Source organism: Fundulus heteroclitus, chromosome 24 (assembly GCF_011125445.2).
Source record: "Fundulus heteroclitus isolate FHET01 chromosome 24, MU-UCD_Fhet_4.1, whole genome shotgun sequence".
NCBI lineage: Eukaryota > Metazoa > Chordata > Actinopteri > Cyprinodontiformes > Fundulidae > Fundulus > Fundulus heteroclitus.
The window spans coordinates 12,724,406-12,829,742 of record NC_046384.1 but is presented as its reverse complement, the minus strand read 5'-3'; the positions used below and the strand labels follow the sequence as shown (position 1 = coordinate 12,829,742).

Below are 105,337 nucleotides of genomic sequence, written 5' to 3'. Positions count from 1 at the left end.
GCCAAAGTGACCCGATATAGACATGAGTTTGACACCCCTGATCTACACCATCATATTTAAGTCCGAACTTTGACTAGACCACTCAAAAACAGTTTATATATATATATATATATATATATATATATATATATATATATATATATATATATATATATATATATATATATATATATATATATATATATATATATATATAGCTTTATATTAAAGCTATATATACACATATGTGTATATACACACATACAACAAGATGGAACTCTTTGTAAATAAAACAGCTCAAATCTTTGCCAATATCGGCGAGGTTTGTTTAATATTCGGTTTTGTTTTATAAATAACTCTACGACAGATTTTATTTTGAAGGAAATAAGAAGAAGTAGTTGCTGTTCTATCAATACAATTTACACTAATGATTCATCTGAACCCGCCGAAAGCGTCTCCAGGAAGCAGAGAGCGGACATTTCAACAAAAATATTTCCCCCTTGAAACAAAGTACCGAAAGGTATAGTTCTAATGTGATCTCACAAAATATATTTATAAAAATGTGTCCGTTATATTAAATCTAAAGATACTCAAACAAATGACGAAATACAAAATTAAAATAATTAAAGGAGTGTTAATCTACCAAAGACTAAAATGTTTCAAATGAACTAAAAATAATGCTCATTGACACAATATATATAAGAATATATCAGAAAGAATGCAATATATGAGAATATTTTTTTTAATCTTCTAAGTAGGTAGCACTTTTGGGCGACACATGTTCAAATAAACACATTTTGATTGAATTTGACTTTGTAAAGTGCCTTGAGATTAGATGTGAATTGGTGCTATATAAATAAAATTGACATTGAATTGAACACCCTATTGTTAAAGCCCTTTGTCTTTAATAAACTAAAATAGAATCCCTTCACATAATTAATTTAAAAATGTCACTTTACAAACTCAAAGATTCTTTTATCCAGTTTTTATAACATTCTAGAAAATGGATTAAAATATTCAGATAGATGGATAAGTTATTTTCATAGTATTATTCAATTCAATTATATTTATATAGCACCAACTCACTACACGTCATCAAAACATACCGACAGATTGGTCAAAAAGTTTCCTATCTACGGAAACCTAGCAGATTGAATCAAATCTTGATTCACTCCATCTGAAATAGTGTAGAACCACAGTGGATAGCTATCTGCATTGTCAATGACTTTGCAGCAATCCCTCATACTGAGCATGCATGAAGCGACAGTGGAGAGGAAAACTCCCCTTTAACAGGGAGGAAAACCTCCAGCAGAACCAGGCTCAGTGTGAACGGTAATCTGCCTCGACTCACTGGGGGTTAGAGAAGACAGAGCAGAGACACAGAAAGCACAGAACCACATATTGATCAAGGAATCCTTTCTATGTATATGGAAATGGAATATGATCCGCCTCCCCTGGATGATGTCACAGCTAACAGAACGCAAGACCAGGTGTACCTTCTATGAAGAAAAAAAGACAGAGAACTAAAAGTTGAAATAAGAACATACAATGCTAAATTGGGGAACAGTAGGAGAACTCAGCAGTGAGAGATATAGACCCTGATGTCCTCTAGGAGCCTAAGCCTATAGCAGCATAACTAGAGAGATAACTCAGGGTAACCTAAACCACAATATAAGCTTTAACAAAAGAGGAAAGTTTTAAGCCTAGTTTTAAAAGTAGACAGGAGTCCACAGGAGAGGAGCCTGATAGCTAAAGGATCTGCCTCCTATTCTACTTTTAGAGACTCTAGGAACCACCAGTAGACCTGCAGTCTGAGAGTGAAGTGCCCTGTAAGGAGGTAATCAAATCACTGATATAAGATAGAGCTTGATTATTATAGGGTTTATATGTGAGAAGGAGAATTTTAAATTCTATTCTTGATTTAACAGGAAGCCAATGAAAGGAGGCTAAAATAGGAGAAATATGATCCCTCTTGTTAATTTTCATCAGAACTCTTGCTGCAGCATTTTGGATCATCTGAAGACTTTAGACCGCATTTTATTGTCTTACTGATAGTAAAGAATTACAAGAGTCAAAAGGAAAAGAAAACCCTGGAAACCTGTTAAATATGGGCTTTAAATGATATGTCTTTGTCAAAAAAAAAACAACACCAAAGTTTTCTTTACTTTATTACAATAGGCCAATTTAATTCCATCCAGATTAAGTGATTGATTAAGAAGTTTCTGAGGACTCTGGTCCTGACTTCTGTCTTGTCAGAATTTAAAAGCAGGAAACCAGGTTTTGATGCCATCAAGACATGCCTGTAGTCCAAGTAATATATGTATATATATATATATATATATATATATATATATATATATATATATATATATATATATATATATGAGTAAGACTAGTAAAGAGAATTAGCACAAGGACTGAACCCTGTGGTACTCCACAAGTGACCCTAGAATTTGAAGAAGATTTATTATTAACATGAACAAACTAGAATCTGTCAGACAGATAAGATCTAAACCAGCCTAATGCTTTCCCCTTAATCCCAACAGTATGTTCAAGTCTTTCTAGGAGAATATTGTGATCAACTGTATCAAATGCAGCACTGAGATTTAGCAGGACAAATACTGACACGAGTCCATTATCTGAGGCCATGAGAATATCATTAGTGACCTTCACCAGAGCTGTTTCGGTGCTATGATGAGATTTGACGCCTGACTGAAACTCTTCAAATAGGCCATTACTTTGTAAATGTTCACATTCTTGATTAGCAACTACTTTATCAATAATTTTAGATAAGAAAAGCAGATTTGAGATAGGTCTGTAATGTATTAGGTCATCTTGATTAAGAGATGGTTTCTGAAGTAAATGTTTAATAACAGCTACTTTAAAAGCCTGTGGTACATATCCATTTACTAAGGATAGAATAATCATGTCTAAAATGGGAGCATTAATCAAAGGGAATACTTCCTTAAATAACTTGGTTGGGATTTAGTCTAACATACAAGTAGAAGGTTTAGATGAAGCTAACATTTTAGATACGTCAGACAGCTGTATTGGGGCTAAGCAGTCCAAACACTGACCAGGTTCTAAAGATGCCTCCAATGCTCCCTCACTTACTGAGGTAATCGTGTTTGGGAGGATGCAATTGTAAGACATTCCAGATGAAAGAATAATTTAATGGTTTTATGTAATATACAACTTTTCATAAGCTTGAATGATTTGAAATCGAACATGCTTGCAAAAATATTAATCTGTGTGGGCTTAATCTATATTAATCTAATAATATATTACTTTTTCAATAATATTCAGATTTATCGAGGTGCACCTGTAGGTGGACATTCCGGCCGGACCCAACAAATCGATAGCATATAAATAACCGAAACAACTAATCAATTACACACCGAGAACACTAGAGTGCGCATGCGCCCCACCTCCAGCCAGAAGCGACACCTGGCCCCCGTGACGCACATGTTTAAAAAAAAAAAAAAAAACAATCTGCCTTGGTCACAGCGCGAGGCTGGAAGATTATCAGTCCGCGCGCCCAGGTAGAGGGGGAAGCCTGGAGGGAGGAAGCTCACTTTATCTGGATGAAGTGCACTAAAACTGCCGCGAAAGACGCCCACGGCGAGCCTCCTTCTGCTTCTCCCGAGTCGTCTTAGGAGGGAACAGGTTTACCGAGTCAGCGGCATTCTTGGGACCAAGCCCTCTCCACTTTACCAAGAAGACGAGGCTGAGGAAAAAAGTCATGGACAGAGGAAGAAAGATAAAGAGGAAGCCAGCGGCCGCGGGGAAATAAGCTGCACAGAAACGCAGAAGGAGGGAGAAGTGTCGGCAAAGGAAGTGCGAGCAGGATGGGGATGGATTTCAGCACTCTCCGGTCCCTAATCAGCCGATTTGTAAGTTTTTCCTTTGCCTATGGTATTATCTGCAGACCCAGCCGATGCGAAAACAGGGAAACTAAATCTCTCGGCCGGTTTCATATTCAGCAGAAACAGCTACTCGCGGATTAAGTTTCACTCAAGCGCGCGACTGAGAAACACGCTCCTGTGTCAGGATGTTACAATTTCGTTCCCACGGTTAAAATCAAGGAAAAAACAAACAAAACAAAAAAACTCTAGGTTAGATAGAAAGCTTGGGGTGCAGCGACCAACCAGCCAATGATCGGAGGCGCGGGGGCCAGTTCTTCCATTATTGGCCAAATATCACACCCTGAAAAATCTGGTTTTGATTTCTTCTGTTCATTGAACGCATCAATCCCCACCATTTCTGGTCTTATGAACGCAACAGCCACGAGCCCGAGCTCCGATGCGCGTATTTTGAGTTGCATGAAAAACAAAACAGTACATAAATGGGGGGTTTAATGATATTGTAGTGCGTTTAATTTCTGGTCGGTTTTAAACTGCTCTCTCTACTAAAGTGGCAGGAAAAAAGCCAACAGTTGAGAGCTAAATACCCTGAACACATCACTTCCATTGTGAAACATGGAAGTGGCAGCGTCATGCTTCAGGGATGCTTCCTCTATAGTTAAACAATGAGCCGCGCGTGATAAAATATTATCTAATTGAGTTACAGTCAGTACATTGAGGAATTCAAACTGAGCCCAGAAAGTTGCATCAAACTAGCATGTTATAGAATAGTTGGTTTGTTTTAGTAATTTAATTCATATTCAATCAAAAATTCTCTGTTTATGTGCAACAGACAGCAGAGGGGTGTCTTTACTTCTGTGTTTTAGCTCTTGTTCATCATGACCCTTATGTTTTTAATACAATTGGCTGTAATTGTATTGAGCATACGGCTTTATGTTTACGTTTGTACGCAAATCATTTCCTGTTTTGTTGCTGGTTGAAGTAGTGAAAGCTGGCGTCATGTCAACGTCTCACCGGTTATAGTCTAGAGCGCATAGCTGATCATGACGGGACATGCATGTTGTTGGCTGACTAGAGCAGCGAGTATCACCGGCTCCCGCTGCCTGTTAATAGTCGAGCAAGAATTATGTAATCCACTTGTTTTCTTCCTGCCAGTCAAATCGATTGGAAGCGGCAGAGCGGTGCGGGTTACACCAGGTTCCACGGTGACGCGCCTGGACGATAATTCAAGAGAGAGAGCGAGCCCTACTTGAAACGTAGAGCCGGCCGAGGTCTCCTGCCACGGCTTGGCGCTCACCCGAGGCTTAGATAGACGCGGCCTTCCCAACTGTTGCAACTAGCTGATTAAATGAAATCCCTGCTGTGTGCAGGCTGAAACGGAGCCAGGCGCATGCAAAGTGGGAGGGGGGGTTGTGTGACTGATAGGATGTGGGATGCTGATTAGCCCTGCTGCTGTAATTGGTTCAGCCCAAGAGGTATAAGGGCGAAATAAAATAGATTGCATTGTGCAGCAGAAAGAAGAGGGAAAAAAAAAATCCAGAACACATTTCCATTAGGCGGTGCTGGGGGTTTTATGAGTCCGGTCAATACTGGGAACCGCTGACATGATGGAGGGCTCGTCCTCTCACCACTTCTATAAAACGATGCTTTACTTAAAAGCCATAATTTGCTCATTTACTAAACACTAAATGTATGTAATCTAAGGGATTCCCAGCTCTGGGACTTGAGAATGTTTTTTTTTTTTTTTTTAGCGCTGTTGCTGTACAACATGTGTGTCAGCGTCAATGTTTCCAGGTCTGTACAACGTGTTTCTACCTGCTGATCAATTAAAGCTCGCAGTTTAAACTAGGCGTGGCCCACCATGATGTGAATCAGGGTTCCCACCGCATCTGAAAAACTCTGCAGTTTGACTTTTCTTTGCCTCATTGTCACCTAAAGACTTGCGTCCGTCTCCGTCCAGCTACTCGTCCCCCAGTTCACACATCATCCCCCCCCCTCCTGTCACCTGTCAGTCCATCCAGTTATCCGTCTGTCCGTCCAGAGGCCATTCACATATTGACCCTCCGTCCAGTAAAACGGATTAATAAAATTGGGTGAAACCATAATGAGGAGTTTGGATCCGGGGATTCTGAGATAAAAGAATATTTGTTGGGGAATCCTGGGTGTAAAAACGCTTCAGTATCCCAAGCGTTGGCGCAGAAATCCCGAACAAAAACGTCTCAGATGAAGTTCCTTTTCTTTCGAGCACAGGAGTTCCACATTTTCCTGCTAGAACAGTGCAGCACATTGATTATTACAATGTAATAACTTAATAATTTGTGTGAGCTGCATGCAGATTTTACGGCGCTCCCTAAAATCCAACTAATTTTCAGGGCACATTATGAGAAGGACTTTAAACCAGAGGAACATACATACTGGCGTGAACAGTTTTTTGTTGTTTACCCATTCCTCCTTGACTCTTACTCTCTTTTTTAATTGAGCGTTCTCCCAGTTTGAACGTGTGATCCGAACGCTGTCAAGATCAAAACAGTCCGCCTGAGGACGTTTTGAAACCTGTCTTGTGTAACCAAAGCCCGCAGCGACTGACGTTCTCCGGCGATGCAACCTGTCATTTTACGACAACGCGGCAATAAACTGAACCGTGGGAGACGTAGAATTGCAACACCCTGTTGAACTTTCGTTGTTAAAATTTAACCCGCGACACATCTGGTCATCTTCATGCCTGCACAACAAGCGTGGAAGAGAAAAACACACGTTGAGACTGGCACAGAGGATATGAGAAAACAATCTATTTCTATCCACCTATTTCTGCAGCAGTAAAGCGGATGGTAGACATTTTTAATAGAATTAAGAGAATAAGACAAACTACAGATTAGGGTATGGATAATCTGGACACATTCAGTCAATTAGATCCCACTGGTTACCAGTCGCACGGTTCTATAGATCCATGTTAATGTGGCCCTAAAAGCCTCCTGTGATGCTGCCGTCTCCGATTAGTTTAACAGCGGAGGGGGGGAATGTTATGTAAGCCAGTAGCTCACTTTAAAAAGTGTGATGTGGAGAGCTGCACAGTTTCGTGGGCGTCTCTCTCGTGTTCGGGCCGACGGAGAACAAAACGCGTTCACTTCTTTTATTCACCTCGCTAAAACATTGCGCGCGCGTTGTCTCCGGAGAACAAGGACGCAGCAGTTTGAATAATTCACGGGAAAAAGCAGAAGACGTGCATCTTTTTAGACGTTTTACCTACATACGTGTGTTTAATTAGAATAATCGCAAAGTCAACTTGATATACTTCGAGTGTTTATGGCTGGCAGCTGTTGGGAAAGCAAAAAAAAAATGTGTTTTTCAGAAACTAGAATGCTACCAATTAGAGCTCGCTTTCACTTCCAGAGCTAGTTCTCAATCGTGCCAGCTGGTTAAGTGAAAGTTGAAAATGTGGGCGTACCACGATCAGCTATTAGAGCTTGTGGCGGTGGGAGCGGGTGTCAAGTCTTACTGGAAACTAGCAATTAATAAAAATGGGAGTGAGCATTTCCATTAAGCCTGTCAGGAGTGGGAAGCCTGAAGCGCTTTAAGATTTCCTGTTAAACTGCTGCTATCTTTGGGCTTTATCAAAACCAGCTGATGACGTCACGCCCCACATAAAAACTGACTATACCTATACCTGCTTGGACTCTGCGCCTAGCTGCTCTTCCTCCAGGGTCTTGAATGAAATGTAAACATCATTTTCATCTGAAAAGGGAAACCTTGACACCTCTGCCGCTGTATCCTGTGGTGGCGTTTTTAAGTCCTCTACCAGAGAAACATCATTTATTTGCAGTGATAACAAAGGATTTGAAGTGCTTGTACTACTTTTTCTGTCCAACTTTTTCCTTCCACTTAACCTTCCCTTAATATGCACAGATACAGCACAGCCAAATTGACCTTTTCTTACTATAATTGTTGAATTCAGGTGGGAGCTTCTCTATGATATTCTAATTTACTGAGACAGACCTGTTCCTCCTCTTAGTTGTTTCGGCTGTTGCTAGCTAAGTATCAGTTCCTCTAAAAAAAAATGTTGTGACATGCGATTTTTAAGAATGCCACATGTGATGATGTCATCTGATAAAATGTAAAATAGTAAGGGGCGACGCATATTGTGAAACATGCAATGTCAGGCTGATAATCTGTAGGATTTAAAGCCATTTTCCTGATTCTGCTTTGTCCAGCGTCACAATGTCAGGATTATTAATTGGTGAGGTTTAGCATCTCCGTCGCCCTGATGATGCAAATAGGGATATTTTGATGATTGTGATTCTATATATTATCTATATATATAATTAGCTAAATTACAAAGTAAAGAAATGGAATTAATCAGAACCTTAAACCTTCTAAAAATGAATTATAAATGTTGTGTCATTTTCTAAAATTTGAGAATATGCCATACTTCATTAAAGTTTCCTGGCAGACTTTTAAAAGGATTCAAAAAAAAAAAAACCTTGGATTCCCATGTAACTATTTGCTGTTACTTTTACATGAAGGTTAGACATTTCTAATCTACTTTTTAAGAATTTAGTCATTGAAATTTTTCTTTATTAAATATTCCAGTTATGCTTTGATTTCTATAGGATGATTTTATGTCACTCTGTGAATCTGGTTCTGTTTTCACTGGGAAAAACAGGATCAGGTTTCACAGGTGCACCGGCAGTCAAGTTTTTTCTTTCTTGGTCATTTGATTAAAAAATAATGAATAAATTTTTTTTCTCTACAAAAACCAAACATCACAATCAAAGTCACGATTAAGAACTAAACGTTGCTAAATAAAATTCATATGTATGTTACGTGGAAATGCTTTAGTCTTTATTAATAGATTTTAAATAACGAGTTTAATGAAAGTGGGGCGCTCATGAGTAAGGGCTTCTTTTTCTTTATTTCCAATTCAATCTCTGGATGCCAGAATGTATTAATTTATGATATATAAATATATTGATTTACAGCTTGCTAAACATTCAGGGTTTATTTTTTGTACATACAGCATAATGAGGGCTTATTGTCTTTTAATTTTTTTATTTTGGAGTTTGTACTCGACACACACCAATCAAGCCTTTCCAGGTTGATAGTAATTTCTTATTTTCTCTGACGGCTCTCCTGCCAGTTGCTGTTCTCCCCCCCCCCCCCCTTTTTTTTATGGATTATAATGCATTGAAGAAAAACATACAATGTTTTTTTTTTTGGCATGTAAATAAAGGAAAATGAAGAAAATAAAATAAAATGAAGGACTTAAAGGAGCATCTCCATTAATGCACAAGTGCACGGTGTTGGTCGGTGTATTGATAGGACAAAAACAGTTGGAGCTCTTAGTTTTGATGCATTTGAAGAACACAAAAACATTATTTTTTGAATCAGGTTAGTGTCGATCAGGGCAAGATTGGCAGATTTCTCCGATCTATTGATCGGCGCACGTCTCTGGCTGCTTTTTCTCCTTTGATGTGCACGTTTGTTTATATCTTGTTTCCTGTGCAATAAATGCCACAAGCACGGGAGGAAAATGAAAGAAAACCTGATTTACATTTTGGAGGAGAATTAGATTGTGAAATGAGCTTAAAACGAAAACTAGTCGTCAGCAGCCTCAGCTGCAGAATCAAAACTGACACAACACTGGTAACGTTCCCCCGCGTTGATGAACTGAATCTCTCGATCTTCAGCACGAGACTGCGTGGACATGCCTTTTAATACACGCAGAACATCAGAGAAGTTGTGTAAAACAAGGCGCAACACTGCCGATTTGTTTATATTAGGAGCTGCAACGATTTTCTGATTTAATTATGGTGAAAAGTGCTCATTTGTTTCCATCTGTGCTCTCAGCTGCAGTTTTGCCATTAGCTAAATAAGCAAGAATGATGGTCCAGGATGTTGCATGAAGAGATCAATGGCAGGGACTGCGCAGGTTAAGTCAGCCTCAGGCAGAATAACTTGGTACAGTAGATCTAAAAAGTCAGCACACCTTTTTATTGTGACATTAAACCCAGACAATTCATTTTAAAACAAACTAGGAAATACTAAGGCACTAGATTACCATGGAGACAAAACATGTTGCCACAGCGACATTATCGGGTACGAATGCCAGGAATGTGCCTCAAAGTTGATACGACGATAATAAGAAAACCAGTCCGGGGGATGCGTGTGCCTGCAGCAACATTAAAGATGAAGAGCCGTTTTATTTTTATCTGTCTGCACAGCAACGACCCAGAGCATGCAACTCCCCGACAGAAGGGCCTCACCGGAATGAGATTAACGCCGTGGATTGGTCCAGAGCTGAATCCAATCCGAGAAGCTGTGGGGTGATCTGTCCCGCAATCGGACAGATTTGACTCGTTTTGCGAAAGAAGAGCAGCCAAGTGGTGCCACTCCTTTGTCCAGAATGACTGAGCATTAAAAACCAAACCACATTATTTTAGTTTTTCCTCCCCCTTGATAAAATAGGTCAGTTTCCAATTAGTTTTGCTGGTTATTGGTTACATTAAAGTTAAAAAAAACAAAAAAACGACTGAATCGGGTGTTATTTCTTTCCGTCCCAAACAGGCATCAATCAGGTCAATTAAAGCGTCCGTCCAGATAAACCGATGAACCCAAACAGGATTTCTCTTGGTGGCCAGGAAGCGTTTTCCTTCCTGCCTTCAGCCGGTGGATTAAAGGGTTACAGGTCTGCGGCACATCTTCAGCCACTTTAATCCAGTTTCCACTGCTTCTCTTCCATCCACTCTGTTTTGTAATCGTTTGTCCCGCTAGGCAAGGCAAGGCAAGGCAAATTTATTTATATAGCACAATTCAGTACAAGACAATACAAAGTGCTTTACATGATTAAGATATACCAAAATAATAAAATGTAGATAGAAAATAGAATAAAAGCAAGTAGGGATAGAATGTAGTAACAAAAAAGAACATTAAAAACAGTAAAACTGTTTAACTAGAACAGTCAAAGGCAATTTTAAACAGATGTGTTTTTAATCTTGATTTAAAAGAACTCAGGCTTTCCACACTTTTACAGTTTTCTGGAAGTTTGTTCCAGATAAGCGGAGCATAGGAACTAAATGCTGCTTCTCCGTGTTTAGTTCTGGTTCTAGGTATGTGGAGTAGGCTGGAGCCAGAAGACCTGAGTGGTCTGGAGGGTTGATACACTGATAACAAGTCTGTAATGTATGTAGGTGCTAAGCCATTTAGGGATTTATAGACTAACAGAAGTATTTTAAAGTCTATTCTCTGAGATACAGGGAGCCAGTGTAAGGACTTTAGAACTGGGGTTATGTGCTCTACTTTCTTAGTCTTAGTGAGGACGCGGGCAGCTAGCCCCGCTAGCTCACTGAGTCGAGCTAATCGGCACACATGAGGGCCTAACTGAACGCGTTCGGCTGGAGGAACACTAGCTAGATGCCAGTAAAGTAAAGTAGTCGTTACCAGACGCTAGGAGGCACGGAGCTGGAATATGCTGGTATTTAGGTGACGCAGAGGATTCCTTGCCACTGTCTCATTATCAATAATTCATGGGCAGGCCGGTGCCCAGCACACACGGATGTTTGTGCAGCCTGCTGTCAGTGAGTCATGTGTAACAGTGCAGCTCGGCGTAGGATTCAGGAAACGCCAGGGGTTGCTTTGGGAGTGTCCGGCGAAGGACCACGATAGCCGTTGTTGACATTTACCGCTCATGCGCCTCTGTTGTCGTCAATGTGGGAAGCTTGCAGGCTGTATTTGGGTTTGATTGGCCATTAACGAGATCATTGTGGTTGTTGTTGTTGATGGAGAAGATCAAGCCATTAAAAGATTATGCGTTAACCTTGCCAAGAAATCCCAGTTTCTTTCCAGGTTTATCTTACTTTATTGTGTAAATACGACGTATATTTTTAGCACGTTTTTGAGCAGAGGGAAAATTAGTTTGCTCTTACACCCCCCACATGTGCCAAAGAGGATTACGAAACAAGACGGACTTTAAGGTCTTGATAGCTCTGGCAGCGTGGGACGCGCGTTACCCTGACGGACCGCCGTGTATCTGGGAGCTTTTAGAGGGGCTTTTGAAGCGCGCTCATCGTGGATGGCAGCATCAGCAGGTTTCCCTCTCAGCCTCATGCTAATCATTAAACACCTGCTTATCCATTCTGTGTACAATCCACAAAGTGCAGCGGAGTTAGCCTCTTTGACTAAAGGGTTTATGCACTCACTAAGCTGTTTCACTGCCTGACTGGTTGCTGCTCGCCTCCTACACCAGCAAAAACTAGACCTGTTCAGTCTCAGGAATATGTTACCATCTCCAGCATTGGCACCGTGACAAATTATATGAAAAGATATTTATATCTTAATAAAGATGGATTCAGGGCTTTGCTGATGGGTCTATGGAGCTCATTTTCCTCACTTTTCAGTTAATTAGTTTTGCATTATTAAAGAACTTGCAAATATGTGATATCCCGTACATACGTGCGTTTAGGAATTACGTAGTTTCACCTTTTAACAAGAACCTGGAAAATTAGAGATGTTTTATTTTTTTTTTTAAAGAGGAATTACCCTCTGTGTGACATAATGTTTATAACCCAGGGAAATAGGAGGTCCGGCATTACAGATCACAACCTCCTGCACGCGTGGGATGAGCCAATGACTGTAAGCAGTAAGTAATTACAAAACAAGCGCTTTAAGATCTCTTATTTATTTTTATTTAAAAAATTATGTCACACAAACGGTAATTCCTCTTTATTCCGCTGCTCAAAAGGGGAAAGAGGAGAAAACATGGCATTCAAGCGTTCTCTTCACAAGGCAGGAAAACGCTAATCACCTAAACCGTTTCAGATCTACAGTCATAAATAATTACGATTTAAAACAACGAAAATGACTAAAAGTAACAATCTCAAGTAAGGTGGATGATCTGTGATGCTGGGGTTCTGATTTTTTTTTTTTTTTTTTTTTAAATTGCCTTGGGATTACTGTGAGCATGCACATCATCATAAACTCCTCTGTCTGTAAAGAGAAAATTGCTTTTTTTGCAAGATAATGATCCAGTACATCCAGCCACATTAAAAGAGAAACAGTCCACCAGACACTCTATCAACCATCTTTGCTGGCGGAGTCAGTCCAGACGTAAATCCTGTAGGAAAGCTCAAGCCAAGAGAGAACGGGAGAGAACCCAGGACTCTGATTTAGAGGAATCATGCATATAGGAGTGGTCAAAGATCTCCTTTTCCTCTGCTCCATCCTCGTGAGATGTTTTAGAAAATGAATAGTTGTTCCGTGGGCTAAAGTGGATGATGCATTAAGAGCAACAATGAGCATGCATCTGATGATTCTATAATTTTGTTAGTTTTTGTTTACCCACTGATTAAATGTGCTCAAATTAAGGCCTGAGGTCACGCCACTGCAATAAAAAAAAGACTTGGCTTTTATTCTCGTCCTCTATCTCCCGGCTCAAGACGGCGGCGTAACTGCAGGGTCGACTTTATTAAATCAAGACGCCGTCCGGCATCACAGTCGGCAGGGACGAGCCACATTGCTGTGATGGTAACCTGTTAGCTGTAACTGTCTGATCATTGGTGGGTGGGTGGTTGCGTTCCCTGGAGCGTCACTCCAAGGACGCCTCGCAGCAGAGTGGCAGCAGATCCGCCTGGCCAAAGAGGCGCCGTGTGAGACGTAGGGCACTGAGTTACGCAGGCGGCCCATCACCAGGACCCAGAGCAGGCCCCATAGTTGCCTGGCGACCTGAACCCGCCCACACAGGAGGGGCCCAGCGGTTCAAGGCCAGCAGCCACAGGACCACCATCACAGACACCTGTTTCTGACAAGCAGACATTCTCTCCAAAGAGTTTTATTTAACATCAATTATGTTAAACTCTTTTTTTTTTTTGTCTTTCTTTCAGGTCTAAAATATTTGTATTATTTTATTATTGCTACGTCACCAAGGCAAAGAGAGTAGTCTGGACAGGTTCTAGCAAGTGAAACCATCCTTTGTGCCAAATAGTGCGTTCTATGAAGGACTTTGTATGGTATGAGCATTTTAGGATGCGGGATTGTTAAATCAGCTTCTGAAAGCTTTACACAGCATTTGGAGAGCAACTTTGGGGGGTTGACATTCAAGGAAGCTCGCCATTACCAGAGGAAGCTCTGTGTCTGTTTGCTTAATTGGTGACATACAAAAAATTTATTGTGATCGATGCCGTACAAATCTAAAAATATATAGTCAATAAATGATTTATCCCTTTACGGTTCCCTGTTGAAAAGTTAAGATTAAGTCCTAATACCTAGTTGCAACAGTTAAACAGTTCAGCTTGTCGTTTTTTTTTTTTTTTTAACAGTGTAAGTCCCATTAAAGGCTGGTATCAAAGGCCGTAACAGTAACGGTACATCACAGCCCGCCGGACAGCGAGGCAGATGATGGATGGCCCCGGGTTAATGGTGCATAGAGGCCTCTATCTAAAGAGAGAGACCGATAGAGTAGATGGAGAGATGTTTTTGAACCGGGGGTCATCATTATAACGTTGCTGCTGGTGTGCGGTGAAAGTGCTGATGGCTGCAGGTACGCCTTAATGTTCTCTGTCTGAGGGAATGATGGCCGCTCGGCTCGGCCGGAACAGAGCATTCCCAAAGGAGCAGAACCCCCGTCTCCAAATGCTGATGATGCAGCAGACGCTGACCTCCTCCTTTCTAAGGAGCCCCCCTCCCCTTTTTTATCTCCCGTCTTCGATTTGTTTGAACGTGGCATTGTAGGAAATAACCATTGACGTTCTTTTTGTTACAGTCGCCCTGCCGTCTGGCTTGGTTTTCTCACAGAAGCAATGCCTGGAAGCTCAGAGCGAACCTCCAAACTTGTTCCTGTAGATGTGTTCGTTTTCAAGGCAGCAGAACAGAAACCGGCACGCGGATAATTCAGGGCAGCGGAGTGCATGCTGTAAGGAGTAGGAAGCATTGCATTGGACTTTCAGAGTACTCAAGTGGATTCCCCTAAACATTGATTATTCCGTAACATGATCGATGCACTTTGGAAGCCACCATAACACGATCCTCTGTTTGGCTCTCTGTCTGGTAGAAATTACAGTCTGGATTTCGGATTAATTTCATTTTCTCCGACCAAGCTGAAAAAGTTCTTTTTTTTACCTGGACTCTTAAGCAGTAGATGCGCTAAATTAAGTAATAATAATGCACATAAATTGTACCATAACCACGACGATGGGAGCAAATTTTCCCTCGCAGGATGAGAGAATCTGTAGGCGTAAGTGATGGAACCAAACTGGCATAAATATTTATCTTTTTAGTGCTGCATTACGCAAAGGCCCGGATGACAAAGTAAATCGTCGATAGGTGCCACGTGTAGCATTTTAGCATGAATAAATAATCAGCGCATGAATATTTGAGCGTGATTGCCACAAACGGAGGAGGCCACCACTTCTCCTCTGTTCTCTTTTGCTGTGCTCATCCGTCTGGTGCTTAAACTGATTCTCAGCACAAAGGGAGGCAGAAATGGAAATCAATCGCAGTCCTTTTTAGACCTGAGCTTTAATAAAACCCTTTCAGCTCAGTTTCAAACCGTCTGCTTTAATTTATTGAGCTCGGGTTTTTATGCGATGCTTGTTTTAGGAAGCTAAACTCCTGCTGCTGTAACTTTTCTGTCGTGCTTTAACTTGTGTTATTGATTGGTGTCCGGTAAACGGAAACAGCATCTTGCAGTCAGAAGACCGGACCGCTTCCATAGTTTTAACATCCAAGCAATGCTGCGCTCTTCTTCCGCGTATCCTTGTTATATTTGCTTTTTTGTGTTGGTTTACAGATGTGTAAGTTTATGCTCTCCTGCTGCGTTTTTTGATACCATGCCTGGTCATTTTATCCAAACTAAGATTTTTTTCCCATTTATATCTGTAAACTTCAGGGTTAACTAGCATTCTAAAGGCAAGGTAGGTTTATTTATTTAGCGCTTTTCAGTTTGATGATGATTTAAAGGGCTGTACATGCACAAAAAACATTAGAGGGAAATATGACAGTAAAAGAAAAACATTACATTAACAAAGGATTAAGCTAAGTACATCCTTGACTAGACTTCTTTCATACGTTAACACATTTATAGAAAGCATAAATATCACAGTACATGCTTTGTTTTTATCCCCTTGAGCTTTCAAAATCAGTGTATGTAAAATGATGGACGGATGGTGGATTTGGAAATGCTGGCAGTCTTTTAGAAATAAAAAAAAAATGAGTTAAGGGTCTTCAAATCCCCAAAAGAAGACAGAGACGGCACTCTTGTAATGCTAGCTCCACTCAGGGTGCTAATGGTTAGTTTAAGATGCCATAGATGTTATTAAATATCAACTCTTTAATCATTTTATTTGTTTTTGAAAAGAATAAAACTGTGTGACGTGTCTTCTGCTCCTGATCGAAGCAATAAACAACCACTGATGGTTGGAAGGCTAGAAAACGCGTGTTTTGAACGTTGTTTTTATGCGTTCTCATTTATCAGTCATTCAAGAGAAAGCAGATTAGTCAGAAATCAGTATCTTAGCAGGAAAAGCATTACAAAGACATCAGAAATGGGGCTACACGATCGTGATTGATGGAGCAGTGACTGATTAGTGGGGCTGTCTGCTTTCAGCCCTTTAACAGACATGTCGCTTGTAATTTTCCATCTGTAGTTTTAAAACGGTGTTTCGTTTATCAGGGTGTGAGGTGAACATCCTTTAGTTTCCGCGACACGACTGTCTGTGCTTTGTGCAACTGGAACCATTTTTGAACAAATAAATTTGTCTTTCTTAGAAGTAAGAACAAAAAACATAGCAGACTTATTTCAGCCAGCTGACTTGCAATGTGCAGCTCCTTTACTCGGATTCAGAGAGAACTTTGGTCACACCTGCATTTTCTCTGTCTTATAATTAAGAGGGCTTTAAAAGGGCTGATATAATGGAAATTAGTTAGTTATAAATCTGTGTTAAATTCAGACTTGAGTGCAGAAATACAAACAGTAAAACTAAATACAAATTACAGAGATGCACCCTTTATTTGAGATGAGTGTAATCCTGATTGTTAGCGACAGTACTGCTACATGTTTGCACTAATCTACCGTAAGCTGTAGCTTTCAGGAATCCCCATAGTGGTTGCTCCATGTCAGGTGACCCATCCCATGAGATCCACATTATGCTATTAAGTTCCCCCTCAACCCGTTACCCTGTGTTTTTCCTCTTTCCCACAGGGATTTGATTCTCACAGCTTAGCAGTTTAAGAACTCTCATTAGGAGTTCCCAAAATGTATGTTCATATGTTATGTTGCTCAAAAAGAGTGCAATCATTTACATTAATCTGTTAAAGGGGTGGAAAAGAGTTAACTATATGGCAGGAGGAGTAAAAAAAAAGAAATATTTAGGAACAATACCTGTGTCTGTCTTTCTCAGCGACATGAAAGGGCAGCAGGATTCATAGGGACTCGTGATGATGTAGCACCAGCAACACAACAGAAAGCAGTGTGTGTGTGTGTGTGGGGGGGAAGAAGCGGACCCGATCAGAACCTAACCAAAGAGAACTGAATTTAACACAGATTTCCCTGAACATCTAAAAACAATTGGTTGCAACAATTGTTTTTGGAGTTTCAGGAAATAAATGACATAGAAAGAGCTCGGCTTAACTCCTTTCTAATGAGCTGTGCTCTATTAGGTTTAGCTCTATGCTAAAACCGATCAACACAAGAACCAGATGAAAGACGCATTAAGTTGCGTTCCAGCTTGATTATTACCAAATTGAAAATCAGATTCTTAAAATGTTAGACCCCTTTTATACAAATGTGCAAAGACTAAAATTAGTGGTTGATTGCTAAAAGTTATATTTATCTAAATGGTGTGTTGCAAGAGTGCATCTCAGATACTTTAACTACATTTAAATGTCCTTTGCTGGCTGTAGATCTGGTCGAATGTTGGTTAAATTGAATGACATGGTTGGTTTAAAACTTTGAATATGACAATGGTTAAATTTGGTTATTTTTGGTGGTAGAAGGCTAAAAGCTGGCATAATCTTCCTATCGTGGCTTTATTGTTCGTTTGTTTGGACTGTAGGAATCTGAGGAACAGCATTTTAAAACCTGTTTGAAACTGAAAGCTCGAAATGAAAACAGAAAAGGGGAATCTCCAGAAAGGTTTGGCTCCAGTTCGTGGGCCGTTGATTCTCCAGTGATCATTTTTAATGCCCGGACCTCTGAGAACAACAGGGAGAAGATGGTATTAAAAGGTCAGGAAGATCGGAGTTTGGCTGCGAGACTTAAGGGACTGGTAAGAGCAGCAGAATGAAGAGACTGATTGAGGGAAACCTTGTCTGCAACATTTCTCTGCTTTATTACTTTCTGTCCTCCTGAATCCTCTTCTGTTGTTGGGCTTCATTTATTTGCTGCTGCTGCTGCACTGCAGAAATAGTTTCATGAAGGTAGCAGTAACCTGGGCAGCTAATAAAATCCGGCACCGGCTGGTCCCTGCCTTTTCTTAACAATAGCTTAACTTTTGACGTCAGCTATTATTTTTTTTAAGGTGTTTTTAAGTAGAAAAAGTAGAACAAGTCAGAAGCCCTGTTCATTGAGTCATAATTTCAAACTGAGTCTTAAAAAATAACGGCAATTGATTGAGGATTTTTCCCGTTTTTGTACAATTTCGACCTTCCGACCGATTTAGGTGATTCAGATTTCCCTGATAAGTATAAGTAGATAAAAGAGGAGGATTGTAGGCATTTCTCTCTGCCCTGACGGACTCCAGTGACTCTCTTTGCTGGCTGTCCAGTGCCTCAGGTGTTGCGTGCATGATGTGATCGGCCTTTTCAAGCCTCTTTAGCGAAACGGCTCCGTCATGTTGCCGCAAAGATCGACCCCCATCTAAAGCCGCTCCTGGGCGTACATGCAGCCCTCTCCTCTCCTCGCCCAGCGGAGCGGAGCTGTCAAAACTGAATCAGCGGAACCAGGGTGCAACTCAATTGAATCGAAACTGTGTTAGGAATAAATAGTGTCTGATGTCCGGGTGATAGACACATTGTTGACGTTTCAGGTGTCACCTCGACCGAAGAAACTACCGTTGGCTGGAGTCCCGCCATTTGTTCCTTCTCTGTGCACTGCAGCACAGCCTGACCAATGTGGGCTAGTAGGAAGAGGATTACCTGCACATGGAAATGAACTGATGTCGGCTTGGGTGCTGGTGGTTTTCCCCTCTCTCCATTGCATACTGTTGCGGTTTTGAGCATATCAAGACCAACCTTTTGTGTGTACGAAATGCTGCTGTCTACTGAGCAATGTTTCAGACCTGCTCTGACTTCTCAGAACAAGCATAGAGCTAAAGGGTGGGAGAGCCCATCAGTCAACAGACACCAGGAAGGAGAAGCTTAATTGGAAGGTAGATTGTTTTAGTCATGGTGGGGTGGGAGGTGGAAAGCACCCTGGGCGGATTTTACCATGGCCGACTGAAACCACCACCCGCACTCACACCCAAGGACAACCCAGTGACGAGTTAACATAACACGCGTGTATTTAGAGAATACTTTAGAGAGCATCTAAGGACCACAGCCAGGATTTGAACCCAAACCTTCTTGCTGAAAGGCACCACGCTGTTTTCTCAGCCTAATGCTTCTGCACATCATCGCTTCGAGTTTACCCGGACAAGTATCTTCCATAATTAAGTTGGTACGCTCCCACTTCTGGGTGTGCGCACATGTAAATAATTATTTGCAACGCAAGCGGCGTAATTAAGCGTTGTTGTTGTTGTAAGGGAACGGCGCATATACTGCTGGCTCTGTTTGTAGGAGGAGAGCGAAGTGAAACCACGAGGAGTTGGCTAATAAACAATACAGAAGAAGCTTTCCTCCTGATCTCATCAGAGTCTTGGAGATGGCATTACATCACTGTGCAAAGTGAAAGTACCGACACATGGGGATAAAATACGTGCACCCTTAGATGCGCTGTTGATAGTACTGTCAACCTAAGGATAATAAATGCCCACCAGCCAGCAGGACTGCAGGTTTCTGCTAATTGCTTAAGTGCCTTGGATGACCTGTACTGCAGTTTTATTGTAGCTGGATGAGTTGGCTATATACAGGTGCATCTTAATTAACATTGATAATTTGTTTATATCATCTTAAAAAGGGAAAACCATGGATTATACGCAGTAATGAATGCCAGTTTGATCATTTGATAACTTGGTTCATCCCTCCTGACAGAAGTGGCGCAGCTGGATCAGGTCCATCAGCCGCCCTCCTCACACACACACCGTTTCAGCTCTGACCACAACTTTTCTGCTCGACTGCAATCAGGGTTTATTAATTATCACTCCCAATCTTTGACTCTGTTGCCCCTAAGACTCTTTGTAACCAATACGGCCGCATGCTTAGAGTCCACTTCGAGGGTCCATGTGTTTCCATACTTTAACCTTCTGGCTGATGTCTTGAGATTTTGCTTCAGTATTTCCAGAATTGTGTTTTTTTTCCTCATGGTGGCATATGTTTTGGGAAGTGCACCAGTCCCTCTTGTAGCAAAGCTGCACCACATGGTACCTTAACCGCCATACTTCACCGTTGGGTTGGAGTACTCCCTTTTTCCTCCTCAGATCTAACAATGGCCAAACACTTCAGTTTTGGTTTCTTCAGATCACAGGACACGTCTCTAAAAGTGGAGGTCTTGCTGTCTGAGTGCATTTAAAGAATGTAATGTTGCTTTTGGAGTTGTAACGTTGTCTTCCCCGCTGAGTGACTTTTCACCTCATACCTGTGTTTAATGGCAGCCTCAGGTTCAATATCGCCCAGCCCTGGGTGTTGCTTTAAAGCACATCTACAAGTGTGCCTAAAACAAGGTGGGGTCATGGGAAGCGTACAAATTAATGACATCACCATCTGGTCTTTCTGATACTGTTAAAGCCTATAATGTCAGAAAAATGCGATAACTGGTTGTGTCCATTTATACTATGTATGGAAACATGGGATTTCAACTGTGTTTGATATATTTAAGACCGACTGAGAGTAAAGGTCTTTGCTGTGGTGAAGGTTCTCACATAATCTCAATAGGAACACAAAGTTAGGAATCTGTTTCACAAGGAGTCTGTATTGTTTTCTTTTTTTTTTTTTACCACTTTCTGGTTGTCTTTGTTGACTAGAATCGATGGAACTGATTTAGGGGTTGTGTGCCTCCACCAGATGTACAAACATAAAGCGGTTCAACACTTTGCTTGCTTCAGATTTTGCTTCATTCTTGAGCAAAGACGTTATACTGCATAAACAAACACGTCCTACTTGAAGCAGCCGCCCACGTCGGGTCTGTAATAGCCTCCCGACATTCTCAGCTGTGATTTCACGAGTACAATCAGGTGATTTAACCGTAAAGCACTCATCGGAGTCGCTGCAGTCATTATTGGAGCATTAGGCCGAGTCTTATGGGGTGTCACGTGAGCAACAGTGGCACTCCCTTTTGGGGAAAAACAAGTATGGCCAGCAGGTTCATTCCTGTGGCACCCAAAGAATGGCGTTGCTTGTCTGTGGGAAACCCGCAACAATCGCTCTACTGTTCAACTCAGAGAAGCAAAGCCATGTGTCTGTTTGCTGTCTGCCTCTTGTCTTGCATTATTTAGTGTAATATTAGAGCCTAATCATCTAATGAGGTTTCCCATGCTTTCCAAGTCAATATTTGTACTTTTCTATGATATAAAAGGTTAGCGTTAAAGACTGAAGGGTCTATGTGAAAACATGTTTACGGTGTTTCTTTGTGCAGCACATGTATGCTGTGATGCTGCCGGGGAAGATCCTGGATTTAGAGTTGCAGACCTGTTGTAAAAAATAAAAAAAAAATACTTTTGGCATTTTAACACACATAATTAGGAGCCTAAAATTCAAAACAAAGCTGCACCACGTGTCCCACACACATAGGAGGAGGAGCAAACCCAGTTCTGACCCACATCGGTAATGGAAGCAGGTGAATGTCTATTTCAGTTCATGTCATCTCGTGACGGGTAATCTCCTGAGAAATTTCTGTCCTGCCGTTTACCCTCAGATGCTACCTCATTTTTCTTCTTCATGTTTCTCAAAATTCTGATTTAACTTTTAGTATCAACACTGCACCAAAGCTTCTCTATAGTACCTTCATTTAACTGGATTTCAAGTTTAGACTTATTCTTTGAATCGAACCATTAAAGGCTAATTATAATATCTTTTATAGGTAAAATTGAAACATTTACTTATAAAATCTTAAATATTGTATCAGTTCTTTGCTTTTAGTATTTATTTATTTATTGCTTTTGGGGATTACAGTGCAAACCTATGTTTTAGAAATGCTGGGTTAATTCATCTGTACAGTTTTTGACTAATGCAGTGGCACCACATTCTGCATTCAGCTGGAAAATGGCTGTGATCTCTCTTAAAATTTGTTGAATGATTTAATGCTTTAACTTCAAAGGAGATTTTTTTTAATGCTACTCAGGGTTTGGAGTTATTTAGAATTACCACTAAAATTACTCTTTATTTAAAGAGCATAACAATAAACAAGCAAGAGCTACTAATCAGGTCTTCAAGAATTTTAAATCCTTTTATTAATCTACTCAGTATGTGTTTCCTACTTTAAATACAGTAAGAGACACAAACAATGATTAGAAACCGAGACTTTATGCTGATAATACTCTTCTACTATTACATATTAAAGTTTAATTTGAAAGGCATCACATTGATTAAAAGTCCAGCATTTATAAAGAGTTCATTTCTGATTCAAATCCCTAATCAGTTCTTTGATCAGTGGCAGGAAAGAATAAAGGTCAATGAGTTAAAAGTTGCAAATCCACTTTTGGCCAGCGGCTTTCAGCAACAGAACACCGACTACTGCAAAGCAATTAAGTGCCTCACTGTGGTCCAAATAAGACACTAATGGAACCAAATGGACTGACGGTCAGGGGGTTCCCTCTATCGAGTCTATACAGAAAACGTTGGCACAAAAAGCTTTTATTTTGAACTCTGAGACTGGAATGCTGTTTGTCAAGGAGCAGGTCATTGGATGTATAGTTGGGTCCAGTCTTTGGATTAGAAATAGGGTTGGATAGGCAAAAAAGAGACTCTTAGAGGAAGTTACTGAGTTTGGTGATCTTAAAGTGATCAGGCATATTTCCCTCAAAACAGTCAAGGCCTCTTGTAGGGTCTCTGAATATTTCCTTTCTGAGTATTGAAGCTCGGTTGCCTGATCTGGTCTGATCAGTCAATCAAAGGTCTTTGGTAACACAAAAACAATGTCACATTAGATAGCCAATGATAAATGTCATTGCTTTCTTTATAGTGAAGATGTGAATGACTCACTACTCTGGTAGCTCTTGTTGTTTTTTTCTAAAAAAAAAAAATCTGTTAAAAAAAAAGACAGGTTCACAAATCGGGTTTAACAAATGAAGAACTAATATTCAAAGCTATGCCCGCTAATTGTTTATTTCAAAATTTACTTAAAAATAAAGTAAAATTATCTTTTAGCATTGGTCAAGTCAAAACAAACTGGATCTGATTTGGCCGTATGACATCCGTAGCAATCAGAGTATGTTGAAGTGAATGGGGCCACGCAGGCCGCTTGCGATTCACCGCAACTGCGTCTCCAACTGTCTGACTTTGATAGACCAGGATCTGTTTTCACAGGGTACCCCCAGAAAATGGGGTAATCTTGGAGGTAGATGTTGTGGCGGGTTGCGGGAGGAGCGCTAAACGGGGGATTGAAAACACAAGGAGCGTTGCATGACGCAGCTCGCAGGAGCCGCGCAGCCTATTAACCGGGTACCGTAGTGTGCGTCAAGCTAATAACAGCTAGCGTTAGCTTATGTTGACCGGGAGGGTTTCTCCCAGACGGGAACTTTATTCACAATTTTCTGTTGCTCTCAAACATCGAGGCATTTAAAATAAACAATGCTTAGGCTGGAGCGGGTGTGAGTAAAGTCAGGCGGCACGCCAGGCTTATAATACGGTGGGGAAAACCCTGCATCAGTTTGACAGGAAAGTCATGAGTCTGACACAATGGCAAAGTAAAACACATCTGCTATCAGGGAAACAGAGCATTTAAAGAACCAGTGTATTAATTACCTGTGGTACGAGCACAAATGTACTAAAAAAAGGAAAAAGTGAAACGACGTTCTTCTTTGAGCTTATTCTGGTAGCAACTGCAGATTTGTGATTCCTGCCACACCGACTCGTGTTTATGCTGCCAGGATTTCCGGTATACACTCTACTGAGTACTTGATATCATGGGTCCGGTGGTCTGTAGAGGAAACCTCTAGTCGGAGCCTGCTTGTTTTAAAGAACAGGAATCGGAGAGCAAACTGCTGTGTTTTTGCCTGTTAGACGCTTCATAAAAGCCAAACCAAATGTTTTGAATCGCCTCTTTTTTTTACCTTTGTTTACCGGACACCATCTCTGAGGAATAAGATGCTGCTTTCCCTAGACCTGTCATCAGGCAAGGACACATTGAAGAAATTAAAGGATAATTCTGCGGTGTTTGTGTTGTGCTACAAGAACAAAAGTTAAAGGACCAATACGTAATAATGACACCTAGAGGCTGAAATAGGTACAACAGGTTACCACTGACAAACCGTTTCTAAACGGTGTGTTGCTGTTGTGAAACTCCACTGAATGTTTACTTCCACAGGATAGGTATATAATGTATTCTCCTCTACTTCTGGTCAGCTTCTCTTACTGGTATCCATTTTTGCAGCCTGTTGCTCTTTTGCCAAGATAAAATACCAAATGCGGCACTCCGTGTTGGGAACCCTTAACCTGACAACAGCCAGCTGCATGTATCGCTCCGCCTAGCTCCACTCACATACATCTGGGACACGGCTGATTGAAAGTGATTTCCCCAACCAAATTTTTGGTCTGGCCAATCAGGACGCAGGGCGGGTGTTTCATGGATGTGACGTAGTGGAGAAGCCACCGTGAGATTCCAACAACAATGGCGGCTCGCATCGAGGAAGCAAGCATTAGCATTGATGCTGCTATTTCTTCCGTGTTGTCCAATCTACCTAATATTGTTTCATTAAAAGAACATCAGAGAACGGCTCTTAAGGCTTTTGTTGGTGGAAACCATGTTTTCGCCCTTCTCCCGACCGGATTTGGCAAGTTTTGTTTTCCGGGGCGCGTACGCGGACGCGCAACGCGGACGCGTCCCCGGAGCGGTTAGCGGTTAGCGCGAACCATATAAGGAGGCCTATTAGTCCTCAACGCGGTCGGCCCGGGATCGACTCCGACCCGCGGCGCTTTGCCGCCTGTCTTCCCCCCCCCTCTTCCTGTCAGCTCACTGTCAATAAAAGGTGTGCCACTACAGTGTTTCCCGCAGGAATTTGCTTATGCGAGGCGGACCGACTCGCGGACCGGGGGGGGGGGTTTGTACGACACGTTTTCCGCGGACCGGCTCGCGGGAAACCCTGCACTAGAGCCGCAAAGGCGCAAACACATAAAAAAAAAAAAAAAAAAGGGGGTTTTTCCTGCGTCGGTCTCATCAGCGTCACAGGTTAGCTTCGGTGTGAGTGGTTGAAATAGCACGTCGATAAAGATGACAGACAAGTGGCTTATCCAATCATATGCAAGGAGTTTTGATAAGGCCCAGCCTTCAGTAAAGGCAATCCCTATGGCCGTGTCCCAGATGTATGTGAGTGGAGCTAGGCGGAGCGATACATGCAGCTGGCTGTTGTCAGGTTAGGGAACCCTGGGAACTCTCATATGATTGGCTCAGGGACCAGGAAGTAAAAATTTCATGTATTTACTCTGCACTGGAAGTAGAAGTGTAACTGATACCAACAACATTTCAAATATTAAATTCAAACAACAAATGTACAACTGGGCTGTAGTTATTCTCTTTAGCCTATTTCATGTAAGTTATATTAACATTCCAAACACATTTCTTACATCATATATCTGAAGTGTAGATAACAGCTTCTCCTTACCTACATCCTCTCAGATAACTAATTATTTCCCTAACAATAGTGAGTTGTCAATGTTGAAATGTGCAGTAAGTCTTAATAAATGAGCAGCATGGAGGACCCAATACTGTACTTTGAGTAAGATGGTGACACTAAGACTGAATTGTTACATGAGTGGTTGTCCATTTCATCACTGAAATGAGAACAAATTAATATACTATTGGTATATACTAGTAAGACTATTAAAGAACAGCAGATTAAACTGTAAGATATGTAAAGGCCTATATTGAATCAATTTTGCGACCACATCAACAGATTAAATAATTTCTTACTTTTTAGTGTACCAAATTAACCTCGTAATGATGTAATATTTTATGGGCTAAGCCCCTGATGATGAGAATGTCTAGCTCCGCCCCTGTTTTGTACTAATTTACTAATTGACAGTGTGGAAATCTATGTACAATAAAACCAATGTAAATAGTGTTCCTCTGTTTTATTTGTCTTTATCCTAATTCTAGAAGTAGAAATAGTCAAATAGCACTATTATTTTGTGGAACCCTAATTACGCTATTATAACTAAGCAAAAGTCTAAACAAAAAATAGTTGTTAAGGCAGCATCTAGTGTTCTTATACTGTATATTATGTAAAATAAATTACACCTGCTATTTATACCTGAACTGCCTCAAATGGTCAACAAAAAATTAAAGCAATAATAGCAACAAAATATTGGTAAAAGGGAAACCCTCACCTTTTCTTTTTCAGACGGCTGTGTCTAAGAATCTGAATTTTTAATAGCCTACAGTCTTTGCTTTTCCATCTTTCCAGCGGTCTTCAGAACTCCTGCCTGGCACAGAATATTTAGTTTTATAAAAGAGATTAGGTTTTTGTTCATAAAATGTATTATACTTCAGAATTAAATGCTATTTTGAGATGCTAACGTTGGTTACTTACATTTTTCCAGTTCAACAAATCAAAACTCTCTCTGCTGCTTCTGTTCAGAACTGCGCTCAGCAGCTTTCACCTATTTTAGTGCAGATAATATTTAGTTTCTTAACTGGGACTAGTTTCGTAGCCTAGTAATAATTGTGGTAACGGCAGTATCCCAGTATGAATCAAAACTTAAATCTCGCGCTCCAAGCACGCACGAACACAAGCAATAGAAAACAGCCAATCAGGAAGAGGAAAGGCGAAATTTAAGGCAGCAAAACCAATGAGAGTGCTTGAGCACCCCTAAAAATGGCCTAAATACGTCACTGCTTATTGCTCTTTTGAGTCAATTTTTTTTAAAGTTTTTTATTTCCTTTTCAGGCTTGAAATCAAACTTGTATAAATAATAAACGCTGTCTAAATTAATTCTCTGCAGATTGTGGTTAGATATGTTAATATTTGTCAATACATGTCAATACACACGCGTATAAGCCACAGTGAATATACAGAAGACATCCTCTGCCTTATTTCTTTTTTGTATTTTTTCTTTCTTTTTGCTTTTTCTTACCTACTCCTTTTAACCCGTGGTATAACGAGGACATACAGTGTATATATTTGATGCACCTCGTCCTACTTGACTCCTCTTTCCTATGACTACTGATTACTGAGCCGATGTGACATGTGAATTTCTCCAATGTGAGATCAATAAGGCTTATCTTATCTTATCTTATCTTATCTTTATGGAATCCTGGTTAAAATGGAACGCTTTTACTTTCCCTAGTTGTTTTTTAGTAGTTTCTCACACGCAGAGATGAACCAGCTGCACAGAATCGTAAACTCCAATGACTGATTAAAACCAGCCGTCCTCTCATGTGAAGATGGTATCAGAGTGTGTGAGCTGTGAAAACATGAAATCCCACAGGCACATTATAAAACAACTTATTTTTAACGGATTTGCTCCGTATTCTGTTGTCCTTTTCTGTTGCTGCTGGTGGCTGTGGAGAGGACGGTTGCTAGATTTGTCTCACAGATACCACACAGCCTGTTCTGTTCAGCTGCCAGGAAAGGAGCGTCACTTATTAGCTGTTGCATGGATCGAGGTCACCTACCTACTTGGAGCCATTTGCAGAAACACTTAACCAAGTTAGATGTACTCGTACAGAGGATTCAAGGGGGTTTGCTTTAGTTGGTTCTTCATCAGCTGTGAAGGGCGCTGAAAACCCTATAAATGCATTAATTTTTCTATAGATGTAATGGTGTAAAATCTGATGGTCAAGTCATGCTGTAATTGTTGCAAAAATGCCAAAGACGCCAAAGATATATTGACATATATCTTTTGCGTCTTTGGCATCTAAACAAAGGTTTAGAGAAGAATTATCCTCAAGGTGCTATCATGTGTTCCTATCTTGCCATATATGCTGACATATTGAAAATATGAGCTAAATTATTATTATTATTATTATTATTATTATTATTATTATTATTATTATTATTATTATCATCCATCCATCCTTCCATCCATCCATCAATTTTAGCTGGTGCCTATCTCCAGCTGTCAATGGGCGAGAGGCGGGGTACACCCTGGACAGGTCGCCAGTCTACCGCATCATCATCATCATCATCATCATCATCATCATCATCATCATCATCATCATCAATAATAATAATAATAATAATAATAATAATAATAATAATAATAATAATAATAATAATAATAATAATAATAATAATAATAATAATAATAATAATAATAGAATCAGTGAATTGAAATATATGTATAATTGTTTTAGATTTAACAATAAATTCACTTTGTAAACTGTCTCCAAGTGGTGAGAAATGTACTAAAATTATGAGAGTAGGTCATCAGTTTCACTTTAAGGTCGCGACAACTTACCGTAGAGCAGAGTTATACAGGGTTTGTCCAGATATCTGATTTCCTTCTGTTTTGTCTCAGTTATTTCCATTAGATGGTTACTGGTATCAAATTTAATAAAGTCACATTTTCAAAACTACCAAATTTGTACGCCATACCGTCCCTCAGCTGACTCTTGACCACCGAGTACCGTTGTGTTCCCTCTCTGTTGCTGCTCACTGCTGGTTAGCTGGCTTAAAGGAGGCTCTTTCACATTTTCACAGAAAAGACAAATTTGGAATTTTGGAAATATTTCCAGTCACAGAAAACTCTGACAGTCAAGGTTTGGACACTAAAGGAGCGCCACCTGTCGCTCTAATTGAGCTGAAGCTGTTTTTAAAATGCCATTTGGTAAACTGTTTTTTTTTTTATATAATGGATTCATTTATTTTACTGCATTGCTTTTTTATTGCATCTGTTTTTAGGTGTTTATTTTACTTTATTGCAGTATGTACGCTTAGTAGGAAACAGCATTTTGATAAAAAAAAATAAAATGAAATACTTAAAGAAATGATTATACATATGGTCTTAAAATCCTGAATCTCCTGCCAGTCCATGCCTCCTGTTGTGCTTAATGGTTGAATAGTGACTTTTCATAGGTGGATGATGAGGATTTATTATTATCTGATTTGGCCTGACCCGTTGGCCGTGGTGACGCTGAGCGGGACAGATGTGGAGCACAGCTGCTTCCTAATCTGTCACCAAAGCAACGCAAACACACTCCTGGGCGTAGCAGTTTTGCAGAGAAAAATAACCATATATCCAACAAATTTGTGTCTTGTTTTATGCGCATTGGATTGGTTTGTTTTTAATGTGACAACAGAGACACGTTAATTTGCATGTAAATGCACGAAAGATGCATTATCCCATCTTTTTAAACTCATTAGGGCCAAAGCAAATAAAAATTTAAGCCATTTTTCTAATTAATAGTCAGCGGCTTTTGAAAAACACTCATGGTTGCGTTTTGATGCCTGGTGATTCAGAGATGTGTGTTTTCGCCTATCTTTGTAGCTGAGTAGCATTGAAGGGTTCGCACACTGTGGCACACAAGCATTATGCTTGGACATCCAAAGTAGATACACGGTGCGTAAATTAGAAGGCATGATAACACCTTTTTAGGTTTTGTTGAGACTCATTTCCAGCGCTGCCTGGTGCCGAGGGAGATAAAACTCTTCAATCATCAGAAACAACAAGGCAGCCATGTGAAGCCGCGGACAAACACGGGTTTGTGTGTTTTACCGGGACTTTTACGTTTGCTTTTGCTCTTCTCGGCGTCCTCCAAATGTTATCAGGGCTTGGCAGGCGTCATGCAGAATTAGCTCCAATGACACGGACCCAATGTCAGCGTCACAAACGGTTTTCTGGGGCTATTTCTCGGAATGCAAGTTGGTGAATATGGTTAATAAAGAGAAATTATACTCTTTATTTGTAATATAATTAAAAAAATATTACGAGTCAGAAAATGGGTGAGAAAAAAATACAAATTAAAACTACAGTACAAGCATTTTTTCTTTCTGTTGTATATTTCTGTATAATGCCTCAGATTTGACCTTTCACCTTGCATCCAAGCGCATTAAAATACTCCCAAAATATAGGAAATATAAAAGCTGGCCTGTTGTAAATTTATTTCTGAATGTCTGAAGTTTAAATCTTTCTAAAGGGTTTTCTGCTTTGCTAATTCTGCTTTAAAGTAATCCAAAATGATGTGCTACTTTAAATATTGGTTGTTGTTAATATGGGATTTACTCAGTGGAAGGCCAACATTTTTTTATGTGAGTGGTTTGAAAAATTATAGATTTTTTTTAAATCACCCCAAGTCTGTCTTTGATTGGCTAGTCGGTGCTTTGTGGCCTCTGCTCACCCACAAGTGAATGTTAGGAAACAAAACTAGAGAAACTGAACCAGAATCTATCAAGAAAACACGGCTGACCGGCTCAAAGAGGCCTGATCAACCTGTCAGATTTGGTTGTGTTAAATATTTTGTGTTCGCATCGTTCTCTAAATAATGTTGCTATATGTTTCTGTAAAGTTCCTGCATGCTGATTTAATGAGGGCTGGTACAGCGGTTCGGTCCATTGTAAGGTTCTTGAATCTTTTTATCTTTTAGTGCAGCTGCTGGAGCTGACAGATCAAGGCTGGGGTTGAACCTTGGTTACTTTGGTTTTCCTCTTAGATTAGAAACCAGGCTTCTGCTGTACAAACATTTTCTTTAGTGTCTCATAACAGCTATAAACTCTTGATAAATGTCAGATATTTAATCAGTTTGGATATTCCAACACTTTCCCTAGTAATAACACTTTGCTCTAACCTTTAATTAGTAGAGCAGGATTAGCGTAGTATCTCTGTTTTTGTGTTAGAAGGGTTATGTGTTTTCATAGATATTAGACTGAAGATACATTTTGTTCTTGTCTAGTCTAATCTTGATATGTAGTGTAATTTGATATGATTCTAAATAAACCCAAATCCTGAGAAATATACATAAATCTACTTGGGACAGTTGAATGGGAAGATCAACAATCAAATGTTTAAGAATTTTCCCCTTTAAAAATGTCTACAGGAAGCAGCTATAATGATCCCAATAAGTAGGTTATCATGCTTTAATCTAAGGAAATTCAGGAAATGATAGGATACAAGGTCTATGACGTCGTGTTGACTAATTATGGTGGGATAAATTGACCCTAAAGATGCAGATTGCTCTTGATTGGCTGTTGTTGCCGCTAAGCGTAGCACCAGCAGTTTCTATTATTGACTATTCACCAAATGCCTTTGTAGTTTCTCAGGTTATATTTTTCCTGATAAAATGGGTTTGATCTGAACTGCGGCAAAAGTAAATCAACATAAGAACTGAAGGGGCCAAATAGCTTTCCACTGTGCTGTTCCCCCTACATGCTGATCTGTGAAGGATTTTGAAGGCTCCCATGCTTCTCTGATGTAAATGCTTATGTGGTGAGAATAGCCTCAGCAGGTTCCTTTCTGTCTCCTTGCAGCGTCGTAGAAGTTCAGTGATGAGAGTTGATTTTTTTTTTTCCTGTACCTGAATCGGGTTGAGGGTTGTTGTGAGTGGGTGGTTACACTGGGGGGTGGTAAAAGTGGCTTTTTTAAGGAAACATTGCGTGCTGTGTGAGTGGGTGGGCGGGTCCAGCTCTTCCTGTTTACTATGTGTTCCCGATCACAGCAGGGCTTCAGCTTTCTGGCTTCTGCTTCCAGGTCCAGAGGGAACGGCGTGGGCTATTTTTGAAGAACTGGCACATTCACACGTTGAAATTGGATGGTTGAGAGTCTTGGTGATGCAATGAATAATTTATTTCTTCCCATTTCTCTTCATCTATGATGCTTTTTGCCATTTTGTGTATTTGCATAACAGGTATGGATAATAATTCTTACAAAACCCGATATGATTATCAACCTGATACTGGAGCGTAAACCTGTAGCAGCATAGCTACAAAGATTGACCGGGATAATTATAGCCCATCTAACTACATTAGAGAAAGGAACGTTTTAAGGCTGGTCTTGAAAGTAGACAGACTCCTCCCATCGTAGTACTTTTAAAAACTCCAGAAACCTCAACTACACCTGCAGTACTCGAAGAAAGTGCTACGTTGGGGACACTTGAAACGGTATAGGGTGGAGCTGCATTTATATAAGAATAATTTTTATTATGTTTAACAGGAAGCCAATAGAGTGAAACACGACCTCTCATTTTAATTCCGATTTTTTTTTGGTCAGTTTTTCTATACGTTTAGTGGATCATCCCACTGATTTTTGGGATAAAATGTACACATAATAGACGGTGGGTAGCCTGTCTAAATATATCACCTACAGGAGTAACTACAGAGGTAGCTTTGTGTCTGTCCCTGTATGACTCCTCTCATACATGTTTGATGCCGTGAGATGTATTAGCCTCTGAGAGCCGGTCCCTGGAGGGTTGGCCTCGCTCTCTACTACCGCGACTGTAAGAAAAGATGAGGATGCAGAGTGAGACAGACAGAAACAAAGCCTCCGTGCTCTCCCCTGCTTCTCTGCCTACCGCAAATGTTTCCCTTCCAACTATAAATACGCTCCTGAAACCTGCCACGCGCTGAAACACAAAACGCCGCTAAAAGTTATTATAGTGGTCCAGAAAGCCTAAGGTCTCCGGTTACATCCGAAGGCCGGAGCACCCCCGGCTTTTATTATCTGAAGATGCTATTTTATTTGATTAAATGCAGACGGGCTTTCATGTAAAAAGCCCAAATCGGGATAAAAGCAGAACATAATCGATGCAGGAGAGATGGCCGGCTTAGAGGCCGTCCAGGTTGTGGCGAGGGAGGGAGTGGAACGAGGTGAGAAAACCAATAAAGCTGCATTACTGGCAAAAACCGGCGGCAGCAGCAGACGCCTGTGGTCCTGTCCTTCCTGGTGTTACTGCAGCCGCAGATGGCAAATCAGCAAACGTTTTGGCTAACTTCAACCATAAATAATGGCATTACTTTTAGGTGCTATTGATAGCTGCAGAATCCAGATTTAGACATGCTGCAATAGGGATCCAAGAGATCCGAATCGCTCAGCATTGTGCACGCTGCTTCCTGTCTGAAAGGCCTGCAAGGTGGCTTTAAGACAAATGATGCCGACCTATAAAAGTTCACATGAACGCTAATGCTCGGTTTATACAGTTTATCTGCAAAGTAATACAAAAAATGCATTAGGAGAGCTGAAACGCCTTACATTACAAACGAAATCTACCGTATTTTCCGGACTATAAGTCGCTCCGGAGTACAAGTCGCACCCGCCATAAAATCCATAATAAAGAAGGAAAAAAACATATATAAGTCGCACTGGAGTATAAGTCACATTTTTGGGGGAAATTTATTTGATAATATACAACATCAAGAACAGACATGTCATCTTGAAAGGCAATTTTAAATAAAAATAGAACGGAGGCAACAACAGGCTGAATAATTGTACGGTTAGCTTACGCTACATGACACAACTGAGAACGTGCCTGGTATGTTAACATAACATATTAAAAGCTATTCAGATAACTATAGCATAAATAACATGCGAAGAAGTTAACCAAAGCGCCCGTGTCACTCCACATAACTAAAATCCAGTGAAATCTTCATCCTCGGTGTCACTTTCAAATAACTCCGTTAACTCCGGAGGTAGAAGATGCGGCACTTCCGCTTCTACGTCGCTTACGTCTGATTCAACACAGGCCTAGAGCGCCCTCTAGCGGTTTGGTGTGAAAATAACAGGTGTAATGATATACCGGTAAAAATGTGTAATAATTTCACACATAAGTCGCTCCAGAGTATAAGTCGCACCCCCAGCCAAACTGAAAAAAACTGCGACTTATAGTCCAGAAAATACGGTAAAACGGAAATCTGTCCACCTCCACCGATAGATTAATGACTTCGCACAATCTAAGAAGGCTTTAAGTTCAAACTTGCTAGTGCAGATAGCCAACAGGCGTGTGTGTGTGTGTGTGTGTGTGTGTGTGTGTGTGTGTGTGTGTGTGTGACAGAGAGGAGAGGTGACGGATAGTGAGAGTGTGAACTGGGCCATGTGGCCTCTCTCGACACTCAACGGTCACAGATTACTGTCGCCTCCTATTAGGCCGTGTGATTGTCCTTGCATGCGTTTGTCGTCAGGCTGTTTGTTGTGAGGAATTAAAAATCTCACGTAGCTTATTGGCCGTGATTGCTGCAGGTGACGGCCTCAATAAAAGTGTAATGCAGAATGGCTGAAAAGAAAAACAAGATGGACAAGAAGGATTATGGTTAAGTTGATTTAGTAAAGGCTGCCTCCCACTCAGGTTAATGTGGGTCAAAGGGAGAGGAGCCCCAGCCTGCGTGTTGGGATATAAATGTGCTGCTGGCATAAACAAACAATTCAATCCATTATGTTTAGTAAAAACTTTTAGATAATTGATGCATATGCTTCTGAAAATGGATATAAGGATGGTGTTCATCTTTGTCCAGTCTTCTTTAGCAGTCCCTCACCATCACACGTCTTCCACCATGCCTACCTGTGGCCTTAAGTTGCTTTTCTACGTCAGTCGTGTCCATCAGATGAGCCCAGCACGCCACTCTTCTGCAACTCCGCTTCTTGTTCGGCTTCGTTTTTCAGGATTCATCTGTTTCCAGTTTTTCCCCATTACTGCTCTGACTGTAGATGTAAGATGCTATTTTGTTGAAGACGTTTTTTCATTTACAAAGATCAGCACATCTTAACAAGGTAATTCCCTGGAAAGTTTAGAAACGTTTTAATTGGGCGGAAATGATGTAATATCAGGCTTGCCTTTGTTAGCAGATTAACTTTTTCTTTTCTTTTTATCAGTGAACCTGCAACAGTATGTTATGTTTGAAATTCTGGTGGATCAAAAACCCTGTTGAGTAGAAAAATAAATAGTTTGCACAAAAATCTTTTCACTTGAAATGTGGAAATAGGATATTTGTATGATGCAACTTAAGTACTAAAGGGGCTCAGCTAATTGTTGTGTTTGTTTTCCAAGCACTCCTATTGCCTGAAATGCTTTAGGTCTAAAATTAAATCTGTTTCTGTTTTTTACCTGCCATATATGACATTCCAGGTAATAAACCCCCCCACAGCTACAAAGTCAAGATTTTCTGTATTTTTAAACACATTTTCTTTTAAAAAAGGAATTAAAGGTGCAAAAGAATCTTTTGAAAATTTTTTTCCAGGATCTTATTTTAATCTTTGCGCTATTAGTTGGGTTTTCCACTAAATATGTTAGACCGGCTGAATAATTGAAGGAGGTGTGACAAAATGTTCCATGCAATATACAGTGGTAGAAAAATGGAGGAAACTTCTGATCGCTTGGTGAAAATGTGTCTGGGGGAGCGTGCGCCATTCCTGCTGCTTCCTGTCTGAGTCACATACACATCCCTGTGTGTGTGGCAACAAAATAAACCCTCATTCACTGAGAAATGATTCACCGACTCATTGTCTCCCTGCTGCCAATGTCTGTGAATCACACCAAGGCGGATTTGAACTGTGTAAATAAATCAGAGACACTAACAACACGTTTATGTTAAAGTGTAACACGCCTTCGGGGCTCGTTCTTGTCTTCTTCCCGCTGCAGTGTGCTGGTGAGGAGAACTGTGTAGACACCAGGACAGTGTACATTGGACATAAGGAGCCTCCTCCAGGAGCGGAGGCCTTCATACAACAAAGGTTTCCAGACAACAGAATCGTCTCCTCCAAGGTCAGCGACAGTAAACACAAGTGATCTCTATTCAGCTTTCACTGTGGCCCATTTCTTTTTTGCAGCAGGACTCTGGATTAAAGCAGAGCTCTGAGTGAGCTGTTTTAGGAAAAGGCTTTTCATCCACTGACGTTTTAGTCCTTATGTCTCTGTTACTCACAGAAAACATGACGTTGGCCTTGATCTTTTCATGTTCCTGTTTAAGATGCCTTTCAACAGATTTTTTTCACTTCCTCCTGTTTCCAGTACACTTTCTGGAACTTCGTCCCCAAGAACATGTTCGAGCAGTTCAGAAGAGTGGCTAACTTCTACTTTCTCATCATTTTTCTGGTTCAGGTAAAATATTCTTCAGTTAAAACTGACTTACTTGTTCCCAGTTTTCCAGAGATTAAGCATTTCTGCTGCATCTGCACACATGGGTACAAATATCAATTTAGTCCCATTTAACTTGTTTGTCTTAAAGATCTTCATTGTTAGGCTATTTTGGCTAAAACGCACAACCTAGTGAAATAATTCTTGTAACTTTTACAAAATTAAAATACAATTTCCTCAGCATGTCCTCTAAAAGACCTGCTGATGAACCACTCGTTGGATCCAGGCTCGTTGAATCAGGACTTTAGACATCACTGGTCAAACCCTAAAAAGCAATAATCTATCCTCCTAAATTTACGAATTTTCACAGGCAAATTTACTCTCCAGGTGTCAGATATTTCAGATTTCTACAGTATTTTTTCTATTTTTGGTGGTATTCCTTGCATGGTTGTATATTTTGCCACATTAATTGCCATTTCCTTAAAAGTTTGCATTCCTCTAAGTTAAGTTTTCATTAAATTGGATGTTTTTAAGGATTTATTTGTGCGTATTATCAAATTGGATGGTGGATCCTCAACAGAGGCATCATCTGTCTTGTCTGTTCGGATTAACTGTAATTTATCACATCCGTTTTCAGGCAAATTGCCCCAAGAATATATTGGTTAAAAAGCTCAAAGTTAAACTTTATTTCTGCTGTGTAATAACAGTCGTGCTGTAGGATATTTAAAGGAAGACTTTATTTTTGATTTTAAATACCGAAAGGAAATGTAGCCTTTGAGGTAAAAGGGAAAAATATGCATGTTGAAATACCTTTGTTTATTGTTCAGAGTTGACTTATTTTCCTGCTTAGTTTTGTGTGGTTTCTTTTTTTTTTCTCCCCATGGCCATTATTTGCCTTTGAAATATTTGTGGGTGTGTGACCGCAGTTGATCATCGACACTCCCACAAGTCCAATCACCAGCGGTCTGCCGCTCTTCTTTGTCATCATAGTGACCGCCATTAAACAGGTGAGGCCCGCTCTGTCCTGCTGACCGCGTCTGCGTCGGCGCTGACGCCACACGCCTAACCAGCTCCGCCTCTCTGCCTCCCTCACAGGGCTATGAGGACTGGCTGAGACATAAAGCAGACAACGCTGTCAACCTGTGTCCCGTCCACGTGGTGCAGCACGGCAGGGTGGTCCGCACGCAGAGTCGCAAGCTGAGGGTGTGTGACTGGGAACGTTTCCGTGGGTTCACTCAGAGCTAAGAGAACCAGAGGAGGGAAAGCTTGGCTGATAGATTTATGAACTGCCTTTTGTTCCTCTGTCCACCTCAGGTTGGAGACGTGGTGCATGTCAAGCAGGACGAGACCTTTCCGTGCGATCTCATTCTTCTTTCCTCGTCTCGAGATGATGGCACGTGTTACGTTACAACGGCCAGCCTGGACGGCGAGAGCAGCCACAAGGTGTGCTTCATCGAGTTATTTCCTGTATTGAAGTTACTTTATGTTACAATTCTCACATTACATTCACAAGCTTTAATGGATTTTGCTGTGATCAACATAAAATGGGGCACGATGTTGGAAGCGGAAGGAAAATAATGCATGGTTTCTACATTCTTACATTAAAATATCTGAAAAGTGTGGCATGCACGTGTGTTCAATGCCTTCTATTAAATTTCATTACCCATTGTGAAACATGGTGATGGCAGCATCATGGTGTGGGTTGCTGCTCTTCTGCAGGAACATGAATCCAGTCAGAGTTGATGGGGAAAATGGTCTGGAGCTAAAGACGCAGCTATACGTAGAAAAGTTTAAAAAAAAACAGTTTAAATCAAAGCTATGTTGTGTGTTAGAATGGTCCAGTCAAAGTCCAGACCTTAATATAATTAGAATTACATAGCAACACAAGTTTGTCTTTCTAGAGACATGTCAGTCTCTAGAAAGATTTGCAGAACTGCAACCAAAGTTGTATCACCCAGTTCTGGGTTGATTATTAAAATGATCCCCATCAATATTAAATAGCTTTGAACATGAAATGGATAAATAGTCTCAACAAATAATTAATTAAAATAATGGATAATGACTGAAATAATCATAAACACATCTTCAATATAGTGTACTTGGAGAGTCTTTGGAAACAATTAAAAATAAATAGAGACTGAGGTCCAAATGTATTAAACTATAAAAAAGCTAACTTGCAAAGTTACGTTATCAATAATAAAATGGTATAATTAAAAACAAATTTCATTAATTTTAATGGAGCTGCTAAAATATCCTATATTTTATTCATGGGAGTTCCAGCCATATTCTGTATCAGATGCTTGCCTGTCAGTCTAAGCTGGTGTTTGCACACATTTGTTGTGTTACTGAGTAGCGCAGACACCCCAGAGTAGCATATCATCCTGCACATTGTCTGTTTGTTCATCTTTGTCCACACAAATTAACTCAATGTACATTTTTTGTGTTCCTCTTCACAATTATGCGTTGCTTTGTGTTGGTCTGTCACATAATATCCCTCATTTCTACGTTGTGTAATGTTATGTGACAAAATGGGGGGAAAGGGTAGGCCTTGTACAGAATAGGAACCACACCGCAAAAACGGATCTAAAAATAACTAAAATGTTCTTAAAATGTGTGTTTTTGTCCTAGATTTGAGCAGGTAAATAGTATTATCTGCCAATAGAATGAATATTTTGAACCCTAAAATAGGATAATTAGACATCCTGCATAAGGTGATGGAGATGAGTTGTTCCAATTTTAAGTGCAAAAGTCTTATTCCAATGGCAGATCATCTTATTTACCTGCTCAAATCAAGGACAGATACACTCATTTTGAGAAAATATTACTTATTTTTAGTTCTGTTTTTGCAGTGCATATCTAGCAGTTATGTGTTCTTTGTTCACCATGTGTCATGTTTGCATTGTTTTTACCATTTGCTTCAGTGTAATTTCTACTTTCTTCTCTCTGAGACAGACGTACCACGCAGTTCAAGACACCAAAGCCTACAAAACGGAGAAAGAGGTCGCCTGCATCCACGCCACTATAGACTGTGAACAGCCGCAGCCAGACCTGTACAAGTCAGTGCAGCAAACACAGAAGCACCGGGTGGAGTCGAAGCTTTGAACAGAAACACGTCTGATCTCACGTCTTTTCTGCTCTTCTCTGTCCACAACAGATTTAGGGGCAATATCAACATTTACATGGGAAACGAGCCAGTGTCCAGGTATTCTGAGCATATCACGAATAACTGTTTCTAGTAAAGATTAATGGGATTTGATTTGACTTTTAAGACCTGCATCACATTCTGAGCTGCACTTTGAAGAGAGTCCACACTCCTGGTAAAATGCCGGGTTTTGTGATCATTTAAAAACCGCCTTCGATGGGACGTACATCCGCACAGTCTATATATGGTCTAAATATGGAAAGGTCCAACAACCCGACTGTATAAGTTTATACACCCTTTAATTAATACTTTGTTGAAGCAAAAGGAAGCTAACAGTAAGTAAATTTTTCTTGAAATGAGTGTGCTTGGCAATGATTTTAGCAGGTAAATAAGATTATCTGCCAATGGAATGAGTATTTTGAACCCTAAAATGATATAATTAGATATAGCCCACTTGAAATAAGATGATGGAGATGAGTTGCTCCTATTTTGCAAAAATTTTATTCCATTGGCAGATCATTTAAACTTGCCTGCTCAAATCAAGGACAAATACACTAATTTCAAGAAAATTTTACTTACATTTAGTTCCCTTTTTTGCAGTGCTTTTGATTCAGTTTCAGCATCTAGTCTTGTTTGGTAAGAGTCAGCCTCCCACATCTTCATGACTTGACAATATTTAGTCACTCTACCGGAGTTTCTGTCAGATTTACGAATGATTTCTAGCCAGGCAATTCTAAAACTTTAATTTCCATCTCCCAAAGTCATCATTTTTGTTGATTTGGAAGAACGCTTCAATTTACTACTAATTTATCATCATCTTCAGCTTTCTACCAGCTATTTCTAGGTTTTATGGTCAGAAATGTCTGTCATTTTCACCCACCTCAAAAAACAAAAAACACCCGTTCCCCTCCAAGAAATTTAAGCCTGGATTATATGTTCTCCACTGCTATGATTCACTGATTGTTTGGCTTTTTAGTAATGTTCACTATTGTTTTTGTGTCAAGTATATCCTTTTAAATGATTGTTTAGTTTTGGTTTCATTAGATTATAGCAAATCTTATTGCAAGGATTTAGAACAGTGGAATCTAAACTGCGGCCCACGGGCCATTTATGGCTCCTGAAGTTCGAGGATGGTACAAATTTAGCCCGTCAGCGCAGGAAGTTGATGCAATTTTAATTTTATTTTTTTTAGTCGGGATGAATATGTTTTAGTTTTAGGGCGAGATTTTAAAATCTTCAAAAGGAAAATTTTATTTGCAACACGATGTATTTTACATCCAACGCCTTTTACTCAAAAGTAGACTGGGGCATTCATTAAAAGTAAATGATTTCAAATAAAGGTTGATACATATATTGCTCTCCTTGCTTCAATTAGACGGAATAAAATCAATAAAAAATAAGGAAGATCTGCCAAACTCTCTATTTACACATACGTTGTTTTAGAAAAAAAATCTAAAGTTTGTCTGTTTCATTTAAATAATGCATGTTTAGATTATTGTTAATTGGTATTGTAAAAAAAAAAATCAATTTTAAATATTTTTGCAATTAAAAAAATAAAAATAGGAGTTTTTGTCACCTATGGGGTACAATAGTCTTGGGGTCACTGAGGGATTTTTTTATAGTCTTCTAATCACCTGATACCTTTTAAACTATGAAATTCTTCCTTTTATTTGAAATCTCTGCAAACCTTGGCATTAGAGACTAAATGATGCAAATGAGAAAGTTAAACAGGTTCCTATTAAGGACAGCTGGACTTTATTTATTGTTATTATGAATCTAAGCAATGGAGGGCAGGTTGCTGAATTGAATCCAAAGTTGCGTCAATCACTATTCGATTAAGGGTGTTAACACTTATGCAATCAAGTTAGAAAGAAGCTTTGATTATTTTCATTTGATTTGAAGAGGATATTTACATTAAATCACAAAAATCGGTCATTGTAATAGAGATGTGTAAACCTTTGAGAGCCACGGTATGCTAAATTTGCACATTGCCATTAACTGCAGCAGGTAGTTTTTATTTGTCTTAGTTTTTGGATGCATCAGAAAATGTTTTTTTTTGTTGATGTTGGTTTCATTGTTTTTGTAATAAAACCGGTTTATTTCCTGCAGTAGCGATCAAAGTAACGGCACTAAATGAGCGTTTGTCCTTTGTAGGTCGTTGGCTTCTCAGAACTTGCTGCTTCGGGGAGCGACGCTTAAAAACACTGAATATATCTTTGGTAAGGCACAGAGAATATGTCAAAGCCTTTATAAGTAGTTCAGTAGTTAGTGTGTTTTAAACTACTTTCTCGCTGCATTAAGGTGTTGCTATCTACACTGGGATGGAATCCAAGATGGCTCTCAACTACCAGTCCAAGTCTCAGAAACGATCGGCGGTGGAAAAGTAAGCTTTTTAATTTTAGAACCCCCCCATCCTCTAACTCGAGCATGTTGCATCCAAGCTCCACTCTCACCAGCTGAAGAATCGTATTTTTCTCACACTGGATTAGATAATCATCTGATTTCTGCCCATCCATCTGTTCACGTCTCAAACTTTAATTTATTCACTGACTGCTGGTTTGGTGGGGCTCGCTGCAGCGTCTCCGTCTATTTTTCTTCCATCTGGCGTTGATGGAGTCGTCTGTCCAGATGGCTTGTGCAAATGACTGACTGGAGGTGGAAGTCATTTGCAGTTGGTTACTTTGCGACGGATTATTTTCATTTCCATTCGTCTTCGTTTTACCATCCGCACCTGTCTGACTGTAGCACTTATCTTTGTTTTCCTAACTTAGGGGGAGAAAAAAACACTGTAAAGGCTGGGATGTAAGATGTATAAAACTGTGGATCCAATAGTTATTTATTAATTTAAACAGCTTCTTGTGTAAAGAAATATAAATAAAATATATGTTAACAAGACTGCGACTGATTCAGCGAGTTATGTAATTCATTTAGCGCCACTACTTTTTCTTCCTAAAACAAACCTTTTTTTGTTATTAATCAATAATGAATGCACATCACTTTGTATAACAGTACCAATGTGAAGGTTTGTATATTACTTTGGCCTTTTAATTATTTATTTGACCTGCTGGATTTTCAGGTTGAGATGATTATATAACAACCAACTTAAAAAAAAAACCTCAAAATGCAAGAATTGGAGCATGAATTTGAATTCATTGTGGATTTATTCAGGCTCAGATACAGTCATATTCAATAAATTAGAATGTTATTATAAAGTAAATTTGTATCTGTGTAGTGCTTTGATGGACTGGCGCCCTATCCAGGCTGTACCTTGCCGCGCGCCTCAATGGCTGCTGGAACAAAAACGCTGTTTTCAAAGGATGATTTCAGTTTTTAAGGCAGAAAAAAAAACAAAAAACGTCCAAACCAGCCTGGCCCTGTGTGAAAAAGTAATTGTCTCTTAAATCTATATACTGGTTTTGCAGCTCTTGGTAGTAACAATTGTCATCAGTTATTTGTGATATAAGGTAGAGAGTGTATAGCCTTCTCCAGATTCAGCCACGTTGGAAGGTTTTAGTGTAGGAGCTGCCTGTTTACGGGTCAACCATACCATCTCAGTTGAATTGGAGTCCAGACTTTGACTAGGCCAATCCAAAACCTTCATTTCATTTAGAAGTTAATTACTTGTTGTACTTTGTATCATTACCCTGCAAGGACGTTCTCCTTAAAGATGTCTCACTAGAGACCATCAGTTTGTTAAAGGAGCAATAAGCAATTTCATCATTTTAGATAGAAAGAACTAAAAGTACTTTTGTGAATCTTTTTAGATGGAATTAGATCTGACGTCACACACCATCTCCATGCCCGTAATATGCAACCGCTAGGCACAAAATGGTGGAGAGCACCTCCAGCAGATCAAAACGTTCTCTTGCTAACAACATTATAAAGGGATGAGTTACTTACTTCTTCACTGGACAGGTCCCCGTTGAAAAGTGAAGCTGTTCTGCTGTGTTTTTATCCTTTAATATTCCCAAATAATGAAGGAGAGAGGCGTGGCTTGATACACATCTTGTTTTGGTCTACAGACAGTGTTCAAGTCCCACCTAGTGGTGAAAAATCGCTTATTGCTCCTTTAAATCGTCCATGTCTTGGAGTAGGATGAGGCAAAGCAACCCCATACCACCTCACTACCACCACCATGTTTTTAAGTTTAAAAAATTTAAATTTGTGTATATGTCCTTGATTTGAGCAGGAACATAATATTATCTGCCAGTGGAATGAGTCTTTTCACCCCTAAAATAAGATAATTAGATATACTGTATATATATTTTAAGTGCAAAACAATTTTTCCATTGATGGATCATCTTCTTTACCTGCTCAAATCTAGGATGAATACACTCATTTCAGGAAAATTTTGCTTATGTTTAGTTCGGTTTTTGCAGTGTGGGATCATTTTCTTGTTCTGAAATTATACTTTTGTCTCTTATTATCTCTATATTTTCCCAAAATGTTTTGGGGATCATCAACATGTTTTTTTTTTTCTTGGTAATTATGAGATGAACCTTTATGTCTTTTTTGTGAGGCCTGCAGAGCTTGAGGTGTTGTTCTGGTTCCTTTTGTGACCTCCTGTATGTTGTTGATCTTATTTAGGAGCTCAGAGGCTTTGTAACCCTTTCCAGGTTTAAATGTCAGAGACTTTATTATCAAATTTCTTTAGATTTCAGAGTGATGTGTTGCTTCTTTTCACCCTACTTCATGTTGTCAAGAGGGGCCATTACTTCTTCACATAGGGCCAGCTTGACTTGAATGGCTTTTTTTCCCCTGTTGATTGAAGTCATAAATTTAAAAACAGGCTTCTGTATGTCCTCTTTTTATCTTTGTCAAATAATAAGCGTTGTTTGATAATCGGAAACATTTATATACTGTACTTATACTGTAGACGTTTTCTAGGTTGGAAAAAGTCCACAATAAAAATCTAAGACCAGAAGATTCAGACCAAAAAGACATTCGGTCCCATAAGATTTCCCCAGAGCACCAACTATCTCAGCAGCTGCTCCATCGTCTCCACCTGCAGGTCAATGAATGCCTACCTGGTGGTCTACCTGTGCATCCTCATCAGCAAAGCCGTCATCAACACGGTGCTGAAGTACGTCTGGCAGGCCGACCCCAACAAAGACGAGCCGTGGTACAACGAGAAGACCGAGACCGAGAGGCAACGGCACATTGTGAGAGACCGGCTTCAACACACTGCGTCTAAATCTGCTTTAAAAATATTCTTCATCCTTTGTTTACGTCCCGAAACTCCTCTCCATCGCTCTCTCTCTCTTTAGCTAATCAGGGCGTTCACAGACTTCTTAGCCTTCATGGTGCTTTTCAACTACATCATCCCCGTCTCCATGTACGTCACTGTGGAGATGCAGAAGTTCCTGGGCTCCTATTTCATCATGTGGGACGATGAGATGCTGGACGAGGAGCTGGGAGAGAGAGCTGTGGTCAACACGTCGGACCTCAACGAGGAGCTGGGACAGGTATCACTAGAAGTTATTGATGTATTTGCAGAGAAGTAAAGACAGATATAATGTGATCATGCTTACGGCTTAATTCCAGGTGGAGTACGTGTTCACAGACAAGACGGGGACCCTGACTGAGAACAACATGGAGTTTATAGAGTGCTGTGTGGACGGAACCGTTTACGAACCTGATGCCATCTGTAATGGACAGGTAGCATTGAGATGGGGCAAAACGATTATTATTTACTGTCTGCAGAAAGCCTGCCGAATGGATTTTAATCCCTCTGATCCAAATAGACGTTAGCGGAACCACTTGGAAGTAATTTTACAATTTGAGGTACACAACAGAAAATATTACAGGTCTTGTTTTATCAGTGGAACTTGGATGAGCAGCAAGATGAGCTCATTATTTTATTAAATTAATGTTGATTAAAGTGTAAACCTCATTAGCCTTTTACCTTTAACATTTTGGGTTCATAAATGCTACGTATGGCTCAGTAGTTGTAAAAGCAAAGCAGAAAACAGCTATTTTTCTCTCTCTCTCTCTGTATAAATGTACACTACCGATCAAAAGATCGGACACACCATTTTCAGGTGATTAGCTCCTGAAGCTCAAGGGGAGGATGCCAAGAGTTTGCAAAGCAAAGTAGGGAGGCTGTTTTGAGGAATCGGAACATAAGAATATAAATGTTTTCACAATTTCTTGTTTGCTGCATAAGTGTAGATATGAATAAAAGTAAGGAAGAGCCATAGGAAGACAAAGGTGTTTCCAAACCTTTCACTGGTGCGCACAGATTTCAGTCAATCTTATCAAGCGCTAAACATTATTTTAACATAAATTTCCAGCTTTCTGTAAAAGTTTGTCCACGTATCGCAAAGTGTCTGCACTCGGTTCTTGGTCGGGGCTCCTTTTGCATGAATTACTGACTCAATGTGACCTGCACTGCAAAAACAGAACTTAAAATAAGTAAAATGTTCTTAAAATATGTGTATTTGTCCTTGATTTGAGCAGGTAAATAAGATGATTTGCCAATGGAACAAGATTTTTGCACTTAAATCAGGAACAATTCATTACCATCATCTTATTTCAAGTGCAGAATGTCTAATTATCTTATATTAGGGGTCAAAATACTCATTCCATTGGCAAATAATCTTATTTACCTGCTCAAATCAAGGACAAATACACTAACTTTAAGAACATTTTACTTATTTTTAGATCTGTTTTTGCAGTGTGGCATAGAGGCGATCAGCCTGTGGTTCTGCTAACTGAGCCCAGGTTGCTCAGTTAGCAGCAATTTAGGTAATCTGTATTGTTGGTTCTGGTGGATTCTCTACTGGGTTTATGTTGAGGGATCGTGCAGCTCACTCAAGCGCAGCGATACCGTGGTGAATAAAGCCGGTATTGGTGCTGGTGGCACGTCCTGGTTGAAAATGACACCAGAATCTCCTTAAAGCTTGTCAATACTGGGAAGCATGAAGTGCTCTAACATATCCTGGTAGATCATTGACTGTGGGAACTTCACACAGGACCTCAAGCAACGCAGTCTCTGTGTCTCTACATTCTTTCTCCAGACTCTGGGATCTTAATTTCCAAATGAGAAGCAAAATATCCACTGTACCCACATAAAACAGTCCAAACCTTGTGAAGCTCACAGGCTGTTGCTTCACGATCCTCATGAGGCTGTAGTTATCCTTATTGCTTGTGAGCCTTTTTCTGACCACACTTTTTCCTTCCACTAAACTTTCCGTTAAAATGCTTCCCCACTGCGCTCTGTAAGCAACCAGCTTCTGTACTGACTTCACCTCCTTGTGGAGAATGTCGTTAACTTTCTATTGGATAACTTGTAAACTGTGTAGAATCAACTATAACTTAGCCATACAATTATTTCTGGATTAAAAATCATTTTACCGGTCTTATGTAATATAAAGAAATTTAATTTTTGTAAGCTGTAAACCATAATCATCAAAATGAACTGGAATATACGCTTTGAATACATACATATATATATATATATATATATATATATATATATATATATATATATATATATATATATATATATATATATATATATATATATATATATATATTCAGATACAGCTGTAAATATTTAAATATCCAGTGATCTATGTTTAAATGTGGCTTCCTTATACAATTGATGATGAGCTTGATTACAAAATGAAAGTCATAGCTGGAATATTTATAAAAATTGCCTCTACGTTGTTGCCAGGTGATGCCTGGTGCTGCTGATATCGATATGATCGACACATCGCCGGGGCCTCAGGCCAGGGTGAGCGTATTTCCTCTCTGACGATCTGAGGACGTGTGTGTGTGTGTGTGTGTGTATGTTAACACCCCCGTTTGTGCACCACAGGAGCGTGCGGAGCTGTTCTTCCGCGCGTTGTGTTTGTGCCACACAGTGCAGGTGAAAGAGGAGGAGACGGTGGATGGGATCAAACACGGCATCCACCAGGGCAAGTCCTCCTCCTTCTACATCTCCTCCTCGCCAGATGAGGTGGCGCTGGTGGAGGGCATGAAGAGGTAGAGCAGAGAAACACACGGAAAAACTGAGATTTCTCCCTTTTTTGTTCCTCCTCGACTCGTTTCGTCACTCCTGGTAAAATGCTCTGTGCTGCAGGCTCGGCTTCACCTACCTGCGACTCAAGGACGGTCAGATGGAGATCCTGAACAGGGACGATGAGGTAGAGAGGTGAGCGTCACCCTAAATGCACCATTAATAAACACTCAGATAAGATTATATCAGGGTTATTTGTTTTAAATGTTAAGGTGTCTAAGCAAGTTTGCACACTCTAATAGTTCACTTAATGATTTTATTAGCAGTCTGGAAAGCAATGCGTCAAAATGTACAGTTTCTCACAGTGTTGTCTTTATTTCCCCTTCATAACAACTGTCTAGAAGTTTATCAAGTATTCCACGAGATTTATTCATTGTCCTAATATGTGAAGAAAGTATATCTAAAAATAATTAAATTACTTTATTTATCAGTTTGTATCTAAATCGTGTCTTCATGAAGTATTTGCCGTCTGGTCTCAGCCAACCTATTAACATCTGTTTGGTTCTATATTGATCCAAAATTCGAAATATCTTTCATCAGGAGTCTAGTTACATAAAGAAGTGCTGTTTTTATTACCAAACTGCATACATTTAATAATATTGTTGAATTTATTGATAAGTATTGTTGCTCTCAATTAACCAAGAGTGTAGAAAAAAATTACAATACTTGCAGTATTGAGGGTTTTCAGACATCCCTAGTTGGAATCCAAACTCTTATCGCGATAACAAATTTTTCATGATAACGATAAAACTAGTCAAAAGTATCGATACTCAAACGCTGTATCCAGATACAATACTAATTTGACATGGTATCGAAACTAAATTTTTATTTGCACACTTATTTAACTAGCATCTGTGGTTCTGTTGAGAAAGCATGTTCCATGTTGAGATTGTACATTCTTCATGCTAATCAAATATATTTTTATGCCTTTTAATTGTCTTTTTATTATCATAGTGGTATTAAAATGGTATCGAGTATGGAATATTTTCCTGTGTATCGATATAGAGTTAGAAATTTTAGTATCGTGACAACCCTAGTCCTTACAGTCACTAAGTTTACAGAAATCTCCACAAGGTCCTCAGCTTAAAATCTGTCTGGTTTGGTTAAAGGTTACCAGAAAATAGTAATGCCACACATGAATGACCTCATTATGCACATTTGGTCCATTGTTCACACAAAGCATCCATGTTTGCGGTAAATGAGCTGGTTTTTACTGATTTAAAGATGCGTAGCAAAGTAAACTGCAGTGTTGTTTTTCTCTGCATTCCTAATACCAGGTTTGAGCTGCTTGAAGTTTTGACTTTTGACTCGGTGAGACGGCGGATGAGCGTCATTGTCCGGTCCAGCACGGGTAACGCCCCTAAAAACTATATTCTATTTTTCTGCATTTGTCCTTTTTCCTCTCGCTCAGTTTGCATTTCTGCTGCTTTTGTGAGCAGGTGAGCTGTATCTGTTCTGTAAAGGAGCCGATTCCTCCATCTTCCCCAGAGTTATCTCAGGAAAGGTGGAGCAGGTCAAAGCACGGGTGGAGCATAATGCAGTGGTGAGAGCACATAGTCACCCATCCACATTTTGAGCTTGAAAGGCTGTGCAGCTTTAGTGGTTTCCCTAGTCGCAGATCAAGCACCACAGTTTCCAAGGCTACCACAGGAAGTGGATCAGTGAAGCATTGACCTACATAAATTACACTTTCTCTGTAAAACGTTGCACAATTTTGTTCCACAACTTCATGATTTATTTGGAGGAGAGTTAAAAGAAACACTTTTGCATGTAATGTTCATTGGAAACATCATTCCTTTATAATGTGGAAACTTAATTTAAAACGTGAGACTCATGTTCAAGTCCAATTGCAGAAGATGCTTCTCAGATTTGAAAGCAAAGCAGTCTGCACTCTGATTGGCCGGTTTGGTTTAAGGCCCAACCAGTTAGAGGCAGAAGAACCGTGTCAGAGTTTGCACGATTCCTGTAACGTTTGTATTGCACATATTTTTTTAAATCCTGATTTTTCTGGAAATATTTTTAATCATTAATTTAAAAGCTGCAAATTTCATCAGCTTATTGTATTAAACTTGAGTCTCTAAATAGTTTCATTTCTATAGAACTTTTGTTTCTGTTAAAAAAAACTAGTAACTAAAGCTGAAATGTTTTAAATCTTAAGTCTAAAAACACGGTGCTTTAAAATCAGGTGTGACTGTCTGAGACCGAGGTTTAAGGTCACCTGAAATAGATTAAATATAATAAAATAACTGTAAAAACCAGGTCAATAGGACCCTTATCTGCGTGTGCGGTTGCAGCAGCTGATAGTTCACAGCTTTCAGTGAAGATGGAAATGTAGGTTGTGGGTGTTGAACTAGTGAGCCTGGAACATTAAGGCGTACCGGTGCCCACCCACGCCACGCTGTTAGTCAGAGCCAGGGCTGACATTCAAAGCCTTAATGTAGATGTTTGCAAAAAGCAGTGTTTAAAACGCCTCCCGTCTACGTTTGTCTCCCCTTCAGGAGGGCCTGAGGACTCTCTGCGTTGCTTATCGGCCTCTGAGTCCTGAGCAGTACGAGCAGGTGTGCCACCTCCTGACGAGGGCAAAGCTGGAATTTCAGGACCAGGACAAGCTGGTGGCCGAGGCGTATGACCTCATCGAGAGAGACCTCATCCTGCTGGGAGCCACTGCTGTAGAGGACAGGTAGAGAATAGCACTGCTTATCACATGAAATTAAGTTATTCCAATAGTAAAATCCCAAAAATACGGATACGAACTCTGCAAGCTCCAGTATCGCAGAGCAGTGAGCTGCAGTCATGCAGGGCTGCCCTAGTTTTGAGGGGAGTAGCAGCTCAACTCCCCAATTAAACGAGAAGCAGAAGCAATCCCAGCACACGCTTTAAGGAACTGCTATTCCTTGGGGCTCTGCAAGTTGACTCACTCTAAGCAAAGAGAAATTGACCTATTGATTGTCGCTGTGTACGTTTTCTGTAATTGCTGCATTTAAAAAAAAAAAAAAGAGCCGAAACCCTCTCTTTGCTTTCCTCGTACACCTGCTTCCTCCGCAGGCTGCAGGAAAAAGCTGCGGACACCATAGAGTCTCTCCACAAGGCGGGGATGAAGGTGTGGGTGCTCACCGGAGACAAGATGGAGACGGCGGCTGCGACTTGCTACGCCAGCAAGCTGTTTCGCCGCAGCACCCAGATCCTGGAGCTCACCACCAAGCGCACAGAGGAGCAGAGCCTCCATGATGTGCTGTTCGAGCTGAAAAGGACAGTCCTCAGGCATTATGGAACCATGCCCCGCGACATCTCTTCTGGGTGTGTGTTTGTGACTGCAAATGATTCAGTGTTTTTGAATTACTGTTATTATTGCTAAATGCCAGAATAATGAAGCCTTTCTCAACTTTTAATAAGTCATTTCTCAACATTTGAAGTGACTGGAGGCCCATCGGTGGATATATTTTAAGGCAGCACCTTAAACACGCTGCTTTTGTGGATCTCCACAAGTCCGGTTCATGCTTGAGTGCAATTTCCAGATGCATGAAGGTGTTCAATGAGTTAGACGCAAAATCATGAGTGTCCAGCCATCGTACCATTTAAGAAGCAGATGTCTCAGAGATGGACGGGTTTTAGCATTAAATTTGAGTATTTACCCAGAGTGAAAGCTGGAGGCGATGTGGAGATACTGTATTGATAAGAAAAAAAAGCACATATATCTGAATACATAAATAGGAACATAGAGAAAATATCGGCTGGGATTTGATGGCCCAATACTCGGCATGTCTTGTGGTTCCAGTTTATCCAGTGAATACGCCGACTACGGCCTAATAATCGACGGAGCCACCCTCTCTGCTGTAATGAGGCCCAACCAGGAGGACTCAAACTCAGGGAATTACAAAGAGATCTTCCTGGAAATCTGTCGCAACTGCAGCGCAGTGCTCTGCTGTCGAATGGCTCCGCTTCAGAAAGCACAGGTAGAAACAGAAGAGTTCAGCTGCCATGCAGCTAAGTTAAAAATACTTGGTGTAACAGCAACAATCTTTTTTTTTCCCAGATCGTGAAGATGATCAAAACATCCAAAGAGCATCCAATCACCCTCGCCATTGGAGATGGTGCAAACGATGTCAGCATGATACTGGAGGCCCACGTTGGCATCGGTCAGTGTTTTATCAACATAACCATGAATAGACAGTTGAGCAACTTATTGTTGAATGCTTATCTTTCATACCTTGTATATGTTTCTGTCCCTTTTGATTTTTTCATCACCCTTAATGGTTTTAAACATTTTCACATTACACTATAACCACAAACTTCAATGTATTTTATTAGGCTTTATGTGATAGACCAACATATAGTAGAAGATCACTGCAAAATAAAAAGGATCCATACATTTTATTTTATATTTTTACAGTTTAAAATCTAAAAAAATGCATTTATCTTCCCTGAGGCAACACTCTTACCAGTTGTTCCACGCAAAGCACCTCCTGCTTAGTCACATTGGATGAAGAGCATCTGAGAACATTATCTGTTGCCACAGATCCTCAGTTTGATGTAGGGTTGAACTTTGACTGGGCCATTTAAAAACACATGAATATGCTTTGCTCTGAACCTTGCACCAGTGAGGTTAAACTTTTTCTGTTTTCCGATGATGGATTGACAAGCGATCTGTAGGATGTTATGAAATGCATCCCCACTCTTTAATGCTTCCACCACAGTTGTTGTTCAAGGTGATATCCAAAGTTTCCATTAGGGTTGGCAAAATTGCCGATATCTTGATATAATTAGTACTAAAAAATTCTTTAAAAATAGATGTTTACGTCAAAATTAATATATACTAACCCATATTTGCCTAAACTGCTGCACGTCTTCCTACCACAGAGCTGCAACAACAGAGACACTTAGCCTTGCTGCAGCCGCTCATCTCCACAATGATCTGAAAGTTTAAAGTTTAAATTGCCAGAAAAACATATGATACCCTCTTTATTGGCAAGACAAACACAAAAGTGTCATTCAGATTTCCCTATTAGGATAGAAAAAAAAGGAATGCTCAACAAACCACATGCTAGCTACAAGCTAACGCTACAAGCTGACACGACAAGCTAACGCTACAAGCTGACACTACAAGCTAATGCTACAAGCTAACGCTATTACACTGATGTTTTAGAGCAATTTAAAAAATAAACTAAAGCTCTTTGATTTGCAACAGTGAAGCGATAAACCTCCTGAACGACATAAGCTAACACTAGCCGTTTAAATATTAGCTTCATGGACAGCCCAATGACTCGGTTCTCTCGGTCAAGCTTGGCTTTCTAGGCACAAAATTCTGCACCACTCAATGGTCCTACTGCAGTACGAATAAACGAAGGAGAATGTGAATCAGGTGACTGCTCAGGCGACCACCAAATAGCAAAGCAACAAAGCTAACCACTCCATTACTCCCCTGTTTAGTTGTAAAGCTATTGGAGGCTAATGGCTAATGATCACACAGGATTTGGTGAAGCCAGGCTGACAATCAGATCAGAAAAAGTAGGAACCCATAGAAAGCTACCCTGCTGCTGTAGTTGATCACTTAAGAAAACATTATGCAAAATTACCAGTGAGGCAGAAATTGTACACGGCTGCTGGATACATTTTATAGCCTAGCTCCTTGTTTACATATGTTTTGTTGGTGCAAGATCTATGTTTGTCTCAAAACCCGTTTTAGTAGACTGATCAGTTATCTGTTCCTCAGTAGTAAAATGTCCATCAACGAACAGCAAACAGGCTTAAAATCACTTTTCTCTGTTTTAAGCCTGTTGCAATGACCTGGAGAGCTGAGAATTTGGACTGAAACGTTGCATAAAGTGTTTTCTGGTCTATGGTTTTGCCAAACACTCGCAATGTTTTGTTTGTCAACAATGTTGAAAAATTATGGATCTTTCTCCTTAAACTTGATTAACGTCAGAGAATATCTTAAGAGATTCTCATTTCACACATGACATTTTTCTTTACAGAGAACCTCAGCTAATACATTTAACTATAATGTTAATGCCTTTTGCCTGATATGCGCTTCACTCTAGGTATTATGGGTAAGGAGGGTCGCCAGGCAGTAAGAAACAGTGACTACGCTATCCCAAAGTTTAAACACCTCAAAAAGATGCTGCTTGTCCATGGACACTACTACTACATACGCATCTCTGAACTCGTGCAATACTTCTTCTACAAGGTAACCCGCCGGCCCGCATCTCAATCATAGGGTTTGCATTATTCCAGTTGCAGACATAACTTGTGATCATCTCTGTGTAATTCTAGTATTGGTTTAGTTTCACGTGAAACAAAAGTCTTGTTCATGCACAATTTTTACCTCATCTAATGCCTGTAAAGCACCCTTATATCTTGCCTATAGTTACAGTAATACAATCCTTTCTGGTTGCTAAAGAGTCCTCCTCATCATAAAATGTATTTGTTTTTCCCTCCAGAATGTATGTTTCATCTTTCCCCAGTTCCTCTACCAGTTCTTCTGTGGCTTCTCACAACAGGTTGGCAGTGACAACATGTTGTAACTGTTGTAAGAAATTCAAAATGAGACAAAGATAAAGAGCAACCCTGCTCTATTTTCTCAACAGCCGCTGTACGACACAGCCTACTTGACTCTCTACAACATCAGCTTTACATCGCTGCCCATCCTCCTCTACAGCCTCATGGAGCAACACATCAACATGGACATACTGAAAAAGGATCCTTCGCTCTATAGGTTGCTTATTTCTTCTTTTAAATACCAAACAATAGATGTTTTTTTTCAGTCATTTCCAGAGTCTGGATAAATCGGAAAAACCCCTAAACTAAGCGTGGATGATGTTTGAGTTTACAGATTTGATTCTTTTATTTCCTTACCTTTAGAGATCAAATCCTGAATTTCTGAAACATTAAAAGCTTTTTTCCATTCATTTATGTATAGGCATGGTTAGACAGGGCCTGGAACAGTATGGGATTTGCTTTTATAACCAACTTTAGCCACTGTAACTACAAGCAATATAAAAAATAAAGGTATTGTGAAAAATGTAGATAATTAAAAAAAAACAGTTGTTCAAGTGAAAAATTATACGTTTTTCATTTTAATTATTATTAAAATAGAAAATATATATTGGACACTGTGAATTTAGATTCATACTCACTCTTATGTTAGAATAGAATAGAATAGAATTAAGTTTTATTGTCATTGCACTGTCACAAGTACAAAGCAACAAAATGTGGTTTGCATCTATCCAGAAGTGCTATACAGGATATAAATATTTATTTACAAGTGTAAGTACCAGCAAAAAGTAATAGCAAGAGACTATAAAATGTTGTGTATAAATATAAATATAAATATGGGAGCTATATGCACAGATTATACAGAATTACAGGAATGTTAGGAAAAGGATTCTATATGTATTTAGTTAAAATACATGCACATACATGCACATACATGCACACATACATGCACTTTCACAAAGGCTTGTGGGTAATTGCTATTAAATCCAGTGAGTTTGTGGTTTGATTTGTGATTAAGGAGGAAAGTCTGGTAACTAATCCAGTTTTCGTCTTCAGAGATATCGCCAAGAACTCGTTACTAACGTGGCCCATCTTCATATACTGGACTGTCCTGGGTGTGTATGATGCCATCGTGATGTTCTTTGGCGCTTACTTCCTGTTTGACAATACCACCTTCACCAGCAATGGACAGGTAACGCTAACGCCTCTGTGCAGGTCCTTTTTTTTCCTGATTCAAGGACAACACTGTTTTAGTCTTTGGGAAATCCAAATAATATCTGTTCAATTCGGACAAACAATGCCTTACATGATTTTCCATCTTTGCCTTTTTTAAGTAGTCTGCAGCTCAATAAAAGTAGCTTATTTTGCAACTCTCTTAATTTGCTTTTTAAAAGCATTGTAATTATCAGCTTGCCACTTATATTTCACTGAGACCCTTTAGGTTTGTTCTCAGCTCTCAGTCCTCTGTAAATTGCACTACAACCATACAATAGTAATTTATAGTAAGATAAATCATATACTTTTCTAGCTTAAGCATAATGAACTGTACCTTAATTAATGTTGCATCTATCTGTGCTATTAGATAGATGCAATAATGAAAATGTATTCATTTCAGTAAATTTGAAAAAGTGAAACTCATGTAGTATATATATTTTGTTACACAAAGGGTGATATATTTAATGATTTTATTTTTGTTAGTGAAAAAACAAATGTTATGGCATGCAAAATATGGGGAAGATTGCTGACTTTCTAGTAGAAATCTTTGCACAAGCATGCTGCGTGGATTCAGTAATACATCCAGGAATAAAAACATTAGAGTTTAGTGCATGTGTGCACTATTTAATTGACCCATGCATTGTGTTAAAGTTTTGTGCCATTGATCGTACTCAATTTAAAAATTTTCTGAAAAAACAAATTCTGTGTTTTCAGTCATTCTAAGCCATAGTCAATCAAATGGGCTGAAATTAAAAATATCACTGTTTGTGTAATGAATCTATAGGCTTCACTTTTTAAACAAATGATTGAAATAAATTGACTTGTCATTGATATTCTAATTTATTGAGATGTACCTTTTTACTTTTTTGCTTCTATTAGACAAATCCTCCTGACTATTTTTTCTATTTTCTGAGGTTTGTTTTCTTAAAAAAAAAAAAAAAAGGCAAAAGAAACCTATCAGTTTTGTTTTCATGTGGCACCTTACCAACATGCGATGATCTGTAATGTTACACTTCTGAGAGGTGTTTAGGTAACTTTGCTTTTGTGTTGCCATCTAATGGACAACAGTAATGCCGCTTCGCTGTCATACCAAGTCTTGTGTTTTATTTTTGAATTGTCTTTTAATTTTTCACATTTTTTTTAACTCCCTCACGTTGCTCCAATGCTATAAATCTTTTTTTAAATCTCATTTGGGATTATTTTTTTCTCCGCTACAAAAATTTATGCTTTTCTGCCTCCCTCATTCTTTTTCTTCTTATACTCTTACCTTTGTGTTGCTTTTTCTTTTTGCTTCTCTTTCTTCCTCTCAGCTAATGACAACCAACACACAGATGGTAAGCCTGTCCCTGTCTGTCTGCCACCATTTCTGCCATAGTTTCACCCTCCAGCTTCCTATTTCTTCCCCGTCTAACTCACTGATGGAGAGCACCATTCACTTCCATCTCGTGTCCATTCCTTTAAGCTTGTAGACATGCCATTCGAAAGGCTTTTGTGTTGTCCGCAAACTCTTGTGTGCTTCTTGTATGTTAACTTCATGTTGAATTAGTTGATTAATCAGCAGCTTTCATTACAAATCATTGTCCATTATCCATGAAGGCTCCATCCGGATATCCTTAATTATAGCTCCTAGTTCCTGTTCCTTGAGCTAAGGCTATTTTGTCTCCCTTTGAACTGTTGTCATGTTTGCATTGGACAGCTACCAAAAGGAGAAGCAGCATTTTTGTTAGGGTTAGGGTGCAAATGCAAATAACCTCCCAATGCAAACATGGTGACAGTTTAAAGATGTATATTTCTAGTCTAGTCCGTAGAAGTGAGCTTTGGTCTCTACTTCTGTCAGCTCTAGCCTCCAGGACCAGACACAGACTTTAACTTTATAAATATTAAATATTTGAAATAAATAGATAAATACTTTCATAAGGGACAACAACATTGTTCCGTATGATCTTCCTTGAATCACAAAGATCTACGGCCCTTTCGCACACTACACCATGACATTATTCTAAACAATACTCTGGGAAAAACATTTGAACAAGTTGTGTTGATATATTTCAACATCCATATCCTAATAAGCTATAAAAGCCAAATCAGAACATCTCCATCCAGATGTTTTCTTCAAGCACAATTTAATGTTTTTGAAAAGGCTTCCTTTAAAGACTGAGAAATATCCCCATTTTGTCATCCGATGACCTGAATATTGTTATCTGAGCACTCTACCGTCTAAATATGTGCTCCTACAGACAAGTGCATCTCATTAAATTCAGACATGATTTAACACACCCAAAAAAAAAAACATTTATCACATTATAAAGTAAAAGAATCCTCACTTCCTGTGGAAGTTTCCCCCTGGACGTCAAGCCGCTGGTGATTCTTCCTCCAAACCAGGTTTCTTTAATCTGAAAAGAAGGCTTTGGACCTAAGAAACAGTTCAGTCATGTTTTCTTTATACTTACCTACAAGGACTGTGACAGTTGTTGCCCACGTCCTGCACTCTGTAAACATACGCCGTCTGGACACTATTTGCTGAACAAAAGTCACGTCAGTGGTCTTCACCGCAGTTGTATGGACATAATATACAATTTATTTGGTGAAAATAGTTTATATCAATAAATCTTGAGAATTTCTGAGATAGCGTTGGCGAAACGATGCATCTGTGAGTTGTAGCTTTTAAATTAATTTGCTTAACGTTTTTGACAATATGATTTTTTTTTTTGAAGGGGGGGGGGTGCACCTGTATATTATGTGTCACCAAATTTCCAGCAAGTGGCGGGCTTTCACAGGCGTTATTTCATGGCATCATACTAACCCTTCACGTTAATAAACGCTGACTTTATTTAGAGCAACAATAACAGCTGCTGCTACTGTCGGGTTTCATTCGCAGATGTTTGGAAACTGGACGTTCGGTACTCTGGTCTTCACCGTGCTCGTTTTCACCGTCACGTTCAAGGTAACGCCTCAACAGAGCTGAACATAGATCCTGCTGTTACCGCTTTCTGTCATTAGAAGTGAACGTTTGCCTGTTGTCTTGTGTCTTCCAGTTGGCTCTCGACACTCATTACTGGACGTGGATCAACCATTTTGTCATCTGGGGCTCGCTTGTCTTCTTTGTAGTCTTCTCTCTGCTGTGGGGAGGAATTATTTGGTAAATAAACACACGTATATATCCGTATAACTTTATGTTTTAAAGCTGCTTGTTGAGTTCTTATGCTAACTCGCTTCTTTTTCTTCAGGCCTTTCCTCAACTACCAGCGGATGTACTACGTGTTCATGCAGATGCTGTCCAGCGGTCCCGCCTGGCTCAGTATTATCCTGCTGATCACGGCCAGCCTGCTGCCAGATGTGGTGAAGAAGGTGTTCTGGAGGGCGCTGTGGCCCACCACTACTGAACGCATACAGGTAGGAACAGCCGAACACCTGGACCGCGCCCTCTCGCTTATTTACGTGGAATACTCACTTCCAATACATACTTATTGTATTTAGTAGTGTTTTGATACAATGTTAAACACTGTCCTGTAAAGTATTTAAGAGTCTGGATGAAAATGTAACTTTTTTTCTGTTCCAGATATAAAACAAGTATTGAAGAAATATTAATAACACTTAATTCAACACAATAATTCCTGCACCAATCCCTTCAGCCGACCGTCCACCTCTTCAGACGTCTGTTAAATCATTCTTTTGCAGAACGTTTCCATTTATCATTCAAATCATTAAAACATTTAGGTCTCGGAAAAACTATTTTGACTTGAGGAATGTGTAGGAGCCACGAGTCGTCATGTTGAAGTTATTAGAAATTCATTGAAGGGGATATTTAAGTTTTCGTTTTTTGCCACTTAATTAATTTTACGAATGATTAACCAGGTTTGACTGGAAACTACTAATGTTTACAGATCATACATACAATTTACTTTATAATAATCTGTGAAAACGTCTCTAAGGTGTACGCTAGGTGGGGCTACATCCATCTTTAATCCTCTCCTTCGTGTGCAGACCTCATGTTGTTCTTTAGATAAGTAGGAGATCTTTTTTAGATGCCAAAGCACTACAAGTGTCTCAATTAATGAAGGAAAAAGAAAGAATCTAATCCACATTGTAGATGAAAACGCTGTTAGGAAAGACATTAATTGTTAATATGTAGTTATAGGGGATGAATGTGCTCTGGCATTCAGAAATACTGAGGTAAACACAATCAGCTCTTGAAAGAGTAACCTGCCTCTTGGCTCCTGATTTTGGTCACAATATCCTTAACGCTGGTTTTGTGACCACTTCCCTGATTACTAACTAGATGGTTTAGGAGTTTGCTTTAACATTGTTGGACCAAAGAGGTCATTTGGAGTTAGAAGCAGAGCAGTTTACGTCTGTCATTAAGGATGTGCCTTTTAAAAGTGGGAATAAATAGATTTTTATCATTTTGCTTTGCAGAAAAAAGGCCAGCTTTTACATCCATCTCTAACACCTGAGCTGCTTCTCTTTCCCAACCCCTCTTAGTAACTCCCTCCAATCTTAACATCCAACCTGCGGAGGTTGTGCAGCTGCTTCTGAGGCCCTTTCACTGGCCGCATCGTCTCAGTTAAAAAATGTAAAGACTTCCTGAATAAAATAGCTTCTCTTTGGACACTGAGCCCAAACTCTGCTTTTCACGCTCTTAAAACTGATCATGTGACTTTTTTTTAAACACTGAAATGCAAAGTAGTAACTCTTTTATTTTTCCCTTCTCGCTCCTCTCTTCTACCTGCTGGTTCCTGCTCACCCTCTAAACCCTTCCTCCCTCCTCCTCTGTGGAAGACTAAGCGTCGGTGCCTTGCCTCCGAGCCTTCCACCATCTTCATGCTGTCTCAGACCTCCAGCAGAATCAGTTTCTAACCCAGTCCTCCATGAGGTGATCCCCTGCCTTTTCCTCTCCCGGCCCCGTCGTTAAATAATCCTGCCCTCTGTTTCCCCCCTCCCCGTGTTTCTCGTCACGCTTCTCCTTCCTGCTTCCTTTGTTTGCCGTCGTGCCTGTGCTCCATCGACGGCGTCGCTTTAATTCCCCTCTCTCACGGAGGATGTTCATGTGCTGTTCTTCGTGCGAAAGCCGCCACTTGTCTCCAGATGTCTGTACGTGTTTACTTGTGTATCCGCAGCATGGGAGAGATATGACAAGGTTTGAGAGGGCCCGTGCCTCCCACTGTTCAGACTCATTACTAGATGGAATAGCTCTCACAGAAGCCTAAAAGGCGGCAGCACGGTAAAACCTTGAGTTGGTGGATTGCTTTTGTTTGGGTCTTTTTTTTTTTTGCCAGGGTGTGTGCTTTGCTTTTACTCATGTTTAATCGTCATCCAACGCACTGCATCCATGTGATTGATGACAGCAGAGGTCCAGTGCCTTGCTAGGTTCTCGTACCTCTTGAACTTTTTACACGTTTTGTCATGTTCCGACGACAAACATTCATTTATTTTGGATAAATATGCCCTGCTCACATAAAACCTCGATAAATTATAGTGAGTTTTGTGTTAATATTATAAAAAAGTGAAAAGTTCAAAGGATGTGAACCCTGCAAGGTAAACTCTACTGTTTATAAGGCCTGTAATCAGGCTGGGGAGTTCTTACATGAAGATCTGGTGCCCTCTAGTGGTGGATCTTGTGTCTACAGAAACAAGTCTATTCAGACCAGGGATGTTCGTTCTTGCATGTTCGGTGGTTGTGTTTGCATATGCATGATTTATTTTTGTCTTTAAGAGGTTTTTTTTTTTGGAAACCTAACATTGTTTGCTTTGCTTTACTAATCCATGTGAAGGTAACATTATTGCCACTGTTTGCATGTTTTGTACTATTTTATGAAGATCTGAAAATGAATTAAACGTGTTTAGAAATTAAACCGAGGCCAGCAAGCTTCAGTACAACAATGTTACCTTCACCTGTGGCTGCCTTTCGCAGCACTCCATGAGCTCCAGCTTTTCCTCAAATGTTTGTCTTCTCGTCCCTCACTCTCCGTCTTTCATTCCTCACACAGAATGCTGACAAGCTCTACAAGGGCCAGCTGTCGGAGTTCACCCCGTTGGAGGCTCTCCAGCCTCCACCCAAGGCCGGCGGCCAGCGGCGAGGCTCTGCAAACCAAAGGAACGCCGCGAACCCCCGAAGGTCTGACACCCCAAACAAGAAAGTCATGTTGACGCGCTGGCAGAGAACGACAGACTACTGCACCTTTACCCCCTTCCTCCGCTTATCTGAAGGCTCCCGTCGCTCAAAGCTGGGGAACGCCTACAGCAGGGCGGGGCCTGAGACCTCCGTCTAATTTATTTTGTGTTTTTTTTTATACGCCGATATCAAATAAAGAGACAACTAATATGGAGTTGAACTGAGCAAAAAGGGGTCTGGATATATGGGCCCTGAGCTGGAGACGGACGCCGGGCGGTATCCCTGATGTCACGCTATCTGTAAACGGGAGACGTTTCCAGCCACAAAGCCTCATTTGCCGCCATGACTCGCAAAGGGCTCACTGTATTAATGTCGCGACACTCAAACAAAGAGACTCGAGAACTGTGATTTCATTCTGAAATATGTGCGCTGGCCCTTAAATAGTGTCTGCCTTCAGTGGCAGCTAAAAGTGTACTTTCTGTTATTTCTTTTAATTGTGTTTATGTATAGACAGTGGGGTTTTAACCGTGACGGGTCATCTAATTTTTTCTTGTCTGCAGCTCTTTCATCTCTCTCTGTCTCCTCTCCGCCCCGACCCGCCTCTCTTTAGGAAAAACTGCTGTTGGCTGTGTGCACACATGCTCTCCAGAAACTCTCCTCCGTAGGACTCTGCGTTCAGATCCTACAGCATTGTAAGGAGGCGTGTAGCAGAGGAGGAAAGCCTGAATGTCGGGAAAATCAGTTGGTTTTGATGTGCAAAAGAAAAAAAAAAAAACCCAGACCGACCTTGACTCCACTTTCAAGCTTTCCTGCCACCTGTCGGTGGCGTTGTCTGTTAGATGGGATAGATGTGGGTGTCTGGAAGCTAGTAGGTTTTGCTACTAGAGCTTTATGTTGTGTTTTATCTGTGTAAAATGCTCCGTGCTTTTATTAGCCGTAGGAATTAGAGATGCACCAAACAGGCGTTTCCTAGCCGATGCAGATCTTAGTATTTTTATTCCAAGGACTTCAAAACGTTTTAAAGAGTAAAATAATGTGCTGCAGGTCCTTTTTCATAGCTGTAGCAGTTCTGAATATAACGGATAATGGAAGAATTACAAGGTTGCGCCCATTTATCGATCAAATTATATGTCCTTAACCGTTTTCTTATTTTATTTAACTAAAGCAAGTGACTCACATTTTGGTTAACCTGTTTATAAACTGAAAACGAGGAGAGTTTTTAGTTTTCATGCAATTTAAGAGCAGGGGTAATAAAAATAAATCTCCAGCCAATTGATTGGTGCATCTCTAGTAGAAATGGTTCAGTGTTGCCTTGTTTATCAAAGCACTTTAAAAATCTTTCCTTAATGATATAACTTGACAAAGAGATTGTAAGTGCCCCAAAGTCTTAAAGCCTTCTGAGATAAGTACCTCTTCAGATCTTCTCCCTCCAAAAACAGTCTTGATTATTCTTCAATACTGATGAAATAAACCAAGGGTTATTAATATAAAACAAACGTCCATGCCTTGATAGATTATAATCGTGTACTATTTATTTACAGTAGTAATAGTCATCATCTGATGACTATTAATAACAAGTTCATTATATCGCTGCATTTAACACCAATATTTAACACAAAATGTATCTTATGACCTATATGCTTTTATTTAAATCTTAACAATTATTCCTACTGCTACTAAAAAAACAAAACATATCGTGCAGCAACAGGTGGACGAGGGGTTTGACACGTTGACATTTTAAAACATTTGTATACCTTGATGTCGAACACCAGCTCATGTCAGGGGTACAATCAATCAATCAATCAATCAATCAATCAACCAATCAATCAATCAATCAATCAATCAGCTTTATTTACATACAAAACACACACACACACACAACATAAAAAGGAGTATTTTAAAATGCCATACACGACAAGATCACAGTATTGAAAGTGTGTTTTTAAAGAGATTTTCAAACAGGAAAAGACGAGGCCTGACTTATACTCAGTTATTCCATAACGTAGGAGCAGCAAATGTCACCTCTGAGCTTCAGGCTAGTTTTAGGGACTGTCATGTCAGCAACAGCTGATCTAAGGGGTCGGGGTGGGCAGTAAGGCTGAATCAGCTCATGTAAATATACAAATGAGAGCACGTCTGACATTTACTGACAAACTACTTGGAAATACTGACAGATCTTAGCTCAACATTTGTCCCGCTGTAATTTGGTTTCATTCATTTAATGTTCTTCAAGCTCTTTATTTCTTTCTTCTTAGCGTTTCTGTTCAAATGGTCAAGTTCAGTGGATGAAAATGCCAAAAATTAGAGGTTAGAAATGTTATTACTCATGTGATAAAGCTTCCTGTTGTGGTACAAAGATCTTTTTCTACATAAAACAGCAACTTAAGGCAAGGCACGGCAAATTTATTTGTATAGCACATTTCAGTACAGAGACAATGCAAAGTGCTTTACATGATTAAAATACAGGAGGAAAAAAACAGAATAAAAGCAAGTAGGAATAAAATGTAGAAACAAAATAGAACAAGGAAAAAGCAAACATTAAAAACAGTTGGACTACAAAGTTGAACTAACTTAGCATGACAGACTTTTTCTTATGAGTTTAAGCAGTGGGAAAAGCTAAAAGCACAATTATAAAACATTTGCACATTATTGTAAACTAATATAGTTACTTTTAGTAACAAATAATGAACCTCTGTCTCCTGCTAAGATGTTTCCCCAAGGCTGTAAATAAATATAAAAAGATATGAAAGAATTAGGCAAACCCATTGAGAAACACAGAAACAATAGTGCTAAATATTTTCGTAGATGTAACTAGAGCACTGGCACTAACCACTAATTTTCTTCAAAAAATGTCGAATAAATGCGGAAAGATTAGCTTTCAGAAATGTCTGCTTGAAGATCACAGCTTCACGGTCATACATCCTCATTTTAGTTTTATTTTATTTTAGGTTCTGTTAAGACCTGTAGCATTTTGTTGAAAAGGTGAGCACAAGACAGATTAGAAATAAAGTGTCCAACGATTGATTACATTATATTTGTAGTGTTAAAGTCAAGACAGGACTCAATGGCCACTGGCCAGAAAAGTGGTGATTGTTACGTTACCAAGTTTGAATGAAATGAAGGCAAGCCATCCAGTGGGGAGTAAGAAGTCAGTAGCTTGAAGACCTAACAAACCGGTACCCCATGGAGAGATTTAACAGTGCTCAGTCTGCTTCTAATCCACTACAGAGGTAAGAAAGTGCTTCTGACAAAAACTAATTTACAACAGTAAAAATCCTGCTTGCATTCAGTTCTGCTCCAGTTCTGACCAGCATGTCTACTCTAATGGCCTGGGGCAATGGACTGTATCATTACAATACCTAATATTACTGTAGTTGTGTAATTTTACTTTTTGTCCACCTCTGTTTTACTGCTCAGGACTTAATTACTATACTGATTATCGCCAGGGAACCATCTGTCCAGCCATTATAACTCCTCGGTTCATCTGCAGTCAGTTTTCTCAGTCGTTTGGCCCTGAAAAGTCACTGGCACGCTACACGTGTGGTGGCGAAGGAATTTAAAACACTTGAATGGCATCTGAAATGAAAGATTCTCCCCTTCATTTCGTTCAGACACAGAAAAGGAAAAACTGCTGACATCAGCAGATGTTTTGTGCTGACAGAGGCCACATAAGAAGTACAAACTACAGACTATCACACTCTTCTCTGGTCTGGCTGCTAACTCCCTGCTTCAGCTGAATGGAGTGGTTCTAGCAGAACCTGAGTTCTGCCTCTCAATTTCCAAGTTGTTCCTTGCCTCAAGATAGCATTTCTTTCGTAATCTTGGGGGGGATATCAGTCCTCTTGACCTTTTTACCTCCATGGAGATCACCAACATTTCTGCGTTAGTAATCTTTGTTGCTCGCTACATCCTTTCACTGTGTCGCCAGTAAGTCCCCTCACAGCCATATGCCACATTAACGTGGTAAGAAACAATCTTTTTTCTTTTATTAAGAAACAATCCCTTATCTGTCTACAGCCATAGTGTCAAGCTGTAAGACAGTGCCATTACAGACGCTAGGTCATCCTCCATATATGGAAGTGCTTCCTGTTCTAGATAGGATGACTCAAAAGGCTTTTTGTGCCACAATAGCACATTTAGAATAAACTTTTCTGCTTTGAAAACTAATACAATGACTGATTAGGATTTGATGCTCTTCGGGTTTATGATTTTTAGGTATTTTGGCTCTATGTCCTCTAAGCTGTCTAATATATTGATTTCCTGATCAATAAAACGTGACCATATAAACCTGAATACTCACAAAAAGTAAGAGGGGGCTCTTTAAATAAAAAAAGTTAAAGTTAAAACAAAATAATTCCCTAAGTCCTAAATAGATTTTAGCCAGTTATAGTTTATTTCTCATTTATCAAAGCCACACAATAATGTCCTCTTTCTGTCTTTGTAGCTGTGTCTGTCTTTTTCACTTCTCCTCCCTCTGGTGAAGTGATGTGGAAGGTTTCCCACCTCTGCTACAGCCTCCTGCATCTATCTCATCATCATCATCATCATCATCACCACCATCCATTTCCCCCTCCTGCACCTCCTTTTGCCGTTCCTCCACTGAGTCATCTCTCCATCCATCGTGAGACAGAGCAGGAAGGCTGTTTTGATCTCTCGATTAGGACCTCGATAAACCAAAGCCTTGTTGCTGCTACAGTAGAGACACTTTTAGCTGCTTTACATTAGGTGCCTTGTGCTAGTTTATGAAATAAATGATTGTGTATGTGCTTTATGGTGCATTCATTGGTGTTGGTGAGCGCTTGGATGGTACAAAGCCTCTACAAAGCGCGAATGTGTGGATGCAAACATGAGTGACTTGGAGAAATGTGTTAAAAAGTGAATATAATAGGTTTTGTGCAGGTTACGCTGTTTAAAAGTTTGATTACACAACTTGTGGTCAGTGAAGAAATTAACTGACTTGCCCCCAGAACATTACATATATACTCAGTATGTTTTTATATATTATTTCTCTGCCTGTCTCTGAGACGTATGTATTACGTTTAGATATTTAAAACAATTTAAGACATCCGTAAACCCGCTCTCTAAGGCTTCTTCCTTTTAACGCCTAGTCCAGACAAACAGGAGAGCAAAAGCTGAACTTTTATAGCTAAGGTTCAGTTTTTGCTTTTAAATGCTGCAAATCAAGAAGCAAAACCCAAATATGGATCAATTAAATCAATCCTACCAGCTAAGGACTAGATCTTATGTCTCAAATCATATTTTATTCAATCCAACTCATCTGTTGAAACAGATTCTTATTGTTACTTTATAATGTAACATTTTTATCAAGTTATTTTCACATATGCAATAACCATCACCTAACATATTCATTAAAATGTGTCCAAATATGTGCAATAAATTCATCTTTTATTGCAGTAGCCTACTTTTTTTATTGAACATTTAAGCTCCCAGGGCCTTGGGATAATACTGTGTGGCCCCTGACCGCAGCTGCAGAGTGGAGCAAATTTGCCCTCCTGCAAATAAACCTGGTGCAGACGGACACTTTCTGTTATACTTTAGGGTGAGATTTTTCAGGGCCAACATATGTTTTCTTATATAGCAAATGTTAGCTTCAACACAAAGTATCTTGCTTTTAGTGGCCCAGTTTTTATGCTTCTGTTTTAACGTCATGGAAAAGCAACAACCATTAGTTGACTTTTTAATCAAAAACAGACCAGTTCATTAACCTTGGCCCACTTTTTTTGTCCTATTTTACTTTTTTCATAAAAACTTTGAATGTTTAAAGCCCCAATATGTAACTTTTGACCCACATATTAGCCTAATTTGAGATATATTATTCGATTTTCCATGTCAATACAGCATTCAGTGGTATTGATGGCCTGTGCGGGCTTCCCTTCTAAAAAACTCGGCTATGTAACTTGAAAGGTGCAGACTGTCTCAGAAAGTCCTGTGATTAAACAAGATGGCTACCACATGCTAGTGGCCTACAGGGGCGAAGAACCTGGAATTTTCAGGTCTAAAGTTACATGTTATTGCTTTGACTTGTTGCTGAAATCGAAAACAATTCACAAGAAAGTTATTTTGAATTTTAATTGAAGGGAATAATGTTTTATGGCCCCTCTGAGCTTTCAGCTTTAACCAAGCTGAAAATATAGACATATTAGGAGCTAAACAGTTTAGCAAAGTGCACCTGTTTATGAGGGTAGGAAACAAAAAGCTTTTTAATTACTGTTCTGACTGTCATAATGGGCACAATTAGGGAAATAGCTATTTTCTATTGGTTGTTTCCTGTCTTTTGTGGCCTAATACAAATCTCTTGCTCCTGTCTTTCCTATTTTGAAGAGTGGCCAATAGAAATGGGCCTCTGAAGAGTCATGTTTATTTCTCAGGAAAACAGGAATGGCTTGATTGCTAATATTTAATTCCTCAATATTCTGATCAACGTAGAAATATAAAGTTGCAAAAATTCTTCTGTAATTTGTTTGTGGAAACTGCACCGATGAAATTTCTGATCTTTTAGTTGTTTTTGTGGGATTCTTTTGCCACTCTCTGCAGATTCTGCATTTTTCAACATGAGATTATGTTGCTGTAATCAAAGATTAGGATATTTAAGGCTTTCCAGCACATCTTTACAAAGGGAGCTAATAAATATGAAGGAAATTACAAAAAAAACATTTTGATGTCAACCTTAGAGTAATATTGAGTCTGTTTTTCATAATTTTTCTCATTTATTAAATGTCACATCTGTGCTAAAAGGTAAAAAGTGAGGGTTAAGTTACTGGAGCTTGATTTGGAATTTCAGAGGAGCTAACTGGACATAAGCATGTTTATTGTTGTTAAAATAGAACCTCATGGGTTCAGTTTAGTGTTGTAGCCAGAAGCTACTTCATAACATTAATTAAAATAACTTTTTGTTAAAGTTTCCACTGAAATCAAACAGAATATTGGCACATAAAAACAGCAGACCTTCTAAAAATATCCTCCAATTGTTCTCTACCATGCAATACTAGATGTGTTTTTTTTTTTACTATCTGGAGACGGTCTTTTATATGTCTTATTCAGGCAGATGTGTAATTTAGCCACCCAAACTTATTGCTACCAAACAACACTGCACATATGTGTTATTTAAACTGTATACATAGCTTTCAATGCAAAAAGCCTGTTTCTGTGGCGTTAGCTGACATTTAGACACAAACCTGCACTGATCAGCATCGTATGAGGAATGACACTTTGCTGTAGAAGCTTTCAAAGCCATCGGTTGTGGATTTTAAGGTCGTACCGTATCTGTCGCTCTTGTCGTGTCGCTGCGAGGCTTTCCAAACTGAAAGTCTTCACACAGAACGCTCTTTATTTTCTTTTTGCAATGCATCATTGTAAAGAAACCTGTATGTCTCACAACTAATGCTATCAGCAAACAACTGTGCACTCAGATACAGTAAAGGAGAATGTTAACGATAAATACATGTAGTTCTGCTAATTGTTGTACAGATTTGAGGTGTTTTTGTATACAGTTTTTAAGAGTCATAACATTTTATTGTGGATTTTTGCCAATTTTTCTTTAGCTTTCGATGGCAAACGATTGTAAATTTGCTCAAAATAAAGCCACAATTGGATGTATGGGGTTAAAAAAAGTGTGTGTTTATTGATTTATTTTTTTTAAGATTTACATTTATGCCTAAATAAATTTGAATATAATTTATTTCATCAATTCAATTCTATAGTTGAACATTGTATAACTGTATTGCACAACAAAGAGAAGTTTTTCACTAGCATTCATTGGGAAGACTTGCTGTTCAGAGTGTTGCACACATCCTTTTTAATAGAAAGTTTAGTGGAAGGAAAAAGTGAGGTTGAGAAAGGCGCACATGCAAATTCAGCTCTGTATCAGTGGGTTACAAACATCCTCAGACTTTTTGCAAATGAAATGCAAAATGTATTAACTATGAACCATCAAGTCTAATTTTTTCCAGCTGAGATTTTTTCGGTTTACCTCACAATGGTCTTAAAGCTGCAGCTATTTCCAATTTTCCATGAATACACTTGGATACTTTTATTATAGCACTCTATGAAGCACCAGCTTCTTTAGCAGTGACTGTTTGTGGTTTACCCTCCAAAATGTTTGACTTACTGCTGAAAACTGTAGTCTGGACTCTTAGTCATAACACATCTGTATTATAAATTACTATAAGATTCAATACTTTTTGTGAAACAGAATTTGAACGCCCAGCTTGACCCAAATTTAACAGAAATTTGAAAGCAAAAATACTTTTATTGTCCCAGAATGGCAATTAAAAGGAATCTATAAGATATTACGACAACTTTTTGGGCACAATTACTTAAATAAAATCCCAACGTGGGGGTTGGAACCCCCCGGGGTGGTGAGACAATCTTTGTATTTCTTTATTTGTGAAACTGGTACCGAAGAATAACTTTACAAAATGACCAGTATTCCTTGTATAGCGGGAGGAAGGCAGCACTTTTTTTGTAACAGTTCTTAGAAAAATACTACTTTATTCTTGTAATTTTACCGTTTATTCTCAAATTATTGGGACTTTATTCTCAGAATTTCCCCAAAAACAGAGAAAAGAAAAATCCCACTTGCTAAAAGGGGGTCATGGGTCTGTGGCACTGTTATTTTGGGGGTCGCAGGCTGAAAATCTGCTTTACAGCCACAAATTCACTCAATTGCTGCAGTTTGTACTAAAGCCACAAGGGTGCAGTAGAGTATTTGACTTGTTTAAAGCAATCAGAAAACCTGAAAAGTTTTAAAGATGTAAAGATACAGTCCAAAGGAGGAACATTTTGAACTATATGGCATGTTGCTGCCAAATTGAACCAGTTTTCCTTAGTGTTTTTTTTTGTTGAAATAGCACATGGAAGTGGTTAAACGATTGGGGAAATGCATATAAAAATGCATTTTTCAGATTTTTCCTCAAAGTTGCTTCAGGGCTGCAGTCTGCACCATCCGAGGACGTCAACAAGATTAGGATGAAGGATGAAGGATTTGGATCGATTGGTTTCCCGTCATCCTTTTCACATCCCATCTGCGCTGATCTCCACGTCCTCTCCTCCACAGCTGGCAGCAGATGAGACCTGCGAGTGCGTCTGACAGGGATGGAGAAATATCTAGGGCAAGACTGTCAGAGGTGAAATCTGGGGAACAGTCGTACAAAATTGCACAGAAGGAAAGCAGATAGCGGAAACTGGCAGAGCATTTTCATCTTGTGCATTTTAGGCTCTTTTTTTTTTTTTTTTAGTTGTTCCAGGGGTTTCATCAAAAGTTAAAGCGCAGTGACTCACTCAGTCATTTGCAAAATGAGAGCAGAACGACCAAAGTCTTTTACGGCCTGTTTGGCGAAATCTAAAACCACTTTAAACTTGAAATATAAATAATGCGGTGTGCCTACCTTGCAATTTGTTTTTAGGCTGCGTTACGTAGAAGACACTCTAGAATATACAGATGTGTGGGAGGCGTAATTTAAGGTGTAACCAAGTTCTTTCCAAGCTCTTCATCACCTCTTTAGACCCACCTTGAACTGGGACGAGTTGCTGGGAGCGCTTTGGTGTGTGCTCCCGATGAATTCAACACCTCTGGCATGTCAAGTATGTTTGAAAGAGTCACGCAATTAAACGGTGACTGGCAGGAATGTGTGGAAGCAAGGCCACAGTTATCTCTCTGGGGCTGCGCGAGCATCTTTAGCAACAGGTGATTGTTAAAAATACAAGATTTCAATAGTTTGTAATCCCATTAGACTGCCAAGCACTTAGAGAAAGTCCTATTTGACTGTGAAATAAGGGTTAAAGAAAAAGTTTAGCTTTTCTGGGATTATAATTACATGCTCTCTTGCTGAAAGTTAAACTAAGCAGCTGACTTAAATTAGCACAAAAGGGGGGCAATGAGCGGAAAAAGAAAGCTGTCTAAAAGTAACAAAATCCTCCTACTTATGTTGTAAATCATAAGAAATTAACAAGTATTATTTTAGATTTAAAACAGACAGAAATCCATTAGAGATACACGCGAAATGAGGGCCCCAAGAGGTTTTAGAGTCTTAGTCAAGAATCGTTTTAGTCCTCCGTAATAAAAGATGGCAGCTTATTGAGTCTGAAACATAATCACATCAAATATTTATCTCTTTGCCCTGCTAAATACACAAAAAAAATTAAAATGAAAAAGATGTTAATTTCTTCTTTTTTTTTTTTTGCATCTTCATCTGTCATTCCAGAGCGTCTTATCTTTTAATCAAAAAGCCCTTGGATCTAATGTAGGATCCTCTGTGAGGGCTGAAGCTTTATCATTGCTAATGGCTTATTCTATGCCACAACTCCATTAAACCGTAGTAAAAACTATTTCTTATCACAAAAAATGAACATTTACAAACTATAAAAACATTTTTTTTGCCCCACTACCAATTTCTTTGGTGTTTTTCTTTTTTCTTTCTCTTACTTAAATGTTTCTCATCATCAAATAAATTCTCATATCAGACAAAGATAAGCCTTCAAAGACACTTGGCCCAGGGTGACACCAGGTTGTTTGTTTTTTACACGCTGTGGAGGACTTTTGTCCCATTGTTCTTTATAAGATAGTTTTTGTTCAGCAACATCGGAGGATTGAGCAGCCCTTTTTGAAGACATCTTAATCCAATTTAACTCTAGACTTTGACTAGGCCTCTCCAACATCTTCATTTTGTTGCACTTGCTGGATCATTGTCTTGCTGCACAACCCAGGTGAGTTTGAGCTTCAGGTCACCCTCTGATGGTTGAACTTTCTTCTTCAGCATCTTCTGCCACTTAGCAGCTTTCATCAATTATAAACGATCGTCCAGGTCCTGAAGCGACTCAGCTGCCCCGGTATCAAACTACCGCCGTGTTTGACAGTCGGTGCGCTGTTCTCTCTCAGAAAAGCTTTTAGTTTCACGTTAGATCTAACGGAGAACAAAACTTCTTGGGGCGACTGTGGCTTGATGGGTTGAGTAGTTGTCTGGCAACCAGAAGGTTGTGGGTTCAATTCCAGCTTCTCCTTGCCACATGTCAATGTGCCCTTGGGCAAGGCACTTAACCCCAAGTTGCCTACTGAGCTGCGTCTCGGTGTATAAATGTGTGTGCGTTAGTGAGAGCGACTGGGTGAATGTGGCTATAGTGTACAGCGCTTTGGGTGGTCAGCATGACTGGAAAAGCGCTATATAAGTTCAGTCCATTTACCATTCTAAAACATTCCACTTTTGTCTTGATGGTCCAGAAATGTGTTTTCCTTAAAGTCTCGTTTATCATTAAGGTGTTTTTTTGATAAATGGAAGATGGACCTTTGTGATTCTTCTAGTCAGCAGTGGTTTTGGTCTCCTAACATTTTAAGTGAGGCCTGAATAGTTTAGATGTTGTCCTGGGTTCTTCTCTGACCTCCTGGATGAGTTGTTGATGCGCTCTTGTAGTAATTTTGGTTGGCTGACAACTCCTTGGGAGGTTCTCCTCTGCTTCATGTTGTTCCTGTTTGTGGATGACGGTTCTCTCCGTGGTTCCCTGTAGTCCCAAACCTTTAGAAATGGTTTAGAAGTCAGTGACTTGGCATGTTATCAGTTTTTTTTTTGTATTTAGATCAAGGGATGATATGTTGCATTTTGATACATTCCTACTTTACGTTGACATTCAGGTTCTGTTTAAGTGATTTCTCGATTCCACAGGCATGGCATTGACCAGGCTGTCATTAAAGTAGCATAAATAAACATCAGTGCCTACTTTGCTAGCATTAGCAACACTCAATGTAGCGCCAGGATGGCACCCTCTAAGTAAAGCGGTGTGCAGCCGGCCACAATCAACGTCTGAGGTCGCCTGGCACGTCTACCGCTCAAGCCAGACTTAAATCATTAGACCCTGACCTCCACCCGCCACCCACAGTTTGATCCTGTGGTTATAATGTCACACTTGTCTCTTTTCACAGCATTAAATGGAGGGTGGCGATGGGGGCATCCACACGTGAAATCTATGAATTAGCTGTGAAATTGCTGTTATTTGCTGCTGATTGTTTAGATCGCGGGTTTTTTAGGACCACTCCTGTGTCCACACAAAGGGGCTTTCTCATTAGTGCGGCCTCGCCTTTAAAGAGAAAGGGTTCCAGGACGGATGTCCGCACACATATCAACAACAAAAAGCTTTAAATATTTAATCTGTGTGATGCGGTTTGACTTAATCAAGTGTAATCGACTTCTTATTCTTCTTTTTTTTTTAAACCTCATCTTGCTTTCTTACGACTTCTTATACCTTCTTTTTTTTTTAAACCTCATCTTGCTTTCTTACGTTTTCCTTCACCTTCTGCCTCTGTATTTTCTATAAATGAGGGAAATTGTGCAGAAACCTAATTCCATTTGTGCTCTTGTCTTGTCATGTTTTTGTCACACTCGTCAATGTCGCGACGCACAATAGAGTCAAATACAATGCGGTATAACGCAGAACAATCTCACTCTCGTGGTTAGCAGAAGACTGAGGGTGCTGTAGGCGTCTTGGTGAGCACATATGAACAATAGTAAATACAAATGCGTTTTATTCTCCAGGTCACTGCTGAATTTCTTTGAGAAATGTCACAAGGGTTGAAGTAAAAAGTAAGACAGGAACAAAAATAGACTAGAAAATCACCTTTTTTTTGTCAATTTGTTTTGTTAAACCTTCACATATGCAAATATATGCTAACTGTGCATGGATGACAATAAACAGCTTTTATAGCAAATCAATTTTATATGTTTCATTGAACCCTTTTAACCTTTAATAAGCTCAGAAATCCTCTTCTGATATTTAGCATTGAATCAATTTACTTTATTCAAAGTGCCTCACAAAAGTATTTACATCTCTGGTAACTCTGGAGGAGCTGCAGCAATCCGCAGCTCAGGTGGGAGTATCCGTCGACAGGGCGATCATTTGTCATGGACTCCACAAATCTGTCCTGGGGTGGCAAGTAGAAAGAAATTTCTGAGAGAAATTGGTGTACAGTTTACCAGAAGCCATGTAGAGGACACAGTAGACGTAGAAGAAGGTGCTCCGGTCAGAAGCTTTTAGCTGTTTTGATGGCGTTTAGTGTCTGCTTAGGCAGAGATAACGTGCAGAGCGACCCGATGTTCAGTAGCTGACGCTGAACAGATTAAACAGACACAATTATATACAAATACCCTGTTCACACGAGGTCCCAGCAGCAGTTTCACAAAAACATCTCCGAAATTACAAAAACGTCCAAACTCATTTATTTATGTCAGATTATCTATAATTAGAAAATGTAGAAACAATTTCGGCTTCTTGTTTTAAACTTAAAATATGAAAACCAATATATTTATTTCCCCCTCTCTTCTAAAGCAACTCTTCAGGAATCTTTGAACGGTGCTCAAGTCACAGAGGCTCTTTTAGTCTGAACAACCTGCAGAGAAAAGTAATATATCTGCAAATAATAGTACTGAAGATCTTTATTGTATTCGCATTAAAAAACTAACGGCCTAATCGAACCATGTCCAGCTCTAAAACATGGTGATGGCAGCATCATGCTGAGGGGGATCTTTTTTCTGCCACAGAGACGGATAAAGACAGGAAGAAAACCTGTTGGAGGATGCAAAAGTCTTGAGACAGCGATGGAGATTTATGTTCAAACAGGAAATTGATCCTAAACATACAGCCAGAGCTACAATGAAATGCTTTATATCAAAGCATAATAACAAAACTAAACAATTACTGTATGTGCTACATTGTATTGGGATACCACATAAAATCACAATATAATATGTTAAAGTTTGTGGTTTTAATGTGACAAATTTTGGAAAAACTCAAAAAGTACAACTTTTAGAATCCCCACATGCTGCCAATTCACAACACATGTCATCTCAAGACCCTGTTGGCTAACGGATTACATTGATAGCTAATTATATATAATCTAATTAGGTTTAAATTAATTTTGAACTAATCCAGTTATTTTATTAAGACACAAATAAAATTACATAAAGGCCAAAACAATCCAAACTGCAATGCAAAAAATTCCTATTCAGTTGGTCATTTAATACCAATTGGTAAAAACTAGTAATTTAATTAACTTTCTTAATTTTAGAATTGGAAATAGGCACCAGCACCCTCCGCGACCCCATGAGGGATTAAGCGGTTTGGAAAATGGATGGATGGATGGAATTTTAGAATTTCTTTTTGCTTTAGTAAAGTTTAAAAAGAGCGCAACAGCGCCCCTCTGGGCTGTAATGGGTGATTCCTTCTATCCTACGGCTGTGGCCAAAAAAGGAATTGCAGCCTCGCAGAAAAGGCGCCAGGTGAAAGTTGATTAAAAACTGCGCCATAAAACAATAGAAGAAGAAGAAGAAGAAGATGATTAAAAACTAAAGTTGCCAACAGACCCGAAACGTCAATCGGGCGCTTTAGAGACACTTTAAGGGAATTATATGGTTAGTAAACTCAATTCTTCCGACAGATAAAACGTAGCAGCACGTTTTTTAAGAAAAACGTCTGGGTTACAGCTGGAAAATCTTTTTTTCTTTTCTTGTTAACAGTAGCCGGGAGAAATCTGCGACTAGGAGTAACTCATAAACAGAGGAGCGGAGAACCACCCAGGCAACATTTTCATCAGGGTGAGCATTAAATGTTAAATGTTTATTTAAAGTGCTTTGCTGTTTGCTGAAGTTGTCTCTGCACTGCTTGGGGTGTGCATTTCTCCTGTGCAGGATTTAAACCAGCAGCTGCTCTGGTTTCCATCCTGTTTGCATATGAATGAAAAACTACTAAAAACTGTTCAGTGTCTTCTTACTGGTTGTAAACCCAGATGTTCAGGAGAGGCTGAATTTCTGAAGGTGTCGAAGAAATGTGGAGGATTTCAAACTCAGTGTCAGCGGTTTTTTGTCTTGGATGCTTTTGGCTTTTATTGGTTAGATCTTTTTTCAGCAGAGATTGTTGCACTTTTAAAGTCCTGTACTTACCTCAATGTGGCCTAAACAGGAGAAGAAGCATACACAGGACAGCTAGAGCCCTGTAAAGCCTCTATCCTAGGTCACACACGCTATGCATTGTGGGAACAGTAGTGATGCAAGTGTGCGCTTTCTTCTCTGGCCATTTTTGTTCATTTCCGTGAGGTGCGCTGTGCTTATACGTCTTGTCAAGCAAAGGATTGTGGGATTCCTTCGCTCCTTAGTGCCGGTAAGGGACATGGAGATACTTAGCCATGAGAGGAAGCATACAGGCTCCTTCTCCTACCTCCTTCCTTACTGACTGCACTATTCGGACAACACTTATGGCCACCGCTGAATACATTTTGGACCAATCACACAATAGTTGTTGGATACCTCACAATAAAAATGTTGTGTCCAGGTAATGCATTCACAAAGAGCTGCAAGAAATCCCAAATCCACAGTAGTGCTGTTTGCAGCACCGTTAGCCTTGCAGTAACAGAAGGTCCTGGGCTCAAATCCTGCGTGTTCTTTTGGGTTCTCTGTGGGTACTCCTCCCACACTCTGAAAACATGACATTACATTAATTGGTCTCTAAATTGCCCTTAGGTGTTAGTGTGTCTCTGTTGCCCTGTAATGGACTGGCGACCTGTCCAGGGTGCACCCTGCCTCTCTGTGCTGGTATAGATAATGGATTATATGTACAGGCCTTAAGTTGCATTAACAAAGACTTTAATCTGGACTCACTCGACTCAGAGTTATGGTCAGGGACTCGGATCTCATGAATTACATAATCTCATGTAATTAAGGATGAAAATAAGCCAATAGATGTAGATAATTTGAGTAAAGCATACATGAACCGTCATGATTTACCCTTAGTGGGTATAAATGCCTTGTAGTGAGAACGTTAGGGAAAGTACACATGGTTTGCTTCCAGTGCCGTAAAAGGAGTAAACGGGAGCTTCTGAGTTCATCTGGTTTAATTTAGGCTCTGACAGATGTGGGTGAATTGTCCTGTTAAAGGTGCGTTTGTTTTGGTAACCTGGGACATTCGCAGACTGTTGGCTGTTAATGATTCATTACAACATGTTCATGTTTGCTGATGAACCATAATAGTGAAGATACCAAAAGTTTACGTGTTAACGTTGACTTAAGGACAATGATTTGCATTTGTAGCAGTTGCTTTATAAGGTGAGAATGTTAATTATAGTCACTGGAGACTTGAATTGATCTTAGAAAAACATAACCATCTCTGCATTTTAGATGTAATTCAACGGGCATTTAGAAGTCGTTGATGTTGACAACAATGTTATGTTGTGCAGGACTGCAGCTTTCAGGTCTCATCTGAGCATGAAAATTGTGGGTTTTATGGAGCAGAGATCTTTTATTGGACCTGAACATATTCTGTTTGTTTTAAATTCTTTTAATTTGGGATTATGATTGTATTTTTGACCTGAGGTGAAAGCTTAAAAATGCTTTGGTTTTAAGATGTATTGTGTCGTGAGTAGAATTTTTTTTTCTATGCACGTCCTAATTATTTGAAAAGAGAGAGACTTAACCAACTGTCAACCAATTGATGTTTATTATTGTTAATTTTTATACAGCTAATTAAGATCCAGAATTGGAATATTAGATAAGATCAGTAGGAAGAATAATTTAACATTTATCAATCGTTGTTGGCCATAACATTTCCATAATACAAGTCATGATGGAGATGTGACAGCTGTCCAGCAGTTAGTTACTGAAATCTTCACCCAAGAAGTTTTACCTGAAGACGATGGCTGTTCAGAGGGCCAAGTATTTTAAAGGAAAGTTAAGTGGAAAGAAAAAGTTAGTGAAGCCAAGCCCGATCGATAGTCAGGGCAAATTCACAATGAATGAAATGTGGCAGAGCTTCAAGACCCACAACACCTTGTCTTCAGAAGATTATTGCCTCCACCTCTTGCTGATAGCTGCCCCTCTCCTTCCTCCTTTGCAGCCCCTGGCTTTTTGGCGTTTCGTGTTAAACAATTTTTTATTTTCAGTACATTTCATATGGTTCTTGACCTTTTTTTCTTTCTTTTTTTGACTTTTACAAAATGTGCTTGGATTACGTTGCTGGTCTCCTATAAAATCTCCTCCTATACCATTCCTTAGATTTAAATTTCTTTTATCAAGATCCCAGAAAAAGTACCGGAAGGGACCAGACCTTTAGCTCGCTATAATGAGGTAGTGAAGTCCTAATCTTCCCTCTACATTTCAGTCTCTCTAGGACTGTCTGTTTAAACATCCATGCAAATTGCACACTTCTGCAACAGTATTGCAGACTGCTATCTTTTTGACACGCTTAAGTCCCTCAGGGAGTCTTGTTGCCCAGTGCAATCGACTGTAATAATAATAATAATAATAATAATAATAATAATAATAATAATAATAATAATAATAATAATAATAATAATAATAATAATAATAATAATAATAATAATCATAATAATAATAATAATAATAATCATAATAATCATAATAATCATAATAATGTCATGTCTTATTGCGTCTGCGTGTTATGTGTAATTATCTGCATTCTAAGCCAGTGTCTGCTTAATCAAAACGTCATTATGGTTACACATAATGAATATAAAACTTCTTGATACTTGTTGCCTGCACTGCCGGTCAGCTGGCTGAAGGAAGGCCGCTTTCCCATTGCTCAGACAGCTTCAGCTGTTGGGAAATATTTCATAGACTGTCATGGTGTGAAAATTAAACTGTATTTTGAAAACACATCTGCATGCTAACCACCTGAGTCAAAACCTCACTAATGATGCCAACTTCGGCTAGCATGTTAGAGCAGAAGAGGAAGAAGGAATAACGTTCTGCACAGTTAGCGTTTTCTAAATTGAATAAATATAGTGTTTTTTTATTATTTTTTTTGTAGACTTTGGATCACATTTTTATAATCAGTATGTTAAATAGTTTTGCATTTCTATTTTAAATAAAAGCAGGTAGATTATCTTAGACATTTTTACCTAAAAGTTTAGTGTAGATGGTTTGAAAGCGGTGAATTTTTTTTAATCATGCTGTGAGAATCTCCAGCCAGTCCATGCCTCGCGTACTTCGGTATGAGTTGTATCCAGTCAAGCCTTTGTGCTTTAGAGGCCCCAGCATGGCAGTCAGAGGAGAGGTTAAAGCTTGTTTCACATCGGCGGGGGCTAAATATGGGACACTGCTGACTGTCGCCACGTACGACTGCAGGAACAAACTAATCTGATTAGCACGCATCCCCCTCTTCAATGCTGAGCACCATCCAAGCGCCCAAGGCAAGAAACTGAACATTTTCTGCGACCAGCTCATCACGTTTTCTCTAAGACACAGATGCATGGAAACTATTTGTTCCCGAGTTCTTTTATTTATCCGCTCCTTCGTTATTCTCCTCCGCTCCTGTCCTCCGTTCTGATCTGATTCCCTCTCCATCCCCGACCCCGTCCTCTTCCAGGGTGTCCTCATTTATTGTATTTATTTTCTTGCATTCAGTCCCCTTCTCTGCGCTCCACTTTTTTCCTGCAGACCTTTATGCTGATTGATTTTTATGCCTCTCCTTATCGAGCGGAGCAGCCATTGTCAATAAATATTGCCTGTCCTCTGTCCCTGCGCAGACACACACGCGGCAGGAGAGCGAGGAAATTCAGTTTTCCTCCTTTTCAAACTTCAGGCCGAGCCCACATGGTTCCTTAGGATTATTGACTCCTTATGTCAGCCCTCAGTTATTATTAGGAAAACATGCAATTGTGATATTATTGTTCATGATTGCCGTGGTAGCAATAAATTTCTTTCTCGTCTGTCATAGTGATGGTCCTTGTGAGCATCTGCATGTCCAACACCAACTTTTAAATTGGCTGTGATAGTCATTCCCACGGGTAAATTATGTCAGTGACAGGCAGTGTAAATCCATAGAGCTTTAAATCTAAACACATATAGTTTTCAGGATATGCAGTTGTTTATGATGCTGATGGTGCATTTTGGAATTGAAATCAGGGTTGAAATTCAACAGATTGTATGAATAATCCTAATAATTACCATTTTAATTCTTCAGCTCATGATTTGATGCATCTCACATTTTTATACTCCAATTACTGCAATGCATGTATGCAAAATGCAACAACCTTTTGAATCATTTTCAGTGTTCAGTCTTCTTTAATAGGAGTCTGTCAACACTCCACTCTAGTTTACAGTTTATAAGGTTTCCAAATCTCTCTGATAGTGAGAACATTTCTGTCCTAGGGCTGGGCTAAATGGCTTAAAAAATCTCTGATTTTATTATACCAAATCCGATTCATCAATTTTCTCCCTTCTTTTCGTTTCACAAAAATACATTATTTTAAAAACTATTGTTATTGTGTCTGGGAGTTGACCTGAATTCAAAGTGCAACTAAATACAAGCTGTGAAACATGTTTTTAAAACAAAATGGTGGCGTTGCCCTTGTAAACAATGAAGATGTCATAAAATCTTTGCTGCTAATGATATTACACAATGAGCAGGCTTCACTTTTTTTGTGTATCTTAAAACAAACTAATAAAGGAGTATAGTAAAGGAGTAAATTCAAGTGTCTCAATATGTTGAAAAAAGTTTCCTGTTTTCAATATTTTGACAACATAGTTTCCTAAACATATAATCAGCAGTGCATGCTGTTCTCTTCATGGAGGCCCAATGACTGCATTGGCAAAATAAAATCAAGATTTTCCAAAAATTTAATCTTAAAAAATAGTAAATTCGTATTAATCTATAAAATTTGTTTATCGCCCAGCCCTACACTGTCCACAGCCGTCTTCAGGGGAACAGATTTTCTGTCAGGGTTAGTTCGGGGTTGTGGACCGAAATAATTTAAAGTCTATTTTTAATCAAACCATAATACAATCATAATCTTCCACTGTGTTTGGGCAGATTTTAGCCAAGTCTGAATGTTTCCTTTGGAAGAAATTCTCATTTCTTTCAACCGTTCTCCTTCGTCCAGCCTGATGGAGAATGCAGCAGGTCGTTGTTACATTTAAAACACCACCAGCAGCTCGCTAAGTGTTGCTGTCAGGCTCTTGGCAGCCTTCCTGATGATTATACCTTAGAGCTATGAAAACCCAAAATTGAGGTTCTCAAAATGTAGACTATTAAATAAGACCAATGTGCACTGGGCTCCTTTTGCCTGAATTACTGCATCCATGTGGCAAGAAAATCAGCCTATGGCTTTGCAGGGGTGTTGAAGAAGCCCAGGTTGCTTTGATAAAATCAGGATCAAGATTAACATTGGTTGGTACGTGCAGTCATATTAGATAAATTAGCAAATTACTGAGACATTTAACCCTGTGGCTCTACGCTCTTTCAGGAGGAGTGAATGCTGCTTGTCAAAACTTGATGCGATCTACTGGGTTTTCTTAGAGAGGAAACTTTTTGACCAATCTCTATAATCTGACTTTGGAAAGTGCCCTAAGATGACGTGTATCATGAATAGCCGCTATATAAATAAAATTTAATTGAATTGATTTACTTCAGTATTTCAATTCACCCAGTGAAACACATAATACAGGTTAATTACATATAGGGTGTTTTCAAGTTTTTATTTCTGTTAATTATGATTTTCTGCTCACAACTAATAAAAACACAATATTTAGGATTTGATTTTTACATCTGTGCCCTTACTCACAAAGAATCCTAAGACTAAATGTAGCTCTTAGTGACGTCATTTCCCGAATTTGAGGATCTTTCTTAGACGTTTACGTCGGTAAGATAAAAGTTATTCAGAAAGCATCTTAGGCATTAAGAGAGCTCCTAAAGTAACAAAATGTTAAAAGTGAGGAGGACTTTTAGTGAGATAAGATCAACTTCATCATCCCCATAAGGGGAAATTAATTGGCTTCAGCAGCCAGAGGGGTTAAGGCGGCTCTACATAACCTCATTTTATTGAGGATAGTTAAATAACAGGAAAAATGTTGGATAATCATGAATAAAAAGTGGAGAAATGTACAGAAAATATAAAAGAGGTGAGAAAGTATTTCAGTGTTGCATGATAATGTCAGTAGCCTAAAATGCCATCTACAGGTTGTGTGACGGCATCTCCTCGCCTTTGATTGGTGCGCGTCATGTTCCAGGCTGGTGTGTAAAAGCACCAAAATAATCCCAATAAGCTACATTGAATGTTGTTGCCATAATGTGGGAAAATGTTTTTTTTTTTCAAGAGGTGGAAATACTTTGTCAACAAAGTGCATATTTTAATAGTAGCTCAAAGCTGTGGGACTGATATTGAAGCAGAAACGTGCTCAGATATTCAGCACCATCTTATTTTGTTTTATCCAATCAAAAACCATATTTAAGTCAGCTGACAAAACATTGTCCAATTCACTGACAGTTTTTGCAGCATAGTACATTGTGGAATCATCAGCATACATTTGTACGGTTGCTTTACACAAAACAGATGGTAAATCATTTGTGAAGATGTCATATAAGAGTGGTCCCAGAATTGCAGCCATGTAATAACGACTGTGGTTATTAAACTTGTAAAATTAAGAATAAAATGTTGTTGCAGGAATGCAACACTTGTTTTTGTTATGCTTTGAAGAACATCACCTATCAATTTCAGTTAAAAATATAACTTTTCGACTTTAGTGTGATGTTGGGCCTGAAAGGACAAGAATAATCCATAATTTCTTTTCCAGATACATTTTTATAAAAGCTTAAAGTTTTGGTGGATATTTGAATGGAGCTGCAACCTTAAATCTGCAGGAGAAATTAAGCTAACTGAGGAAATTTCTAGTTGGATAAGATTTAAAGAAGACAGATGTGACTGGAATGTCTTCAGATCTTCATCTCCAGCGATGCAGGACAGAGAATTAGAAAATGGAAAAAAAAAAAGTAAATGTAAAGGAGCAAGGCCACTGAGAGTATAAGATCTTAGTACCATTGTCTGACAGGCTGTTTCTCGGGCTCTCTGTGGTGATATTTCACTCTGAGAGCCTCTAACCTTGTAGATAATCAATTAGATTGGACAGAGGATTCATAGTTGTGCCTGTCCTTCCTCTGAACTGGATTCACCGGGAGACAAAAGACCTCACTTAGTGAATACAAACTCCTACATTCACACACAGAGCTGGAGCCCTTCTCCACGCACATCATCCCGCAGGTTTACCACTCATCACAGTCCTCAGTCTCGGCTGAATTGATCCAATCTGAGCAGCCTTGGAGAACTGTATTCAGTTGTGCTGGCATTCATTCGCCTCTTTCTTCCTCACCTCGCTTTTTCTCTGCTTTCTGCCTCTCCAGGCCTGTTTTTTCTTTCTTCCAACCTTGTGCAGCTCTGAGAGCTGCTACTCTCAAGGTGGAGCTGCGCTCAGATGGACATGTCTGGGAAGACGTGCCTCTCGGTAAAGTTTTCTAACCTTCGTGGATTTTTCAAGGCTTGACAAACTAAATGAACTTTCCTCAGAGACTGGGCTTACTTCTGGAGCGACTGGGTGTCATCTTTTTTTATTTTACTGTAAAAGCTAAAGCTACTTATTTGTGGCATATAAAATGAGCTTAAAGTCCTGATTTCGCCTGTATGCACCCAAATTAAGTGAATTCTGTGGGAATTTTTATAGTAATATATAAAACCGGTTTAAAATATTTAATAGCTGCTAGTAGCAACTCAACCAGACTGAACCTGTTTGCTGTTTTAAACTTCAATCTTAGTCTAACCAAAGCAAATGTTTCCAGGTAAACTCCAGATGTTTATGTTTGTCATGGCTGGTTAAGATAGAAAATAGTCCTTAATATCTGGTTGAAGGTGTGTTGTTACTCTTTTTTTGGAGCTCTATCTTACATTAATGGTTTGCTCTACTGTCTTTCCCATTTTGAATATTATCTAGGAAAAATAGGCTCCTCTTAAGCGGAAATTGCTTACATTTATTTACCGGTAAAAGGAATCGTTTGTAGGTTAGTGAGTTTTTTTCCCACCAAATATTGTTAGAAACAATTAAGAGGGTTCTTTTTTACATCTTTTTTAGGGGTGCCTGTAAGTGTGAGGGGTTGCTAAGCTGTTTTCCATGTTTTTATACACTGGAGGGTGGATTATCTTCTTGATGAGCATGTTTCCTTGGGACACATTTACTGGAAACTCCAAGATTGAAGCACTGATGTTACAGTTTGTGGATAATCTCCCTGAGACACAGCTGCCCGGACTAAGAAACATCCCTGATCCATTACCTTTCTCCCTTCCTCTCCTTTCTGAGCAGATATTTGATAGGAGTTGAAAGTCGCCTCTTTGATTCAGTCAGCTTCTCTGTCAAAGACCCACAAACGCACAGCCAGGCCCTGATGGATGATGCATTATAGGAACAATAAAGCTGAGTAATTACTGCGTTTAACTCAAGACATTAATACGGCCCCACGCCCTACGAGCGTGCTCAGGTTGTAAGGTGAGGTCAAGGCTCATCCTTTAACCTGTCCTCAGGTAGATAATGACTCTATTTTCACCCAATTGTTGAGGGAATTGGAAGGAAACATTGGAAGCTGCCAAAAAGAAAGTTTACACCAAGCATGTTTACGTTGCATAGTGTAAGACAAAATAACATTTGTTTTGAGTAAATAATTGTAAAGTGTACATTGTTTGGTTGTGACAGAAGACACCATATATATTCTGTAATATTGAGTATGTTTTGATGATTTCCTGTTTTTGTTTCACGTTTTTTTTAATACAACTTACATTTTTCAACTTTCAGATGAATAGGATGAATAGGAATATGAAAAGACAAAAAAATTACACTATGGATGAGTGTAGCCTGTGCTAAGATGGTTAGAATTGTAAAAGCTTTGGTAAAGAAGTTTGTTTCCAGTATCACTTAAAAACTTTTAAAGCCAACAATGGACATCAGTTGTAACCTAAATAGTAATGCCTGAATCAGTATTTATTGTCCCCCATATCGATCTAAGCCGTTTGAGAATTAAAGGATATGCTGAATCCAAGTGAAGTCCTACTTTAGCATCAATGCTTTGTATATAATCTTCATTAGTGTTATTAGATTTAATCCATTTATCAAAGGTATTCTATATGCTGCAGTATCTGATTTTTCTTAATAGCTACAGAATGTTGTCCCACATGTTGCAAACTGAGACATTGTGACTGGCAGAGCAGAAAGCCTGGCTGATTAATCAGCTAAAATCAGCTTTTTACATGGCTCTTACTTTAATAAAAATAGATCAGAATGACACATGTTCTGTCTAATGAACTGGAAACTAATAATTATTTTAGCTGTGTTTAATTTACTGTAATAACAATATATAAATGTTGTAGATAACTTGATTATATTCAATGTTGTATGCAAAAAAATTACTGATTTTAGAAAAACAACTAGTCACAATTACGGTATATATATTTTTGTGTATATAACATAACTAGTGATTTTTACCTAATGTTCGGTCCACCTTGTCACATACAAAACACATCTTGAGATATATATATATATATATATATATATATATATATAAAATCCTGTTTGTTCTCATGGTCTCCATCTTTAGACCGCAAGGTCTCGACCACATAAACAATTTGTGTTTTTTCAGCCCATCAACTTCCAGTTAACCTGAGCTGCTTGAAGTTGGCGTAGTCGTGTCACAGGTCGACTCCACACACACACACACACACACACACACACACACACACACACACACACACACACACACACACACACACACACACACACACACACACACACACACACACACACACACAAAAACAGATCCCCGAGAGACTGAACTTGATCCCAGGCTCTACTGGCTTGTCAATCACTTGTGGGATTTGCTTACGGATAATTGACAGTTGTTGGAGCCGGTCCCAACGGCGGGTAAAGAACCTTGGAGCAGCTCGACAGGTGAGAGCTTGAGTGGGCGGGTCAGTGTGACAGGTGAGGTCTGAGTACAGGGAAGGAGGCTCTTATCTGATAACAATTAATCCTTGTGGTTAAGAGTGTCTTTAATGAGCGTTTCTTTGACTGAATAGGAAGCTTTGTTTTGTTATTTTGTCCCAAGAGCATCAGCATTGTGTTTGTGTGGGTTGAGGTGCAAAACATGACAACATTGGACAAAATCCAGACAAAACCCAAATTGTCGACACCACAATTTTCCTTTTTTAAAGGTTTTATTTTTAGGCAAATATACTATAACAATGATATTTTAACACAAAGTGGATTTGGAACAATTAAAACGATGCACAATGTTTTAGAATATATCTGTACCTCAAAAATGTGTTGGCTATGATTGGAAACCGCAGTAAGGCGCACCAACCATACTTCCAGTTTCTTGCTGGTCAAATTTGCCTCTTAACTCAAAACTAGCAAGTCAATCAATCCCACCGCTCCTAGAGAATTTTTCAAGATACCAAACCTTCAGCATGGGATGGAGCATAACTTCCCTTCTACCCTGAATGTGGCAGTATGTCAGTGTCTCCTTCATGCTCTGTCAGAACATACAGTTGTGTTCAATATTGTGGCAGTCCAGCATCACTAACCAGATCATCACTAACGGTGTATATTTTATTTCTACACAGCAAAAGATTTACTACACATGAAGTCCTTATACAAGATGAAAGTAACTAACTACACTTATTTCCTCTCTACAAATTTTAGTATAATGGATTACTTTTGGTATGGTTTTTGATAAGAAAAAATATTGGAGAGTGGAAAATATATAAAGTATTGCAGGAAATGACCTCAGTTACTTTAAAATAGAAATCAAACCTAAAAAGAGAAAAAAATTGCCAATCAAATAGATCAAAATGTAGCTAAAAACGACAGCTACAAGGTGGTGAAAGAATGTCGACCATTACCTGTTAGAAAGTCTATAAGCTCAAGATGTTAACAATTTACCGAAGAACACATCAGCTGGCCTAAAGCGGAAACAAAAAGACGATTGAAATAATTGAAAACCATCATCATTCAGTGAATCCTGGTTCACTGCAGATCCAAGTTAGAGAGCCAAAGTTCATCTTAAAGAATGTGGAATAAGATCAAATATGCGTAACTAATTTAGAACAACATTCGGTATGTTCAACCCATTCACAATGCAAGTCCTGAGTTAAACAAAACATTATTTGAGAAAATAACATTTTAAAGAATGATTTGCTTAGTGAAAATCAATGCCTTTAGGGTGCTTGATTTTTATTAATGCAGTTATTTCTCCAAGAAATAATTAGACTTGACTCGGTAACTTGGGAGAGCTAGCTGCAGGAGCAGACGACGGTCGGGAATGACGTGTGTCGGAGCGCGTCCTGGTCGTCTTTACATTAATTTGATGAGTTCACTTAAGTTACACGAACACCATTAAATCGACATTAATCTTCCATATTAATTCTGTAATAACGCTCATGGCACTATTCAAACAACGGTGGAGCTAAACAAACATTGTTTAAAAACATTGTTTACTAGGGCCGGAACACTAATGTTACCCGGGAAGCTAAAAGCACTAATGCTAGCGGACATTCGCCGCTACTTTAAAAGACTTTTATGTTTGGCCGTAATGAGAGGACCGGACAACACAAACATTAATATACCATCAATGTATAAAACTCTTATGGAAATAAAGTTTATTATTACCATAAATACACATTGAAAATAAACCATTTTAAATTTCCCTGCCAAACTCTGCCAAACCTTAGCCTTTGTGTCTGTTTATTATGTCAAAACATCCTTTTCTGCAATTTTGATGATAATCGTGCCCTAGCGCCCCTTACTGACAAGTCGCCATTGGCCATTCCTGAGGTATGTCAAGAAATTCAGAAGAACTGAGAAATGTAGTCCAACCACCCTGGGCTGGAATACCTGGGTGCTAGAAGTTGGTTGTCTCACTGCAACAAATACTCACAAGTACTAGTGATAAAGCTACATGTCAGTTCAGTTACCCACAGGAAGTAGTACTTTTCAGTCATACAGTAAATTACTGCTGTTTGTTTGAATGACCAATACTCCTCTGTTCCTCATATTCTATTGATTGGTAGATTATTAGTTTTCAGGTTTTAATTAAGAACAGTATGAGCAGTGTTCCTAATGCGTGTATGAAAAGAAATGTTTTTATTAGAATTTAAAGCTGTATTGAATTTTAAAGAAACACTCTATTATATTAAACACAAATGTTGCCATCTAGGGTTATATAAGTTATTTGGTGCACAAATCATCCTGTGTCGATGAGCGAATTACTCCTGCATCAGGGGTGCATCATAAAAGAAAAGGATTGGAGATGAAACCTTTTATGAGTTTATGGATTCATAAGTTGTTTTAATTGGCCTTAGAGATCTTTCAAGTTTCGTTTAAGCCATTTTTTTTTCGTGACTTGCTACTCCTCACAGTGGTTTTAGTTGTATTTTTTACTAATGAAGACCTTTGTATTGAGGTGGTTTTAATTTGATACCCTTAAGATGCCTAATTTAGAAAATAAAGTCCACTTTAATCTCAGAATAAATACAGCTGTTAAGCCACTGATGGCACCCATACCCATCATTAAACAAGGTGATGGCAGTATCATGCTGTGGGGAAGCTTTTCCTCAGCAGGGGCAGGGAAGTGGGCCAGAGTTGATAGTTGAGTAGAAGAAAGAAGTTGAAAAGTTATAGAACGGGAAACAGTTCAGGGGTGTGAATACTTTGTAAGAGACTGTATAAAAGGAAGCGGTTAGCAGGGTCGCCTGTCCACAGGCTAATATGAACAAGACACTAACGGCACTTGTGCTGTCTGAATCACACCTAAATGGTTTTATCTTGCCATTTTTCTCTCCTCTTCTCATTTGAAACCTTGATCTGCTGCTTCCTTCATTCACTGAAAGATTGAAAACATTGATTTATTGACCTATTGTGGAATAAACTGCTACATAGACAGTGCTGTGAAAAAATTGGCTCCCTTACAGATTTAGTTGTTTTTACCTTTTTTTTTTTCAAGCAGATTCAGCAAGTTTTATTATTATTACAGTTAACTTATAAATCTAAACCTGAGTTTTCAAATGTTAATTTAACTCATTAAGTGAGGGAAAACACTAACCAAAGCAACTGGGCTACATGCGAAGGTATAATACAGGACAGTGGTGAACATTCCCTGGAGCGTCCTGCCTAAAATAATACGTAGATATTTGGTATGTTTTATCTGCAAAGCTGCAATGTTTTCCTGTGTTAAAACCAACAATATAACCAAATATAGTGAAAAAGGGGAAAAAAATCAACTCAAATTTATTTTTAAAAAGCACTTTAAAATGTAATTTGGTGGACCAAAGAGCTTTACGCACCCTAAAATTGACTCCACAAAAGCCAACACTGTAACCTGGGTTTAAAGTCAGTGAGAAGAACATATGTTTTAAGACAGGATTTTAAAAACATAGTCGGCCTGCCTGATATGTAAAGGTAAAGTAATGTTTTTGTTAAGCCCAGCATAAAGCGCATTGCAGTAATTTAAACATGTCACTTTAAAAGCGTGGATTAAACTCTCAAATCGATGCTGTGACAGGGAGGGTTTTACTTTGGCCAGCTGTCTCATCAGAAAAAAGCTGGATCTGATTTAAACTGAGCACTGTCCAGTCTTACACCCGGGTTTGTAGCAGTGTGTGTCAGATACTGACGTAAAGGTCAACACTGTGAGTCTATTCGGATGCTCCTGTATTCAGCGGTTGCCACAGCAAGTCATTCCACACAAACTTGGTAGAGTTTTTACATCGGATACCCTTCCTGACCCAACCAGGATTTGAACCTGGATTCAAAAAGTAGTTCGCCAAGAAGTTACTCAACAGTAAAAAAGTATTCAGTAAGAAGGCTACTCAAATACTCAGTAACTAATCATATGTGAAAAATCTGGCATTTTAAAGTAAAAAAGGAAAAATATACAAAGAATAACATAATTGCAAAATGACAATGTCAGGCAGAAGAAACTGTTCTAAACCATTTTCACCATTAAACCTGACAGCAATGCTTACAGCAGTTAATGTATATATTGTATGTTAGAACAGTGCAAAGTACTTCCAATGAAAATATCTGCTGTTTGTTGTACGTTCATTTGACCTCCAAATGGCTCATTTAGCTCAGCAGATAGAAAATAACATTAAAATAACAAAGCTCATGTACAAATAAGAAGTCTAACTTTAACATAAACTTTAGGTTTTTGTCTCTCTTGTGTATTTTTGGTAAAAACAAGTATGTTCTTTATTCAAAAAGTTACTCACAGTAGGTAGAGTAGATTTTACTCAAGTGAGAGTAGCGATATTTGAGTAATAATATGACTCAAGTAAAAGTAAAAAGTATAGTGCAGTAAAACTACTCTGAAAAGTACATTATTCTCAAAATGCTACACAACGAAATGTAACTGAGTAAATGTAACTAGTTACTATCCACCTCTGCTCCAGTGGGAGTAGATGAAGTGAGAAGGAAAGGGGACCAAGAATAAGGTGACAGGATTTCTCTAATGAAAACTGGGGACGTGTCTGATTTTGTTTGTTGTAGAGCTGGGCGATAAATCGATTTAATCGATTAATTCGAATTTACAATTCTTTAAAATTTCATTTTTGGAAAATCTGGATTTTATTTTGCCAATACACTCATTGGGTTTCCATGAAGAGAACAGCATGTGATGCTGAATATATGTTTAGGCAAATATATTGTCAAAATATTGTTAAGTGGAAACTTTTTTTATCATAATACGAGGTACTTCATTTACTTCTTTACTTTTTTTTTTTTTAACTTAGTTTGATGTTCACAAGTGCAGTGAAGCCTGTTCTTAGCTCAATGTGTAACATCACTAGCAGCAAATGTTTTGTTATATTTTCATTGTTTATAATGATGACGGCTGTCATCTTGTTTTACAAGCATGTTTCACAGCTCATTTTTAGTTGCACTTTGAATTCAGGTCAACTCTCTGACGAAATGCTTGACATAAAAAGCAAGGTTTTAAAATAATTTCTTTAATTTCTTTTTATGAAACAAAAAGGAGGAAAAAAATCGATTAATCAGATTTGGTATGATAAAATCAGAGATTTATTTTTTAATCCATATTGCCCAGCCCTAGTTTGTTGGTTTGTTTTGCCTGATTTATACCTGATCAGACAGCAGCAGAACCGGGTAAATGGGTCTTATTCTGCTAAACGCTTTTGTTCCATCATGATACACTGAAATTGGGGACATTTCTGGGCACAGGTCATCTAAAACGGGGATTTTGGATGACCTGGGGATCCACTGTAGAAAAGACGTGAGCCAATCTAGACTCCCTGAATGCTGACCTGGGTCTCAAGACTGGAAAAGGGATAAATAGACCAAAACTATGATGAGACGCTCTGATCCTCGAGCAGAGTGGAGAGGTTTCCCGCATTTCAGCTCTTTGCTTCTTTGTCCAGAGCAGTTTGATACAGATCCTGTCTCTGTTGGCTGTGTTAGGGTCCATAAACGGCTCAATGTGGTCCAAGTTCAATACAATTCGATTTGGGTACTGCACAGTCTGCAATAAGCTTGATACAGCTCCATGCCGAGGTGGGGCGTCTCACTGAGTCGTGAAGGAGGCCAGACAAGAACGCAGAACAAGTTCTAAAACTCTGCAGGCCTCACTGGGTTCAGTGAAGACCAGAGTTCAAGATTCTGCCAGGGCAAATGTGGCCTCCATGGGAAAGAGGTCTAACCATTAGTTTATACATTAAACTCAATCCCACTTGGATTATGCAGCAGAATAATGAAAATCCAAAATCCACCAGCAAGTTCACCACTATGGTTAAAAAAAATGCAAAATGAAGGCTTTTGAGTGGCCTAGTCAAAGTCTAGACTTAAATCTGATTGAGATGTTATGAAAGGACCTTTAATTTATTTAGTGTTGCTCTAATACTTGCCTGATGTTCTTTGTTTTACTCCAGTAGTGATGTAAAAAAAATGACCGATCATGGATTCAGCAATGTTACAAACCCAGAAACCTTTTTGTTTATTCAGTCACTTTTTTCCTGAACATTGCCCTTCCTCTCTTCATCCTCCTGCATCTTCTTTTCCTCTCATTGAGCACTCCCGCCCCCTTCCAGCTCTCTTTTCTCCTCCTTCAGTGACAGTAAACAGCCCTCCTGCTGGGTGTCTCCTATTACAGCCTCCGTCCTGATTCTCCTGCTTCCCCTGTCCTCCTCCTCCTCCTCCTCCTTTTTATCCCCCTTTCTTTCTTACCATCAGTCGCTTTGCCTAAAAGCTCACGGCCTTCTCTGGACCCTGAATCAAAAGATACAAGAGGTCCAGAACAATCACGGAGCCAAAAGGAGAAGGTGTCAGCGCAGAAGCGATGATGATGAGGTTCAGAATGAAGGTGCTGGTGATCATGTCGATGGCAGAGAGGATGAAGCTTGAAAGGAACCTCTGATGATATTTAACATGACAAATACAGCAATAATATCCCGATCAGGGCTGTTGATGAGAGGGATTTATTCCGTAATGCTAGTATTATCAAGAAAACTGCTGTCTGAAACGACGTTTTTAACAATAAGGTGATAAATAGAAAACGCCGTTTATTACATTTGTTTCCATTTAATAGCTGCATTGAAAATTAATTTAATTTGCTACGGCAGCTGTTTAGTGTTGATGGACTGATGACGGTTAAGTAGAGTTTCAGCTAACCTAATTAGGTCATGAATAAATCAGGGATATACAGTACGTACAGCAGATCCTTGTGAATTACTCCCACCAGGATTAACCCAGGTTGTTAACCTCCGAGGTTAGGCAGATGAAGTAATTTTATATTGTTTATCCAGAAGTACTTTGTGGTTGTTGGTGTAAACCAAGTCTAACACAAAAAAAAAAAACAGTTTCAAAGTGCGCCTTGACTAAATGAGCCCCACATAATGTACGCTTTGAAATGGAAAGGAGCAGCAGTCAGCTTAATCTGTTGATAAACAGAAACATTTATGTACACTGCCTTGAAAAAGGATTTTCATCACCAAAAAGTTGCAACTGGTAATCCAGAAGTCCGTGTACCTTGTTTAGCAGCTCTGCAGCAAACACTGTGGCGTTATTGTTCAAAAAACATAATCGGGAATAAAGAAAACTGAATGGACTGAAGAAATGACCCAAACAGAATAAACGTCCAAGATTGACACACTAAATGAAACTTTTCTGCTCTCATAGAGACTCCAAATAAACAACAAATTGTATTTAAGGACTAAAAAAGTGGATTTTGAATGCTATCTCCCCTTTTAATTATTTAATTGTAAAGTGGAAAGAAGATGAGTTACGGTTTAAATGTTTTGCAAGTAAATAATTGAGAGGTTTAGTGTGCATCTTGTCCATCTTCACACCAACTCTGACCAGATTCCCAGGTCCTGCTAAAGAACAGCATCCCCTAACATGTAAACAGGGTCTACCTGTGAGTGTAATTCAAACAAACAGCGTCATAAAGACCCAGAAACACAGGTCAGGGAGATAGTTTAAAGCAAAGTAATTCTTTAAAACGGTATCTTAAGCTTTGAACATCTTGGAGCTCTGTTCCATCGGAGATTTAAAAAAATTCCAAAACAAAAAAAAAAAAAAAGAAAAGAAATCGACAATAAGAAAATGCTCCATAAATTCACAAATCATATTTTCAGGGTAGCTCCAGCCTTAAGCAGAGACGGACTCCCTTAGGTAAATACACAAAGGAAGCAAGCAAATTGACTGGCACGTGCTCTCAAATTAATCAGTTAATCACAACGTAGAAACAAAATGCATATTTGCACAAAAAACTGTTTGTGCATGATGTGTAAACTCTAGCTACTGTGTATCATTAAAAACCAGGTGAGGGTTTTTTTTTGTTTGTTTTTTTGGCTGTGTTTAGAGAAAACAAGAGCTTTTTTTCCATCAAAGATTATAGAAGTGTTCATGATTTTAAAAAAAAAATCTAGTTTGTTTCAACAGTTTTCTCATCTGAGTCAGGTTTGTGTTCCTGAATCTGAATATCTTGAGCTTCTAATGTTTTGACTTTTACATGTTGAAGTTAATCAGAATCAGATACCGTGCTTATTTGCACCTATCCAATTGTCTTTTGTTAAAATTAATACATACATATTCACATGGACATTTTTTTTTTTTTTTTTTTTACTTTTTAGTATATTCTTCCGAAATGTCATCATTGGAAGCAAAGGGGAACCAAACTCAAATCCCTAAGTTGAACAATCAGTTGGAGCCTCCTCTCAGACACCCATAAGCTTTCCCAGGAAGGCTAAGAAGTCTGATCCCTTGATATTTTGAACACACTCTCTGGTCCCCTTTCTTAAAAATTGGGACCACCACGCCAGTCTGCCACATATTTTCACAACATGTAAACAGAAGCAAAACAAAATCAGGATGTTATAGTACAAATATGCTTATTTATTTAGTTTCACTGCTGACTACTGCTGTGTGGGTTTAGTGTTCATCAGATTGATGGCTAGGGGGAAGAAATTGTCTTTGAGGTGGATGGTTTTTGTGAACCATGCTCTGTTGCAGCAAAATGGAAGGAGGAGACTAAAATGTTTGTGTCCAGCATGCGTGGGGTCTGCAGAGATTTTAGCTGCCTTTTACTGAAACCTAGACCTGTGCAAGTTCTTGGATAGAAGGAAGATCAGCCCTGATGATCCTCTCTGCAGACGTGATTGTTCATTGCAGTTTGGACCTGTCCTGTTTTATGGAGGAGTCAAATCACACAATGATGGACAAACAGAGGGCAGACTGAATGATGGCAGTGTAAGAAATAACCAGCAGCTCCTGTGGAAGGTGGTACGTCTTAAGTTGCTGCAGAAAACAGACTTTCCAAGAAACAGACGGGTCAGCAGATGTCCAGCCATCACCTCCAAACTCCACGAGCGATCCGTTACGTTCATCTACGTTCACGTCCGTCTGATGGAGCAACTACGTCGTTATTTTAAATAATCAGAATGGTTCCAAATTCTCCGTGACTTCTCCGAGAATCAACATCAGCGAACACGCTCGTTCACCGTGAAAATACGGAGCAAGTCCAATTTTCTACTCCATTCCGGTCAGTCAGACTCCAGCCAGGTTTAAGGTCCATAATTGCAATTGTATCAAACAGGAAAAAGAACCCTAACAACATCTGGTTTGCCAAAGTAAAATAGGGTAACGCGAGATCGGTAACTACAAATGAAAACATCTTTTAAAATAACGTTGACCTTTTTATTTAAATATTGGATGCAAACTACTGTTTTTTCACCAAACAAGGAAACAGATTTCTCATTTGTATGTGTGTATATTAGGGCTGGACAACGATTAGAATATTTAATCGCGATTAATCGCATAATTTGCCTGATTAATCGCGATTAATCGCATTGTATTTACAAACTCCAAGAATGAATTCAAAAGTAGTGTAAAGAGCACTTTTATTTTAATGTTCTGCTGCCATATGAACAAAAGTGTTGTAACATTTGTAGCACTTATCAGTAACACATATTTAGTGTAAAGCTCAACTTAAACATGTAAAACAAAAAATAGCAATAATAATAAATTAAAGCTTATTGCCACTGACAGGGAATTCTCTTTATGAGGAAAAAAATCTACCAAAAACAGGCAATTTCTGAGGTAACAGCAGGGAGCAGCATTACCATTTTATGTTCAATACCAAAGTTTAACTTGGCAGTGGTTACAACTAACTTGTTTCTGTCATATTTGTTGCTGGAAGAACTTTAAACTGAAATGCTTGCTAACTCGATATGCTTGCGTTGCTTGCGTTTATTTGACGTTGACACGCGTTTTTTTGTTGTTGCTTTCTCGCGTGCATATAGTGAATGGCAGGGAAAAACAGGCAAAAACACATGGATACTTTGAAACGAGAAGCGACTTCACCGACGGCGTCGATGCAGACCCCCCACCGCTCCGCTCCGCACAAAACTTGTTCCGGCCGCCAACTCACCGCCTCGCCTAAGCAAATTCCGCCTAAGAAACACCGCGTTCCGCATGTCGGCTTTGTTTTTTTCCGGCCAGCATCTTTCTTCCTCTGAATCTGACGGTTTGGCTGACAGCGAGGTTATTGGCGCATTATCGCCACCTACTGTTCTGATTCAAACCCCTACACCGCAGCAACAGACCTTCACAAAATAAAAGCATGTGAGCAACATGCGTTAATGCGCGTTAAAGAAAATATCGCCGTTAATAGTCTAATGAGTTAACGCGGAATTAACGCGTTAACTTGCCCAGCCCTAGTGTGTGTGTGTGTGTATATATATATATATATATATATATATATATATATATATATATATATATATATATATATATATATATATATATATATATATATGCTAGATCAGTATATTTATTTTATTCTGAAAGTCTTAAATTTTGTCAAATCTTCTAGCAACATGGAAGTAAAAATACTGCGAGTTGATGTATAATCAGCCACAGTGAACTTTTCAAACGTTGTGAAAACGTTCCAGCTCCTTTGTATCCCCTTTTTATCGCATAAACTCAGGTCAGAGCGGAGCAAGACGGAGAACTGCGGATGTAGTAGGCTTTTCTTTTCACGGTCTCATGGAGGCGGTCTTGAACGGAGTGGACAGGAGCGGAGGATGTGGAAACTGGGGGTTAGTGTACAGAGAAAAGAGGAGAGGGGAGAGAACACACCCCTGAGGGACACCAGTGCTGATACTTCTTGAGCAGGACAAGATTCTACCAGAATGTATATTTTTTAAATAGGCGGTGGACTTTCTGTATAAACTTTACCACTCAGGTCTTGTATAGAGAGCAAGATTGTAGGCATCGTTTATCTTTAGTCCCACACTAACAACATAATAAATCCATCATGTAAACCCCAAATTTTCTGAGTCATACCCATGACAAGTAGATGGATTAATTTACTAGAACTCTGCATCACATGATGTTTTATTCTGCCTGTGTGAGATGAACATTTGAGTAAGAGAAATAAATATGAATAAAACATCTTTGAATAACAGGAAGAGTTTTTCTTTGGAGCCAATTCCTGCTCTAAAACAAATTGTGCAATAATACTCAACTCGTGCCCTGATTGCTTAATTATTTAATAGTAAATCCTCCATTTAATAGAAATGTATGTTTCAACTAAATGGTTTTTGACACTCTGGAGTTTTTCTTGAGATTTATATTACCTGACGCTGGTTGTGTGTATGTTATCTGCGCATTTCAAAGTTTATCCACTAGAAATGCAAAAACATGTGCCGCGGTTCCTCGGCAGAGAGAAAAAGTCCGAGCTCTGAGGGGAAAAAAAAAAAGACTCTTAATGCTTCCCATCTCCCGCTCTGTGGGTCTGGACAGCGTCCTGCAGCGCCTATAAATGCGCACACACTCACACACACATGCACTCACACAGCACGCGTTGCCAGGTCAGAGCCCTGAAGCTTCAGTGGCAACTTGGAGGGCCAAAATAATGACTTCCATAATGTCTTCCTACAGTGACGGGAGAAGAAAGTGTGAGAGGAGAGGGAGCACTTTCCTTCCAGGACTGTAGGAGTCCTTTTGTTGCTCACGCTGCGGGAGCTTTTAGTCCTCGGCTGCAACTTATTGGTTGTCCAGCCGTGTGGGTTTGGTGGCTAAGAGGGGCTGGGAGTGGGGGGCGATTGATACAGTAAAATCCTCTGGCCGAGAAGATTCAGAGATTCAGAGGGTGTTTGTGTGAGTGGAGGTCAAAACCTACAGTCGATCAGCTTCCCTCCCTGGGTTTCCTTTTATTTTCATCACTTTTTTTCCATCCTCTCCTGTTTGTATGATTGATTGTTTTTTTGTTGTTGTTTTTTTTAGTTTTCTCGCTGATGGGAGTTTACAGTAATTCGGTCTGATTTGTCGTCTCACTGGACTCCTGCCAATTGAGCATCTAAAGAGATTTAGAGAGACAAACATGCTTCAGGTTTTTCACTTGCTTTAACCATATGGTATACTAAACTAATAAAATATATATATGAATATATCAGTCTTATTATGCATCAACAGTCACTCTGAGGGAAAAACTATTCCCTTTTCAGTGAAGGATCCATTTTATCTTCCTTTGGAGTGAACTTGTTTAATATTAGCACTAAAATGACTACTACTACATTGGAATGGATGTGTATGTGAAAAATCAGCAGGAACAGGTAAATGATAATAAAAACATACATTTTGCTTTCTTTCTACTGTGATTTGATTCAGCAAAAAGAAACAAAGAAATCTATGAAAAAAAGTTTATATATATATATATATATATATATATATATATATATATATATATATATATATATATATATATATATATATATATATATATATATATATATATATATATATAAAATAGTAATAATGATAATAATGCTAGCAATTTTAAAATAATCGTCCGTGAGAGGAGATGTCAGGAGGGGCTGACTGGCCAATCAGAGGCGGACTTGGAAAAAACGTGCTGACTTTGTCACGTTGTACAGTTAAGGATAGTGTGATCCTGTTTTCACAACTTTTAACTCTTATAAAGAAAGTACAACTATTTGTGTATATATAATTATAAAACAGAAATCCCCTGACTCAGGTAGTTTTCACATGAAAAATGCCAAAGCTGTCAGGGTTTTGTTGGATTAAAAGACGAGTTAACATTTATGAGTGGTATCACATTAACGACTATTTAAGGTAAACTCATGTGGATTCTATTAAAGCTTTCTAGATTAAGTGGGATCATTCATGAAAGAAATTATATATGTATGGATGCTCAGACTAAAAAAAAAAGTTTTTTTAAGTGTAATCCATTGAGATAAAGACATTCATATTTTTAGGATTTAGGCCAGGCAGGCATATTTTGAATGTTCCTGAAGAAAACTGTTCCTGCCGGTGAAAGTTCAAATCTGACACATTTGTGTCCCAAGCCGGAAGTTAAACAGATCTTGTACTTCTTTAAAAAAGTCAAATTATCTCAACTTTATTTTTCTTAGATGATTAGTTGGCATGGTGAAAAGTCAGGGAAAATCTTTAAAGATTCTGTAGAGAAAAGAAAGATTAACAAGCAGCAAAGAGTAGCTATAGCACAAAAACAATTTGAGTACATCATTCAACAATACAGAATAAATATACAGATTCACCACATAATTGCATTTCCAGTGAATCAAAATCCAACAGTGCTACTGAGTCTGCGGTAAAAAGTGCTGCAAGACCTTAAAAGCTGTTGAACCACGACAGGATGAATGCAAACAAAAAGCGCATCACTGAGGCAGGCCAAGAAAGATGTCACTGCTTAAAAATAGGAAAGTAAAAGCAGAATGCCTCAACAAGGGATGTGTAAAAATGGCTCTAATTATTTGTGACAAATTGTAAAATCTCTACTGAAGAAAGCAGGAAACTGAGCCAGAATATGTCACCCACTATATTTAATAACAAGTAGATGAATATTGTTTGTTGAAATACCTTTTTGCCATATTGTGTCATGCACAAACTGCGACGACCTTTAATGGACAACAAACCCGGAGAAAAGCGGTTCTTATAGATGAAAGGTCAAATCCGAGATGCTCATGTGCACCACATTGTTGACTTCAAGATTAACAGTGAATACACTCGATTCAGCAGTGTTTTTTTTGTATTAGTATACCATATTTTTAACAAGAAATGCATAAATTACTGCTACTTTATTGTTTAGGGTTGCTGTTTAGTATTGGCACCTAAGATCAGTCTCCTAACAATGCAACCTGCTGCGTTTCGCTACTCCTTTATGATATCTGTGACTGTGGCAGCACGTTAGATTAGATGATTATTTTTAGACAGGATAAGTAGGTGAAATAGAGACTCTGTTGACTCTCGTTCAGGTAATCAACACACACATGCCATGGCACACCATGTTATGCAAGATTACATTACCTGCCTCGTTTCATAGGTGCATAATGAGATCATGGAAACACTAGATGGATAGGTGGATGGAGGAAGACAAATTAAAATGCAGCGAGAGACGAGAAATGATCGAACATGAAGTTCGGAAATCTTCACAGCGTTTAAAGCTACCCGCTGAGTGAATTAGCCACCATTTAAAAGTCTCCAAATTATCGCGTTCAAGCAGAGAGAAAGTGGTGTGTTGACACAAACCGGGCTAAGATGGAGATAAACAGAGAGGGAAATCTGGTGGCCAGTCAGCTCGGTTCTCGCTGTCAATTTGTCCAAACAGAGGAAGCTCATGTTGCATCGGAGATGCAGGTAACAGGAGCTGTAGTGGACCACACCTACGCTACAGGTACTGGCCCATCCTCCTCCTCCACATGCACAACATACATCACTGAATGTATGGAGGGAGGACTTGTTTTGAGTAGCCCAATAGATCTATTTTTTTTTAAATGTTGAACCCTAAACAGCTTAGAATTATAAATAGTTTGACACCTTTATCAGATTTCTATTGTTTCTTCATAATGATACTAAATAGCAGCAAAAAACAAAATCAAGTTCTTGTAATTTCTATAAAGATGGTTCCATTATCACTCTATTTAATCCTACATTTTAGTTTTTTTTTCTGTTTTAGTTTTGCCAGAAGTTTTCTATATTATTATGGCATTTAAATGCTCTATTCGGAGATTTAAAATAAATACATGACTCAATGGCGCTGCAACTAGCAGCCTCTCTTCCGCCACAGACCTGCAGGAAAGGTGTTCAGCACACTTCTTTTCTTTGAATTTTGCTGTTTTCATATCACAGATGGCAGCCAGGGGCCCTGAAATATGAGTCTTGGAGGTAAAACATGAGCCTTGACATGTACATTAAGCTGTTATACAGTGGGAGTGTGTGACAGCTGCTCTGCTTATTGTGCAAAGTAAATGGCAGCGCCATAATTAATATAGTATTTCTCTCTCACTGAGCTCTGAGTAATGGCTGACACAATGGACCAGATCTGCTTGAGGACAACATACAGCTCTGTGAAAAAGTATTTACTCCTTTACAAATTTCTACAATCTATGCTTTTTTTTAAACCATACTTAAATTTCTCTCATCATGAAGCACTTTCATAATCGGAAAAACATGACCTAAGTAAAAAGAAATAGTATTCAATTAAGAATTTCATCTTTTGGGGTGAAAATGAAGCTATTGAGCCTCCTTGTTAAATCAGAAATTAAGTATTAAAGGGGGCATAAGATGCAAAATCCACTTTTCTAGCCCTTAAATACAGTTTGTTGTGTTTGTCTAGGAGTGCTGTAGATGTAAATGTAGTCCCTTCAGGAGCGGCGTAGATCTATTTATATCCTGATTGGGTCATATTTTGTCAAGCCGTTCAGTTTTCTCTGTTTTCTATTGTGCTTTTGAACAATTACATCACAGTATTTGCTGCAGAGCTGCTAAACAAGGTCATGGACTTCCATTTTACCAGTTTCGTGAATCCGCCATTTTTTATTTCTCGGGGCGATTTTCTACACTACATAAGGCAACAAACGACATGCTTTTTTTCAGCTTTCTCCATAAATAGCTAATGTTACTTACCATTCTCTGTAAAAAGCTGATGTTTATCCTTGTTCTAAAACTCGAACCTAGATTAAATAACATTTTATTTCACATTGCAGATATAAAGCTTGATAAGATATTCCTTTGAAGGGACATGTAGGTTTTGCCCAGGTTGAAGCTTTTAGGTTCGGAGGTAAAATCAGCTCTTTAGATTGTAAAGCTCGTTGAATCTTGGTTTTATTGTGGACTTTAAAGTGTCCTGAAAGCCAAAGAGTTGCAAACTTTCAGTACAGATCTCAAATTTAAGTTGTACGTGCAGCAAAACGGCACATCCTGTACCATTTGGCAGTTTTGTTGGAACTGCTGGTTTGTTCTGTGCGTTGCGATCAGCCCATTTATAACCCTGGATTATTTTTTTTTTCCTGTCTGCTCTTCCGTCTTAAATGTTTTGATGCCAAACCTGCCAGACTGCTGCTCCGATGGATTTTAAACGTTCCAGCCAAGGAGACAAGAAGGTTTCATGGCCACATTCCTGCAGCTGCCTTCATGCTAAATTACGCATATTATTCTCCACATATTGCCCTGGGTTATCAGGCTGATGCAACAGTCAGCAAGCTGACTCCTTCATTTCTCTTCGTTCCTTCATTTTTCTTCTACTAGTTCTCATTTGCGACTTCTGTCTTTCCCTGCTTATTCGTTCCTCTTATTCCCTATGTATTTGATTTTTATCTTTACTTAATTTACTTGCTCATATCCCTTTTATTGCCCCATTTTTCTCTTGTTTTAGTTATAAAGAGCTGTATCCTTCATTTTTTATTTCTATTTTGCTTATTTGTTCATCACATTTGCATTCTCAAATAACTTTTTTTTTTCAAAATCACTTTCACTATATTAAAAATAAAACATTTAATTTTTTTTTATCTCAGCACTGTCGCTCTACTTTTTCTTTCCTCTTTAATTCTTCCTCTTGGTCTTTACATACTTTTTTTCTGCTATGGAATGTGTGATGAGCCTCCAGCTAATCCCATCCCTAAAGCACCTTAGCAACGCTCGCTAAGGGAATTTGAAGGGAGCTACACAAAATAAAAAAAAAAACACACAGACATGCACAAAGCCCAGCAAGCAGCCCCCTATTGGCAGCAAGTGGATCCAGGGATGCACTAATACATCTTCAAATGTGCTTTTTAAAGCGTTTGGAAGAGCTCTGTGGTTAGGCGATAACTCCCCACTGGTTAAAGGATGGATGCTCCTGTTGTGTTTCAGCGCTGCTTTTTCCTCCCTCTGTTCTTTGCCTCATCTCCACCGACCATGTTGTCTACTTTCAAAAAAAAAAAAAAAAAAAGTTGGTGTAAACATGATGTGCATTGTGTAAAGTTTCCTCTTTGTTCTTAAACTCTGCTTGTTGGGTTTGATCTTCTTTGTTTTTCTAAGCTTATTTTTTAATATATTAGTTTTATGGTGGATTCACAGTAGAGGTAACTTTACACTTTCTCCTCCTAGTGACAAAACTGAACACACAGCTCCAAACTACAGTTCATTTCAGTTTATTTATTTAGCACCACTTAACATAAACACAATTTACAGTCAGCTTATGTAAACTCAATCCATGTTGTAAATAAGAACAGTTTATTTATACATCATGTTTAGCAGATAAAAAAAGTGAGCATAAACACTGAAATGCCACAAACATGATTGAAAAGACAACAAAAACATATTCTCAGATTCTTATCTGATTACATGCCGTCTGAGGAACCCGGCCGCCTGCATCATGTTTTTGTCTACGCAGCAATCCCTCGTTCTAGGCAAGCATGTGGCGACAGTGAAGAAGAACCACTCCCTTTTAACAAGAAGAAACATCCATCTTAACTGGGATTAGCATGAGTGGCTAACTGTTGCGACTGGCTAGGGATTGAGAGGACAGGGAGAAGTCATAGCAACAACAAAAAAATGTTGAGCCAGGAGGACTTTCTATGAAGAAGAGAAACAAGGGGCAGGGTCGCTGGCGCCAATATTTCCATTTATGCTGTATTCAGGAAGTAATCTCAGAACATGGAGAGAAAAACACAAACCCTGAGGCAGCAGTATCTCCCTCAATGGCTTTGTCCAGGAAGGATTAAAAAAAGAAATCACAGAATCTCGGAGGAGTACTTTCTATGGGAAAGAAAGGCAGCGTATGCAAAACAGCTATTGCATTGCATTTTGTGTATTTTTTGGTAAATTCTTACTGGACCAGGGGTGCTTTCAATGGGACAGGAAAACAAAACTCAATGACAGATATAGCATCCTCATGAATTGGTCTAGGAAAGAACCAGACAGACACATTAAACATGCATACTTTCTATTAGAAAGAAAATAGGAGTACAAAAAGTTAATGCTACCAATCATGCTGCCAATAGTTTCATCCAGGAAGGAGATGGGAATAAAAACTAGGCATAGGGGTAGCTTCTAGGGTCGGGATGTACAGAGAGAGTTGATGGCAAAAACATTTCTGTTAATGGATGCTTAAAAAGGAATTGCTTAACGAGCAAGGAGAGTAAAGGAGCACACAAACCTTTGTCCAGGGATGAGTCAAAGAAGAAAAATGCGCTGAACCTGGAGTACTTTCTACAGGAAAGTGCATAACGATTGGAACACCACCCTTAGCAAAAAGTTAGTTTATTCAAGTGTACTGAGTATACTTATTTCATGCTTAAAATGAGGCAGTGTACTTGATGTTTACTTTTTATAAACTATATTTCATATACCTAACAATAGTAGGGTGAAGTACACTTAAATTATGCTGAAAAGTATAAACATAAGTACATTAATACTAAGACTTAAGCTTGTACTTATACTTGAGTATAAGTATACTGCTTTTTGCTAAGGGTAGCTCTGTTGGTGTCGTGTCAGTCTCAGAAATGTTCATGACTGTTTTTCATGACCGATGAAAGAAAGGAGCAGGAGGTAGATGGTACTGGACTTAATCTGCAGTAGTGGCCTTTCTGCTAATACAAAGTCCTAGTTATGTTTGAATCTATGTGTATGTGTTTCTGGTTTAACTTTTCTGCATCACTGACTGTTTCTCACTGTTTGCGCATCTCTTTACCGTGTAGAAAAATGCATTGTGGGACTAGTCAACTTACAGAGTCGTGCAAAAAGTACCCACACTCCGTTTTTCCGTCCGTCTTCTTCCGCTTATCCGGGGTCGGGTCGCGGGGGTAGCAGCTTCAGTAAGGAGGCCCAGACGTCCCTCTCCCCGGCCACTTGGGCCAGCTCCTCAGGAGGAATCCCAAGGCGTTCCCAGGCCAGCCGAGAGACATAGTCCCTCCAGCGTGTCCTGGGTCTTCCCCTGGGCCTCCTCCCGGTGGGACGTGCCCGGAACACCTCTCCAGGGAGGCGTCCAGGAGGCATCCTGACCAGATGCCTGAGCCACCTCAACTGGCTCCTCTCGATGTGGAGGAGCAGCGGCTCTACTCTGAGTCCTCCCCGGATGACTGAGCTCCTCACCCTATCTCTAAGGGAGAGCCCAGACACACTACAGAGAAAACTCATTTCAGCCGCTTGTATCCGGGATCTCGTTCTTTCGGTCACGACCCAAAGCTCGTGACCATAGATGAGGGTAGGAACGTAGATCGACTGGTAAATCGAGAGCTTCGCCTTTTGGCTCAGCTCTCTCTTCACCACAACAGATCGGTACAGCGCCCGCTTCACAGCAGACGCCGCACCAATCCGCCTATCGATCTCCCGCTCCATCCTCCCCTCATTCGTGAACAAGACCCCAAGATACTTGAAACTCCTCCACTTAGGGGCAGGCACATTCCTCCCCAACCCTGGAGAAGGCACTCTACCCTTTTCCGGTTCAAGACCATGGACTCAGATTTGGAGGCACTGATTTTCATCCCGGCCGCTTCGCACTCGGCTGCGAACCGCTCCAGTGAGAGCTGTAGATCACGCCCTGATGAAGCCAATAGGACCACGTCATCCCGTGAATAGCAGAGACGCAATCCTAAGGCCACCAAAGCGGATCCCCTCAACACCTTGGCTGCGCCTAGAAATTC

General features: G+C 39.2%; 1 protein-coding gene across 8 annotated transcripts; it reads left to right on the top strand.

Moving 5' to 3' along the window:
- The first annotated feature begins 3,459 nt into the window (after nucleotides 1-3,459).
- On the top strand, nucleotides 3,460-66,365 carry atp11a (ATPase phospholipid transporting 11A). Of its 8 annotated transcripts, XM_012857213.3 has the most exons (33): nucleotides 3,460-3,872; nucleotides 35,638-35,760; nucleotides 36,007-36,096; nucleotides 36,999-37,079; nucleotides 37,168-37,275; nucleotides 37,387-37,515; nucleotides 39,025-39,128; nucleotides 39,227-39,274; nucleotides 41,369-41,433; nucleotides 41,516-41,597; nucleotides 44,226-44,376; nucleotides 44,482-44,679; nucleotides 44,759-44,872; nucleotides 46,893-46,952; nucleotides 47,037-47,203; nucleotides 47,301-47,372; nucleotides 48,515-48,588; nucleotides 48,677-48,780; nucleotides 49,736-49,917; nucleotides 50,283-50,534; nucleotides 51,013-51,190; nucleotides 51,271-51,373; nucleotides 53,276-53,421; nucleotides 53,675-53,734; nucleotides 53,822-53,949; nucleotides 54,786-54,921; nucleotides 56,255-56,278; nucleotides 57,823-57,888; nucleotides 57,980-58,083; nucleotides 58,172-58,337; nucleotides 60,932-61,059; nucleotides 61,667-61,748; nucleotides 65,501-66,365. In XM_012857213.3, exons 1-32 carry the CDS (start codon nucleotides 3,828-3,830, stop codon nucleotides 61,719-61,721), a joined length of 3,543 nt encoding a protein of 1,180 aa, XP_012712667.1. In that variant the 5' UTR covers nucleotides 3,460-3,827; the 3' UTR covers nucleotides 61,722-61,748; nucleotides 65,501-66,365. The 8 variants fall into 8 exon arrangements, with proteins under 8 accessions (XP_012712667.1, XP_012712666.1, XP_012712670.1 ...); XM_012857212.3 differs by lacking the exon at nucleotides 65,501-66,365 and having other exon boundaries at nucleotides 61,667-62,874; XM_012857216.3 differs by lacking the exons at nucleotides 61,667-61,748; nucleotides 65,501-66,365 and adding an exon at nucleotides 59,724-59,817 and having other exon boundaries at nucleotides 60,932-61,025.
- Nucleotides 66,366-105,337: the final 38,972 nt, after the last annotated feature.

Coding starts and splice junctions, on each gene's coding strand:
- atp11a (XM_012857210.3), top strand. CDS start 3,828: ATGGGGATGGATTTCAGCACTCTCCGGTCCCTAATCAGCCGATTT. Junction 47,373..48,514: donor AGGGACGATGAGGTAGAGAG/GTGAGCGTCACC, acceptor TCCTAATACCAG/GTTTGAGCTGCTTGAAGTTT. Junction 53,950..54,785: donor AAGGATCCTTCGCTCTATAG/GTTGCTTATTTC, acceptor TTTCGTCTTCAG/AGATATCGCCAAGAACTCGT.